The 142500-nt window shown below is 49.0% G+C and overlaps 3 protein-coding genes across 6 annotated transcripts in view; 2 read left to right on the top strand and 1 right to left on the bottom strand.

The window, feature by feature from the left end:
- Positions 1-32967: 32967 nt before the first annotated feature.
- On the top strand, positions 32968-97746 carry LOC141108569 (caveolin-2-like). Of its 3 annotated transcripts, XM_073600288.1 has the most exons (5): positions 33008-33340; positions 37453-37601; positions 38729-38844; positions 96494-96677; positions 97442-97746. In XM_073600288.1, the coding sequence occupies exons 2-5, from the start codon at positions 37465-37467 to the stop codon at positions 97596-97598; spliced, it is 594 nt and encodes a 197-aa protein (XP_073456389.1). In that variant the 5' UTR covers positions 33008-33340; positions 37453-37464; the 3' UTR covers positions 97599-97746. The 3 variants fall into 3 exon arrangements, with proteins under 3 accessions (XP_073456391.1, XP_073456389.1, XP_073456390.1); XM_073600290.1 differs by lacking the exon at positions 37453-37601 and having other exon boundaries at positions 32968-33340; XM_073600289.1 differs by lacking the exons at positions 33008-33340; positions 37453-37601 and adding an exon at positions 87043-87603 and having other exon boundaries at positions 38727-38844; positions 96490-96677.
- Positions 97747-116324: 18578 nt separating this feature from the next.
- LOC141108570 (caveolin-3-like) lies at positions 116325-133196 on the top strand. The gene is made up of 2 exons (XM_073600291.1): positions 116325-116849; positions 132005-133196. Exons 1-2 carry the CDS (start codon positions 116730-116732, stop codon positions 132344-132346), a joined length of 462 nt encoding a protein of 153 aa, XP_073456392.1. The 5' UTR covers positions 116325-116729; the 3' UTR covers positions 132347-133196.
- The window catches only part of LOC141108568 (SLIT-ROBO Rho GTPase-activating protein 3-like), a 152594-nt gene continuing 142646 nt past the window's right edge, over positions 132553-142500 (bottom strand). The window contains exons 21-22 of one of the 2 annotated variants that reach the window (XM_073600287.1): positions 140340-140439; positions 132553-138582 (exon numbers count right to left, since the gene is read on the bottom strand). In XM_073600287.1, the coding sequence (XP_073456388.1) occupies positions 138376-138582; positions 140340-140439 (307 nt within the window). In that variant the 3' untranslated portion in view covers positions 132553-138375. Of the gene's footprint in view, positions 138583-140339; positions 140443-142500 lie in introns of both variants that reach the window. The other variant, XM_073600286.1, reaches the window with a different exon arrangement.

Below are 142500 nucleotides of genomic sequence, written 5' to 3'. Positions count from 1 at the left end.
ACACACTTGTTACAATAAACATGTTTTTTAGCTATTTAAATGGCTTATAATAGCCAAATATGAAATATTTTCTGAAAGCATTATAATTGAATGAAATCCTACATACCTTCTGGGTGTCTCTGTCGGGATTTTAGATGAATACAGGGGCAGATGGTGTTAAGAACTGCCCTGAACCCCCGCCTGATACCCTTACACACCCCCCTACGAGGGGCTTTGGGCTGTGCGGGGGGCTGGTTTTCTGATGGTAAGGTTGCAACCATTTTTGATTGCATATTTGGATCTCCTTTGATGATAAACAGAAGATCTGCTGACTTAATCGCACTTCTGTCACTATGAAAACGAGCCAATTATAAAATAATAAGCAACGTGTCTCAGAGCAACAGATCTCACGTCCTTTCCCTACAAGAGAAATTCTGTGAGTGAGCCCAACTGCCACCAGAGCTGGTTATATCAGGATTCTCTCTCTGTGACATCATCAATGACATCATCAATGACCATATATGGGCATGTCACATGGCCTCTTTTTTTTTCCACCTGACAAGTTAACCCTTCGCTGCCCAGAGACAATTTTGACACTTCTCCCACACATTAAATGGGCATGTGACATGCCCATATATGGGCATGTCACATGGCCTCTTTTTTTTTCCACCTGACAAGTTTACCCTTCGCTGCCCAGAGACATTTTTGACACTTCTCACACACATTAAAATAAACATGTTTTTTAGCTAGAAAAATGTCTTATGATAATAATTATTATTATAATTTTTATAAAATATAAAATATGAGGTTGAGATGAGTAAATAGATACCCAAAAAGACAAGATTTAATAATTTTTTATTTATTTTTTTCTAACTGAAAAACTGACATATGTATACACGGTCATGTCACATGAGATTTTTTTTTTTTCTAACTGACAAAAAATTCAAATTTGTAAACCTGTTAACCCTTCGCTGCCAGAGACAGTTTTGACATTTCTCACACACTTGTTACAATAAAGATGTTTTTTAGCTAGAAAAATGGCTTATAATAGCCAAACATGATATATTTTCTGAAAGGAGCGACCCTGGAGAATTAAATGTTGGTTGTTGCCATATTTTACGTCACACGATATTCATGCAGCTGTTTATTAAATGCAAATTTTCAGGGAAAAAAAATACACAAATGCATTTTTTTTTTAACAGTAAAGACACAAATGCATTTTAGTGCACACAAACACCATATAATACCTACTTTTTTTTTTTTTAAATATAAGACATGAGGTTAAGATGAGTAAATAGATACCCAAAAAAGTCAAGATTTAATAATTGTGCACATCTGAGAAACAATTTATTTTTATTTTATTTCATTTAAATATATTTTTTTTACACTTTTCAATTATTTTTTTTTTTAAATTCAACTTTATCGATACAAAAACAAAAAAAAATAGGGTTTTGACCAAAAATACACTTTATTGATTACAGGTGCATGTCAAAAATCTAGAATATCCTCAAAAAGTTAATTTATTTCAGTAATTCAATTCAAAAAGTGAAACTCATATATTTTATATAAATGTCTTACACACAGACTGTGTTATATTTCAAGCATTTCTTTCTTTTAATTTTCATGATAATGATCAATAAAAAAAAAGAAAGGATTTTTAATACAGAAATGTTGGCTTAGTGCAAATTCTGTCCATGTACAGTATAGTATAGTAACTCCCAGCATGTCCCCATAGACCTCTATGGAGGATTCTTTGTATGAACTACAAGTCCCAACATGTCCCCATAGACCTCTATGGAGGATTCTCTGTATGAACTACAAGTCCCAGCATGTCCCCATAGACCTCTACGGAGGATTGTCTGTATGAACTACAAGTCCCAGCATGTCCCCATAGACCTCTATGGAGGATTCTCTGTATGAACTACATGTCCCAGCATTTCCCCATAGACCTCTATGGAGGATTCTCTGTATGAACTACATGTCCCAGCATGTCCCCCATAAAGCTCTATGGAGGATTCTCTGTGTATGAACTACATGTCCCAGCATGTCCCCATAGACTTCTATGGAGGATTCTCTGTGTATGAACTACATGTCCCAGCATGTCCCCATAGATCTCTATGGAGGATTCTCTGTATGAACTACAAGTCCCAGCATGTCCCCATAGACCTCTACGGAGGATTGTCTGTATGAACTACAAGTCCCAGCATGTCCCCATAGACCTCTATGGAGGATTCTTTGTATGAACTACTAGTCCCAGCATGTCCCCATAGACCTCTATGGAGGATTCTCTGTATGAACTACAAGTCCCAGCATGTCCCCATAGATCTCTATGAAGGATTCTCTGTGCCTTGCAAAAGTATTCACCCCCTTGGCTTTTTACCTATTTTTTTTACATTACAGCTTTTAGCTCAATGTTTTTTTTAATATGAATTATACATGATGGATCAGAACACAATAGTCGAAGTTGGTGAAGTAAAATTAGAAAAATATATACATAAAACTAGTTTTCAGAAATAAAAAACGGATAATTGTCATGTGCGTATGTATTCACCCCCTTTGTTATGGAGCCAATAAAAAGCTCTGGTGCAACCAATTACCTTCAGAAGTCACATAATTAGTGAAATGATGTCCACCTGTGTGCAATCTAAGTGTCACATGACCTGTCATTACATAGACACACTTTTCTGAAAGGCCCCAGAGGCTGCAACACCTAAACAAGAGGCACCACTAACCAAACACTGCCATGAAGACCAAGGAACTCTCCAAACAAGTAAGGGACAATGTTGTTGAGAAGTACAAGTCAGGGTTAGGTTATAAAAAAATATCCAAATCTTAGATGATCCCTAGGAGCACCATCAAATCTATCATAACCAAATGGAAAGAACATGGCACAACAGCAAACCTGCCAAGAGACGGCCGCACACCAAAACTCACAGCCCGGGCAAGGAGGGCATTAATCAGAGAGGAGCACAGAGACCTAAGGTAACCCTGGAGGAGCTGCAGAGTTCCACAGCAGAGACTGGAGTATCTGTACATAGGACCACAATAAGCTGTACGCTCCATAGAGTTGGGCTTTATGGCAGAGTGGCCAGAAGAAAGCCATTACTTTCAGCAAAAAACAAAATGGCACGTTTTGAGTTTGGGAAAAGGCATGTGGGAGACTCCCAAAATGTATGGAGGAAGGTGCTCTGGTCTGATGAGACTAAAACTGAACTTTTTGGCCATCAGAGAAAACGCTATGTCTGGGGCAAACCCAACACATCACATCACTCAAAGAACACCATCCCCACTGTGAAACATGGTGGTGGCAGCATCATGCTGTGGGGATGTTTTTCAGCAGTCGGGACTGGGAAACTGGTCAGAGTTGAGGGAAAGATGGATGGTGCTAAATACAGGGATATTCTTGAACAAAACCTGTAGCACTCTGTGTGTGATTTGAGGCTAGGACGGAGGTTCACCTTCCAGCAGGACAATGACCCCAAACACACTGCTAAAGCAACACTTGAGTGGTTTAAGGGGAAACATGTAAATGTTTTGGAATGGCCTAGTCAAAGCCCAGACCTCAATCCAATAGAAAATCTGTGGTCAGACTTAAAGATTGCTGTTCACAAGCGCAAAACCATCCAACTTGAAGGAGCTGGAGCAGTTTTGTAGGAGGAATGGGTAAAAATCCCAGTGGTAAGATGTGGCAAGTTTATAGAGACTTATCCAAAGCGACTTGGAGCTGTGATAGGTGGCTCTACAAAGTATTGACTTTAGGGGGGGTGAATAGTTTTGCACATTGACTTTTTCTGTTATTTTGTCCTATTTGTTGTTTGCTTCACAATAAAAAAAATAAAAAAAATCTTCCAAGTTGTGGGCATGTTCTGTAAATGAAATGATGCAAATCCTCAAACAATCCATGTTAATTCCAGGTTGTGAGGCAACAAAACAGGAAGAATGCCAAGGGGGGTGAATACTTTTGCAAGGCACGGTATGTACTTCATTGCCAAGAAGACTGTACTTCTGTCTTGGAAAGGAACTACTCGTCCTACTCTGACCACCTGGCCTCAACTGATAAATGATAGTCCGCCTTTGTATAAGCTTATTATTGGACTTAGGAAGAGACCTCATCTCTTGGATGAACTATGACATAAATGGGTGTCCAGCCCCATTACCCTGACATTGCTAGACCCAGAAATTAGTGTGACCCCCCCCTTTTTTTTACCTTTTGTTACTTCTGACATTGTAGTGCTACTTTGATTCGCTATTACCTCTTTCATTCATACATATAATTGTCATTGTGGTTTTTTTCCAGAGGAATGCTTTCATGCCAACCTACATGCACTATATTACCAAAAGTATTGGGACGCCTGCCTTTACACGCACATGAACTTCAATCGCCTCCCAGTCTCAGTCCGTAGGGTTCAATATTGAGTTGGCTCCGCCCTTTGGAGCTATAACAACTTCCAGCGTCCAACCTTCCATCACCGAGTGCAATGCACGCCGCCACCGGACTCAGAGCGGAGGAGGCGTGTCCTCTGGTGTCACGCTTCTCTGTCTGCCAATCCAATGGACGGGTCTGTGTTTGGTGGTTGCCAGGAGAACGGTACTTACCTGACTGCATTGTGCCAAGTGTAAGGATTGGTGGAGGGGGGATTATGGTGTGGGGGGTTGTTTTTTCAGGGGTTGAAGATGTCAGCATACCAAGACACCAATAACAGGACATGGAGGTCCCCCCCAAAATACTTTCCACCCATGTGTGTGTATATATATATATACACAATATATATATATATACACAATATTGTCATGAACTTTAATGGCATCCCAGTCTTGGTCCGTAGGGTTCAATATTGAGTTGGCTCCGCCCTTTGCAGCTATAACAGCTTCAACTCTTCTGGGAAGGCCGTCCACAAGGTTTAGGAGTGTGTCTATGGGAATGTTTGACCATTCTTCCAGAAGAGCATTTGTGAGGTCAGGCACTGATGTTGGATGAGAAGGCCTGGCTCACAGTCTCCGCTCTAATTCATCCCAACGGTGTTCTGTCGGGTTGAAGTCAGGCCTCTGTGCAGGCCAGTCAAGTTCCTCCACCCGAAACTCGCTCATCTATGTCCTAATGGATCTTGCTTTCTACACTGATCCAAATCATTTGGTGGAGGGGGGATTATGGTGTGGGGTTGTTTTTCAGGGATTGGGTTGGCCCCTTAGTTCCAGTGAAGGGAACTCTTAGGATGTCAGCATACCAAGACATTTTGGACAATTTCATGCTCCCAACTTTGTGGGAACAGTTTGGGGACGGCCCCTTCCTGTTCCATCATGACTGCTCACCAGTGCACAAAGCAAGGTCCATAAAGACATGGATTAGCGATTTTGGGGTGGAGGAACTTGACTGGCCTGCACAGAGTCCTGACCTCAACCCGATAGAACACCTTTTTGGATGAATTAGAGCGGAGACTGTGAGCCAGGCCTTCTCATCCACCTGCCCTCTATTTATCCATTAGAATGCATGTGCTTCCACTGTTGGAGACGCTCATAAATTTGCAAGGGTTAGGACTGCAGGTGATACAGGGTGCCGTGAAGGGGCCCTGCAGCTTATGTCTGCATTTGCAAATGTGTGCTAATAACTAAACCCCTATTTTTAACGGAGACTGTTAGACAGGTTCATTCAGTCGGTAAGCAGACTAGTTGGCGAGTTGAGCTGGGAATTTTCTCTGGTTTCGTCGTCCACATCAGTGCCTGACCTCACAAATTCTGGAAGAACGGTCAAACATTCCCATAGACACCCTCCTAAACCTTGTGGACGGCCTTCCCTGAAGAGTTGAAGCTGTTATAGCTGCAAAGGGTGGGCCAACTCAATATTGAACCCTACGGACTAAGACCGGGATGTCATTAAAGTTCATGTGTGTGTAAAGGCAGGCGTCCCAATACTTTTGGTAATATAGTGTATATTCCTAAGGAGAGTCTAGCAGGAGGGGCACCCTTCCTGCTTCATCCCTTCATCATCAACATGCTAATTAAAAATTTTCAATAAAACTTTTTGATTTTCATTACATACCCTTAAATAGACTTGGTGACATGGCTTTCTTCTTGTCACTCTTCCATAAAGGGCAGATTTGTGGAGAACACGACTAATAGTTGTCCTGTGGACAGATTCTCCCACCTGAGCTGTGGATCTCTGCAGCTCCTCCAGAGTTACCATGGACCTCTTGCAGGGCCGATCCTAGGGTCACAGACGCCTGGGTACAGAAATATTTTGAGACTGCAGACATAGTACAAGAGATGGTCAGAGACTGCATATATGACACAAGAGCTGGTCAGAGACTGCCGACATACTACAGAAGATGGTCATAGACTGCAGACATGATACAAGAGATGGTCAGGGACTGCAGTTATGATACAAGAGATGGTCAGAGACTGCAGACATAGTACAGGAGATGGTCAGAGACTGCAGACATAGTACAAGAGATGGTCAGAGACTGCAGACATGATACAAGAAATTGTCAGAGACTGGCTGCGTTTGATGGGCACAGTGGCTGCGTTTGATGGGCACAGTGGCAGCGTTTGATGGGAACAGTGGCTGTGTTTGATGGGCACAGTAGCTGTTTTTAATGGGCACAGTGGCTGCTTTTAGGCGGGGCACAGTGGCTGCATTTGATGGGCACAGTGGCTGCTTTTAGGCAGGGCACAGTGGCTGCGTTTGATGGGCACAGTGGCTACGTTTGATGGGCACAGTAGCTGCTTTTAATGGGCACAGTGGCTGCATTTGATGGGCACAGTGGCTGCGTCTTATGGCACAGTGGCAGCATTTTATGGGCACAGTGGCTGCTTTTAATGGGCACAGTGGCTGCTTTTAATGGGCACAGTGGCTGCTTTTAGGTGGGGCACAGTGGCTATGTTTGATGGACACAGTAGCTGCTTTTAAAGGCACAGTGGCAGTGTTTGATGGCACAGTGGCTGCGTTTGATGGCACAGTGGCTGCGTTTGATTTGCATAGTGGCTGCGTTTGATGGCACAGTGGCAGCGTTTGATGGGCACAGTGGCTGCGTTTGATGGCACAGTGGCAGCGTTTGATGGGCACAGTGGCTGCGTTTGATGGCACAGTGGCTGCGTTTGATGGGCACAGTGGCTGCGTTTGATGGCACAGTGGCTGCGTTTGATGGCACAGTGGCAGCGTTTGATGGGCACAGTGGCTGCGTTAGATGGCACAGTGGCTGCGTTTGATGGCACAGTGGCAGCGTTTGATGGGCACAGTGGCAGTGTTTGATAGGCACAGTGGCAGCGTTTGATAGGCACAGTGGCAGCGTTTGATAGGCACAGTGGCAGCGTTTGATAGGCACAGTGGCAGTGTTTGATGGGCACAGTGGCAGTGTTTGATAGGCACAGTGGCAGCGTTTGCGACAGAAAGGTCTGTTAAAGAAAGTTGAAAAACAACAGACTTACTTGCAGGATCACAGGTGAAAATAAAGTGGGGAAATAAAGAAAAACGAATGCAACCACCACTAAGAACTGGTGCACTGGAGATATTGTACACTAAGTGTAGTATGACTATAGTAGGAGGAGATGAGAGGTGACACCCCTCAGGTGTAGTATACATTGTATAGACACATTGGACATTGATCTGCTCTCTATGATCCCAGGTCCTCTTCATGGTGGAGCCGAGTGTGTGATCTCCACCATGGCACTGCCAATCATCACATCCACCACCTACTCTGCCCTCTCCCGCATTCAGAGTGCCCCCCCCTTACCTCCTTGATGGCGGTGACGGTGCTCCGGGAATTGGCTGAGCCGGGTGGTGAAGTTGGAGGTGGTGGGGGACTTGTAATCCTCATTGGTCTCTGTGATAAATTCCGACACACTGATCTGATCTGGCATGATGATCGGAGGACGGGGAAGAGGAGGGGGACCCCACTCACACCTCTACACACAGGACAGGAGGCAACCACTCTGGGCACTTCTCTCAACAAAGCACAGGGTCCGACTCCGCCTACTACACACGCCGCAACTCCGCACACACAGCCGGGAACTTCAACCAGATGACAGCGGGGATCACACCAACCCGGGATCCATCCCTAGCACCAGCAGCCGCCACTCCATGAGACCTCCCACTTCAGACCAGCCAGGCACTAGTCCTCTCCGGCTCCGCTCCCTCTTAGCCACGCTGTCTGAAGATGGCAGAGGTGGGCGGAGCTTGTTTACTAGCCGCAGAGGCGGCGTGCAAAGAATGCTGGGGCGGCCGCGGCGTCCCTGACTGACGTCACTGTTCGATAGCTAGAGGCCGGCCGCGTGGCCGGCGATTCTAGCTTGGCGCCCCTCTTGTGCAAAGAGATTACAGCGCTGGGGTGTGGTGCACCCCGTGAACCCCGGCCAGGGTCGGCCCTGACCTCTTGACTGCTTCTCTGATGAATGCTCTCCTTGCCCGGCCGGTCAGTTTAGGTGGACGGCCAAGTCTTGGTAGGTTTGCAGTTGTGCCATACTCTTTCCATTTTCCGATGATGGATTGAACAGAGCTCCGTGAGATGTTCAAAGCTTGGAATATTTTTTTTTATAGCCTAACCCTGCTTTATACTTCTCCACAACTTTATCCCTGACCTTTCCGGTGTGTTCCTTGGCCTTCATGATGTTGTTTGTTCACTAAGGTTCTCTAACAAACCTCTGAGGGCTTCACAGAACAGCTGTATTTATACTGAGATTAAATGACACACAGGTGGACTCTATTTACTAATTAGGTGACTTCTGAAGGCAACTTGTTCCACTAGATTTTAGTTAGGGGTATCAGAGTAAAGGGGGCTGAATACAAATGCCCCCCCCCCCCCCCCCCCCACACGTATCACATATTTTTTTGTAAAAAATGTTGAAAACCATTTTAAATTTTCCTTCCACTTCACAATTATGTGCCACTTTGTGTTGGTCTGTCACATAAAATCCCAACAAAATACATTTACGTTTTTGGTTGTAACCTGACAAAATGTGGACAATTTCAAGGGGGTATGAATACTTTTTCAAGGCACTGCACATGTTAGTAATGGCAGATAAAATGCCTTTTTTTTTATCACTTCCTCTTTATCTTGCAGGCATCTTCATGCTCTTTCCCCGTCACGCGCTCTTTATGAAATACATGTTTATTTTTAATATTTGCTTAGGAAAATGCAAATGCTGCAACTGTCTTAAAGTGGTAGTAAACTCTGTTTTTATTTTTCCCTACAGGTAAGCTTATAATAGGGATTACCTGTAGGTGAAATGAATATCTCCCTAAACGTGCACCGTTTAGGAGATATTCTGGCGAGCAGCAAGTCAAGTCACTGGCGCATGCGCTCTGAAGGAACAGTATACCCGTGCCGTTCCTTCAGAACTGTGTGCCGCAGTGAGACTCTCGTGGGCATGCGCGGGGGGAGGGGGGGGGGGGTGACTTCTTTGCAGCTCAGCCAGTCAGATGGCCGGGAGTCCCCGAACCCAAAAGGAAGACCAGGTGAAGATGGAAGCCTCTGCAGTGGTTACAGCAAGCCACTGGAGGGCTTCGTTTTAAGGTGTCTTTCATAATGTGCTAGTATGCTATGCATACTAGCACATTATATCGCACAACCCCTTTAAAATGGGTTGTAAACCCTTGTGTTTTTTTCACCTTAATCCCCCCCCATTTTTACTGACAGTCTACTGACTGGAATGGTACAGCTGATTGGAGAAAAGCCAATGTAGCACCAATATTTAAAAAGGGCCCAAAATACATCCCTGGGAATTACAGACCAGTTAGCCTAACATCAATAGTATGTAAGCTCTTGGAGGGGATGATAAGGGACTATATACAAGATTTTAGTAATGAGAACGGTATCATTAGCAGTAATCAGCATGGATTCATGAAGAATCGTTCTTGCCAAACCAATCTACTAACCTTCTATGAGGAGGTGAGTTGCCATCTATGTAACTTACCTAAGCCCGGTCTTTCTGGCCCCCGGGGACGAGAACACCAGCTATGGCTGTGTGTCGTGTCCTGAATGGATCCTGTTTGTCCTGATTGGATAGATTGATAGCAGCGCAGCCATTGGCTCCCATTGCTGTCAATCAAATACCAATGACGCCGGGCCGAGTCCACTGTGCGGTTGGTTTTTGCACAGAGTGGCCCCCGATCCTCCTCTTCTGGGGTCCCTCAGCGGCGCCGGTGGCTCCTCCTCTTCTCGAGTTCCCCCGTCAGAGAAGCGCTCTCCTCCGTGCGTGTCAATAGACGCAGCAACAGGACGCGGGAGCGCGCCCCTCGCGGGGGTGTCCCGAAGGAGAGCGCTTCTCCGACTGGGGGAACTCGAGAAGAGGAGGAGCCACCAGCGCCGCTGAGGGACCCCAGAAGAGGAGGATCGGGGGCCACTCTGTGCAAAACCAACTGCACAGTGGAGACAAGTATGACCGTATGCTTTAAAAATAAAAGGGTTTAGTAACCCTTTAAATGCACTTTACAAAAAAAAATATAAGTCATGCATTATCACTTGGTCAGTCTTACATACATAGTTACATAGTAGGTGAGGTTGAAAAAAAGACACAAGTCCATCAAGTCCAACCTATGTGTGTGATTATATGTCAGTATTACATTGTATATCCTGTATGTTGCAGTCATTCAGGTGATTATCTAATAGTTTCTTGAAACTATCGATGCTCCCCGCTGAGACCACCACCTGTGGAAGGGAATTCCACATCCTTGCCGCTCTTACAGTAAAGAACCCTCTACGTAGTTTAAGGTTAAACCTCTTTTCTTCTAATTTTAATGAGTGGCCACGTGTCTTGTTAAACTCCCTTCCGCGGAAAAGTTTTCTCCCTATTGTGGGGTCACCAGTACGGTATTTGTATAATGAAATCATATCCACTCTCAAGCGTCTCTTCTCCAGAGAGAATAAGTTCAGAGCTCACAACCTTTCCTCATAACTAAGATCTCCAGACCCCTTATTAGCTTTGTTGCCCTTCTTTGTACTCGCTCCATTTCCAGTACATCCTTCCTGAGGACTGGTGCCCAGAACTGGACAGCATACTCCAGGTGCGGCCTTTTTTTACATGCGTGCCTATACAATTTAATAATAAAATTATTTAATAATAAAAAAAAAAAAAAGATAAAAAAAAAAAAAAAAAAAAAAAACAGATTGTGGTAATGAAGTTAACATTTTTATTTAATAAAATTTAACAAGATTTACATAAAACTTAAAGGCCAAATGAAATGCATTAAAATAATTAAAATACAACATAGGAAAACAAACAATACAAATTAACAGGATTATTTACATAAAGGCCATATCAAATAAATAAAAAACAAAACAAAAAAAACTTTTTTTTTGTATTATACATAGCACAAACAATAAACAAACAAAGCAAATCAACAAGAAAAAAAGCATAACGTACAACTTGAGGTTGCAACCCACAGGCGTACAAAACAGGCATAAATAATTATTTAATAAATGATAAATTCCTTAGATCGTCGTTCATCTAGGATACAAAGCTGTACGATTTTTTTTTTTTTCTGCATCACCTGAAAAATAAAATTTAAATAAATTAGGAAATTACTACATTGAGAAAAAAAAATGAATGAGAAGTACAAGATTTAAAATACTTGGTTATAATATATAGATATTATATATTTTTTAAATAAAAATAAATTAAAAAAAAAAATATATATATATATATATATATATATATATATATATATATATATATATATATATATATATATATATATATATATATATATATATATATATATATAATATATATATATAATTTTTTGCTTTTCTCTTCTTTTTTTCTCGTTTTTTTTCTTAATCATTTTCCGTCTTTTTTTTTATCTTTTGATGTGCATTATTTAATGATTTTAAAGATTTGTGTTCATTATGTACTGCCCCAGTCTGATTACTTTGACAATCAGCTGATTCTGGGAGTTCTCCCTGTTGGATCCTTTTTACATATCAGATTTCTGGGCTTTGTCATTCTTATGAATAAACACGAATCACTCGTATGAAATGCATCAACCTGTCTCCTGCTTTTTTGTCTGGCTTAAGTGACAAATAAACGACTTTCAACAATGTTTTGTGTGTGCCACCCTCAGTGCCGGCCCAAGACATTGTGCTGCCTGGTACCAAGAATAAAATACTGCCCCCCCCCTCCAAAAAAAAAAAAAAAAGAAAAAAATCACGCGCAACAAAATGCCCCCACATACATTATTTTATATCATGATAACTAAAGTGGACCTGTCACGGCTCTATACATGTATATAGGAGTATAAAGAGGACCTGTCAGGGGGGAGGGGCACTGCAGAGTAGTCAGAGGGCAGTGGGATGGATAGGGGGACAGTGGGGTGGACAGGGAGGACCGTGGGGTGGACAGGGAGACAGTGGGGGGGGGACAGGGAGACAGTGGGGGGGACAGTGGGATGGACAGGGGGACAGAGGGATGGACAGTGGGATGGACAGAGGGACAGTGGGATGGACAGAGGGACAGTGGGATGGACAGGGGGACAGTGGGATGGACAGGGGGACAGTGGGATGGACAGGGGGACAGTGGGATGGACAGGGGGACAGTGGGATGGACAGGGGGACAGTGGGGGAGACAGTGGGATGGACAGAGGGATGGACAGGGGGACAGTGGGATGGACAGGGGGACAGTGGGATGGACAGGGGGACAGTGGGATGGACAGGGGGAACAGTGGGATGGACAGTGGGAGGGTTAGCGGGACAGTGGGAGGGTTAGCGGGACAGTGGGGTGGACAAAGGGACAGTGGGATGGATAGGGTGACAGTGGGATGGATAGGGGGACAGTGGGATGGACAGAGGGACAGAGGGATGGATAGGGGGACAGTGGGATGGATAGGGGGACAGTGGGATGGACAGGGGGACAGTGGGATGGACAGGGGGACAGTGGGATGGACAGGGGGACAGTGGGATGGACAGGGGGACAGTGGGATGGATAGGGGGACAGTGGGATGGACAGTGGGATGGACAGGGGGACAGTGGGATGGACAGGGGGACAGTGGGATGGACAGGGCGACAGTGGGATGGACAGGGCGACAGTGGGATGGACAGGGCGACAGTGGGATGGACAGGGCGACAGTGGGATGGACAGGGCGACAGTGGGATGGACAGGGCGACAGTGGGATGGACAGGGCGACAGTGGGATGGACAGGGCGACAGTGGGATGGACAGGGCGACAGTGGGATGGACAGGGCGACAGTGGGATGGATAGGGGGACAGTGGGATGGACAGAGGGACAGAGGGATGGATAGAGGGACAGTGGGATGGATAGAGGGACAGTGGGATGGATAGAGGGACAGTGGGATGGATAGAGGGACAGTGGGATGGATAGAGGGACAGTGGGAGTGATAGAGGGACAGTGGGAGTGATAGAGGGACAGTGGGAGGGATAGAGGGACAGTGGGAGGGATAGGTGGACAGTGGGAGGGATAGGTGGACAGTGGGAGGGATAGGTGGACAGTGGGAGGGATAGGTGGACAGTGGGAGGGATAGGTGGACAGTGGGAGGGATAGGGGGACAGTGGGATGGACAGTGGGATGGACAGGGGGACAGTGGGAGGGTTAGCGGGACAGTGGGGTGGACAAAGGGACAGTGGGATGCATAGGGGGACAGTGGGATGGATAGGGGGACAGAGGGGTGGACAGGGGGGTGGACAGGGGGACAGAGAGGGGGACAGAGGGGTGGACAGGGGGACAGAGCTAGGGATAGGGGGACAGAGCTAGGGATAGGGGGACAGAGGGATGGATAGTGGGACGGTGGGATGGATAGGGGGACGGCGGGATGGACAGGGGGACAGCAGGCTGGACAGGGGGACAGAGGGAGGGACAGGGGGACAGAGGGGGGGACAGAGGGAGGGACAGGGGGGACAGAGGGAGGGACAGGGGGGACAGTGGGATGGACAGAGGGACAGTGGGATGGATAGGGGGACAGTAGGAGGGACAGGGGAATGTATAGAGGGACAGGGGGACAGAGGGATGGATAGGGGGACAGCGGGAGGGACAGGGGGACAGTAGGAGGGACAGGGGGACAGTAGGATGTATAGAGGGATGGATAGGGGGACAGTGGGATGGATAGGGGGACAGTGGGATGGATAGGGGGACAGTGGGAGGGACAGGGGGACAGAGGGATGGACAGGGGGACAGTGGGATGGATAGGGGGACAGTAGGATGTATAGAGGGACAGGGGGACAGTGGGAGGGATAGGGGGACAGTGGGAGGGACAGGGGGACAGAGGGATGGATAGGGGGACAGTAGGAGGGACAGGGGGACAGTAGGAGGGACAGGGGGACAGTAGGATGGACAGGGGGACAGTAGGAGGGATAGGGGGGCAGTGGGAGGGATAGGGGGACAGCGGGAGGGATAGGGGGACAGCGGGATGGATAGGGGGACAGAGGGATGGACAGAGGGATGGACAGGGGGACAGAGGGATGGACGGGGGGACGGACAGGGGGACGGTAGGAGGGACAGGGGACAGTGGAATGTATAGAGGGACGGATAGGGGGACAGTAAGAGGGACAGGGGGACAGTAGGAGGGACAGGGGGACAGTAGGATGTATAGAGGGACAGGGGGACAGAGGGATGGATAGGGGACAGTGGGATGGACAGAGGGATAGAGTGATGGATAGGAGGACAGAGTGATGGATAGGAGGACAGAGTGATGGATAGGAGGACAGAGTGATGGATAGAGGGACAGCGGGAGGGATAGGGAGACAGCGGGATGGATAGGGGGACAGAGGGATGGATAGGGGGACAGGGGGATGGATAGGAGGACAGTGGGATGGATAGGAGGACAGAGTGATGGATAGGAGGACAGAGTGATGGATAGGAGGACAGAGTGATGGATAGGAGGACAGAGTGATGGATAGGAGGACAGAGTGATGGATAGGAGGACAGAGTGATGGATAGAGGGACAGCGGGAGGGATAGGGGGACAGCGGGAGGGATAGGGGGACAGCGGGATGGATAGGGGGACAGAGGGATGGATAGGGGGACAGTGGGATGGATAGGAGGACAGTGGGATGGATAGGAGGACAGTGGGATGGACAGAGGGACAGAGGAATGGACAGAGGGATGGATAGGAGGACAGAGGGATGGCTAGGGGGACAGTGGGATGGATAGAGGGACAGTGGGATGGATAGAGGGACAGTGGGATGGATAGTGGGACAGTGGGATGGATAGTGGAATGTATAGAGGGACAGAGGGACAGAGGAATGGACAGAGGGACAGTGTTATGGACAGGGGGACAGTGGGAGGGATAGGGGGACAGTGGGATGGACAGGGGGACAGTGGGATGGACAGGGGGACAGTGGGATGGACAGGGGGACAGCGGGCTGGACAGGGGGACAGCGGGCTGGACAGGGGGACAGCGGGCTGGACAGGGGGACAGAGGGAGGGACAGGGGGGACAGAGGGAGGGACAGGGGGGACAGAGGGAGGGACAGGGGGGACAGAGGGAGGGACAGGGGGGACAGAGGGAGGGACAGGGGGGACAGAGGGAGGGACAGGGGGGACAGAGGGAGGGACAGGGGGGACAGAGGGAGGGACAGGGGGGACAGTGGGATGGACAGGGGGGACAGTGGGATGGACAGGGGGGACAGTGGGATGGACAGGGGGGACAGTGGGATGGACAGAGGGACAGCAGGATGGATATGGGGACAGTAGGAGGGACAGGGGACAGTGGAATGTATAGAGGGACAGGGGGACAGAGGGATGGATAGGGGGACAGAGGGATGGATAGGGGGACAGAGGGATGGATAGGGGGACAGAGGGATGGACAGGGGGACAGAGGGATGGACAGGGGGACAGAGGGATGGACAGGGGGACAGAGGGATGGATAGGGGGACAGTGTTATAGACAGGGGGACAGTGGGAGGGAAAGGAGGACAGTGGGATGGACAGGGGGACAGTGGGATGGACAGGGAGATAGATAGGGGGACAGTGGGATGGACAGTAGGACAGTGGGAGGGATAGGGGGACAGTGGGAGGGACAGGGGGACAGTGGGATGGACAGGGGACAGTGGAATGTATAGAGGGACAGGGGGACAGAGGGATGGATAGGGGGACAGAGGGATGGATTGGGGGACAGAGGAATGGACAGAGGGATAGATAGGGGGACAGAGGGATGGATAGGGGGACAGTAGGAGGGACAGTGGAATGTATAGAGGGACAGGGGGACAGAGGGATGGACAGGGGGACAGTGGGATGGACAGGGGGACAGTAGGAGGGACAGGGGGACAGTGGGAGGGACAGGGGGACAGTAGGATGTATAGAGGGACAGGGGGACAAAGGGATGGATAGGGGGACAGTGGGATGGACAGGGGTACAGTGGGATGGATAGGGGGACAGTGGGATGGACAGGGGGACAGTAGGAGGGAGGGACAGTAAGAGGGACGGGGGGACAGTAGGAGGGACAGGGGGACAGTAGGATGTATAGAGGGACAGGGGGACAGTGGGATAGATAGGGGGACAGTGGGATGGACAGGGGGACAGTGGGATGGACAGGGGGACAGAGGGATGGATAGGGGGATGGATAGGGGGACAGAGTGATGGATAGGAGGACAGAGTGATGGATAGGGGGACAGCGGGAGGGATAGGGGGACAGCGGGAGGGACAGGGGGACAGTGGGATGGACAGGGGGACAGTAGGAGGGACAGGGGGACAGTAGGAGGGACAGGGGGACAGTAGGATGTACAGAGGGATGGATAGGGGGACAGTGGGATGGATAGGGGGACAGTGGGATGGATAGGGGGACAGTAGGAGGGACAGTAGGATGTATAGAGGGACAGGGGGACAGTGGGATGGATAGGGGGACAGTGGGAGGGACAGGGGGACAGAGGGATGGACAGGGGGACAGTGGGATGGATAGGGGGACAGTGGGATGGATAGAGGGATAGGGGGACAGTGGGAGGGACAGGGGGACAGTGGGAGGGACAGGGGGACAGAGGGATGGATAGGGGGACAGTAGGAGGGACAGGGGGACAGTAGGAGGGACAGGGGGACAGTAGGATGTATAGAGGGACAGTGGGATGGATAGGGGGACAGTGGGATGGACAGGAGGACAGTGGGAGGGATAGGGGGACAGTGGGAGGGATAGGGGGACAGTGGGAGGGATAGGGGGACAGCGGGAGGGATAGGGGGACAGCGGGAGGGATAGGGGGACAGTGGGATGGATAGGGGGACAGCGGGATGGATAGGGGGACAGCGGGAGGGATAGGGGGACAGTGGGATGGATAGGGGGACAGAGGGATGGATAGGGGGACAGTGGGATGGATAGAGGGACAGTGGGATGGATAGAGGGACAGTGGGATGGATAGTGGGACAGTGGGATGGATAGTGGAATGTATAGAGGGACAGGGGGACAGAGGAATGGACAGAGGGACAGTGTTATGGACAAGGGGACAGTGGGAGGGATAGGGGGACAGTGGGATGGACAGGGGGACAGTGGGATGGACAGGGGGACAGTGGGATGGACAGGGGGACAGCGGGCTGGACAGGGGGACAGGGGGACAGCGGGCTGGACAGGGGGGACAGAGGGAGGGACAGGGGGGACAGTGGGATGGACAGGGGGGACAGTGGGATGGACAGGGGGGACAGTGGGATGGACAGGGGGGACAGTGGGATGGACAGAGGGACAGCAGGATGGATATGGGGACAGTAGGAGGGACAGGGGACAGTGGAATGTATAGAGGGACAGGGGGACAGAGGGATGGATAGGGGGACAGAGGGATGGATAGGGGGACAGAGGGATGGATAGGGGGACAGAGGGATGGACAGGGGGACAGAGGGATGGATAGGGGGACAGTGGGAGGGAAAGGAGGACAGTGGGATGGACAGGGGGACAGTGGGATGGACAGGGGGATAGATAGGGGGACAGTGGGATGGACAGTAGGACAGTGGGAGGGATAGGGGGACAGTGGGAGGGACAGGGGGACAGTGGGATGGACAGGGGACAGTGGAATGTATAGAGGGACAGGGGGACAGAGGGATGGATAGGGGGACAGAGGGATGGATTGGGGGACAGAGGAATGGACAGAGGGATAGATAGGGGGACAGAGGGATGGATAGGGGGACAGTAGGAGGGACAGTGGAATGTATAGAGGGACAGGGGGACAGAGGGATGGACAGGGGGACAGTGGGATGGACAGGGGGACAGTGGGAGGGACAGGGGGACAGTAGGATGTATAGAGGGACAGGGGGACAGAGGGATGGATAGGGGGACAGTGGGATGGACAGGGGTACAGTGGGATGGATAGGGGGACAGTGGGATGGACAGGGGGACAGTAGGAGGGAGGGACAGTAAGAGGGACGGGGGGACAGTAGGAGGGACAGGGGGACAGTAGGATGTATAGAGGGACAGGGGGACAGTGTAATAGATAGGGGGACAGTGGGATGGACAGGGGGACAGTGGGATGGACAGGGGGACAGAGGGATGGATAGGGGGATGGATAGGGGGACAGAGTGATGGATAGGAGGACAGAGTGATGGATAGGGGGACAGCGGGAGGGATAGGGGGACAGCGGGAGGGACAGGGGGACAGTGGGATGGACAGGGGGACAGTAGGAGGGACAGGGGGACAGTAGGATGTACAGAGGGATGGATAGGGGGACAGTGGGATGGATAGGGGGACAGTGGGATGGATAGGGGGACAGTAGGAGGGACAGTAGGATGTATAGAGGGACAGGGGGACAGTGGGATGGATAGGGGGACAGTGGGAGGGACAGGGGGACAGAGGGATGGACAGGGGGACAGTGGGATGGATAGGGGGACAGTAGGATGTATAGAGGGACAGGGGGACAGTGGGAGGGATAGGGGGACAGTGGGAGGGACAGGGGGACAGAGGGATGGATAGGGGGACAGTAGGAGGGACAGGGGGACAGTAGGAGGGACAGGGGGACAGAGGGATGGATAGGGGGACAGAGGGATGGACAGGGGGACAGTGGGAGGGACAGGGGGACAGAGGGATGGATAGGGGGACAGAGGGATGGACAGGGGGACAGTGGGATGGATAGGGGGACAGTAGGATGTATAGAGGGACAGTGGGATGGATAGGGGGACAGTGGGATGGACAGGAGGACAGTGGGATGGATAGGGGGACAGTGGGAGGGATAGGGGGACATTGGGAGGGATAGGGGGACAGCGGGAGGGATAGGGGGACAGCGGGAGGGATAGGGGGACAGTGGGATGGATAGGGGGACAGTGGGATGGATAGGGGGACAGCGGGAGGGATAGGGGGACAGTGGGATGGATAGGGGGACAGAGGGATGGATAGGGGGACAGTGGGATGGACAGGGGACAGTGGAATGTATAGAGGGACAGGGGGACAGAGGGATGGATAGGGGGACAGAGGGATGGATTGGGGGACAGAGGAATGGACAGAGGGATAGATAGGGGGACAGAGGGATGGATAGGGGGACAGTAGGAGGGACAGTGGAATGTATAGAGGGACAGGGGGACAGAGGGATGGACAGGGGGACAGTGGGATGGACAGGGGGACAGTAGGAGGGACAGGGGGACAGTGGGAGGGACAGGGGGACAGTAGGATGTATAGAGGGACAGGGGGACAAAGGGATGGATAGGGGGACAGTGGGATGGACAGGGGTACAGTGGGATGGATAGGGGGACAGTGGGATGGACAGAGGGACAGTAAGAGGGACGGGGGGACAGTAGGAGGGACAGGGGGACAGTAGGATGTATAGAGGGACAGGGGGACAGTGGGATAGATAGGGGGACAGTGGGATGGACAGGGGGACAGTGGGATGGACAGGGGGACAGAGGGATGGATAGGGGGATGGATAGGGGGATGGATAGGGGGACAGAGTGATGGATAGGAGGACAGAGTGATGGATAGGGGGACAGCGGGAGGGATAGGGGGACAGCGGGAGGGACAGGGGGACAGTGGGATGGACAGGGGGACAGTAGGAGGGACAGGGGGACAGTAGGAGGGACAGGGGGACAGTAGGATGTACAGAGGGATGGATAGGGGGACAGTGGGATGGATAGGGGGACAGTGGGATGGATAGGGGGACAGTAGGAGGGACAGTAGGATGTATAGAGGGACAGGGGGACAGTGGGATGGATAGGGGGACAGTGGGAGGGACAGGGGGACAGAGGGATGGACAGGGGGACAGTGGGATGGATAGGGGGACAGTAGGATGTATAGAGGGATAGGGGGACAGTGGGAGGGACAGGGGGACAGTGGGAGGGACAGGGGGACAGAGGGATGGATAGGGGGACAGTAGGAGGGACAGGGGGACAGTAGGAGGGACAGGGGGACAGTAGGATGTATAGAGGGACAGTGGGATGGATAGGGGGACAGTGGGATGGACAGGAGGACAGTGGGAGGGATAGGGGGACAGTGGGAGGGATAGGGGGACAGCGGGAGGGATAGGGGGACAGCGGGAGGGATAGGGGGACAGTGGGATGGATAGGGGGACAGCGGGATGGATAGGGGGACAGCGGGAGGGATAGGGGGACAGTGGGATGGATAGGGGGACAGAGGGATGGATAGGGGGACAGTGGGATGGATAGAGGGACAGTGGGATGGATAGAGGGACAGTGGGATGGATAGTGGGACAGTGGGATGGATAGTGGAATGTATAGAGGGACAGGGGGACAGAGGAATGGACAGAGGGACAGTGTTATGGACAAGGGGACAGTGGGAGGGATAGGGGGACAGTGGGATGGACAGGGGGACAGTGGGATGGACAGGGGGACAGTGGGATGGACAGGGGGACAGCGGGCTGGACAGGGGGACAGGGGGACAGCGGGCTGGACAGGGGGGACAGAGGGAGGGACAGGGGGGACAGTGGGATGGACAGGGGGGACAGTGGGATGGACAGGGGGGACAGTGGGATGGACAGGGGGGACAGTGGGATGGACAGAGGGACAGCAGGATGGATATGGGGACAGTAGGAGGGACAGGGGACAGTGGAATGTATAGAGGGACAGGGGGACAGAGGGATGGATAGGGGGACAGAGGGATGGATAGGGGGACAGAGGGATGGATAGGGGGACAGAGGGATGGATAGGGGGACAGAGGGATGGACAGGGGGACAGAGGGATGGATAGGGGGACAGTGGGAGGGAAAGGAGGACAGTGGGATGGACAGGGGGACAGTGGGATGGACAGGGGGATAGATAGGGGGACAGTGGGATGGACAGTAGGACAGTGGGAGGGATAGGGGGACAGTGGGAGGGACAGGGGGACAGTGGGATGGACAGGGGACAGTGGAATGTATAGAGGGACAGGGGGACAGAGGGATGGATAGGGGGACAGAGGGATGGATTGGGGGACAGAGGAATGGACAGAGGGATAGATAGGGGGACAGAGGGATGGATAGGGGGACAGTAGGAGGGACAGTGGAATTTATAGAGGGACAGGGGGACAGAGGGATGGACAGGGGGACAGTGGGATGGACAGGGGGACAGTAGGAGGGACAGGGGGACAGTGGGAGGGACAGGGGGACAGTAGGATGTATAGAGGGACAGGGGGACAGAGGGATGGATAGGGGGACAGTGGGATGGACAGGGGTACAGTGGGATGGATAGGGGGACAGTGGGATGGACAGGGGGACAGTAGGAGGGAGGGACAGTAAGAGGGACGGGGGGACAGTAGGAGGGACAGGGGGACAGTAGGATGTATAGAGGGACAGGGGGACAGTGTAATAGATAGGGGGACAGTGGGATGGACAGGGGGACAGTGGGATGGACAGGGGGACAGAGGGATGGATAGGGGGATGGATAGGGGGACAGAGTGATGGATAGGAGGACAGAGTGATGGATAGGGGGACAGCGGGAGGGATAGGGGGACAGCGGGAGGGACAGGGGGACAGTGGGATGGACAGGGGGACAGTAGGAGGGACAGGGGGACAGTAGGATGTACAGAGGGATGGATAGGGGGACAGTGGGATGGATAGGGGGACAGTGGGATGGATAGGGGGACAGTAGGAGGGACAGTAGGATGTATAGAGGGACAGGGGGACAGTGGGATGGATAGGGGGACAGTGGGAGGGACAGGGGGACAGAGGGATGGACAGGGGGACAGTGGGATGGATAGGGGGACAGTAGGATGTATAGAGGGACAGGGGGACAGTGGGAGGGATAGGGGGACAGTGGGAGGGACAGGGGGACAGAGGGATGGATAGGGGGACAGTAGGAGGGACAGGGGGACAGTAGGAGGGACAGGGGGACAGAGGGATGGATAGGGGGACAGAGGGATGGACAGGGGGACAGTGGGAGGGACAGGGGGACAGAGGGATGGATAGGGGGACAGAGGGATGGACAGGGGGACAGTGGGATGGATAGGGGGACAGTAGGATGTATAGAGGGACAGTGGGATGGATAGGGGGACAGTGGGATGGACAGGAGGACAGTGGGATGGATAGGGGGACAGTGGGAGGGATAGGGGGACAGCGGGAGGGATAGGGGGACAGCGGGAGGGATAGGGGGACAGCGGGAGGGATAGGGGGACAGTGGGATGGATAGGGGGACAGTGGGATGGATAGGGGGACAGCGGGAGGGATAGGGGGACAGTGGGATGGATAGGGGGACAGAGGGATGGATAGGGGGACAGTGGGATGGACAGGGGACAGTGGAATGTATAGAGGGACAGGGGGACAGAGGGATGGATAGGGGGACAGAGGGATGGATTGGGGGACAGAGGAATGGACAGAGGGATAGATAGGGGGACAGAGGGATGGATAGGGGGACAGTAGGAGGGACAGTGGAATGTATAGAGGGACAGGGGGACAGAGGGATGGACAGGGGGACAGTGGGATGGACAGGGGGACAGTAGGAGGGACAGGGGGACAGTGGGAGGGACAGGGGGACAGTAGGATGTATAGAGGGACAGGGGGACAAAGGGATGGATAGGGGGACAGTGGGATGGACAGGGGTACAGTGGGATGGATAGGGGGACAGTGGGATGGACAGGGGGACAGTAGGAGGGAGGGACAGTAAGAGGGACGGGGGGACAGTAGGAGGGACAGGGGGACAGTAGGATGTATAGAGGGACAGGGGGACAGTGGGATAGATAGGGGGACAGTGGGATGGACAGGGGGACAGTGGGATGGACAGGGGGACAGAGGGATGGATAGGGGGATGGATAGGGGGACAGAGTGATGGATAGGAGGACAGAGTGATGGATAGGGGGACAGCGGGAGGGATAGGGGGACAGCGGGAGGGACAGGGGGACAGTGGGATGGACAGGGGGACAGTAGGAGGGACAGGGGGACAGTAGGAGGGACAGGGGGACAGTAGGATGTACAGAGGGATGGATAGGGGGACAGTGGGATGGATAGGGGGACAGTGGGATGGATAGGGGGACAGTAGGAGGGACAGTAGGATGTATAGAGGGACAGGGGGACAGTGGGATGGATAGGGGGACAGTGGGAGGGACAGGGGGACAGAGGGATGGACAGGGGGACAGTGGGATGGATAGGGGGACAGTAGGATGTATAGAGGGATAGGGGGACAGTGGGAGGGACAGGGGGACAGTGGGAGGGACAGGGGGACAGAGGGATGGATAGGGGGACAGTAGGAGGGACAGGGGGACAGTAGGAGGGACAGGGGGACAGTAGGATGTATAGAGGGACAGTGGGATGGATAGGGGGACAGTGGGATGGACAGGAGGACAGTGGGAGGGATAGGGGGACAGTGGGAGGGATAGGGGGACAGCGGGAGGGATAGGGGGACAGCGGGAGGGATAGGGGGACAGTGGGATGGATAGGGGGACAGCGGGATGGATAGGGGGACAGCGGGAGGGATAGGGGGACAGTGGGATGGATAGGGGGACAGAGGGATGGATAGGGGGACAGTGGGATGGATAGAGGGACAGTGGGATGGATAGAGGGACAGTGGGATGGATAGTGGGACAGTGGGATGGATAGTGGAATGTATAGAGGGACAGGGGGACAGAGGAATGGACAGAGGGACAGTGTTATGGACAAGGGGACAGTGGGAGGGATAGGGGGACAGTGGGATGGACAGGGGGACAGTGGGATGGACAGGGGGACAGTGGGATGGACAGGGGGACAGTGGGATGGACAGGGGGACAGCGGGCTGGACAGGGGGACAGGGGGACAGCGGGCTGGACAGGGGGGACAGAGGGAGGGACAGGGGGGACAGAGGGAGGGACAGGGGGGACAGTGGGATGGACAGGGGGGACAGTGGGATGGACAGGGGGGACAGTGGGATGGACAGAGGGACAGCAGGATGGATATGGGGACAGTAGGAGGGACAGGGGACAGTGGAATGTATAGAGGGACAGGGGGACAGAGGGATGGATAGGGGGACAGAGGGATGGATAGGGGGACAGAGGGATGGATAGGGGGACAGAGGGATGGATAGGGGGACAGAGGGATGGACAGGGGGACAGAGGGATGGATAGGGGGACAGTGGGAGGGAAAGGAGGACAGTGGGATGGACAGGGGGACAGTGGGATGGACAGGGGGATAGATAGGGGGACAGTGGGATGGACAGTAGAACAGTGGGAGGGATAGGGGGACAGTGGGAGGGACAGGGGGACAGTGGGATGGACAGGGGACAGTGGAATGTATAGAGGGACAGGGGGACAGAGGGATGGATAGGGGGACAGAGGGATGGATTGGGGGACAGAGGAATGGACAGAGGGATAGATAGGGGGACAGAGGGATGGATAGGGGGACAGTAGGAGGGACAGTGGAATGTATAGAGGGACAGGGGGACAGAGGGATGGACAGGGGGACAGTGGGATGGACAGGGGGACAGTAGGAGGGACAGGGGGACAGTGGGAGGGACAGGGGGACAGTAGGATGTATAGAGGGACAGGGGGACAGAGGGATGGATAGGGGGACAGTGGGATGGACAGGGGTACAGTGGGATGGATAGGGGGACAGTGGGATGGACAGGGGGACAGTAGGAGGGAGGGACAGTAAGAGGGACGGGGGGACAGTAGGAGGGACAGGGGGACAGTAGGATGTATAGAGGGACAGGGGGACAGTGTAATAGATAGGGGGACAGTGGGATGGACAGGGGGACAGTGGGATGGACAGGGGGACAGAGGGATGGATAGGGGGATGGATAGGGGGACAGAGTGATGGATAGGAGGACAGAGTGATGGATAGGGGGACAGCGGGAGGGATAGGGGGACAGCGGGAGGGACAGGGGGACAGTGGGATGGACAGGGGGACAGTAGGAGGGACAGGGGGACAGTAGGATGTACAGAGGGATGGATAGGGGGACAGTGGGATGGATAGGGGGACAGTGGGATGGATAGGGGGACAGTAGGAGGGACAGTAGGATGTATAGAGGGACAGGGGGACAGTGGGATGGATAGGGGGACAGTGGGAGGGACAGGGGGACAGAGGGATGGACAGGGGGACAGTGGGATGGATAGGGGGACAGTAGGATGTATAGAGGGACAGGGGGACAGTGGGAGGGATAGGGGGACAGTGGGAGGGACAGGGGGACAGAGGGATGGATAGGGGGACAGTAGGAGGGACAGGGGGACAGTAGGAGGGACAGGGGGACAGAGGGATGGATAGGGGGACAGAGGGATGGACAGGGGGACAGTGGGAGGGACAGGGGGACAGAGGGATGGATAGGGGGACAGAGGGATGGACAGGGGGACAGTGGGATGGATAGGGGGACAGTAGGATGTATAGAGGGACAGTGGGATGGATAGGGGGACAGTGGGATGGACAGGAGGACAGTGGGATGGATAGGGGGACAGTGGGAGGGATAGGGGGACAGCGGGAGGGATAGGGGGACAGCGGGAGGGATAGGGGGACAGTGGGATGGATAGGGGGACAGTGGGATGGATAGGGGGACAGCGGGAGGGATAGGGGGACAGTGGGATGGATAGGGGGACAGAGGGATGGATAGGGGGACAGTGGGATGGACAGGGGACAGTGGAATGTATAGAGGGACAGGGGGACAGAGGGATGGATAGGGGGACAGAGGGATGGATTGGGGGACAGAGGAATGGACAGAGGGATAGATAGGGGGACAGAGGGATGGATAGGGGGACAGTAGGAGGGACAGTGGAATGTATAGAGGGACAGGGGGACAGAGGGATGGACAGGGGGACAGTGGGATGGACAGGGGGACAGTAGGAGGGACAGGGGGACAGTGGGAGGGACAGGGGGACAGTAGGATGTATAGAGGGACAGGGGGACAAAGGGATGGATAGGGGGACAGTGGGATGGACAGGGGTACAGTGGGATGGATAGGGGGACAGTGGGATGGACAGGGGGACAGTAGGAGGGAGGGACAGTAAGAGGGACGGGGGGACAGTAGGAGGGACAGGGGGACAGTAGGATGTATAGAGGGACAGGGGGACAGTGGGATAGATAGGGGGACAGTGGGATGGACAGGGGGACAGTGGGATGGACAGGGGGACAGAGGGATGGATAGGGGGATGGATAGGGGGACAGAGTGATGGATAGGAGGACAGAGTGATGGATAGGGGGACAGCGGGAGGGATAGGGGGACAGCGGGAGGGACAGGGGGACAGTGGGATGGACAGGGGGACAGTAGGAGGGACAGGGGGACAGTAGGAGGGACAGGGGGACAGTAGGATGTACAGAGGGATGGATAGGGGGACAGTGGGATGGATAGGGGGACAGTGGGATGGATAGGGGGACAGTAGGAGGGACAGTAGGATGTATAGAGGGACAGGGGGACAGTGGGATGGATAGGGGGACAGTGGGAGGGACAGGGGGACAGAGGGATGGACAGGGGGACAGTGGGATGGATAGGGGGACAGTAGGATGTATAGAGGGATAGGGGGACAGTGGGAGGGACAGGGGGACAGTGGGAGGGACAGGGGGACAGAGGGATGGATAGGGGGACAGTAGGAGGGACAGGGGGACAGTAGGAGGGACAGGGGGACAGTAGGATGTATAGAGGGACAGTGGGATGGATAGGGGGACAGTGGGATGGACAGGAGGACAGTGGGAGGGATAGGGGGACAGTGGGAGGGATAGGGGGACAGCGGGAGGGATAGGGGGACAGCGGGAGGGATAGGGGGACAGTGGGATGGATAGGGGGACAGCGGGATGGATAGGGGGACAGCGGGAGGGATAGGGGGACAGTGGGATGGATAGGGGGACAGAGGGATGGATAGGGGGACAGTGGGATGGATAGAGGGACAGTGGGATGGATAGAGGGACAGTGGGATGGATAGTGGGACAGTGGGATGGATAGTGGAATGTATAGAGGGACAGGGGGACAGAGGAATGGACAGAGGGACAGTGTTATGGACAAGGGGACAGTGGGAGGGATAGGGGGACAGTGGGATGGACAGGGGGACAGTGGGATGGACAGGGGGACAGTGGGATGGACAGGGGGACAGTGGGATGGACAGGGGGACAGCGGGCTGGACAGGGGGACAGGGGGACAGCGGGCTGGACAGGGGGGACAGAGGGAGGGACAGGGGGGACAGAGGGAGGGACAGGGGGGACAGTGGGATGGACAGGGGGGACAGTGGGATGGACAGGGGGGACAGTGGGATGGACAGAGGGACAGCAGGATGGATATGGGGACAGTAGGAGGGACAGGGGACAGTGGAATGTATAGAGGGACAGGGGGACAGAGGGATGGATAGGGGGACAGAGGGATGGATAGGGGGACAGAGGGATGGATAGGGGGACAGAGGGATGGATAGGGGGACAGAGGGATGGACAGGGGGACAGAGGGATGGATAGGGGGACAGTGGGAGGGAAAGGAGGACAGTGGGATGGACAGGGGGACAGTGGGATGGACAGGGGGATAGATAGGGGGACAGTGGGATGGACAGTAGGACAGTGGGAGGGATAGGGGGACAGTGGGAGGGACAGGGGGACAGTGGGATGGACAGGGGACAGTGGAATGTATAGAGGGACAGGGGGACAGAGGGATGGATAGGGGGACAGAGGGATGGATTGGGGGACAGAGGAATGGACAGAGGGATAGATAGGGGGACAGAGGGATGGATAGGGGGACAGTAGGAGGGACAGTGGAATGTATAGAGGGACAGGGGGACAGAGGGATGGACAGGGGGACAGTGGGATGGACAGGGGGACAGTAGGAGGGACAGGGGGACAGTGGGAGGGACAGGGGGACAGTAGGATGTATAGAGGGACAGGGGGACAGAGGGATGGATAGGGGGACAGTGGGATGGACAGGGGTACAGTGGGATGGATAGGGGGACAGTGGGATGGACAGGGGGACAGTAGGAGGGAGGGACAGTAAGAGGGACGGGGGGACAGTAGGAGGGACAGGGGGACAGTAGGATGTATAGAGGGACAGGGGGACAGTGTAATAGATAGGGGGACAGTGGGATGGACAGGGGGACAGTGGGATGGACAGGGGGACAGAGGGATGGATAGGGGGATGGATAGGGGGACAGAGTGATGGATAGGAGGACAGAGTGATGGATAGGGGGACAGCGGGAGGGATAGGGGGACAGCGGGAGGGACAGGGGGACAGTGGGATGGACAGGGGGACAGTAGGAGGGACAGGGGGACAGTAGGATGTACAGAGGGATGGATAGGGGGACAGTGGGATGGATAGGGGGACAGTGGGATGGATAGGGGGACAGTAGGAGGGACAGTAGGATGTATAGAGGGACAGGGGGACAGTGGGATGGATAGGGGGACAGTGGGAGGGACAGGGGGACAGAGGGATGGACAGGGGGACAGTGGGATGGATAGGGGGACAGTAGGATGTATAGAAGGACAGGGGGACAGTGGGAGGGATAGGGGGACAGTGGGAGGGACAGGGGGACAGAGGGATGGATAGGGGGACAGTAGGAGGGACAGGGGGACAGTAGGAGGGACAGGGGGACAGAGGGATGGATAGGGGGACAGAGGGATGGACAGGGGGACAGTGGGAGGGACAGGGGGACAGAGGGATGGATAGGGGGACAGAGGGATGGACAGGGGGACAGTGGGATGGATAGGGGGACAGTAGGATGTATAGAGGGACAGTGGGATGGATAGGGGGACAGTGGGATGGACAGGAGGACAGTGGGATGGATAGGGGGACAGTGGGAGGGATAGGGGGACAGCGGGAGGGATAGGGGGACAGCGGGAGGGATAGGGGGACAGCGGGAGGGATAGGGGGACAGTGGGATGGATAGGGGGACAGTGGGATGGATAGGGGGACAGCGGGAGGGATAGGGGGACAGTGGGATGGATAGGGGGACAGAGGGATGGATAGGGGGACAGTGGGATGGACAGGGGACAGTGGAATGTATAGAGGGACAGGGGGACAGAGGGATGGATAGGGGGACAGAGGGATGGATTGGGGGACAGAGGAATGGACAGAGGGATAGATAGGGGGACAGAGGGATGGATAGGGGGACAGTAGGAGGGACAGTGGAATGTATAGAGGGACAGGGGGACAGAGGGATGGACAGGGGGACAGTGGGATGGACAGGGGGACAGTAGGAGGGACAGGGGGACAGTGGGAGGGACAGGGGGACAGTAGGATGTATAGAGGGACAGGGGGACAAAGGGATGGATAGGGGGACAGTGGGATGGACAGGGGTACAGTGGGATGGATAGGGGGACAGTGGGATGGACAGGGGGACAGTAGGAGGGAGGGACAGTAAGAGGGACGGGGGGACAGTAGGAGGGACAGGGGGACAGTAGGATGTATAGAGGGACAGGGGGACAGTGGGATAGATAGGGGGACAGTGGGATGGACAGGGGGACAGTGGGATGGACAGGGGGACAGAGGGATGGATAGGGGGATGGATAGGGGGACAGAGTGATGGATAGGAGGACAGAGTGATGGATAGGGGGACAGCGGGAGGGATAGGGGGACAGCGGGAGGGACAGGGGGACAGTGGGAGGGACAGGGGGACAGTGGGATGGACAGGGGGACAGTAGGAGGGACAGGGGGACAGTAGGAGGGACAGGGGGACAGTAGGATGTACAGAGGGATGGATAGGGGGACAGTGGGATGGATAGGGGGACAGTGGGATGGATAGGGGGACAGTAGGAGGGACAGTAGGATGTATAGAGGGACAGGGGGACAGTGGGATGGATAGGGGGACAGTGGGAGGGACAGGGGGACAGAGGGATGGACAGGGGGACAGTGGGATGGATAGGGGGACAGTAGGATGTATAGAGGGATAGGGGGACAGTGGGAGGGACAGGGGGACAGTGGGAGGGACAGGGGGACAGAGGGATGGATAGGGGGACAGTAGGAGGGACAGGGGGACAGTAGGAGGGACAGGGGGACAGTAGGATGTATAGAGGGACAGTGGGATGGATAGGGGGACAGTGGGATGGACAGGAGGACAGTGGGAGGGATAGGGGGACAGTGGGAGGGATAGGGGGACAGCGGGAGGGATAGGGGGACAGCGGGAGGGATAGGGGGACAGTGGGATGGATAGGGGGACAGCGGGATGGATAGGGGGACAGCGGGAGGGATAGGGGGACAGTGGGATGGATAGGGGGACAGAGGGATGGATAGGGGGACAGTGGGATGGATAGAGGGACAGTGGGATGGATAGAGGGACAGTGGGATGGATAGTGGGACAGTGGGATGGATAGTGGAATGTATAGAGGGACAGGGGGACAGAGGAATGGACAGAGGGACAGTGTTATGGACAAGGGGACAGTGGGAGGGATAGGGGGACAGTGGGATGGACAGGGGGACAGTGGGATGGACAGGGGGACAGTGGGATGGACAGGGGGACAGTGGGATGGACAGGGGGACAGCGGGCTGGACAGGGGGACAGGGGGACAGCGGGCTGGACAGGGGGTACAGAGGGAGGGACAGGGGGGACAGAGGGAGGGACAGGGGGGACAGTGGGATGGACAGGGGGGACAGTGGGATGGACAGGGGGGACAGTGGGATGGACAGAGGGACAGCAGGATGGATATGGGGACAGTAGGAGGGACAGGGGACAGTGGAATGTATAGAGGGACAGGGGGACAGAGGGATGGATAGGGGGACAGAGGGATGGATAGGGGGACAGAGGGATGGATAGGGGGACAGAGGGATGGATAGGGGGACAGAGGGATGGACAGGGGGACAGAGGGATGGATAGGGGGACAGTGGGAGGGAAAGGAGGACAGTGGGATGGACAGGGGGACAGTGGGATGGACAGGGGGATAGATAGGGGGACAGTGGGATGGACAGTAGGACAGTGGGAGGGATAGGGGGACAGTGGGAGGGACAGGGGGACAGTGGGATGGACAGGGGACAGTGGAATGTATAGAGGGACAGGGGGACAGAGGGATGGATAGGGGGACAGAGGGATGGATTGGGGGACAGAGGAATGGACAGAGGGATAGATAGGGGGACAGAGGGATGGATAGGGGGACAGTAGGAGGGACAGTGGAATGTATAGAGGGACAGGGGGACAGAGGGATGGACAGGGGGACAGTGGGATGGACAGGGGGACAGTAGGAGGGACAGGGGGACAGTGGGAGGGACAGGGGGACAGTAGGATGTATAGAGGGACAGGGGGACAGAGGGATGGATAGGGGGACAGTGGGATGGACAGGGGTACAGTGGGATGGATAGGGGGACAGTGGGATGGACAGGGGGACAGTAGGAGGGAGGGACAGTAAGAGGGACGGGGGGACAGTAGGAGGGACAGGGGGACAGTAGGATGTATAGAGGGACAGGGGGACAGTGTAATAGATAGGGGGACAGTGGGATGGACAGGGGGACAGTGGGATGGACAGGGGGACAGAGGGATGGATAGGGGGATGGATAGGGGGACAGAGTGATGGATAGGAGGACAGAGTGATGGATAGGGGGACAGCGGGAGGGATAGGGGGACAGCGGGAGGGACAGGGGGACAGTGGGATGGACAGGGGGACAGTAGGAGGGACAGGGGGACAGTAGGATGTACAGAGGGATGGATAGGGGGACAGTGGGATGGATAGGGGGACAGTGGGATGGATAGGGGGACAGTAGGAGGGACAGTAGGATGTATAGAGGGACAGGGGGACAGTGGGATGGATAGGGGGACAGTGGGAGGGACAGGGGGACAGAGGGATGGACAGGGGGACAGTGGGATGGATAGGGGGACAGTAGGATGTATAGAGGGACAGGGGGACAGTGGGAGGGATAGGGGGACAGTGGGAGGGACAGGGGGACAGAGGGATGGATAGGGGGACAGTAGGAGGGACAGGGGGACAGTAGGAGGGACAGGGGGACAGAGGGATGGATAGGGGGACAGAGGGATGGACAGGGGGACAGTGGGAGGGACAGGGGGACAGAGGGATGGATAGGGGGACAGAGGGATGGACAGGGGGACAGTGGGATGGATAGGGGGACAGTAGGATGTATAGAGGGACAGTGGGATGGATAGGGGGACAGTGGGATGGACAGGAGGACAGTGGGATGGATAGGGGGACAGTGGGAGGGATAGGGGGACATTGGGAGGGATAGGGGGACAGCGGGAGGGATAGGGGGACAGCGGGAGGGATAGGGGGACAGTGGGATGGATAGGGGGACAGAGGGATGGATAGGGGGACAGTGGGATGGATAGGGGGACAGAGGGATGGATAGGGGGACAGTGGGATGGATAGGGGGACAGTGGGATGGATAGGGGGACAGCGGGAGGGATAGGGGGACAGTGGGATGGACAGGGGGACAGTGGGAGGGACAGGGGGACAGTGGGATGGACAGGAGGACAGTTGGATGGATAGGGGGACAGCGGGAGGGATAGGGGGACAGCGGGAGGGATAGGGGGACGGATAGGGGGACAGTAGGATGTATAGGGGGACAGAGGGATGGATAGGGAGACAGTGGAATGTATAGAGGGATGGACAGTGGTGATCGGTGACGGACTGTGGTGCTCAGTGATTGGACTGTGGTGCTTAGTGATTGGACTGTGGTGCTCAGTGATTGGACTCTACACACCTCTCTCCTGCTCTCCCATTCTGTAAGCTGTCGGTCGCACTTGCTGCTCCATCTGCTGGGCTCCTGTAAGAAGTGCTGCATTGACAGGGGGAGGGGATTAGGGCGGCCGCTGCTTTGCTCTGCATAGAGGAACTGAGGGAGCCGGAATTAGGGGGCGGGGCTGAGGTATACCGAGCATCGTTAAGCGTCATTGGTTGCTAGGAGACTGGTCATAGCTGCCAATGACTTGAAATTAGAAGGAGGGGGGCGGCAGAGAAGAAAGTTGGACACAGAGGAGCTGGTAGGCAATTTTCCGCCCCCCTGAAAGTGGCGCCTGGAGCTATGGGTATATCGGGTCCCATGATAGGGCCAACTCTGGCCACCCTCCCCAATCTTCTTTCATTTACATTCATGGTGGGGAGCCGATGTGAGCGCCCTGCCAGGTCTTGGCTCAGCCCCTCCCTCTCTCTGACGTCAGGCGAGGTCCCGGTCGCTTGCTGGTGACGTCATCGCTGTGCTACCACAACACGGAGAGCCGCAGACTGGGCGAATGCAATGAAGTAAGTGGCCCGGATAGATCTCCTGAATGTGTGATATGTGATCTCCGGGCGCCTCTGTAATCCGAGAGAGCCGCTCATGTCTGCTGGATGCACACTGTCCAATAGCAACTGCTCCCCGGACGGCTCCTCCTCCTCTGTGTCTGCCCCCCCCTCCTCTGTGTCTGCCCCCCCTCCTCTGTGTCTGCCCCCCCCTCCTCCTCTGTGTCTGCCCCCCCCCCTCCTCTGTGTCTGCCCCCCCCTCCTCTGTGTCTGCCCCCCCTCCTCTGTGTCTGCCCCCCCCTACTCTGTGTAGGGTGACCACATTTCCAAACTGCCATTCAGGGACACCCCCCCCAAAAAAAAGATGATTTTTGACAAAATTTTTTGCCGATTTTTGGGGCAGGGGCGTACGAAATCAGCGGGCCCGTGTGCAAGATCAAAAGTGGGCCCTAGGCATCAAGAACAACAACAATATGGTACGCAAAGCGTGTCGTAATGAACAGTGGACATGTCTTAAATTGCACTAAATATTGGCTTAAAGGGGGTGTTCTTAAAGAGAGTCTGAGATGACTTGTATAGTGCAGAATGTGGTAATGTTAAATAGGGAATGCAGAGTGTATGGAGGGGGGTAATATGTACAGGAGAGGAGTGCGGAATGTATGGCGGTGGGTAATATGTACAGGAGAGGAGTGCGGAATGTATGGCGGGGGGTAATATGTACAGGAGAGGAGTGCGGAATGTATGGCGGTGGGTAATATGTACAGGAGAGGAGTATGGAGTCTATGGCGGGGGGTAATATGTACAGGAGAGGAGTGAGGAATGTATGGCGGTGGGTAATATGTACAGGAGAGGAGTATGGAGTCTATGGCGGGGGGTAATATGTACAGGAGAGGAGTGAGGAATGTATGGCGGTGGGTAATATGTACAGGAGAGGAGTATGGAGTCTATGGCGGTGGGTAATATGTACAGGAGAGGAGTGCGGAATGTATGGCGGTGGGTAATATGTACAGGAGAGGAGTGCGGAATGTATGGCGGGGGGGTAATATGTACAGGAGAGGAGTATGGAGTCTATGGCGGGGGGTAATATGTACAGGAGAGGAGTGCGGAATGTATGGCGGGGGGGTAATATGTACAGGAGAGGAGTATGGAGTCTATGGCGGGGGGTAATATGTACAGGAGAGGAGTGCGGAATGTATGGCGGGGGGTAATATGTACAGGAGAGGAGTGCGGAAAGTATGGCGGTGGGTAATATGTACAGGAGAGGAGTATGGAGTCTATGGCGGGGGGTAATATGTACAGGAGAGGAGTGCGGAATGTATGGCGGTGGGTAATATGTACAGGAGAGGAGTGCGGAATGTATGGCGGGGGGGTAATATGTACAGGAGAGGAGTATGGAGTCTATGGCGGGGGGTAATATGTACAGGAGAGGAGTGCGGAATGTATGGCGGGGGGGTAATATGTACAGGAGAGGAGTGCGGAATGTATGGCGGTGGGTAATATGTACAGGAGAGGAGTGCGGAATGTATGGCGGGGGGGTAATATGTACAGGAGAGGAGTGCGGAATGTATGGCGGTGGGTAATATGTACAGGAGAGGAGTGCGGAATGTATGGCGGTGGGTAATATGTACAGGAGAGGAGTGCGGAATGTATGGCGGTGGGTAATATGTACAGGAGAGGAGTATGGAGTCTATGGCGGGGGGTAATATGTACAGGAGAGGAGTGCGGAATGTATGGCGGTGGGTAATATGTACAGGAGAGGAGTGCGGAATGTATGGCGGTGGGTAATATGTACAGGAGAGGAGTATGGAGTCTATGGCGGGGGGTAATATGTACAGGAGAGGAGTGCGGAATGTATGGCGGGGGGGTAATATGTACAGGAGAGGAGTGCAGAGTGTATGGCGGTGGATAATATGTACAGGAGAGGAGTGCAGAGTGTATGGCGGTGGATAATATGTACAGGAGAGGAGTGCGGAATGTATGGCGGTGGGTAATATGTACAGGAGAGGAGTGCGGAATGTATGGCGGTGGGTAATATGTACAGGAGAGGAGTATGGAGTCTATGGCGGGGGGTAATATGTACAGGAGAGGAGTGCAGAAAGTATGGCGGTGGGTAATATGTACAGGAGAGGAGTGCGGAATGTATGGCGGTGGGTAATATGTACAGGAGAGGAGTGCGGAATGTATGGCGGGGGGTAATATGTACAGGAGAGGAGTGCAGAATGTATGGCGGTGGGTAATATGTACAGGAGAGGAGTGCGGAATGTATGGCGGTGGGTAATATGTACAGGAGAGGAGTGCGGAATGTATGGCGGTGGGTAATATGTACAGGAGAGGAGTGCGGAATGTATGGCGGTGGGTAATATGTACAGGAGAGGAGTGCGGAATGTATGGCAGGGGGTAATATGTACAGGAGAGGAGTGCGGAATGTATGGCGGAGGGTATTATGTACAGGAGAGGAGTGTGGAGTGTATAATGGTGGGTAATATGTACAGGAGAGGAGTGCGGAGTGTATAATGGTGGGTAATATGTACAGGAGAGGAGTGCGGAGTGTATAATGGTGGGTAATATGTACAGGAGAGGAGTATGGAGTCTATGGCGGGGGGTAGTTAGTGGAGAGAGGAGGAAGAGGAGTGCAATATCACCTCCTGATAGTCTGTCAGCCACTGCTATACCACTTTGGTGGTGGGGCACTCCGAAGGATGTAAGGGGGCACCCTGGAGGTTGTAAGGGGGGATGTAATGGGGCACTCTGGCGGTACTAACTTAGTCAGAGCCCCCTTACGTCCTCCGGGGTGCCCCCTTAGTGCCTCCTTACATCCTCCTCCAGAATTGCCCTGAATCTCTAGCAAAGTTCCCAGGATTCCAGACGATACAATTGTCCCCTCAATAGCAGCCAGTTTGTCTTTGAAGATGGGGAAGGGGGCAAGTTGTCAAAGAATACTTGCAGTGATTTTGGGGGATAAGAGCATGCTGTATGTCCTAGGGGGCACACTTTGGGAGGGGAGATAAATTGTGCTGGAAGGGGGGTTAAATAAAAAATCTGACCCCCCCCCAGCACAATTTCTCTCCCCTCCTAAAGTGTGCCCCCTAGGACATACAGCATGCTCTTATCCCCCAAAATCACTGCAAGTATTCTTTTTTGACAACTTGCCCCCTGTCTCTGTGTCTCCTTCTCCTGCAAGTGCCAAGCATTAATATTGTGTACAAACCTCAGATCAGCATGTCCCGTCCTGTTGAGTCCTGTGTCCATTCTCCTCCCCCTCCTTCTCCTGTCTGTGACATCCGAGCCGAGGAAAAGGGGGAGGGTACTTCTGTCGGTGTGTTAGTGTGAGGTGGGCAGGAGGAGGGGGGAGGAAGGGAGAGATGCCGTACACACTGTAATCACAGGCAGCGTGTGGGAACAGAAACACCCCACACAAGCTGCAAGCCAGTCACTGGAGCCAAGTGCAGAGGGGACAGAACCAGCAGCACTAGCGCGGAGGAGGAAGTGAAATCCTCCTCCGCTTTCAACGCTGAGCAGTGACGTCACTGGTTGCCTGATGCCAGGCGGCTATAGAAACCAGTGATAAGGAGTAGGTGGAAGGGAGCCAGAGCCAGTGCTTTAGCGGCTCGGTCCGCCCCGTTCCCAGATTGTCAGTTTCATTCCGGGACACTGTATTGTCCCGGAATGATAGTGCCCGGGACCAGGGACAAAGATGTGAATTACGGGATAATCCCGGGCAGTCCGGGACACGTGGGCACCCTACCTCTGTGTCTGCCCCCCCCTCCTCTGTGTCTGCCCCCCCCTCCTCTGTGTCTGCCCCCCCATCTCTATGTCTGCCCCCCCTCCTCTGTGTCTGCCCCTCCTCCTCTGTGTCTGCCCCCCCTCCTCTGTGTCAGCCCCCCCTCCTCTGTCTGCCCCTCCTCCTCTGTGTCTGCCCCTCCTCCTCTGTGTCTGCCCCTCCTCCTCTGTGTCTGCCCCTCCTCCTCTGTGTCAGCCCCCCTCCTCTGTGTCTGCCCCCCCTCCGCCCCTGTCTGCCCCCCTCCTCTGCCAGCTACCCCCAAACAGCACGCACTTCCCCCAGCTTCAGCGGGGCTAATGTCCTGCAGCCGGGTCACACTGTACTGTCTGTGCTCTCTCTTTCTCCCACCCAGCTGCCAGCCCCGATGCCGCCAGAGACAGTGAATGGAGGTCCACTGGACTGGTATCCTAGCAACCAGGGACACTTTTGCAGGAGAAAGCATGGTATTACAGACTCCGCCCCTAACAGGTTCACACACATCTTTGCAGCGGCTCCTGGAAGGTAAGGGTTTTTTTTTGTCTCACTGTAATGGAGTTGTCTATTGGGGGGCACAGACACTGTCTGATATTTAATCTGTTACTTTCCACTGCCCTACTGACACCGTCCACTGCTCTACTGACACCGTCCTCTGCTCTACTGACACCGTCCTCTGCTCTACTGACACCGTCCTCTGCCCTACTGACACCGTCCTCTGCTCTACTGACACCGTCCTCTGCTCTACTGACACCGTCCTCTGCCCTACTGACACCGTCCTCTGCCCTACTGACACCGTCCTCTGCTCTACTGACACCGTCCTCTGCCCTACTGACACCGTCCTCTGCCCTACTGACACCGTCCTCTGCCCTACTGACACAGTCCACTGCTCTACTGACACCGTCCACTGCCCTACTGACACCGTCCTCTGCTCTACTGACACCGTCCTCTGCTCTACTGACACCGTCCTCTGCTCTACTGACACCGTCCTCTGCCCTACTGACACCGTCCTCTGCCCTACTGACACCGTCCTCTGCCCTACTGACACCGTCCCCTGCCCTACTGACACCGTCCCCTGCTCTACTGACACCGTCCTCTGCTCTACTGACACCGTCCCCTGCTTTACTGACACCGTCCCCTGCTCTACTGACACCGTCCCCTGCCCCACTGACACCGTCCCCTGCCCCACTGACACCGTCCCCTGCCCCACTGACACCGTCCTCTGCCCCACTGACACCGTCCTCTGCCCCACTGACACGGTCACTGCTCTACTGACACCGTCCCCTGCTCTACTGACACCGTCCACTGCTCTACTGACACCGTCCCCTGCCCTACTGACACCGTCCACTGCTCTACTGACACCGTCCCCTGCCCTACTGACACCGTCCCCTGCCCTACTGACACCGTCCCCTGCCCCACTGACACCGTCCCCTGCCCCACTGACACCGTCCTCTGCCCCACTGACACCGTCCTCTGCCCCACTGACACGGTCACTGCTCTACTGACACCGTCCACTGCCCCACTGACACCGTCCTCTGCCCTACTGTGAGCTCCCCCCCCCCCCCCCCCGGCCCCTGCGAGTCCGCGTCGAGCTCTGTCCCCCTGGCTATGGTGACTGCGCTTGTTAATCCATTATCCTTTTTTTTTTTTTGTAGTCCGTTAACAAAAGTGAAGCTGATCAATGAGCTGAATGATCGGGAGGCTCGGCTCAGTGTGAAGGATTCCGTGTCGTGGCATCAGAACTACAAAGACAGCGCCTGGATATTTCTGGGTGAGTCCAAGAGCAGTGCGAGCCGAGGGGACTATGGATGTGTTAGAGTTTATGTTTAGAACCCCTGTCAGGTTTTTATATATGTGTGTTATTTTTATTGTTATTCCTGTCTGGTGAAACCGCTGTGACTGGGACAGGAAATGAGTGTAAATCTCTCTAGCAGAGCCCAGGGGAGCCGTACAAAACCCAAATATGTACTAAGCAGTAACGGCACCACACCATTGGTCAGAATCCTCGGCTTTTATTAAATACTCAGAGCAGTAAGAGAACCAACCAATTTCAGGGTTTCAAGCACTGAAGTCATCGGGGCTTCTGTATTATATGACCTCAGATGTGTCACAACTGGGATTTTAGCAAAACACGCATTCGCAAAATTCCAGTTCTGTCACTTTTTGAGGTTATATAATATACACTCACTGGCCACTTTATTAGGTACACCTGTTCAATTGCTTGGTAACACAAACTGCTTATCAGCCAATCACATGGCAGCAATGTAGTGCATTTAGGCATCTAGCAAGTCGTCTTCACCGCGTCTAAAGTTTAAACCGAGCATCAGAATGGGGAAGAAAGGGGATTGAAGTGACTTTGAACGTGGCATGGTTGTTGGTGACAGACGGGCTAGTCTGAGTATTTCTGGGATTCTCACACACAACCATCTCTCGAGTTTACAGAGAATGGTGGGAAAAAGAGAAAATATCCAGTGAGCGGCAGTTGTGTGGAGGAAAATACCTTGTTGATGTCAGAGGAGAATGGGCAGACTGGATCCAGATGACAGAAAGGCAACGTAACTTAAATAACCCCTCGTTACACCTAAGGTATGCAGAATACCATCTCTGAATGCTCAGCACATCTAACCTTGAAGCAGATGGGCTACAGCAGCAGAAGACCACACCGGGTGCCGCTCCTGTGAGCTAAGAACAGGAAACTGAGGCTACAATTGGCACAGGATCACCAAAACTAGACAATAGAAGATTGGAAAAACGTTGCCTGATCTGATGAGTCTGGATTTCAGCTCCGACATTCAGATGGTCGGGTCAGAATTTGGCGCATGGATCCATCCTGCCTTGTATTACCGGTTCAGGCTGGTGGTGGGGGTGTAATGGTGTGGGGGATGGGATATCACCGGTTCAGGCTGGTGGTGGGGGTGTAATGGTGTGGGGGATGGGGTATCACCGGTTCAGGCTGGTGGTGGGGGTGTAATGGTGTGGGGGATGGGATATCACCGGTTCAGGCTGGTGGTGGGGGTGTAATGGTGTGGGGGATGGGGTATCACCGGTTCAGGCTGGTGGTGGGGGTGTAATGGTGTGGGGGATGGGATATCACCGGTTCAGGCTGGTGGTGGGGGTGTAATGGTGTGGGGGATGGGATATCACTGGTTCAGGCTGGTGGTGGGGGTGTAATGGTGTGGGGGATGGGGTATCACCGGTTCAGGCTGGTGGTGGGGGTGTAATGGTGTGGGGGATGGGATATCACTGGTTCAGGCTGGTGATGGGGGTGTAATGGTGTGGGGGATGGGATATCACCGGTTCAGGCTGGTGGTGGGGATGTAATGGTGTGGGGGATGGGATATCACCGGTTCAGGCTGGTGGTGGGGGTGTACTGGTGTGGGGGATGGGATATCACCGGTTCAGGCTGGTGATGGGGGTGTAATGGTGTGGGGGATGGGATATCACCGGTTCAGGCTGGTGATGGGGGTGTAATGGTGTGGGGGATGGGATATCACCGGTTCAGGCTGGTGGTGGGGGTGTAATGGTGTGGGGGATGGGATATCACCGGTTCAGGCTGGTGGTGGGGGTGTAATGGTGTGGGGGATGGGATATCACCGGTTCAGGCTGGTGGTGGGGGTTAAATGGTGTGGGGGGGATATTTTCTTGGCACACTTTGGGCTCCTTAGTACCAATTGAGCATCATATAAACACCACGTCCTACCTGAGTATTGTTGGTGACCATGTCCATCCCTTTATGACTACAGTGTCCCCCATCTTCTGATGGCTCCTTCCAGCAGGATAATGCACCATGTCACAAAGCTCCAATCATCTCACCACTGGACAATGAGGTCCCTGTACTCCAATGGCCTCCACACTCACCACATCTCATCCAATAGAGCACCTTTGGGATGTGGTGGAACGGGAGATTGGCACCATGGATGTGCAGCGGACAAATCTGCAGCAACTGTGTGATGTTATCATGTCACTATGGAGCAAAATCTCTGAGGAACGTTTCCAACACCTTGTTGTATCTATTCCACCAAGAATGAAGGCAAAAGGGGGTCCAACCCGCTACTAGCAAGGTGTACCTAATAAAGTGGCCGGTGAGTGTATATACTGTATACTTGGAGACGCAGCCGCTCATTAAAGCCCACCTGCCCAGAGACCACATCTATACGTCTCTATGGAAACGGTATAATGTGCCGAGAGCGACACTCCCAGCACAGCAGCTAAACTGTCGCAGGAAAGCTCCCGATGCGTACTTGTGATTGGAAGCTTTCAATCATGTGACAGCCAATCACAGCAGTAACATGATCGGAGTGCCCGCCTCTCTGCATTTCAATCCACTTAAAGGGCCAGGAGGCAGTGACAGGAAAGGGGGTTAAAGAGGAACTTCAGTGACCTTTCATTTGACTTCAAGGTAGAAAGATAGATAGAGAGATAGGGGGCCCCTTTCACACGAGGCGGACTCAGTTTCTACAGAGCCCGCCTCGGTCCGCCGGCTCAGCGGGAGATCTGTCCGTTGATCTCCGCTGAGTCGTCGGATGACAGGTTCCTCTCTGCTCACTGAGCGGGGAGGGGCTTGTCAGGAGCCGCTGCCGCCTATGGAGGGATCGGATGAAGAGGGACAGCGTGTCTGTTTTCATCAGATCTCACCCGATCCGACAGCGACGGACCTGGACGTAGAGCCATCCGTCTGCTTTTAGCGGATCGGACGGGGTCAGATGTCAGCGGACATGTCTCGGCTGACATCCGACGCTCCATAGACTAACATGGAGCGCCCAATCATGTCCGCCGTCAAAACTGACAGGGAGACCTAAACGGTCCGATCGTGAGAAAGGGGCCAAAGAGAGAGGGAGATAAATAGATATAGATAGAAATAGATGTGTGTGTATATATATATATATATAATATTTGTATGTTTATGTGTGTAAATGTGTGTAAGAGCTCAGAGGAAAGTGTCCTGAATAGATCTCCAGGCCCCCAAGTAGCCAAAGAAAAAGGGACAGTGGAGTTGTGCTATGAAGGGTGACAGGGCCTCTTTAATGTCCTTCTAAGAAGTGATGTTTGTACTTTGTTACAAATCTGCCAGTCTGATATTTCTTTGTATGACTCCTCCTCCCTCCTCCTCCTCCTCCCTCCTCCCTCCTTCTTCTTCTCCTCCCTCCCTCCCTCCTCCCTCCTCCTCCGCACCCCTCTCCTGTACATACTACCCACCATACACTCCGCACCCCTCTCATGTACATACTACCCACCATACACTCCGCACCCCTCTCATGTACATACTACCCACCATACACTCCGCACCCCTCTCATGTACATACTACCCACCATACACTCCGCACCCCTCTCATGTACATACTACCCACCATACACTCCGCACCCCTCTCATGTACATACTACCCACCATACACTCCGCACCCCTCTCATGTACATACTACCCACCATACACTCCGCACCCCTCTCATGTACATACTACCCACCATACACTCCGCACCCCTCTCATGTACATACTACCCACCATACACTCCACACCCCTCTCCTGTACATACTACCCACCATACACTCCGCACCCCTCTCATGTACATACTACCCACCATACACTCCGCACCCCTCTCATGTACATACTACCCACCATACACTCCGCACCCCTCTCATGTACATACTACCCACCATACACTCCGCACCCCTCTCATGTACATACTACCCACCATACACTCCACACCCCTCTCCTGTACATACTACCCACCATACACTCCGCACCCCTCTCATGTATATACTACCCACCATACACTCCACACCCTTCTCATGTACATACTACCCACCATACACTCCGCACCCCTCTCATGTATATACTACCCACCATACACTCCACACCCTTCTCATGTACATACTACCCACCATACACTCCGCACCCCTCTCATGTACATACTACCCACCATACACTCCGCACCCCTCTCATGTACATACTACCCACCCCTCTCATGTACATGCTACACACCATACACTTCCCACCCCTCTCATGTACATACTACCCACCATACACTCCGCACCCCTCTCATGTACATACTACCCACCACCCTACACCCCTCTCATGTACATTCTACCCACCATACACTCTACACCCTTCTCATGTACGTACTACCCACCATACACTCCACACCCCTCTCATGTACATACTACCCACCATACACTCCACACCCCTCTCATGTACATACTACCCACCCCTCTCATGTACATACTACCCACCATACACTCTACACCCCTCTCATGTACATACTACCCACCATACACTACACACCCCTCTCATGTACATACTACCCACCATACACTCTACACCCTTCTCATGTACATACTACCCACCATACACTCCGCACCCCTCTCATGTACATACTACCCACCACCCTACACTCCACACCCCTCTCATGTACATACTACCCACCATACACTCCACACCCCTCTCATGTACATACTACCCACCCCTCTCATGTACATACTACCCACCATACACTCTACACCCCTCTCATGTACATACTACCCACCATACACTACACACCCCTCTCATGTACATACTACCCACCATACACTACACACCCCTCTCATGTACATACTACCCACCATACACTCTACACCCTTCTCATGTACATACTACCCACCATACACTCCGCACCCCTCTCATGTACATACTACCCACCCCTCTCATGTACATGCTACCCACCCCTCTCATGTACATACTACCCACCATACACTCCGCACCCCTCTCATGTACATACTACCCACCATACACTCCGCACCCCTCTCATGTACATACTACCCACCATACACTCAGCACCCCTCTCCTGTACATACTACCCACCATACACTCAGCACCCCCTCTCATGTACATACTACCCACCATACACTCCTCCTCACCCCTCTCATGTACATACTACCCACCACCCTACACTCCACACCCGTCTCATGTACATTCTACCCACCATACACTCTACACCCTTCTCATGTACATACTACCCACCATACACTCCACACCCCTCTCATGTACATACTACCCACCATACACTCAGCACCCCTCTCATGTACATACTACCCACCATACACTCCGCACCCCTCTCATGTACATACTACCCACCATACACTCCGCACCCCTCTCATGTACATACTACCCACCATACACTCCGCACCCCTCTCATGTACATACTACCCACCACCCTACACTCCACACCCCTTTCATGTACATTCTACCCACCATACACTCTGCACCCTTCTCATGTACATACTACCCACCATACACTCCGCACCCCTCTCATGTACATACTACCCACCACCCTACACCCCTCTCATGTACATTCTACCCACCATACACTCTACACCCCTCTCATGTACATACTACCCACCCCTCTCATGTACATACTACCCACCATACACTCTACACCCCTCTCATGTACATACTACCCACCATACACTACACACCCCTCTCATGTACATACTACCCACCATACACTCTACACCCTTCTCATGTACATACTACCCACCATACACTCCGCACCCCTCTCATGTACATACTACCCACCACCCTACACCCCTCTCATGTACATTCTACCCACCATACACTCTACACCCTTCTCATGTACGTACTACCCACCATACACTCCACACCCCTCTCATGTACATACTACCCACCATACACTCCACACCCCTCTCATGTACATACTACCCACCATACACTCCACACCCCTCTCATGTACATACTACCCACCCCTCTCATGTACATACTACCCACCATACACTCTACACCCCTCTCATGTACATACTACCCACCATACACTACACACCCCTCTCATGTACATACTACCCACCATACACTACACACCCCTCTCATGTACATACTACCCACCATACACTCTACACCCTTCTCATGTACATACTACCCACCATACACTCTACACCCTTCTCATGTACATACTACCCACCATACACTCCGCACCCCTCTCATGTACATACTACCCACCCCTCTCATGTACATGCTACCCACCCCTCTCATGTACATACTACCCACCATACACTCCGCACCCCTCTCATGTACATACTACCCACCATACACTCCGCACCCCTCTCATGTACATACTACCCACCATACACTCAGCACCCCTCTCCTGTACATACTACCCACCATACACTCAGCACCCCTCTCATGTACATACTACCCACCATACACTCCTCCTCACCCCTCTCATGTACATACTACCCACCACCCTACACTCCACACCCGTCTCATGTACATTCTACCCACCATACACTCTACACCCTTCTCATGTACATACTACCCACCATACACTCCACACCCCTCTCATGTACATACTACCCACCATACACTCAGCACCCCTCTCATGTACATACTACCCACCATACACTCCGCACCCCTCTCATGTACATACTACCCACCATACACTCCGCACCCCTCTCATGTACATACTACCCACCATACACTCCGCACCCCTCTCATGTACATACTACCCACCATACACTCCGCACCCCTCTCATGTACATACTACCCACCACCCTACACTCCACACCCCTCTCATGTACATTCTACCCACCATACACTCTACACCCTTCTCATGTACATTCTACCCACCATACACTCTACACCCTTCTCATGTACATACTACCCACCATACACTCCACACCCCTCTCATGTACATACTACCCAACATACACTCCACACCCCTCTCATGTACATACTACCCACCCCTCTCGTGTACATACTACCCACCATACACTCTACACCCCTCTCATGTACATACTACCCACCATACACTACACACCCCTCTCATGTACATACTACCCACTATACACTCCTCACCCCTCTCATGTACATACTACCCACCATACACTCCTCCTCACCCCTCTCATGTACATTCTACCCACCATACACTCCGCACCCCTCTCATGTACATACTACCCACCATACACTCCGCACCCCTCTCATGTACATACTACCCACCATACACTCCGCACCCCTCTCATGTACATACTACCCACCATACACTTCGCACCCCTCTCATGTACATACTACCCACCACCCTACACCCCTCTCATGTACATTCTACCCACCATACACTCTACACCCTTCTCATGTACATACTACCCACCATACACTCCGCACCCCTCTCATGTACATACTACCCACCATACACTCCGCACCCCTCTCATGTACATACTACCCACCACCCTACACTCCACACCCCTCTCATGTACATTCTACCCACCATACACTCTGCACCCTTCTCATGTACATACTACCCACCATACACTCCGCACCCCTCTCATGTACATACTACCCACCACCCTACACCCCTCTCATGTACATTCTACCCACCATACACTCTACACCCTTCTCATGTACGTACTACCCACCATACACTCCACACCCCTCTCATGTACATACTACCCACCATACACTCCACACCCCTCTCATGTACATACTACCCACCATACACTACACACCCCTCTCATGTACATACTACCCACCATACACTCTACACACCCCTCTCATGTACATACTACCCACCATACACTCTACACCCTTCTCATGTACATACTACCCACCATACACTCCGCACCCCTCTCATGTACATACTACCCACCACCCTACACCCCTCTCATGTACATTCTACCCACCATACACTCTACACCCTTCTCATGTACGTACTACCCACCATACACTCCACACCCCTCTCATGTACATACTACCCACCATACACTCCACACCCCTCTCATGTACATACTACCCACCATACACTCCACACCCCTCTCATGTACATACTACCCACCCCTCTCATGTACATACTACCCACCATACACTCTACACCCCTCTCATGTACATACTACCCACCATACACTACACACCCCTCTCATGTACATACTACCCACCATACACTACACACCCCTCTCATGTACATACTACCCACCATACACTCTACACCCTTCTCATGTACATACTACCCACCATACACTCTACACCCTTCTCATGTACATACTACCCACCATACACTCCGCACCCCTCTCATGTACATACTACCCACCCCTCTCATGTACATGCTACCCACCCCTCTCATGTACATACTACCCACCATACACTCCGCACCCCTCTCATGTACATGCTACCCACCATACACTCCGCACCCCTCTCATGTACATACTACCCACCATACACTCCGCACCCCTCTCATGTACATACTACCCACCATACACTCCGCACCCCTCTCATGTACATACTACCCACCATACACTCAGCACCCCTCTCCTGTACATACTACCCACCATACACTCAGCACCCCTCTCATGTACATACTACCCACCATACACTCCTCCTCACCCCTCTCATGTACATACTACCCACCACCCTACACTCCACACCCGTCTCATGTACATTCTACCCACCATACACTCTACACCCTTCTCATGTACATACTACCCACCATACACTCCACACCCCTCTCATGTACATACTACCCACCATACACTCAGCACCCCTCTCATGTACATACTACCCACCATACACTCCGCACCCCTCTCATGTACATACTACCCACCATACACTCCGCACCCCTCTCATGTACATACTACCCACCATACACTCCGCACCCCTCTCATGTACATACTACCCACCATACACTCCGCACCCCTCTCATGTACATACTACCCACCACCCTACACTCCACACCCCTCTCATGTACATTCTACCCACCATACACTCTACACCCTTCTCATGTACATACTACCCACCATACACTCCACACCCCTCTCATGTACATACTACCCACCATACACTCAGCACCCCTCTCATGTACATACTACCCACCATACACTCCGCACCCCTCTCATGTACATACTACCCACCATACACTCCGCACCCCTCTCATGTACATACTACCCACCATACACTCCGCACCCCTCTCATGTACATACTACCCACCATAAACTCCGCACCCCTCTCATGTACATACTACCCACCACCCTACACTCCACACCCCTCTCATGTACATTCTACCCACCATACACTCTACACCCTTCTCATGTACATACTACCCACCATACACTCCGCACCCCTCTCATTTACATACTACCCACCATACACTCCACACCCCTCTCATGTACATACTACCCAACATACACTCCACACCCCTCTCATGTACATACTACCCACCCCTCTCGTGTACATACTACCCACCATACACTCTACACCCCTCTCATGTACATACTACCCACCATACACTACACACCCCTCTCATGTACATACTACCCACTATACACTCCTCACCCCTCTCATGTACATACTACCCACCATACACTCCTCCTCACCCCTCTCATGTACATTCTACCCACCATACACTCCGCACCCCTCTCATGTACATACTACCCACCATACACTCCGCACCCCTCTCATGTACATACTACCCACCATACACTCCGCACCCCTCTCATGTACATACTACCCACCATACACTTCGCACCCCTCTCATGTACATACTACCCACCACCCTACACCCCTCTCATGTACATTCTACCCACCATACACTCTACACCCTTCTCATGTACATACTACCCACCATACACTCCGCACCCCTCTCATGTACATACTACCCACCATACACTCCGCACCCCTCTCATGTACATACTACCCACCCCTCTCATGTACATGCTACCCACCCCTCTCATGTACATACTACCCACCATACACTCCGCACCCCTCTCATGTACATGCTACCCACCATACACTCCGCACCCCTCTCATGTACATACTACCCACCATACACTCCGCACCCCTCTCATGTACATACTACCCACCATACACTCCGCACCCCTCTCATGTACATACTACCCACCATACACTCAGCACCCTTCTCATGTACATACTACCCACCATACACTCCGCACCCCTCTCATGTACATACTACCCACCACCCTACACCCCTCTCATGTACATTCTACCCACCATACACTCTACACCCTTCTCATGTACGTACTACCCACCATACACTCCACACCCCTCTCATGTACATACTACCCACCATACACTCCACACCCCTCTCATGTACATACTACCCACCATACACTCCACACCCCTCTCATGTACATACTACCCACCCCTCTCATGTACATACTACCCACCATACACTCTACACCCCTCTCATGTACATACTACCCACCATACACTACACACCCCTCTCATGTACATACTACCCACCATACACTCTACACCCTTCTCATGTACATACTACCCACCATACACTCCGCACCCCTCTCATGTACATACTACCCACCACCCTACACCCCTCTCATGTACATTCTACCCACCATACACTCTACACCCTTCTCATGTACGTACTACCCACCATACACTCCACACCCCTCTCATGTACATACTACCCACCATACACTCCACACCCCTCTCATGTACATACTACCCACCATACACTCCACACCCCTCTCATGTACATACTACCCACCATACACTCCACACCCCTCTCATGTACATACTACCCACCCCTCTCATGTACATACTACCCACCATACACTCTACACCCCTCTCATGTACATACTACCCACCATACACTACACACCCCTCTCATGTACATACTACCCACCATACACTACACACCCCTCTCATGTACATACTACCCACCATACACTCTACACCCTTCTCATGTACATACTACCCACCATACACTCTACACCCTTCTCATGTACATACTACCCACCATACACTCCGCACCCCTCTCATGTACATACTACCCACCCCTCTCATGTACATGCTACCCACCCCTCTCATGTACATACTACCCACCATACACTCCGCACCCCTCTCATGTACATGCTACCCACCATACACTCCGCACCCCTCTCATGTACATACTACCCACCATACACTCCGCACCCCTCTCATGTACATACTACCCACCATACACTCAGCACCCCTCTCCTGTACATACTACCCACCATACACTCAGCACCCCTCTCATGTACATACTACCCACCATACACTCCTCCTCACCCCTCTCATGTACATACTACCCACCACCCTACACTCCACACCCGTCTCATGTACATTCTACCCACCATACACTCTACACCCTTCTCATGTACATACTACCCACCATACACTCCACACCCCTCTCATGTACATACTACCCACCATACACTCAGCACCCCTCTCATGTACATACTACCCACCATACACTCCGCACCCCTCTCATGTACATACTACCCACCATACACTCCGCACCCCTCTCATGTACATACTACCCACCATACACTCCGCACCCCTCTCATGTACATACTACCCACCATACACTCCGCACCCCTCTCATGTACATACTACCCACCACCCTACACTCCACACCCCTCTCATGTACATTCTACCCACCATACACTCTACACCCTTCTCATGTACATACTACCCACCATACACTCCGCACCCCTCTCATGTACATACTACCCACCATACACTCCGCACCCCTCTCATGTACATACTACCCACCACCCTACACTCCACACCCCTCTCATGTACATTCTACCCACCATACACTCTGCACCCTTCTCATGTACATACTACCCACCATACACTCCGCACCCCTCTCATGTACATACTACCCACCACCCTACACCCCTCTCATGTACATTCTACCCACCATACACTCTACACCCTTCTCATGTACGTACTACCCACCATACACTCCACACCCCTCTCATGTACATACTACCCACCATACACTCCACACCCCTCTCATGTACATACTACCCACCATACACTCCACACCCCTCTCATGTACATACTACCCACCCCTCTCATGTACATACTACCCACCATACACTCTACACCCCTCTCATGTACATACTACCCACCATACACTACACACCCCTCTCATGTACATACTACCCACCATACACTCTACACACCCCTCTCATGTACATACTACCCACCATACACTCTACACCCTTCTCATGTACATACTACCCACCATACACTCCGCACCCCTCTCATGTACATACTACCCACCACCCTACACCCCTCTCATGTACATTCTACCCACCATACACTCTACACCCTTCTCATGTACGTACTACCCACCATACACTCCACACCCCTCTCATGTACATACTACCCACCATACACTCCACACCCCTCTCATGTACATACTACCCACCATACACTCCACACCCCTCTCATGTACATACTACCCACCCCTCTCATGTACATACTACCCACCATACACTCTACACCCCTCTCATGTACATACTACCCACCATACACTACACACCCCTCTCATGTACATACTACCCACCATACACTACACACCCCTCTCATGTACATACTACCCACCATACACTCTACACCCTTCTCATGTACATACTACCCACCATACACTCTACACCCTTCTCATGTACATACTACCCACCATACACTCCGCACCCCTCTCATGTACATACTACCCACCCCTCTCATGTACATGCTACCCACCCCTCTCATGTACATACTACCCACCATACACTCCGCACCCCTCTCATGTACATGCTACCCACCATACACTCCGCACCCCTCTCATGTACATACTACCCACCATACACTCCGCACCCCTCTCATGTACATACTACCCACCATACACTCCGCACCCCTCTCATGTACATACTACCCACCATACACTCAGCACCCCTCTCCTGTACATACTACCCACCATACACTCAGCACCCCTCTCATGTACATACTACCCACCATACACTCCTCCTCACCCCTCTCATGTACATACTACCCACCACCCTACACTCCACACCCGTCTCATGTACATTCTACCCACCATACACTCTACACCCTTCTCATGTACATACTACCCACCATACACTCCACACCCCTCTCATGTACATACTACCCACCATACACTCAGCACCCCTCTCATGTACATACTACCCACCATACACTCCGCACCCCTCTCATGTACATACTACCCACCATACACTCCGCACCCCTCTCATGTACATACTACCCACCATACACTCCGCACCCCTCTCATGTACATACTACCCACCATACACTCCGCACCCCTCTCATGTACATACTACCCACCACCCTACACTCCACACCCCTCTCATGTACATTCTACCCACCATACACTCTACACCCTTCTCATGTACATACTACCCACCATACACTCCACACCCCTCTCATGTACATACTACCCACCATACACTCAGCACCCCTCTCATGTACATACTACCCACCATACACTCCGCACCCCTCTCATGTACATACTACCCACCATACACTCCGCACCCCTCTCATGTACATACTACCCACCATACACTCCGCACCCCTCTCATGTACATACTACCCACCATAAACTCCGCACCCCTCTCATGTACATACTACCCACCACCCTACACTCCACACCCCTCTCATGTACATTCTACCCACCATACACTCTACACCCTTCTCATGTACATACTACCCACCATACACTCCGCACCCCTCTCATTTACATACTACCCACCATACACTCCACACCCCTCTCATGTACATACTACCCAACATACACTCCACACCCCTCTCATGTACATACTACCCACCCCTCTCGTGTACATACTACCCACCATACACTCTACACCCCTCTCATGTACATACTACCCACCATACACTACACACCCCTCTCATGTACATACTACCCACTATACACTCCTCACCCCTCTCATGTACATACTACCCACCATACACTCCTCCTCACCCCTCTCATGTACATTCTACCCACCATACACTCCGCACCCCTCTCATGTACATACTACCCACCATACACTCCGCACCCCTCTCATGTACATACTACCCACCATACACTCCGCACCCCTCTCATGTACATACTACCCACCATACACTTCGCACCCCTCTCATGTACATACTACCCACCACCCTACACCCCTCTCATGTACATTCTACCCACCATACACTCTACACCCTTCTCATGTACATACTACCCACCATACACTCCGCACCCCTCTCATGTACATACTACCCACCATACACTCCGCACCCCTCTCATGTACATACTACCCACCACCCTACACTCCACACCCCTCTCATGTACATTCTACCCACCATACACTCTGCACCCTTCTCATGTACATACTACCCACCATACACTCCGCACCCCTCTCATGTACATACTACCCACCACCCTACACCCCTCTCATGTACATTCTACCCACCATACACTCTACACCCTTCTCATGTACGTACTACCCACCATACACTCCACACCCCTCTCATGTACATACTACCCACCATACACTCCACACCCCTCTCATGTACATACTACCCACCATACACTCCACACCCCTCTCATGTACATACTACCCACCCCTCTCATGTACATACTACCCACCATACACTCTACACCCCTCTCATGTACATACTACCCACCATACACTACACACCCCTCTCATGTACATACTACCCACCATACACTCTACACCCTTCTCATGTACATACTACCCACCATACACTCCGCACCCCTCTCATGTACATACTACCCACCACCCTACACCCCTCTCATGTACATTCTACCCACCATACACTCTACACCCTTCTCATGTACGTACTACCCACCATACACTCCACACCCCTCTCATGTACATACTACCCACCATACACTCCACACCCCTCTCATGTACATACTACCCACCATACACTCCACACCCCTCTCATGTACATACTACCCACCCCTCTCATGTACATACTACCCACCATACACTCTACACCCCTCTCATGTACATACTACCCACCATACACTACACACCCCTCTCATGTACATACTACCCACCATACACTACACACCCCTCTCATGTACATACTACCCACCATACACTCTACACCCTTCTCATGTACATACTACCCACCATACACTCTACACCCTTCTCATGTACATACTACCCACCATACACTCCGCACCCCTCTCATGTACATACTACCCACCCCTCTCATGTACATGCTACCCACCCCTCTCATGTACATACTACCCACCATACACTCCGCACCCCTCTCATGTACATGCTACCCACCATACACTCCGCACCCCTCTCATGTACATACTACCCACCATACACTCCGCACCCCTCTCATGTACATACTACCCACCATACACTCAGCACCCCTCTCCTGTACATACTACCCACCATACACTCAGCACCCCTCTCATGTACATACTACCCACCATACACTCCTCCTCACCCCTCTCATGTACATACTACCCACCACCCTACACTCCACACCCGTCTCATGTACATTCTACCCACCATACACTCTACACCCTTCTCATGTACATACTACCCACCATACACTCCACACCCCTCTCATGTACATACTACCCACCATACACTCAGCACCCCTCTCATGTACATACTACCCACCATACACTCCGCACCCCTCTCATGTACATACTACCCACCATACACTCCGCACCCCTCTCATGTACATACTACCCACCATACACTCCGCACCCCTCTCATGTACATACTACCCACCATACACTCCGCACCCCTCTCATGTACATACTACCCACCACCCTACACTCCACACCCCTCTCATGTACATTCTACCCACCATACACTCTACACCCTTCTCATGTACATACTACCCACCATACACTCCGCACCCCTCTCATTTACATACTACCCACCATACACTCCACACCCCTCTCATGTACATACTACCCAACATACACTCCCCACCCCTCTCATGTACATACTACCCACCCCTCTCGTGTACATACTACCCACCATACACTCTACACCCCTCTCATGTACATACTACCCACCATACACTACACACCCCTCTCATGTACATACTACCCACTATACACTCCTCACCCCTCTCATGTACATACTACCCACCATACACTCCTCCTCACCCCTCTCATGTACATTCTACCCACCATACACTCCGCACCCCTCTCATGTACATACTACCCACCATACACTCCGCACCCCTCTCATGTACATACTACCCACCATACACTCCGCACCCCTCTCATGTACATACTACCCACCATACACTTCACACCCCTCTCATGTACATACTACCCACCACCCTACACCCCTCTCATGTACATTCTACCCACCATACACTCTACACCCTTCTCATGTACATACTACCCACCATACACTCCGCACCCCTCTCATGTACATACTACCCACCATACACTCCGCACCCCTCTCATGTACATACTACCCACCACCCTACACTCCACACCCCTCTCATGTACATTCTACCCACCATACACTCTGCACCCTTCTCATGTACATACTACCCACCATACACTCCGCACCCCTCTCATGTACATACTACCCACCACCCTACACCCCTCTCATGTACATTCTACCCACCATACACTCTACACCCTTCTCATGTACGTACTACCCACCATACACTCCACACCCCTCTCATGTACATACTACCCACCATACACTCCACACCCCTCTCATGTACATACTACCCACCATACACTCCACACCCCTCTCATGTACATACTACACACCCCTCTCATGTACATACTACCCACTATACACTCCTCACCCCTCTCATGTACATACTACCCACCATACACTCCTCCTCACCCCTCTCATGTACATTCTACCCACCATACACTCCGCACCCCTCTCATGTACATACTACCCACCATACACTCCGCACCCCTCTCATGTACATACTACCCACCATACACTCCGCACCCCTCTCATGTACATACTACCCACCATACACTTCGCACCCCTCTCATGTACATACTACCCACCACCCTACACCCCTCTCATGTACATTCTACCCACCATACACTCTACACCCTTCTCATGTACATACTACCCACCATACACTCCGCACCCCTCTCATGTACATACTACCCACCATACACTCCGCACCCCTCTCATGTACATACTACCCACCACCCTACACTCCACACCCCTCTCATGTACATTCTACCCACCATACACTCTGCACCCTTCTCATGTACATACTACCCACCATACACTCCGCACCCCTCTCATGTACATACTACCCACCACCCTACACCCCTCTCATGTACATTCTACCCACCATACACTCTACACCCTTCTCATGTACGTACTACCCACCATACACTCCACACCCCTCTCATGTACATACTACCCACCATACACTCCACACCCCTCTCATGTACATACTACCCACCATACACTCCACACCCCTCTCATGTACATACTACCCACCCCTCTCATGTACATACTACCCACCATACACTCTACACCCCTCTCATGTACATACTACCCACCATACACTACACACCCCTCTCATGTACATACTACCCACCATACACTCTACACCCTTCTCATGTACATACTACCCACCATACACTCCGCACCCCTCTCATGTACATACTACCCACCACCCTACACCCCTCTCATGTACATTCTACCCACCATACACTCTACACCCCTCTCATGTACGTACTACCCACCATACACTCCACACCCCTCTCATGTACATACTACCCACCATACACTCCACACCCCTCTCATGTACATACTACCCACCATACACTCCACACCCCTCTCATGTACATACTACCCACCCCTCTCATGTACATACTACCCACCATACACTCTACACCCCTCTCATGTACATACTACCCACCATACACTACACACCCCTCTCATGTACATACTACCCACCATACACTACACACCCCTCTCATGTACATACTACCCACCATACACTCTACACCCTTCTCATGTACATACTACCCACCATACACTCTACACCCTTCTCATGTACATACTACCCACCATACACTCCGCACCCCTCTCATGTACATACTACCCACCCCTCTCATGTACATGCTACCCACCATACACTCCGCACCCCTCTCATGTACATGCTACCCACCATACACTCCGCACCCCTCTCATGTACATACTACCCACCATACACTCCGCACCCCTCTCATGTACATACTACCCACCACCCTACACTCCACACCCCTCTCATGTACATTCTACCCACCATACACTCTACACCCTTCTCATGTACATACTACCCACCATACACTCCGCACCCCTCTCATTTACATACTACCCACCATACACTCCACACCACTCTCATGTACATACTACCCAACATACACTCCACACCCCTCTCATGTACATACTACCCACCCCTCTCGTGTACATACTACCCACCATACACTCTACACCCCTCTCATGTACATACTACCCACCATACACTACACACCCCTCTCATGTACATACTACCCACTATACACTCCTCACCCCTCTCATGTACATACTACCCACCATACACTCCTCCTCACCCCTCTCATGTACATACTACCCACCACCCTACACTCCACACCCGTCTCATGTACATTCTACCCACCATACACTCTACACCCTTCTCATGTACATACTACCCACCATACACTCCACACCCCTCTCATGTACATACTACCCACCATACACTCAGCACCCCTCTCATGTACATACTACCCACCATACACTCCGCACCCCTCTCATGTACATACTACCCACCATACACTCCGCACCCCTCTCATGTACATACTACCCACCATACACTCCGCACCCCTCTCATGTACATACTACCCACCATACACTCCGCACCCCTCTCATGTACATACTACCCACCACCCTACACTCCACACCCCTCTCATGTACATTCTACCCACCATACACTCTACACCCTTCTCATGTACATACTACCCACCATACACTCCGCACCCCTCTCATTTACATACTACCCACCATACACTCCACACCACTCTCATGTACATACTACCCAACATACACTCCACACCCCTCTCATGTACATACTACCCACCCCTCTCGTGTACATACTACCCACCATACACTCTACACCCCTCTCATGTACATACTACCCACCATACACTACACACCCCTCTCATGTACATACTACCCACTATACACTCCTCACCCCTCTCATGTACATACTACCCACCATACACTCCTCCTCACCCCTCTCATGTACATTCTACCCACCATACACTCCGCACCCCTCTCATGTACATACTACCCACCATACACTCCGCACCCCTCTCATGTACATACTACCCACCATACACTCCGCACCCCTCTCATGTACATACTACCCACCATACACTTCGCACCCCTCTCATGTACATACTACCCAGCACCCTACACTCCACACCCCTCTCATGTACATACTACCCACCTACATACACTCCGCACCCCTCTCATGTACATACTACCCACCATACACTACACACCCCTCTCATGTACATACTATCCACCATACACTACACACCCCTCTCATGTACATACTACCCACCACCCTACACTCCACACCCCTCTCATGTACATTCTACCCACCATACACTCTACACCCTTCTCATGTACATACTACCCACCATACACTCCGCACCCCTCTCATTTACATACTACCCACCATACACTCCACACCCCTCTCATGTACATACTACCCACCCCTCTCGTGTACATACTACCCACCATACACTCTACACCCCTCTCATGTACATACTACCCACCATACACTACACACCCCTCTCATGTACATACTACCCACCATACAATCCACACCCCTCTCATGTACATACTACCCACCATACACTCCGCACCCCTCTCATGTACATACCACCCCACCATACACTCCGCACCCCTCTCATGTACATACTACCCCCACCATACACTCCGCACCCCTCTCATGTACATACTACCCACCCCTCTCATGTACATACTACCCACCATACACTCTACACCCCTCTCATGTACATACTACCCACTATACACTCCGCACCCCTCTCATGTACATACTACCCACCATACACTCCGCACCCCTCTCATGTACATACTACCCACCATACACTCCGCACCCCTCTCATGTACATACTACCCACCATACACTCCGCACCCCTCTCATGTACATACTACCCCCACCATACACTCCACACCCCTCTCATGTACATACTACCCACCATACACTCTACACCCCTCTCATGTACATACTACCCACCATACACTACACACCCCTCTCATGTACATACTACCCACCATACAATCCACACCCCTCTCATGTACATACTACCCACCATACACTCCGCACCCCTCTCATGTACATACCCCCCCACCATACACTCCGCACCCCTCTCATGTACATACTACCCCCACCATACACTCCGCACCCCTCTCATGTACATACTACCCCCACCATACACTCCACACCCCTCTCATGTACATACTACCCACCATACACTCTACACCCCTCTCATGTACATACTATCCACCATACACTCAGCACCCCTCTCATGTACATACTACCCACTATACACTCCACACCCCTCTCATGTACATACTACCCACCATACACTCCTCACCCCTCTCATGTACATACTACCCACCATACACTCCTCACCCCTCTCATGTACATACTACCCACTATACACTCCACACCCCTCTCATGTACATACTACCCACCATACACTCCTCACCCCTCTCATGTACATACTACCCACCATACACTCCTCCTCACCCCTCTCATGTACATTCTACCCACCATACACTCCGCACCCCTCTCATGTACATACTACCCACCATACACTCCGCACCCCTCTCATGTACATACTACCCACCATACACTCCGCACCCCTCTCATGTACATACTACCCACCATACACTTCGCACCCCTCTCATGTACATACTACCCAGCACCATACACCCCTCTCATGTACATACTACCCACCTACATACACTCCGCACCCCTCTCATGTACATACTACCCACCCCTCTCATGTACATGCTACCCACCCCTCTCATGTACATACTACCCACCATACACTCCGCACCCCTCTCATGTACATACTACCCCCCACCATACACTCCGCACCCCTCTCATGTACATACTACCCACTATACACTCCACACCCCTCTCATGTACATACTACCCACCATACACTCCGCACCCCTCTCATGTACATACTACCCACCATACACTCCGCACCCCTCTCATGTACATACTACCCACCACCCTACACTCCGCACCCCTCTCATGTACATACTACCCACCACCCTACACTCCACACCCCTCTCATGTATATACTACCCACCACCCTACACTCTGCACCCCTCTCATGTACATACTACCCACCCCTCTCATGTACATGCTACCCACCCCTCTCATGTACATGCTACCCACCATACACTCCGCACCCCTCTCATGTACATGCTACCCACCATACACTCCGCACCCCTCTCATGTACATACTACCCACCATACACTCCGCACCCCTCTCATGTACATACTACCCACCATACACTCCGCACCCCTCTCATGTACATACTACCCACCATACACTCCGCACCCCTCTCATGTACATACTACCCACCATACACTCCGCACCCCTCTCATGTACATACTACCCACCATACACTCCGCACCCCTCTCATGTACATACTACCCACCATACACTCCGCACCCCTCATGTACATACTACCCACCACCCTACACTCCACACCCCTCTCATGTACATTCTACCCACCATACACTCTACACCCCTCTCATGTACATACTACCCACCCCTCTCATGTACATACTACCCACCATACACTCTACACCCCTCTCATGTACATACTACCCACCATACAATCCACACCCCTCTCATGTACATACTACCCACCATACACTCCACACCCCTCTCATGTACATACTACCCCCACCATACACTCCGCACCCCTCTCATGTACATACTACCCACCCCTCTCATGTACATACTACCCACCATACACTCTACACCCCTCTCATTTACATACTACCCACCATACACTCTACACCCCTCTCATTTACATACTACCCACCATACACTCCGCACCCCTCTCATGTACATACTACCCACCATACACTCCACACCCCTCTCATGTACATACTACCCACCATACACTCCGCACCCCTCTCATGTACATACTACCCACCATACACTCCGCACCCCTCTCATGTACATGCTACCCACCATACACTCCGCACCCCTCTCATGTACATACTACCCACCATACACTCCGCACCCCTCTCATGTACATACTACCCACCATACACTCCGCACCCCTCTCATGTACATACTACCCCCACCATACACTCTACACCCTTCTCATGTACATACTACCCACCATACACTACACACCCCTCATGTACATACTACCCACCATACAATCCACACCCCTCTCATGTACATACTACCCACCATACACTCCGCACCCCTCTCATGTACATACCCCCCCACCATACACTCCGCACCCCTCTCATGTACATACTACCCCCACCATACACTCCGCACCCCTCTCATGTACATACTACCCACCCCTCTCATGTACATACTACCCACCATACACTCTACACCCCTCTCATGTACATACTACCCACCATACACTCTACACCCCTCTCATGTACATACTACCCCCACCATACACTCCGCACCCCTCTCATGTACATACTACCCACCCCTCTCATGTACATACTACCCACCATACACTCTACACCCCTCTCATGTACATACTACCCACCATACACTCCGCACCCCTCTCATGTACATACTACCCCCACCATACACTCTACACCCCTCTCATGTACATACTACCCACCATACACTACACACCCCTCTCATGTACATACTACCCACTATACACTCCACACCCCTCTCATGTACATACTACCCACCATACACTCCTCACCCCTCTCATGTACATACTACCCACCATACACTCCTCCTCACCCCTCTCATGTACATTCTACCCACCATACACTCCGCACCCCTCTCATGTACATACTACCCACCATACACTCCGCACCCCTCTCATGTACATACTACCCACCATACACTCCGCACCCCTCTCATGTACATACTACCCACCATACACTCCGCACCCCTCTCATGTACATACTACCCACCATGCACTTCGCACCCCTCTCATGTACATACTACCCACCATACACTCCGCACCCCTCTCATGTACATACTACCCACCATACACTCCTCACCCCTCTCCTGTACATACCACCCACCATACACTCCTCACCCCTCTCATGTACATACCACCCACCCTACACTCCGCACCCCTCTCATGTACATACTACCCACCACCCTACACTCCGCACCCCTCTCATGTACATTCTACCCACCATACACTCTACACCCCTCTCATGTACATACTACCCACCATACACTCCGCACCCCTCTCATGTACATACTACCCCCACCATACACTCTACACCCCTCTCATGTACATACTACCCACCATACACTCCACACCCCTCTCATGTACATACTACCCACCATACACTCCTCACCCCTCTCATGTACATACTACCCACCATACACTCCTCCTCACCCCTCTCATGTACATTCTACCCACCATACACTCCGCACCCCTCTCATGTACATACTACCCACCATACACTCCGCACCCCTCTCATGTACATACTACCCACCATACACTCCGCACCCCTCTCATGTACATACTACCCACCATACACTTCGCACCCCTCTCATGTACATACTACCCAGCACCATACACCCCTCTCATGTACATACTACCCACCTACATACACTCCGCACCCCTCTCATGTACATACTACCCACCCCTCTCATGTACATGCTACCCACCCCTCTCATGTACATACTACCCACCATACACTCCGCACCCCTCTCATGTACATACTACCCCCCACCATACACTCCGCACCCCTCTCATGTACATACTACCCACTATACACTCCACACCCCTCTCATGTACATACTACCCACCATACACTCCGCACCCCTCTCATGTACATACTACCCACCATACACTCCGCACCCCTCTCATGTACATACTACCCACCACCCTACACTCCGCACCCCTCTCATGTACATACTACCCACCACCCTACACTCCACACCCCTCTCATGTATATACTACCCACCACCCTACACTCTGCACCCCTCTCATGTACATACTACCCACCCCTCTCATGTACATGCTACCCACCCCTCTCATGTACATGCTACCCACCATACACTCCGCACCCCTCTCATGTACATGCTACCCACCATACACTCCGCACCCCTCTCATGTACATGCTACCCACCATACACTCCGCACCCCTCTCATGTACATACTACCCACCATACACTCCGCACCCCTCTCATGTACATACTACCCACCATACACTCAGCACCCCTCTCATGTACATACTACCCACCATACACTCCGCACCCCTCTCATGTACATACTACCCACCACCCTACACTCCACACCCCTCTCATGTACATTCTACCCACCATACACTCTACACCCCTCTCATGTACATACTACCCACCCCTCTCATGTACATACTACCCACCATACACTCTACACCCCTCTCATGTACATACTACCCACCATACAATCCACACCCCTCTCATGTACATACTACCCACCATACACTCCACACCCCTCTCATGTACATACTACCCCCACCATACACTCCGCACCCCTCTCATGTACATACTACCCACCCCTCTCATGTACATACTACCCACCATACACTCTACACCCCTCTCATTTACATACTACCCACCATACACTCTACACCCCTCTCATTTACATACTACCCACCATACACTCCGCACCCCTCTCATGTACATACTACCCACCATACACTCCACACCCCTCTCATGTACATACTACCCACCATACACTCCGCACCCCTCTCATGTACATACTACCCACCATACACTCCGCACCCCTCTCATGTACATACTACCCACCATACACTCCGCACCCCTCTCATGTACATACTACCCACCATACACTCCGCACCCCTCTCATGTACATACTACCCACCATACACTCCGCACCCCTCTCATGTACATACTACCCCCACCATACACTCTACACCCCTCTCATGTACATACTACCCACCATACACTACACACCCCTCATGTACATACTACCCACCATACAATCCACACCCCTCTCATGTACATACTACCCACCATACACTCCGCACCCCTCTCATGTACATACCCCCCCACCATACACTCCGCACCCCTCTCATGTACATACTACCCCCACCATACACTCCGCACCCCTCTCATGTACATACTACCCACCCCTCTCATGTACATACTACCCACCATACACTCTACACCCCTCTCATGTACATACTACCCACCATACACTCTACACCCCTCTCATGTACATACTACCCCCACCATACACTCCGCACCCCTCTCATGTACATACTACCCACCCCTCTCATGTACATACTACCCACCATACACTCTACACCCCTCTCATGTACATACTACCCACCATACACTCCGCACCCCTCTCATGTACATACTACCCCCACCATACACTCTACACCCCTCTCATGTACATACTACCCACCATACACTACACACCCCTCTCATGTACATACTACCCACTATACACTCCACACCCCTCTCATGTACATACTACCCACCATACACTCCTCACCCCTCTCATGTACATACTACCCACCATACACTCCTCCTCACCCCTCTCATGTACATTCTACCCACCATACACTCCGCACCCCTCTCATGTACATACTACCCACCATACACTCCGCACCCCTCTCATGTACATACTACCCACCATACACTCCGCACCCCTCTCATGTACATACTACCCACCATACACTCCGCACCCCTCTCATGTACATACTACCCACCATGCACTTCGCACCCCTCTCATGTACATACTACCCACCATACACTCCGCACCCCTCTCATGTACATACTACCCACCATACACTCCTCACCCCTCTCCTGTACATACTACCCACCATACACTCCTCACCCCTCTCATGTACATACCACCCACCCTACACTCCGCACCCCTCTCATGTACATACTACCCACCACCCTACACTCCGCACCCCTCTCATGTACATTCTACCCACCATACACTCTACACCCCTCTCATGTACATACTACCCACCATACACTCCGCACCCCTCTCATGTACATACTACCCCCACCATACACTCTACACCCCTCTCATGTACATACTACCCACCATACACTACACACCTCTCTCATGTACATACTACCCACTATACACTCCACACCCCTCTCATGTACATACTACCCACCATACACTCCTCACCCCTCTCATGTACATACTACCCACCATACACTCCTCCTCACCCCTCTCATGTACATTCTACCCACCATACACTCCGCACCCCTCTCATGTACATACTACCCACCATACACTCCGCACCCCTCTCATGTTTTTACTACCCACCATACACTCCGCACCCCTCTCATGTACATACTACCCACCATACACTCCGCACCCCTCTCATGTACATACTACCCACCATGCACTTCGCACCCCTCTCATGTACATACTACCCACCATACACTCCGCACCCCTCTCATGTACATACTACCCACCATACACTCCTCACCCCTCTCCTGTACATACTACCCACCATACACTCCTCACCCCTCTCATGTACATACCACCCACCCTACACTCCGCACCCCTCTCATGTACATACTACCCACCACCCTACACTCCGCACCCCTCTCATGTACATTCTACCCACCATACACTCCTCACCCCTCTCATGTACATACTACCCACCATACACTCCTCACCCCTCTCATGTACATACTACCCACCACCCTACACTCCACACCCCTCTCATGTACATACTACCCCCCACCATACACTCCGCACCCCTCTCATGTACATACTACCCCCCACCATACACTCCGCACCCCTCTCATGTACATACCACCCACCATACACTCCTCACCCCTCTCATGTACATACTACCCACCATACACTCCACACCCCTCTCATGTACATACTACCCACCATACACTCCGCACCCCTCTCATGTACATATTACCCACCATACACTCCGCACCCCTCTCATGTACATTCTACCCACCATACACTCCTCACCCCTCTCATGTACATACTACCCCCCACCATACACTCCTCACCCCTCTCATGTACATACTACCCCCACCATACACTCCGCACCCCTCTCATGTACATACTACCCACCCCTCTCATGTACATACTACCCCCACCATACACTCCGCACCCCTCTCATGTACATACTACCCACCCCTCTCATGTACATACTACCCACCCTACACTCCGCACCCCTCTCATGTACATACTACCCACCCTACACTCCGCACCCCTCTCATGTACATACTACCCACCATACACTCCGCACCCCTCTCATGTACATACTACCCACCCTACACTCCACACCCCTCTCATGTACATACTACCCCCCACCATACACTCCGCACCCCTCTCATGTACATACTACCCCCCACCATACACTCCGCACCCCTCTCATGTACATACCACCCACCATACACTCCTCACCCCTCTCATGTACATACTACCCACCATACACTCCACACCCCTCTCATGTACATACTACCCACCATACACTCCGCACCCCTCTCATGTACATACTACCCACCATACACTCCGCTCCCCTCTCATGTACATACTACCCACCATACACTCCGCACCCCTCTCATGTACATTCTACCCACCATACACTCCTCACCCCTCTCATATACATACTACCCCCCACCATACACTCCGCACCCCTCTCATGTACATACTACCCACCATACACTCCGCACCCCTCTCATGTACATATTACCCACCATACACTCCGCACCCCTCTCATGTACATTCTACCCACCATACACTCCGCACCCCTCTCATGTACATTCTACCCACCATACACTCCTCACCCCTCTCATGTACATACTACCCCCCACCATACACTCCTCATCCCTCTCATGTATATACTACCCACCGCCATACACTCCGCACCCCTCTCATGTACATATTACCCACCATACACTCCTCATCCCTCTCATGTACATACTACCCACCATACACTACGCACCCCTCTCATGTACATACTACCCACCATACACTCCGCACCCCTCTCATGTACATATTACCCACCATACACTCCTCATCCCTGTCATGTACATACTACCCACCATACACTCCGCACCCCTCTCATGTACATACTACCCCCCACCATACACTCCGCACCCCTCTCATTTACATACTACCCACCATACACTCCGCACCCCTCTCATGTACATACTACCCACCATACACTCCGCACCCCTCTCATGTACATACTACCCCCCACCATACACTCCGCACCCCTCTCATGTACATACTGCCCACCACCCTACACTCCGCACCCCTCTCATGTACATACTACCCACCACCCTACACTCCACACCCCTCTCATGTACACACTACCCCCCACCATACACTCCGCACCCCTCTCATGTACATACTACCCACCACCCTACACTCCGCCCCCTTCTCATGTACATACTACCCACCATACACTCTACACCCCTCTCATGTACATACTACCCACCATACACTCCTCATCCCTGTCATGTACATACTACCCACCATACACTCCGCACCCCTCTCATGTACATACTACCCCCCCCCATACACTCCGCACCCCTCTCATTTACATACTACCCACCATACACTCCGCACCCCTCTCATGTACATACTACCCACCATACACTCCGCACCCCTCTCATGTACATACTACCCACCATACACTCCGCGAGTACAAAGAAGGGCAACAAAGCTAATAAAGGGTCTGGAGGATCTTAGTTATGAGGAAAAGTTGTGAGCTCTGAACTTCTTCTCTCTGGAGAAGAGATGCTTGAGAGGGAATATGATTTCATTATACAAATACCGTACTGGTGACCCCACAATAGGGAGAAATCTTTTCCGCGGAAGGGAGTTTAACAAGACTCGCGGCCACTCATTAAAATTAGAAGAAAAGAGGTTTAACCTTAAACTACGTAGAGGGTTCTTTACTGTAAGAGCGGCAAGGATGTGGAATTCCCTTCCACAGGCGGTGGTCTCAGCGGGGAGCATCAATAGTTTCAAGAAACTATTAGATAATCACCTGAATGACCGCAACATACAGGGATATACAATGTAATACCGACACATAATCACACACATAGGTTGGACTTGATGGACTTGTGTCTTTTTTCAACCTCACCTACTATGTAACTATGTAACTATGTAATTATTTAAAGGTTTTAAATGTGTCACAGAATTCAGACCAGTCTTCTTCCATAAGTGGGATATCTAGGGAGGCCCATTTCTCTTGAGCCCTCCGAAATCTAGGGTTGGTGTCTGTCATGAGGGCAAAGTAATAAGTGGAGATAAGCTTTGTCTGGTCTGGGGTTCTCAGTAGTTTTTCTAGGTCTGGCATCTTGAGAGGGCTATCCAAGGAGCCAAATTTGTACACGTATAGCATGTCTAAGTTGATGATAATAAAGTGAGTAGGGAGGTGGCAGGTCAAAATCTACAGGCATTTGATAAAAGGATTTGAAACCCTGAGGGGTATATACATGGCATAGGTATTTAACTCCCTTAAAAAAACCATCTCAGGGGGTCAGGCAGGGGGGAGTATAACTCCTTAAAATGATTGTAAACCCACTAAAAAAAAAAACTTCAAGACAAAGGCATAATGAGCTAGTATGCATAGGATACTAGCTTATTATAAATTACTTACCTTAGAGCGAAGCCCCCGCAGCGGTCCTCGTACACCACTCCGGCCGGCGACATCGCTCCCATAGGTTACTTCCAGGTACCGTGGGCTCCGGCGATGTGATTGGCCAGAGCCGCGATGACATTACTCCCGCGTGGGAGCCGTCTGTAACGGTATACTAGCTGAAGCAACGGCACGGACGTTCCGTTGCTTCAGTGCGCATGTGCCGATGAAAGATTTGGGAATTTTGCAGGGGGAATTGCCCGTAACATATAGTAGCTTAGGTAAATAAATTATTTTAAGGACATTGGCTCTTCCCATGAGATCCAGGGGTAGATCTTTCCACTGTTTGGTCTGTATTTGTAGTTGTAGCCAGGGCCGGACTGGGAATAAAAACCAGCCCTGGAAATAATTTTTCATACCAGCCCCATAGCATTATTATACCAGCCCAACCGCATAACGTCGTTATTTTTTTGTTCACAAAAGGGAAAACCATGCATTTTAAAGCACATTTGAAGAGTGTATTATATATAGATAAGAGAGACATGGAATTTACAAACAGCAGCATTTTTTTACTGGCAAAAATCATGCCATTTACTGGCACATTTTTTACTGGCACTGCAAAAAAAAAGGTGCCATAAATGGCAGGTTTCAGTGCAAATAGCAATAGTTAAGCTATAAACTGCTATTAGCAATGTGTTAAGTTAAACAAAAGTCAAAAACCATATTTCTCCATTTACATGAAGGTCAGATTAATATAACCCATCACAGAGTTCCCCCCATACATCAGGAGGATTCCCCTTTACAGTGCAAGGGAACTCTGATATAAAGGGAAACATTGCAGATCATGATCTAACTGGGAACTGATATAAAAGGGTCGCACTGGCAGGGGCGGACTGACAACTCATGGGGCCCCCGGGCAGTAGAAGGTCATGGGGCCCCCTGTGTCTCCGCCCACATGCAAGCCACACCTACACAAAGCCCCACTTACATGAATCATGGGTCACACAGTAAGGCACATCACATGGCACACAGCAGAGCACGGGGCACATCATGGGGCACACAGTAGGGCACATCACAGGACACATAATGGGGCACCCAGCAGGGTTTATTATGCTGTACTCATCAGGGCACATTATTGAGCACAGCATGGTGCATCACAGGGGGTACAGGGCACATCAGTGGGCACACAGCGGGGAACATCACAGAGCACATCAGGAGATACACAGCAGAGAGCGGGCTACACATCACAGGGCATGTGGCAAATAGGGCACACAGCAGGGCACACAGCAGGGCACACAGTAGGGCACATCCTTGGGAACAGGACACAGGCGGTACACATCAGGGCACACATCCCAGGGCATGGGGCACACAGTAGAGCACATTACAGGGCACACAGTAGAGCACAACAGGCTGTACACATCACAAGGCACATCACAGGACAAGGGGCACAGAGTAGGGCACATAAGGGGGTACACAGCAGGGCACATCACAGGCCATGGGGCACGCAGTAGGGCAAATAGCAGGGCACAAACCAAAACACAGGGCACACAGTAGAGCACTGGGATCCTCCAGACTTAACACAGTGTCTCTCAGGGTAGCCATCAGGGGCGAAGGCGACACAGTGGGGGTGGAGGACACAGGAAGACACCGTGGGGGGGGGGGTGGCACAGGGGGACACTGTAGATGGGTGGGTGGCACAGGGGGACACTGTAGGTGGGTTGAGGGCACAGGGGGACACCATGGGGGGGGATAGAAGACACAGGGGGACACTGTGGGGGGTGAAGGGCACAGGGGGTCACCGTGGGGGGTGGGTGAAGGGCACAGGGGGACACTGTGGGGAGGTGAAGGGGACAGGGGGACACTGTGGGGAGATGGGGGGCACAGGGGGTCACTGTGGGGAGGTGGAGGGCACAGGGGGTCACTGTGGGGAGGTGGGGGACACTGTGGGGAGGTGGGGGGCACAGGGGGACACTGTGGGGAGGTGGAGGGCTCAGGGGGAAACTGTGGGGGGGCACAGGGGGACACTGTGGGGAGGTGGAGGGCTCAGGGGGACACTGTGGGGAGGTGGAGGGCTCAGGGGGAAACTGTGGGGAGCACAGGGGGACACTGTGGGGAGGTGGAGGGCTCAGGGGGACACTGTGGGGAGGTGGAGGGCTCAGGGGGAAACTGTGGGGAGGTGGGGGGCACAGGGGGACACTGTGGGGAGGTGGAGGGCTCAGGGGGAAACTGTGGGGAGGTGGGAGCACAGGGGGACACTGTGGGGAGGTGGGAGCACAGGGGGACACTGTGGGGAGGTGGGGGGCACAGGGGGACACTGTGGGGAGGTGGGGGGCTCAGGGGGAAACTGTGGGGGGTGGGGGGCACAGGGGGACACTGTGGGGAGGTGGAGGGCTCAGGGGGAAACTGTGGGGAGGTGGGAGCACAGGGGGACACTGTGGGGAGGTGGGAGCACAGGGGGACACTGTGGGGAGGTGGGGGGCACAGGGGGACACTGTGGGGAGGTGGGGGGCTCAGGGGGAAACTGTGGGGGGTGGGGGGCACAGGGGGACACTGTGGGGGGGGTGGAGGGCTCAGGGGGAAACTGTGGGGAGGTGGAGGGCTCAGGGGGACACTGTGGGGAGGTGGAGGGCTCAGGGGGACACTGTGGGGAGGTGGAGGGCTCAGGGGGAAACTGTGGGGAGGTGGAGGGCTCAGGGGGACACTGTGGGGAGGTGGGGGGGCACAGGGGGACACTGTGGGGAGGTGGGGGGCACAGGGGGAAACTGTGGGGAGGTGGAGGGCTCAGGGGGACACTGTGGGGAGGTGGGGGGCACAGGGGGACACTGTGGGGAGGTGGGGGCACAGGGGGACACTGTGGGGAGGTGGAGGGCTCAGGGGGACACTGTGGGGAGGTGGGGGGCACAGGGGGACACTGTGGGGAGGTGGAGGGCTCAGGGGGAAACTGTGGGGAGGTGGGGGGCACAGGGGGACACTGTGGGGAGGTGGAGGGCTCAGGGGGAAACTGTGGGGAGGTGGGGGGCACAGGGGGACACTGTGGGGAGGTGGAGGGCTCAGGGGGAAACTGTGGGGAGCACAGGGGGACACTGTGGGGAGGTGGAGGGCTCAGGGGGACACTGTGGGGAGGTGGAGGGCTCAGGGGGAAACTGTGGGGAGGTGGGGGGCACAGGGGGACACTGTGGGGAGGTGGGGGGGCACAGGGGGACACTGTGGGGAGGTGGAGGGCTCAGGGGGAAACTGTGGGGCACAGGGGGACACTGTGGGGAGGTGGGGGGCACAGGGGGACACTGTGGGGAGGTGGGGGGCACAGGGGGACACTGTGGGGAGGTGGGGGGCACAGGGGGACACTGTGGGGAGGTGGGGGCACAGGGGGACACTGTGGGGAGGTGGGGGGCACAGGGGGACTCTGTGGGGGGGTGGAGGGCTCAGGGGGACACTGTGGGGAGGTGGAGGGCTCAGGGGGACACTGTGGGGAGGTGGGGGGCACAGGGGGACACTGTGGGGAGGTGGAGGGCTCAGGGGGACACTGTGGGGAGGTGGAGGGCTCAGGGGGACACTGTGGGTAGGTGGAGGGCTCAGGGGGACACTGTGGGGAGGTGGAGGGCACAGGGGGACACTGTGGGGAGGTGGGGGCACAGGGGGACACTGTGGGGGGGGGGTGGAGGGCTCAGGGGGACACTGTGGGGAGGTGGGGGGCACAGGGGGACACTGTGAGGAGGTGGGGGGGCACAGGGGGACACTGTGGGGAGGTGGGGGACACTGTGGGGAGGTGGAGGGCTCAGGGGGACACTGTGGGGAGGTGGAGGGCTCAGGGGGACACTGTGGGGGGCTCAGGGGGACACTGTGGGGAGGTGGGGGGCACAGGGAGACACTGTGGGGAGGTGGAGGGCTCAGGGGGAAACTGGGGCACAGGGGGACACTGTGGGGAGGTGGGGGGCACAGGGGGACACTGTGGGGGGGTGGAGGGCTCAGGGGGACACTGTGGGGAGGTGGGGGGGGGCACAGGGGGACACTGTGGGGAGGTGGGGGGCACAGGGGGACACTGTGGGGAGGTGGGGGGCTCAGGGGGACACTGTGGGGAGGTGGAGGGCTCAGGGGGACACTGTGGGGAGGTGGAGGGCTCAGGGGGACACTGTGGGGAGGTGGAGGGCTCAGGGGGACACTGTGGGGAGGTGGAGGGCTCAGGGGGACACTGTGGGGGGCTCAGGGGGACACTGTGGGGAGGTGGGGGGCACAGGGAGACACTGTGGGGAGGTGGAGGGCTCAGGGGGAAACTGTGGGGCACAGGGGGACACTGTGGGGGGGTGGAGGGCTCAGGGGGAAACTGTGGGGAGGTGGAGGGCTCAGGGGGACACTGTGGGGAGGTGGAGGGCTCAGGGGGACACTGTGGGGAGGTGGGGGGGCACAGGGGGACACTGTGGGGAGGTTGGGGGGAACAGGGGGACACTGTGGGGAGGTGGAGGGCTCAGGGGGACACTGTGGGGGGTGGAGGGCTCAGGGGGACACTGTGGGGAGGTGGGGGGCACAGGGGGACACTGTGGGGAGGTGGGGGGCTCAGGGGGACACTGTGGGGAGGTGGAGGGCTCAGGGGGACACTGTGGGGAGGTGGAGGGCTCAGGGGGACACTGTGGGGAGGTGGGGGGCTCAGGGGGACACTGTGGGGAGGTGGGGGGCTCAGGGGGACACTGTGGGGAGGTGGAGGGCTCAGGGGGACACTGTGGGGAGGTGGAGGGCACAGGGGGACACTGTGGGGAGGTGGAGGGCACAGGGGGACACTGTGGGGAGGTGGGGGGCTCAGGGGGACACTGTGGGGAGGTGGAGGGCTCAGGGGGACACTGTGGGGAGGTGGGGGGCTCAGGGGGACACTGTGGGGAGGTGGGGGGCACAGGGGGACACTGTGGGGAGGTGGGGGGCTCAGGGGGACACTGTGGGGAGGTGGAGGGCTCAGGGGGACACTGTGGGGAGGTGGAGGGCTCAGGGGGACACTGTGGGGAGGTGGAGGGCTCAGGGGGACACTGTGGGGAGGTGGAGGGCACAGGGGGACACTGTGGGGAGGTGGGGGCACAGGGGGACACTGTGGGGGGGTGGGGGGCACAGGGGGACACTGTGGGGAGGTGGGGGGCACAGGGAGACACTGTGGGGAGGTGGGGGGCACAGGGGGACACTGTGGGGAGGTGGGGGGCACAGGGAGACACTGTGGGGAGGTGGGGGGCACAGGGGGACACTGTGGGGAGGCACAGGGGGACACTGTGGGGAGGTGGAGGGCTCAGGGGGACACTGTGGGGAGGTGGAGGGCTCAGGGGGACACTGTGGGGAGGTGGGGGGCACAGGGGGACACTGTGGGGAGGTGGAGGGCTCAGGGGGACACTGTGGGGAGGTGGAGGGCTCAGGGGGACACTGTGGGGAGGTGGAGGGCTCAGGGGGACACACTGGGGAGGTGGAGGGCTCAGGGGGACACTGTGGGGAGGTGGAGGGCACAGGGGGACACTGTGGGGAGGTGGGGGCACAGGGGGACACTGTGGGGAGGTGGGGGCTCAGGGGGACACTGTGGGGAGGTGGGGGGCACAGGGGGACACTGTGGGGAGGTGGGGGGCACAGGGGGACACTGTGGGGAGGTGGGGGGGCACAGGGGGACACTGTGGGGAGGTGGGGGGCACAGGGAGACACTGTGGGGAGGTGGGGGGCACAGGGGGACACTGTGGGGAGGTGGGGGGCACAGGGAGACACTGTGGGGAGGTGGGGGGCACAGGGGGACACTGTGGGGAGGCACAGGGGGACACTGTGGGGAGGTGGAGGGCTCAGGGGGACACTGTGGGGAGGTGGGGGGCACAGGGGGACACTGTGGGGAGGCACAGGGGGACACTGTGGGGAGGTGGAGGGCTCAGGGGGACACTGTGGGGAGGTGGGGGGCACAGGGAGACACTGTGGGGAGGTGGAGGGCTCAGGGGGAAACTGTGGGGCACAGGGGGACACTGTGGGTGGGAAGCTGTGCAGCAACTTTTTAATAGCAGCATGTGGTACAAGCTGCTGCACTTTCCTTCTTAGATGCAGAGTAGCGCGGGAAGCGGCTGTATACAGACCTCTCGTGATGCGCTCCTCCTCCTCGCTGGCCCCTCCTCTTTTCTGTCCGTCCGAGGTGATGACAGATACAAGCACCTGGGATGGACGGGAGGGAAGGAGGGGCCGGCGGGGGGGGAGGAGGAGCGCATCACGAGAGGTCTGTATACACTACAGTCTCTTAGCAGTGAGCAGGGACCCGATCTGCCCGTCAATCACAGCTAGCTGACGGGTAGGTCGGGCCCCGAAGTGAACGCTGCCATGGGGCCCCCTACTGGCCACGGGCCCTCGGTCAGCGTCCGAACTGCCCGATGGTCAGTCCGCCCCTGCGCACTGGTGACCAGAGACCCCACTTATATCAGAGTCCACTGCATTCCCCTTTACATCAGAGTTCTCACTTACATCAGGGTCTGCAGTAATGCCCTTTACATCAGAGTTCCCCCTTGCACTGTAAGGTGGAATCCTGCAGACTATGATGTAAAGGGGAACTCTGGGAATGTGCGGAGGACTCTGGTGACCAGAGACCACCTTCCGCAGAAAGAAAACACTAAGGTACGGGGGTTTACTGATATAAGGGGGAAACCTATATATTAGTGCCCCCTTACAATATTGTATTGAACCCCCCCCCCCCTCTCAGGCTGGCCTGGCGGCGCTATCACTGACCTCCTCTCAGGTGCACCATGCAGGGCTCAGTCACTCGGCTCCAGCTTGGTGGCTCTGGTTTTATCCCATAGTTTCCTCTCCACAGTCCATACATGTCTGACTTCTCCCATGACCCCCATCCCTGCGGCACTCCCACTCTTGACTCCTCTCCAGACTGCAGTCGTGATATAAGACAAGAGATGGTCAGAGGCTGCGGATGGTACAGGGGAGGTCAGAGGCTGCGGATGGTACAGGGGAGGTCAGAGGCTGCGGATGGTACAGGGGAGGTCAGAGGCTGCGGATGGTACAGGGGAGGTCAGAGGCTGCGGATGGTACAGGGGAGGTCAGAGGCTGCGGATGGTACAGGGGAGGTCAGAGGCTGCGGATGGTACAGGGGAGGTCAGAGGCTGCGGATGGTACAGGGGAGGTCAGAGGCTGCGGATGGTACATGGGAGGTCAGAGGCTGCGGATGGTACATGGGAGGTCAGAGGCTTGCGGATGGTACATGGGAGGTCAGAGGCTTGCGGATGGTACATGGGAGGTCAGAGGCTGCGGATGGTGCAGGGGAGGTTAGAGACTGCAGAGGGGTCGACAGGGGAGGTCAGAGGCTGCAGAGGGGAGGACAGGAGAGGTCAGAGGCTGCAGAGGGGATGACAGGACAGGTCAGAGGCTGCGGGGGGGGGGAGACGACAGGAGAGATCAGAGGCTGCAGGGGGGACGACAGGAGCTGAGGCTGCAGAGGGGATGACAGGAGGTCAGATGCTGAGGAGGGGACTACAGGAGAGGTCAGAGGCTGCAGGGGGGATGACAGGAGGTCAGAGGCTGCGGGGGGGAGACAGGAGGTCAGAGGCTGAGGAGGGGACGACACGAGGTCAGAGGCTGAGGAGGGGACAACAGGAGGTCAGAGGCTGCGGAGGGGAAGACAGGAGGTCAGAGGCTACAGGGGGTGGACAGGAGGTCAAAGGCTGCAGGGGGTGCGAACAGGAGGTCAGAGGCTGCAGGGGGTGCGAACAGGAGGTCAGAGGCTGCAGAGGGGAAGACAGGAGGTCAGAGGCTGCAGGGGGTGGACAGGAGGTCAGAGGCTGCAGGGGGTGGACAGGAGGTCAGAGGCTGCAGGGGGGGGGACAGGAGGTCAGAGGCTGCAGAGGGGAAGACAGGAGGTCAGAGGATGCAGGGGGTGGACAGGTAGTCAGAGACTGCAGGGGGGGCAGGAGGTCAGAGGCTGCGGAGGGGGACAGGAGGTCAGAGGCTGCGGAGGGGGACAGGAGGTCAGAGGCTGCGGAGGGGGACAGGAGGTCAGAGGCTGCGGAGGGGGACAGGAGGTCAGAGGCTGCAGGGGGGGACAGGAGGTCAGAGGCTGCAGGGGGGGACAGGAGGTCAGAGGCTGCAGGGGGGGGACAGGAGGTCAGAGGCTGCGGGGGGGGACAGGAGGTCAGAGGCTGCAGGGGGGACGTAGGAAGAGGCACATGCACACGCTGTAACCGCGTGTGTACGGGCTTTCCCGAGCATGGCTAGCTTCGGAACAGCGCTGGCGCCTGCGCAGTTGCATGTCGGCCCGGCCCCGCAGCCATATTTCTTTCAGGCGCCGCTGCCCTCACAGCAGCCCCAGGGGCAGCCAGACAGCCGGCCCACCAGGAAATTTCCCGTATCCCGGTAGGCCAGTCCGGCCCTGGTTGTAGCAATAAGGGGAACAAATTATTGGTGATATATAAAGAGAGAGGTAGTTGAATTGTAACACCTAAGTATCTAAAGGAAGTGGCAATCTGTAGTCTAGAGTCCGATTGGATCACCAGTATAACAGTTTGATCAGGAGGTAAAAGCATGGATTTATCCCAGTACACCCGGAATCCAGAAAAGTCACCATATGTGTTGATTTCAGACAAGAGGTTGGTTATAGAGTCTTGGGGATCAGCTAGGTAGACTAGGGCGTCATTTGCATATAGGGAGATACGTTCCTCTATAGTGTTGATGGGGAGGCCTTTAATTAATGGGGAACTACAGATCCGTATAGCAAGGGGTTCCATAGCTTAAGCAAATAGGAGGGGGTGACAGAGGACACCCCTGCCTGGTGCCCCAGGTGATTTGGAAGGTCTCAGTGACATGGGAGTTAATCCGGATTCGGGCCAATGGTGGAGTATAGAGAAGATGTATCCATGCTATGAGTCGCGGACCGAACCCATATACGGTAGTTGCAATACGCAAAATAGATAGGGCCAATCTACACTATTGAAAGCTTTGCAAGTGTCTAGTGACACAATAACACAGGTAGGGGAACACACGGATAGGGGAACAGTCATGGGGGTAGTTTAGGTTGTGAAATAGTCTGCGGATATTCATTCTAGTTAATCGACCTGGTATAAAGCCCCCCTGATCACTCCCAACCAACTTGGCAACCACCTTATTCAGATGATTGGCTAGAACTTTGGCCAAGATCTTAACATCCACATTGATGAGGGATATCAGGTGATAAAAGTCGCATTTAAGAGGATCTTTCCGAAGTTTTAGTATCAAAATAATTAATGCCTCTCTCATAGAGGGACAAATAATGATAAAAAGAAGGAAACCCTGGGATGGTACGGGTGAATGGGAAGGGAATAAGCAATGGGTAAATCAAGGTAAAGGAAAAAGATATTCAACTAGGTGAATAACAGCTTTTCCACAACTGTCCGACCATGACCAGGAGGAATTAGATGAACCCCACTCTATCGAAGAGCTTACCCTTGCAATTTCGCAACTACCGACTCATAAGACACCAGGCTTAGACGGCTTTCCAGCTGAATGGTATACACACTTCCGACACATCTTGGGTCCTCTCCTTCTCAATACATATATTGAGGCCCTGAAAGACGGGGAACTCCTATCCTCTATGAGAGTTTAAATGGAAAATGGTGCACTACCATATATGAGTGTAACAATGAACTTATACCCAGTTCACCACATCCCTATAATACATTGCAACAAATAATGATAAAAAGAAGGAAACCCTGGGATGGTACGGGTGAATGGGAAGGGAATAAGCAATGGGTAAATCAAGGTAAAGGAAAAAGAAACATACTAAATATTGTAATTGGTATGAGGAATGCCCAGAAATAGTAAAAGAAAAAAAATACTTTATTAGAATATACAAAACATGGTTATAAAAGTAATGACCAATGCATACAAAATACCTAAACCACACAAATGTGTATACTGGTAAGGGAAAGCATCCACATGCGTGGTATAAAGGAGCCCAACATGTTTCGGATAGGAATAAAAATTCAGTTCCTTCTTCAGGGGTTTCCTGTAAGGATTTTTTGTATGATTAGTTCAAACAATTAGCTGCATACAGAGCAACAGGCTATGGTCTGACAGTCTGCCAACAGGTACTTCAGGTCAACATCACCATGGTTCATTGCAGATTCAGATATGAGTAACACATGTGTGGATATATATAAAGTGGAGGTCTGAACGCAAAGATGGTATAGAGATTTGCTGATATATATCAGGAGGAGGTCATTGATGCCAATTAGGTACGGCGAGGTAGGTCAAACCACCAGCGTCCATGAGGAACAACCAATGCAAAGAGGGGAATGTACATCCAGATTGTGGGATGTATGGAATCACAACCTCCAGCCTGGCGTCCAAACCTGGATGTGCTGCATATCCATGAATTTTTATTCTTATCCGAAACATGTTGGGCTCCTTTATACCACGCATGTGGATGCTTTCCCTTACCAGTATACACATTTGCGTGGTTTAGGTATTTTGTATGCATTGGTCATTACTTTTATAACCATGTTTTGTATATTCTAATAAAGTATTTTTTTTCTTTTACTATTTCTGGGCATTCCTCATACCAATTACAATATTTAGTATGTTTCTTTTTCCTTTACCTTGATTTACCCATTGCTTATTCCCTTCCCATTCACCCGTACCATCCCAGGGTTTCCTTCTTTTTATCATTATTTGTTGCAATGTATTATAGGGATGTGGTGAACTGGGTATAAGTTCATTGTTACACTCATATATGGTAGTGCACCATTTTCCATTTAAACTCTCATAGAGGGAGGGAGTTCCCCGTCTTTCAGGGCCTCAATATATGTATTGAGAAGGAGAGGACCCAAGATGTGTCGGAAGTGTGTATACCATTCAGCTGGAAAGCCGTCTAAGCCTGGTGTCTTATGAGTCGGTAGTTGCGAAATTGCAAGGGTAAGCTCTTCGATAGAGTGGGGTTCATCTAATTCCTCCTGGTCATGGTCGGACAGTTGTGGAAAAGCTGTTATTCACCTAGTTGAATATCAGAGTAGTGGGCTCTAGTAGTATAAAGGTTGCGATAAAAAGATAGGAAGGCTTCTGTTAAATCGTAAGGGACGTCACTGACCTTATCTTGGGAGGTCAGGATCCTAGGAATAGAGATTGGAGTACGGTCAGGTCTAGTTAGGTAGGCAAGTAGGCGGCCCGCCTTGTTGCCACGTTCAAACGTGTTCTGGGTAATATAAAGCATATGTTTTTTAGTAAGATCCAGCAGGCGGAGCTCATACTCTCTACGGATAAGAAGCCACAAGGTTCACGTAGCTAGATCAGGGTTCTTAGCATAAGCTGCCTCTGTCACTATCATTGCGTTTTCCAGTTCTTCAGTGGACTGCTGGGTGTTCTTGCACAGTGCGCCAATAAGTGACATAAAGTTGCCTCTCAGTACAGCCTTGGAGGCCTCCCAGGCAGTAGAGGACCCAGCAGTGCCCTAGTTTGTGTGCCAATAGTCAATAATACCCTTCTGGCACACACTCATCCTCCAGCCAATGGCAATTTAAATGCCAAATATGAGGGCCCGAGCTAGGTAAGAGGAGGATATCCACAGAGAGAGGGGCATGGTCAGATACCCTCCTAGGTAGATAGGAGACTGCCTGAACAATAGGGAGCACTTCAGCAGAGGTAAATGACGTATCTATGCGAGACATGGTAAGGAAGGAGTCAGAGTGGCAGGAAAAGTGACGCTCATCTGAGTGCTTCCACCGCTATATCTCAGTAAGACCATACACTTTAGTCCAGTCAACAAATGAGGGATAGGGGCTGCCCCCACTCCCCAAGCAGTCCATGGCATGATTAAGTAGAGCATTAAAGCGAGCGGAGTTCCACCCAGAAATGGAACTTCCGCTGACCCGGCTCCCCCCCCCCCCCCCCCCCCCCGCACATTTGGCACCTTTCAGGGGAGGGGGGCAGCAGATTTCTGTCTAATCTATGTATTTGCTCCCACTTCCAGCGAAAGATAACCGCAGTATCCATGGCGATCTACGCCATGTCCGGCCCCTCCTCTGTCCCCCCCCCCCCGCTGTCTTCTTGAAGGCACACAGGTCCCAGAAGACAGCAGGGACCACTCAGAACACGCAGCGCAACTCGCGCATGTGCAGTAGGGAGCCAGGCTGTGAAGCCGCAAGGCTTCACTTCCTGATTCTCTTACTGAAGATGCCGGCTCCTCCACCCGGAGCCGAGGGACGGGTCAGCTTTGGGTGAGGACATCGCAGACACCCCGGACAGTTAAGTGTCCTTAATTTAAAAGTCAGAAGCTGCAGTATTTGTAGCTGCTGACTTTACTTTTTTTTTAAGGCAGAACTCTGCTTTAAAGTCCCCAACCTAACGTAGGGAACCAGGGGATCTTGATAATAATAAAAAGGACAAGTGAGAGAGTAAGTCCGGGAAAAATGGAGAGGGGACATACACGTTTACTAGTGTAAAAACTGTGGAGGCAATGCGAATATTAACTATAACGTATCTCCCGTCCGTGTCCATCTTAACCATCAGATCCTCAGCCGGGAGGGATTTTGCCAGTAAAACAGAACCCCCCCCCCCCGGGAGTAGTTAGTGTGGGTCGCATGGTACTGGGTGGCCAGCCAGGGACACTTAAGGGTCAGCAATTTTGCAGTGGTGAGATGATTTTTTAAGAAAGGAGAATACCAAAGACCGCTTTTGAGGGGAGTTCATACCCCTAACATTCCAAGAGATTAGTTTTAACGTTTTAGACATAAAAAACTATATATAGTTACATATATTATATAACAAACACAAGAAGGGTCTTGAATAAATGCAATACCTCCCCCACCTGGTATGGGGGAGGTAGTAGGTCCAGAAAGGCTCCCGTGAGAGGTGTAAACTTCCATACTGTAGGATACGGGATTCACCTGTAATATAAGGCACAGATAGCAACAGTAATATAAAGCAGAACAGGAGTGAAGATGGGTAACAGAACAGGCCAGGGTGTCCACCTAGTGACTTTGTCTTAAAATTTGAGGATCTTTGCATTCAGGGATCATGGAGGGGCCCCTGAGGGAGGAGGACATGGAGGGGTGCGATGTGCACGTTCAATAACAAAGGCATGGAGACATCACGCAGCCGGGAGTGAAGGAACCGTTTGGGGCGGGATCCCTCGGAGTCCTCTGGGATTACATCTCAGGATCCTGGTGCAGTGTACTTACCTTTTCCCCAGGATCCTGCGATGTCCCCCCCGCTGTGTCTGCGGGCTCTGTCCTCCGCCCCGATGTCCTGTGTGCCAGGCTCCGTTCCCTGCGAGCGTCGCGACACTCGGGGGGCGGAGCCTGGCGGCAAATTCAAAAAAGTGAAAATTCATAACACATACAGTACACTGTAATCTTACAGATTACATTACTGTATAAAATTATTTCACATGCCTTTTGTCCCCAGTGCTTTGTCCAGTGCCCTGCATGCAGTTTTATATTATATATACTGTTCTTTCTGCCTGGAAACTTGATTGTCCATAGCAACCAAAAAGTGTCCCTTTGCAATCTATACACTGGGGGGAGAACCTCTGGGGGAATCTAGGATGGAAAAGGACCTGGGGGTCCTAGTAGATGATAGGCTCAGCAATGGCATGCAATGCCAAGCTGCTGCTAATAGGGCAAACAGAATATTGGCATGTATTAAAAGGGGGATCAACTCCAGAGATAAAACGATAATTCTCCCGCTCTACAAGATTCTGGTCCGGCCGCACCTGGAGTATGCTGTCCAGTTCTGGGCACCAGTCCTCAGGAGGGATGTACTGGAAATGGAGCGAGTACAAAGAAGGGCAACAAAGCTAATAAAGGGTCTGGAGGATCTTAGTTATGAGGAAAGGTTGCGAGCGTTGAACTTATTCTCTCTGGAGAAGAGACGCTTGAGAGGGGATAGGATTTCAATTTACAAATACTGTACTGGTGATCCCACAATAGGGATAAAACTTTTTCGCAGAAGAGAGTTTAATAAGACTCGGGGCCACTCATTACAATTAGAAGAAAAGAGGTTTAACCTTAAACTACGTAGAGGGTTCTTTACTGTATGAGCGGTAAGGATGTGGAATTCCCTGCCACAGGCGGTGGTCTCAGCGGGGAGCATCGATAGTTTCAAGAAACGATTGGATAATCACCTGAATGACCGCAACATACAGGGATATATAATGTAATACTGACACATAATAACACACATAGGTTGGACTTGATGGACGTGTGTCTTTTTTCAACCTCACCTACTATGTAACTATGTAACGTCAAAAGTGGTTTTAGACCAGCTAGAAAAACAGCGATAGTAAATTAGAACACTTGCAGAATTGAGCGATAGTGAATCGTGGGGAATTTTATTTTATTATTATTTTTTATAATCATTTATATTTATTTATTATATTATAATTTATGATTTTGTGTTTCAAACTTCATCATACCCGGGACATCTATTAGACTCTTGGTGGACAGATTTAAGTGTGTTATTGTTAAGAATTACAGGCCTACAATATAAAACGCCAAATTTCTACGCAAAATAATTTTACCGCTTTGAGACGCAAAAATCTGAAATAATCATACCGCCAGTGAGGTTAAAAAAAAGGGAACAGGGGAACAACAATATAAAAAAAAAAAACACACAGCAAATTTAAAATAAATAATTGAATGTGGTACTTGGTGCACTATAAACTGTGTACAATTGGGGGCTGCAGCTGACACAAACTGAAAAACTAAAAAATATATATACAGTATATATGAATGAAAAAAAAAAAGGGAACACCAGTGTCGCAGTAGGACAAACTGGGGCTGACAATTTAAAAAAGGGGGGCAGAGGAACAAAACAAAAAAGAGGACGAAGCGACAAAAAAGTACGTATACAGCATTACACTAACACTACACTATACTCACACTACACTGATGTTACACTATGCTCACAATATAGTAACACTACACTGACACTCTACACTCAGTAAACAATAACACTAACTAGCTATCACTGAGCCTTGCTCTATCTATCTCCAACAACACACTACAAAAGGTTCCTGTTTGAAGGAACCATTTATAGCATGGGGTAGGACTATGAGCACTGAGCCATGCTTGGGCAAAGTTATCAAGTTTTTGTCCAATTGGGGTTCTGACGGTGCTCTGTACCCCAATTGGGTAAAGCCTTGCTCCTGACCGCTGGTCAGTTGCATTGCTTCAGCCAATCAGGACCCTAGAATGCATTGTGCAGCGTGCAGTGCATTGTGGGGCAGTCAGCGGGCGAACACTCGAATGGGTGCTAATCGGGGCCAATGCTCGGCCCGAACAGCTTGCCCATCTCTACTGAGGACAGATTCCCCAGTTTCTTTCTCGGCAGCCTCAGCTGCACTAGACAGTGAATTAATGGGAAGTGCTCTGTGCTGAGCTGCTTCTTGTTCAGTCACAAACTGAAGGGCAGTAATGACTATGCTTCAGTTATGAACACAGGAGCGATTGGTACCGATCGCTCACTGTGTCCATTCAAAAAAGGAAGGGCCTGCTCTCCATCCTAAAACAATCTCCCGCAGCAGCCATTTGGAGAGGAGGTAAGCGCTGCGGGTGGGGTGAGGGGCAGTGGAAGTGGAACCTTTATGGGAGGGATGGCGAAGGGGGCATTTTCCCCACCGCCCTTTCTGTCCAGGTGTGACAGGGAGGTTGCATGGGCACCCTGGAGCATGGGGAGCCACAGACAGGTCTGAATAATGTGTCCGGGTTTCAGGCAGTCTGAAACCTGGACACATTATTCAAGACCTGGACTGTCTGGGTGAATCCTGGACAGGTGACAACTCTAGTGCCCCCGGATTTGATTTTGAAAATCTTCTCACCTTAGTATATGAGGACCTACCGAAACTATCCAATAGATTTGTATCCAACCAAACAGTCTCCTTCACGGTTGTTGGTAGATCTAAATTAGATCATACAATCAGATTGTAATGTGTGTGGTGAGCTTAAAGCTGAACTCCAGCTTTTGTTACACTTGACATAGTTAGTTTGGGCCAAGCTGGCCCAAACTAACTATGTCCCTCACTAACATCTGAGGCCGCTGGATGTGCAGTATAAACTGTATGTAACTGAGGCTACATACAGCATACAACACCAGGTGCAAGCCAAGACCTTCATGTCTCATACCCGGAACACAATCCCAAATAGCATGTAACTGTGTTGCAGGTTTGAAAATGACTTGCTAAACTATTACTAGACTTGCCAGACTTTACAAGTTTGTTGCACAATTGCAGCAAGTCCTCATTGCATTACTGCAGATTAACTTTCTTTGCAAACATTCTGCAAGTCTGCTGCAAGTTCTGGTTAAGTTATGTTGTGCAAAAGTCATCCCACCACAGGGGGTCACTGTGGCTGAATTTTCATGCTGTAGATTTGCAGAGCTCTTGATGTAGATCCACCACTGCTACTTTGCTCTTGCTAGAGACTTGCCACGCAAATTTGCTACAAATTGGAAAAGTGTCAACTAGAGATTGTGCTTCAAGTGCTCTGCAAGTGTACAACTTGCCAGTGAAAATGTGCAGCAAGTTAACAGACTTACAATTCAACACTGCCACAAATTTGTGGCAAGTTATCTTCGCTATCTGGGATAGAGTCTATCTGAGCGGCGCTCAGCCATTCATAGAAAGCGTTGTATTCTAGCAATGAATACAAAGCTTCCTTTGATTGGCTGAGTCAGAGAGGCTACAACCTCTGACTCAGCCAATCAGAGGAAGCTTTGTATTCATTGCAAGAATACATTGCTTTCTATGAATGGCTGAGCGCCTCTGTGATAGATTCTACTGTGTTCTGGGTACTGGAAGTCTCGGATCAAACCCGGAACACAGTGCTGTATATAGCCTCAGCCAGATACAGTTTATACCGTACATCCACATACCTTCCAACTTTTTGAGATGGGAATGAGGGACACTCATTAACAAATGTATGTAGCCATTGGACACACCCCCCGCCACACAACCTTAACCACTTGCCAACCAGCCGCCGTCATTATACTGCGGCAGGTCTGCACGATCCCGCGAACCATTGTAGCTATACGTCGTCCCTTTAAACGGGATAGCAGGCGCGCACGCGCCTGCTGCACAGTGGGGGTGCCGATGCTCGTGGCCGACGGTCACAATGATGGTCAGCCACGAGCGATGGCGGGCACGAGAGGCAGAACAGGGACGTGTGTTTGTAAACACACACATCCCAGTTCTGTGAGGAGAGGAGAGAGAGATTGTGAGTTCCTACGAGCTGGGAACCACAATCTCTCATCTCCTATAGTCAGTCCCATCCCCCCCACAGTTAGAACTCACACTAGGGAACACAGTTAACCCCTTGATCGACCCCTAGTGTTAACCCCTTCCCTGCCAGTGACATTTATACAGTAATCCGTGCATTTTTATAGCACTGATCGCTGTATAATTGTCATTCGACCCAAAAATGTGTCAAAAGTGTCCGCCATAATGTCGCAGTCTCGATAAAAATCGCAGATCGCCGCCATTACTAGTAAAAAAAAATAATAATAATAATAAAAATGCCATAAATCTATCCCCTATTTTGTAGACGCTATAACTTTTGCGCAAACCAATCAATATACGCTTTTTGCGATTTTTATTACCAAAAATATGTAGAAGAATACATATCGGCCTAAACTGAGGAAAAAATTAAAAATTAGAAAAAAAATTGGGGCTATTTATTACAGCAAAAAGTACAAAATATTGTGTTTTTTTTCAAAATTGTCGCTCTTTTTTTTGTTTATAGTGCAAAAAAATAAAAACCTCAGAGATAATCAAATGCCACCAAAAAAAAATAAAAGGACGTCAATTTTGTTTGGGCACAACGTCGATTGACTGTACGATTGTCAGTTAAAGCGACGCAGTGTACTATTGCAAAAAATGGCCTGGTCATTGAGCAGCCAAATCTTCCGGGCTGAAGTGGTTAAAGGAGAATTATACAAAAAGAGATTAGTTAAACCCACAAGTGCTTTTTTTTTTTTTTTTTTGAATACTATTCCTTTATATTGGCTTTTGAAATTTACAAATGCAGCAATTTAGAAATTGGATGAAAGGTTTAGCACTGGGAAACATTTTTTGATAGATAAAAAGTGCATTTTACATACAACTATATGGATCAGATAAAAATGAGGGACAAATGAGGAGGAAAGAGGGACAGAGGGACATTGCTCCAAATCAGGGACAGTCCCTGAAAATCAGGGACTGTTGGGAGCTATGCATCCAGCAGCCTCACGTTAGTGAGGGACATTTCGTGTAGGCCAACTTGGTCCAAACAAACTATGTATAGTGTAACAAGGGCTTTAAATCTCTTGCGGACTCCCTTTACATTTCACCCAACACTTTCTCATGTCTTCCAGAATATCACGTTGCTCCTCCATGCAGACCTCCAACATGATGCAGGCGATGCACACTGCCGTCCTATGAATGGTTGGTGCAGGGGCACATAATCCAGCACAGCTGTGGTGCCGGGCGTTCCAGTCACCATATTTATATCATAGTGACAGTTGGGTCTGGCATGTCACAGAAAAGTGTCAGGCCTCAGAGGGAGGGAGAGGAGCTCTGAAATATTATCCACAGCATCTCCAACAGGGCAGGGAGAGGTGGTGGAAGGAACTGGAGTGACACGGTCACAAAACAGGGGAAGTTTCGGAAAGTTCGTTTGGACAAAGCCTCTTGTATTAGAATAAGATAGGAGCAGGTTCTGCACGTGGGTTCAGATCCACCCCAGACCTTCACAGATCAAGTCGACACAACTCAGCTCCTGAACAATGATTCCTGATCAATATTTAATTGAATGTCCAATGGATAGTGACAAAGATGAGAAGTACCTGCAAAGTCAAGCCAACACCACCATCTACAGTGATGCCCCCCAAAGACTAGATGAGCGGGATCCACGGGGGCTCAACAAGCACCTCAAGGTACCTATATAGACATATATGTATGTATGTATGTATATACCGGAATCCTTTAGGCTGCACTCACATCTGAGCGTCGCATGAATGCATGTACTCTTGCACTTTTTTTAATGCATTTTTGCAATGGGCTGCCTAAGGAACGCACGTTTTCTTGCGCATTTTTACAATGGGCTACTAATGGACTGCCATTTCTAATGGGCACGAATACACAACAGAAGCTAATGTGCCTTTTTGGGTGTTGAGCCTTATGAGTTTTTTAACCATTTTTAACCGTGTTTTGGCACATTTACAAGTGCTGATGCACATGAAATTGTGCGACTGCCGGCTGCATTCAGGGTGCAATAAAGGCGATGTGCGTTTTTTATGTGTTCCGTGAATGTGGCCGAAAACACGCACTTTTGCGTCTGTTCACGGAGTGCTTAGATGTGAATGGAGCCTTAATGCAGAATATACTGACACCTACTGGATTATTTATTAAAGCGATGCAAAGTTACAGGGGGTTACAGTTACAGTTTGAGGTCGGAAAAAGACACAAGTCCATCAAGTCCAACCTATGTGTGTGATTATATGTCAGTATTACATTGTATATCCCGGTATGCTGCGGTCGTTCAGGTGCTTATCTAATAGTTTCTTTTAACTATCGATGCCCCCCCCCCCCGCTGAAACCACCGCCTGTGGAAGAGCATTCCACATCCTTGCCGCTCTTACAGTAAAGAACCCTCTACGCCAGGTATATGCAATTAGCGGACCTCCAGCTGTTGCAGAACTACAAGTCCCATGAGGCATAGCAAGACTCAAGCATGACACCCAGAGGCAGAGCATGATGGGACTTGTAGTTTTGCAACAGCTGGAGGTCCGCTAATTGCATATCCCTGCTCTACGTAGTTTAAGGTTAAAGTGAATTAAAGATGTGCAGAACCTCATTGCAGCCAGTCTGATTTCAGCTTATGGAAAGCAAATCATTAAGGGCTGCTAGAGGACAGTAAAATCAGGAAGTTGAGCTTCGTTTTTTCCGCTCCCAACTGGCCAGCTAAATTCACATTGCAGCCAGACGGGGCTCTACACATACCGTGGCCTCGGCATTTTAAACTCAGCTTGCAGAATTTGACAGGCAGCACCTTCCAACAAATGCACTCATTAACCACTTCAGCCCCGGAAGATTTTCCCCCTTAATGACCAGGCCATTTTTTGCGATACGACACTGCGTCGCTTCAACTGACAATTGCGTGGTCGTGCAACGTTGTACCCAAACAAAATGTATGTCTTTTTTTTCCCCCACAAATAGAGCTTTCTTTTGGTGGTATTTGATCACCTCTGTGGTTTTTATTTTTTGCACTATAAACAAAAAAAGAGGAACAGGTTTGAAATAAACACATTTTGTACTTTTTGATATATTTTCCAAATATTTTTGGTAAAAAATATCGCAATAGGCATATATTGATTGGTTTGCGCAAAAGTTATAGTGTCTACAAAATAGGGGATAGATTTATGGCATTTTTTAAAAAATTTTTACTAGTAATGGCGGCGATCTGCGATTTTTATCGGGACTGAGACATTGCGGCAGACAAATCGAACACTTTTGACACTTTTTTGGGACCATTGACATTTATACAGTGATCAATGCTATAAATAGCCACTGATTACTATATAAATGTCACTGGCAGTAAAGGGGTTAACACTAGGGGGCGATCAAGGGGTTAAATGTGTTCCCTATGTGTGTTCTAACTGTGGGGGGGATGTGGCTGACTAGAGGAGGAGAGAGATCATTGTTCCTACTTGGTAGGAACACACAATCTCTCTCCTCTCCCCTGACAGAATCGGGATTTGTGTGCTTGGTTCTCACACTATCACGAGCGATTGCGGGTGCCCGGCGGTCATTGCGCCCGCCGGGCATGGGCATCTGCTCCAGATACATGCTGTGGGCGCTCGCGCACGCGCCTGCTGCAGCGTCTTAAAGAGCCAACGTACAATTACGACAGCTCGCGCAGGGGAGCATAACTGCGGGGGCTGGTCGGGAGGGGGTTAAGCTCAATGGGAGCACACCACAACTGTGAACCAAACACTTGGCTCATGGTTGTTGTGTGGTAGTTTAATATAAAATCCCACTTAATATTAAGAAGAAAAAAAAAAAAAAAAACAGACATTCTGGAGGTGGTAGGATTCTCCCGAATGCCTGGCAGCCGCTGCTCTACCGCCCTTTGAAAAGCAATCCACTGCATATCACTTTTCAGAGGGTGGTAGACACTGCCACCCATGTGAAATAGCATTAAGGCCTCATTCATATGGCATATCTATCCATACTATACATGCTAATGGCCGTCTTTGGTCGCACGGGATGCACAAGTGTTACGTGCATCCGCGTGCAGGCAGGCCCATTTATGTCTATTCGGATGCATCAGATGCATGGACACAGCCACTGGTCCCAAATTTCACAGCTGTGAGGCTGCGTGTGCATGACCCCGGGTGTAGAGATAGATGTGCCTGTGTGAATGAGGCCTGATAGTTTGATTTCTTTTTAGTCGTTTTGGGTGATCACACTTTCCCATTACCATTGCTCTGTGCACATGGGTGCCGGGGGCCATACAGTGTAAAATTTGGGCATATTTATCTTCCTGGGAGTGTCCAAGGTTGTACATCGTATGCAAGCCTGTGTTTACACAAGTACCACCATTTACTTGCGTACAGCCAAGTAGAGCCATTTATTTATATGGGAAGCTGTACATAGGACCTATGGCTCACGGGCGGGATAATATGCCCAAATTTTACATTACATGGCCCCAATTGTCTGTGTGAATGAGGCCCTAATAAGATTTCCCGAATTATATTTGCACTTGTCAAATTTATAATATTAAATTCTTGTGAGCAGCTGCATATAAAAACTAAAGCTGCTAGCACCCAACAAACTCCCTTTAGATATGTGTAGTATAATTATTCTAATGCACTTAGTGCAGCACTTTCTAAAACAATATCTTGTGCATCAAAAATAAAAACAATGTGCATACAAATCATATAATATCTACGAAAATGTATCCAAAAACGTATGTGATAATATTAAATATACATGTGAATAATGTGCTTATCTCTTCAAGACACCCTAAGAAATATTCCAAATATGTTCACTTATCCAGGAATACCTTGTACAAGTGCAAAAAAAACACCATAAAATCTTTTTTTGCAAAAACCAAATGTGTTCACAAAATTACTAATAATACAGTTGCATAAGTATCTCTGTACTGAGGAAGTCACGAGGTGTGACGAAACGTGTAGGGGCGGGACTGAAAGGCTGACGTTGACATTAAGCTTACACAGATCACACTGATGAGCGAAAAGCTGTCGGGACATAAATATCTCTGTACTTGTCTTTTTAAACCCTTCACAGTATTCCTAATGAGTCCAATCGTTATCACTACTGATAGTCCTTTTCTCTCCTTTTACAATCTTACATCGCTTTTACAATCTTATCGCTGTATTATTAGTAATTTTGTGAACACATTTGGTTTTAGCAAAAAAGATGTTATGGTGTCTTATGCACTTGTACAAGATATTACTGAATGAGTGAACATATTTGGAATATTGCATAGGGTGTCTTGAAGAGATCAGCACATTATTCACATATATATTTAACATTGTCACATAGGTTTTTGGATACATTTTTGTAGATATTATATGATTTGTATGCACATTGTTTTTATTTTATTTTGTTTTTGATGCGCAAGATATTGTTTTAGAAAGCGCTGCACTAAGTGTGTAAAAATTATCAGATCCCTATCGTTTTGTTTTTTTTGACAAAATTTTGGATATAATGAAGGGTTAGGCCCTCTGTTAGGTCCTTGCTGTCTGTGGCCCTGCTCCTCGTTATTAGTAATGGTGGGAATTTTCATATGCATTCTCGTGTGAATGTTCATTTGAAAATCTACTGGTGTATGGCCAGCTTAAAGTGATTGTAAAGCTTTGTTTTTTTTGTTATTTTAAATAACAAACATGTCATACTTACCTGCTCTGTGCAAGGGTTTTGCACAGAGTGGCCCCGATCCTTCTTTTCTGGGGTCCCTCCTCGGTGCTCCTGGCTCCTCCTCTTCTTGAGTGCCCCAACCAAGAGCCGATTTCCATGGGGGCACTCGGGCGGGTGCGCTCGCGAGTGCCGCTGCTGCATCCATTGACACAGATAGCGGGACTCAACTCTGCCCCCCCGGCTCCCGCGTCACTGGTTTTGATTGACAGGAGCTGGAGTCAATGGCTCCTGCTGCTATCAATCTATCCAATGAGGATTCGAGACAGCGGCTGGAGTTGCTGTGCTTGTCCCCGTCGCTAGAACGATTGGGCTCAGGTAAAAAAAAGGGGGGCTCTGGGGGGGTGCTGTAGCACAGAAAGTTTTTAATGCATTCTATGCATTAAGGTGAAGAACCGTGAAGGTTTACAACCCCTTTAAGTGCCCCTTCACATTGCCCTGCTGCAGATTCCCTGCAGTGCGGGTACAGCGCAGTGTACCATCCTACCATCCAGGACCCTTCAACTAATGTCATCAGAGCATGACCAAGCATCATGCAACATGGCTGTTGTCAGGCACAGATGATAACTGTCAGGATCTGCCTCAACATCGTCCTTTGAATATACTTCCAAGATCTCCCATCACCACTTTGCTTGGATGCTCAAAGGGGAATTCCACTTTTGTTTTAAAAAAAATAAATGATATATATATATATATATATATATATATATATATATATATATAAATAACATAAAAAATTGCCACACAAGCCATTTTGTAATTTAATTCTATTAAAAATTACATTTCCATTTCAATCTGTAATTTTCTAAAATGGTCAAAAAATTCAATGCAATATGTCAACCTGGGGGCCTTCTGTACATCGTATCTTGTCTAGCCTGTATAAGAAAGATGTGTGTACTTACCCATTTGTAATCAGCTTCAGTCCTGTCACGTGATCCTGCAGCTCTGTGTAAGAGAGTGCTCAACGGCTCTGAATTCCAGGAGCCATTCCGCCAGCCATAGGCTCCCATGCCAGGATTAGCGTTCATAGGATTCCTGTTGCCGAACGCCTTGAAAAACCTTAAAAAGACCTGTGAGTAAATGGCAACACATTGCCTGAGTAAACTGAGAGCACAGGGGTCCTTTCACACGGACATAAGTCCGTTTACATGCTCTAGTCCACAGGAATGCACAGACTTTCCGATCAGGTCCACCTAAAGACTGAAAGGCGGACCTGATCAGATCGCCTGCGTGAAAGGGCCCTAAGAGAAGCAACCTCCGCCATTTCCTATTGCTCTGTAAGAACTGTAGAACTGAGCTCAGAACCTGTTGGACTCAAACTGTTCATGCTACCCTGCTAGACCTAAAAGACTGCACATCTTGGATTATCAGATAAAGTATTGATCTATTAGAGATTGTCCAAGTGGTTTTTTTGTGGCTTACCCCTTCTCTGCTGATAGTCCCCACCCAGGTGCGAAAAGTCACTTTCTGCAAAGCTCTAGGTCCAGTTGCTATTAGAAATTTTAGGTTGCATCAGATAGCGTGTTCCCCCGTTGTCCACTGTGGTTCTTCATGCTGAACCCCTACGTCACTCTACATCTTTTACCCTGTAGCTGTCACCCGACCTAGCTAGCAGTTCAGGTCTAGTTGTAAGCACACTTCCACCAACCAAAATGCATAGACTGTACAGGGACAGAAATTATGAGAGCCTGCTTAGATTTTTATAAGGGGGTGTAAGTCTAAAACCTTTTACTATACATGAGCATGTGCTACTGGCAGAAACATGATGTGTGGGTGGCGGTGTGCCACCCCTGCCATTCCTACTGTCCTGAGCCATGGCCTGTGTTGATTATACAGAAATCCAGCCCTATACGCACAGCTGCTATGGCTTGCAACTGCATAGACATGGAATGCAATACAGAAATATCCATGGCATAGTTACATTGCACTGGGGTCATCGCTTGTCTGATCTCTTGTTTTGCTTTACCAGAGGGGGGGGGAGATGAGAAAATGCCTGGGTCGAAAAGACATATGTAGATTTGCACCCTGGTTACTATTGGATCTGGAAATGTTTATTTGACAATAAGCACTCCAGAACTCAAGACATCCCTCTGGCTGACCATTGGAAGGGGAAGAATCAAATTGTTAGGTTGGCTTCATCATTTTGTTCTTCCTTCTCTCAAATCCTGACACAATACACTCAGCTGATCCCTGCATATATGTTTATGGAAAGATCTTTAGGCAGTGACTTGGTGCCCCCATATAACTGCTTTCTGATCTCTCTAGGCGCCTCAAGCATTAACTTTTTTGTAGCTTAGAGTAACTACTTCTACATACTAATAATAATAGTGATAATAATATTAATTAGCGGAGCCCCCCATTTAGCGAATCTGTACAAGCCACAGTAAAAATTAATTCTGTTTGAGATGTCACCACTGATGGCCTATTAAGATATATGCAGTTGTAGACATCTATAATATTCAAATATACCCAAGACAGATTATGGCACTTTGAATGGTTTGGAAGGCGTACTTACTCTTGCTCTCCATCTATAATACTTTTGCATTACACCTCAGAATTTCTTATTAACATCATATAATTTGCATGTTGTGTGGGGTGGATATCTGGGGGCCCACTTTTTTTAAAAGGGGCTTCCAGATTCTGATGAGTTCCTTCCACAGACCCTCACATCCTCTGAGCCAGGGATGAGGGGCAAGGTACTCTCCCCGTGTTAAGGGCATGTGGCTTGGTATGGTTCAGGAGGGAGGGCGTGCGCTCGTTGGCCCCAACTCTTTCTGGCCAGCCTGGTTGCATGTTAAGATAATCTGGAATGAATTTTGGGCATGCTTTTATTTTTTTTCGTGCGAGGTCCCCTCTAAAATAAATTTTAGAGCCTCATTAAGGAAAGGGATCTGGTTTGGATTTTGGACAGGACACCATGCCTTTTTTTGTTTTTGTTGTGGGGGGCTCCCCTTACATCTAGAATAAGGGTCTGGTATGGATCCATGATAATTGCTTAAGGGTCCCCAGCTCAGGCTGTCAAGGTCTGGTAAATTGGATACCACTGGCTAGCAGTGGCGACTGGTGAAGTTTTAGGATGCGGGGGCGCCAGACCCCGCCCTTACTTTTTGACCCCTCCCACTTGGTGAAAATGAGCGTGGCTTCAGCGAAATAGTGGGCGTGTCTCTAAGGTGGTGTGGTTCGCATCTCAGATGAACAAGGGATGGAGGGAGAGAGGGATGGAGGGACAGCAGGCCCAGATCTTACACAACAATAGAAATATGTGTATTCTAGAAAGTTTAACAATCAGCAGATAAAGATATTCCAAACACCTAGTGTTAGCACTTCAATCATCCCGGCATCATGGTTGTTATGGTGTCAGGATGATTGAAGTGCATTATTTCTATTACATTGTAATATAAAATTAAATCATTCAACTCACCATAATGCAGAATCAGTGGGAGCCCTGAGCGTGTCACTAGCCACGTCGCCTGCCACCAAGTGTCCCCAGCGGAGTTCATTCTTACATGCAGCCTGTGTCCCATAAAATGCAGCCTGTGTCCCACAAAATGCAGCCTGTGTCCACCAAATACAGCCTGTGTCCCACCACATGCAGCCTGTGTCCCACCAAATGCAGCCTGTGTCCCACCAAATGCAGCCTGTGTCCCACCAAATGCAGCCTGTGTCCCACCAAATGCAGCCTGTGTCCCACCAAATGCAGCCTGTGTCTCACCAAATGCAGCCAGCCTGTGCCTACCAAATGCAGCCCGTGTCCCACCAAATGCAGCCAGCCTGTGTCCACCAAATGCAGCCTGTGTCCCACCAAATGCAGCCTGTGTCCACCAACTGCAGCCTGTGTCCACCAAATACAGCCAGCCTGTGTCCACCAAATGCAGCCAGCCTGTGTCCCACCAAATGCAGCCAGCCTATGTCCCACCAAATGCAGCCTGTGTCCCACCAAATGTGCCCATGTGCCCCCTATGGACGGGCCGCCACTGCTGGCTAGTGACGGTGCAGGCTGAGGAAAGGTCTGTCCATACCCAAAGACATAGTCTGGTCACCGCACACCTCACCCAGCCCAAGTGGTTAGCAGGTAACAGTAGCCTGAGCTCCATTCATCCAGACCACAACTCCAACATGTTTTGCCCCACCCTTGGAGCTTAATTGAGGGCAGGGCGAAACATATTGTAGTTGTGGTCTGGATGAAGCAAGCTGAGGCTACTTTTACCTGCTAACCACTCAGGCCAGGTGTGGTGCGTGACAGCCGGTGTAACGCTTCCTATTTTTTAGTCTGGTATGGATGGTGAGAAAAAAATAAGATAATCTTAATAATCTGAATAATCTTAAACCTTATTACAGGTAGCAGCACATTGGCAAAAAAGGTTCTATTGGCAGGATCAGCGAGATTCCTCATTTGCTTCAGCTGCATGTATAAAAACAGGCAGGGACGCTCGTGACATCATTAGCCCAATACAGTATGTCCATATCTCCATATTGCGTTAATGACATTGACCCAATATGGCCATATTAGGTTAATGGTGTCACAAGCATCCCCGCACCTTTGTGTATGTGCAGCTGCTGGGTAGGGGAATCCCCATTCCACAGCTGATTGGCCTAGAACTGATAGATTTCCTACTCATTCAGTTGAACATTGGTCCAGAATGAACCCTAGCAAACTCAAGCTCATCCATACTGGAGACATGTAAGTAGCCAGACTACTTTCTCCATATATACTTTTTTGGGTAGACTGACCCTTAAAATGCAGCACAATGTCAGATTTGAATTTACCAAAGTGTTACAAAGGTCCATTGACTTTTTGTGTTCCAGCATGAGCGTACTGCAAGTAGAGTCTCCCCTATCTAATTATTTCAAATTGACTGTCATTGTATTTCTTGTTGCAGGTAGATTTTTCAGATGTCCTAGCTGAACCGAACTCATTCCACAGTTTTGACAAAGTCTGGACCTGGAGTGATATCTTGTTTGAATCCTCTAAGCTCTGGTGCTATCGAATCATCTCCTTGCTGTGTGCCGTTCCTGTGTCCCTGATCTCAGGCATCCTCTTTGCTACCCTAGGGTGCATCCACATATGGTAAACAGTTGTTTGATTGTAAGATGCTGATATTGCTTGAAATTCAGGTGCTTACACAGCGCTGAGGCTTCATCCAAGCCATTGCAGTCCATGACAAATAAACATGTCGTCTCTTTCAAAAGCAGAGTCCATGTTTATGTAGTATTTAGTCAGTCAAACCTTTTTCTAATGTCTATAGCCAGCTTTATGCTGCGTACACACGAGCGGTATTTCCGTCAGAAAAATCTTGTATGGTTTTCCTGACGGAATTCCACTCAAGCCTGGCTTGCATACACACGGTCACACAAAAGTTTGCTGAACTTTTGACCGTCAAGAACACTGTGATGTACAACACTACGACAAGCCGAGAAAATGAAGTTCAGTGCTTCAGAGCATGCGTCCAATTGTTTCCGAGCATGTGTAGGAATTTTGTGCTTCGGAATTGGTACAGACGATCGGAATTTCAAATCGGAACTTTTTCCGTCCGAAAAAGTGAGAACATGCTCTCAATCTTTTGCTGGCTGGAATTCCGCCAGCAAAAGTCCGATGGAGCATACACACGGTCGTATTTTCGGACCAAAAGCTCTCATCGGACTTTTGCTGGCGGAATTTGCGCTCGTGTGTACGGGGTATTAGTGATTTGTTCTTAAAGTGATTCTATACGCATTCAACAAATGAGTAAAGTGGTTGGACTCAGAGAATATGCCAATATCTACAGACACCATATTGTTATATCCTTGCATTGTTAGATGCCTTTATATTGGTATCTATTTTCTTATTTGCAGGTGTGCTATGCCATGCATTCAGCTCTGCAATATCTGTATGCCCCCCATCCGGACGCTGTGGGCAAGTCTGTTGGACATCTTCATAGCTCCTCTCTGTTCCAGTCTGGGGCGATGCTTGAGTTTCATATATGTGAATGTGACCAAGCAGCGGGCGTAACAGACCAAGGTGTAAATTTCTTCACAAGAGGGAAACAAATGGAAGATAAAATATAGTAACCCTGCAAAGCATTCTGGGATGTAAATCTGAAAACAGAACGCACTAATTGCATTGCAACAATAGAATGAAATAAAAAGCTATTTTTTAATTTTTTCTCTGTGGTTTCTTTTATAGATCGTGAATATACAAGAGCCTATTCACACTTGTCTGTTTTCATGCAGCAACATTACATGATACAGCATGTCAAGTAGAAATTTTATACTTTCCTACATTTTTGGATGTGTACTTCATGTGTACTAAGTTCATCTCACTTGAAGGACTTTTTAAAACATTTAATGGGTAAGAGCATCTAATACAGCCAACGCATTTCGGCCTCTTCTTCAGGGCTTGAGTAGTCGATGTAAATAAAATCACATCAGAATGCACTAGGGGATCTGTGTTAAAGCTTTATGAAGACTAATGTTTCCTGATGCCACTAAAGGCAGAGTGTGATCAGGAGATGTTAGTCTTCATCAAGCATTAACACAGGTCCTCTAGTGCATTCTGTAGTTAACATCGACCGCTCAATCCCTGAAGTAAGAATGATTTTTCGCCCCAAAATGCTTTGGCTGTATTTGATGCTTTTAACCATTAAACGTTTCAAAAAGTCTTTCAAGTGAGATGAACTTTTGTACCAGGCGCTCTGTACACATCCAAGAGTTTACCTTCTGGTGTGTGCTTCCTAAATATGAGAGGTAGCAGCCTATACTATATTTCAAGCACGGATCTGCTTCTTTGAAGAATGAATCACTATACTAGATCCATTGGAATCAAATTCACTTCCATTGGTCCGGTACTATCACACACACACATTGGGAATTCTTTCCTGTATGGATGGTTCACACTGCAGTTTAATGTGTTTGAAAGTATATATAACTATTTACACCTACACATGCTGAGTTACCACATTTACAGAAGCATACTAAACAGTGCCAACCCACCTAAAAAGTAGGCATCACAACCAGTGAAATCCTTTACATCTTAATGGAGAATTTCATCTTATACCTTGTTTTCAGACAAAGCAAAGTGCAAATATACAGTATATATATGAGGATTATCAAATTAAAGCTTCAACCGCCTTAGACCAATTAAGCTATGGGGATGTTCACTATATCCTAATTACAAAATCAGATTACGTATAAAGCGTTTGTATCAATAAAAAAATTAGCAGAACCTAACTCAGATCAATTACATTACCTTACTGAGTCAATGAAGATCAGGACGTGCTTTATGTTTATGTGAGGTGGCAGACTGGACACTGCTTCAGCTATGATGGCCTTAAAGAGTTTTTTCTCCGCAAATACCTATTAATTGCAGGTCGGGCTGTTTTATTGCTTTTAAAAATATGGTTCTTCTGAGCCAATAAATAAGTATATATATTATATTTACACCAACGTTACTGTTGAGTGGTAGCCTGCTAGGTTTGGGTCCATACCACCCCCCTCCCCCCTCCTTCTTGTCTTTAGGTATGGTTTTGGTTTTCTCCTTATCCACTTTGGAGGAATCCTAGAGTACTAATATATGCTTGAAGTGATGCTCTTGTGTGCTCACCTCTAGTGCATATATTTGAACACTATATATGGTGTTGTTTGATGCTTAGTAGACTCGTCGGTGAACTTTACTGACAAGATAGTGAGACCCATTCTTTCCAACAATCCCTGAATGTGTCCTGACGAAGCAAAACAGCGAAATGCGTTGACGCACAGGGGCTCACTGTTGTTCATGTGATGCAAAAATTCCTTTTGTTGCACCATGTATTCTCATCCATTATATATGTATTTTTAACTTTTCTCTTTTCTTTTTTTGTTTTATTGCCTTATGAATTGTTATCAATAATAAAAAAATATTTTTATACTTCAACTCTCATCCATAAGTGACTCTAAAGTCCGACCTTGGGACAGTTTTCTACCCCTTTTTTCTCTTTTACCAAATATTCAAAATGGATGTGGCCATAGGAGTGCTCTCGCTTTATATTTAGAAGATCAGAAACATTCTCACAGAGACAGAAGGCAACCAAAAAAAAAAAAAAAAGGTTCACAGCTAAAGAATCAGGCCTTGTACAGACCAAGAGTGGGGGAACTGTATGAATAAAGTAGACCAGCTATTCACAAACAGAGTTCCATGGTACCCTAAGATTTCCTCAAAAGTTGCTAGGGGTTCCTTGAGATGTGGTTGATCAACCCATCATTTTGTGGTGCCTGCATAATTCCAGAGGGCAAAGTCCACTTTGCATAGCCAGCTGCAGGACCAATGGTTCAGCTGTTTGTAATGGTGGCATTCTGACCACCACTGTAGTGGGGGCATTCTTCCTAGTGACCACCAATGTAAAGGGCACTTTTCCCACTAACTCCCAATGAACTGGTATTAGCAGGGGTTCCCTGAACCCCAAACATTATTTCAAGAGTTCCTCCTTCTTGATGTAGTACTTTAATCTCCAGATAAGAGTTTAGCAAAAGAAAGATTAGAATGACAACCAAACTGATAAGAGGCATGGAGGAGTTAAGCTATGAGGAAAGATTGGAGGAACTGAATTTATTTTCTCTTGAGAAGAGATTAAGGGGGATATGATCAATATATATATATGTGTGTGTGTGTGTGTGTATATATATATATATATATATATATATATATATGTGTATGTGTGTGTATATATATATATATATATATATATATATATATATATGTGTGTATATATATATATATATATATATATATATATATATATATGTGTGTGTGTGTATATATATATATATATATATATATATATATATATACATTTTTTTTCCTTTTTCCCTTTTATAGGTTGAACTCGTTGGTCTTGTGTCTTTTTTTCAACCTAACTATGTAATAATAAAAGGAAAAAAAAAGTATATAGAAAAGGTTCTACAAAGCACAAAGTTTAAAACCTCATAAAACATGATCAAACTGTCATCCCTAATACCATTGTGCATCCCTTGAATGGGACTTGAAATTACAGTACTTTGGAACATATAAACCAAAAAGAATTTGAAACAAAAATATCAAGCTTATTTATACAGTATTATCGCACATACTGTCACATACTTAGGCAAAACATGCCCTGTACATCAAGTCCACATCTAAAAACATTATTTAATAAGGCATCAGTCATAAAGACCATGGTCGCCGAACAGTATGTTGTTTACTGGGCGCTCGGGTTCGGCACATCACGGATCGGGTTGACAGTTTATTGGGCAGGGCTGGGGAGCACCCAGCTGTCATGGTACACCTTGGAACCAATGACAAAGTGAGAGGAAGGTGGAGAGTCCTAAAAAATGATTTCAGGGACTTAGGGAATAGATTGAAGAAAAGGATCTCCAAGGTGGTTTTCTTAGAAATACCACCTGTGCCTCGAGCCACACTAGAGGCAGCAGGAGCTTAGGGAACTGAACAAGTGGTTGAGGAACTGGTATAGGAAGGAGGGGTTCGGATTCCTGGACTGACTTCTTTAGTAAGGACTGGCTAACCCTTAATGGGGATGGTGCAGCTCTATTGGGAAGAAAGATGGCCACAAAGTTGGAGGGGCTTTAAACTAAGTGATGGGGGGAGGGTTCAGAGGAAGTGACAGCCGGCAGTGAGCAAAGGTCAGAGGGTAATAGTGGAGCCAGTAGTGATGATATAGCCGTAATGTCTAATCCCGGGGTGAATGAGTGGACAAACCAACAACAAAGCCTGAGAAAACATAAGGAGAAACTAATATACACTCATACAACACTGGGAGGCGTACACACAAATGCCAGGAGCCAAGCTAAACAAATGGAGGAATTGGAGCTACTATTACACGAGGAAGACGTAGACTTTGTGGGAATAACAGAAACTTGGTTTGACAGCTCAAAGAACTGGCTGGGTATTCCTTGTATCGGAAGGTTGAAGAGGGGGAGGGGTGTGTCTACATAATCAAAAATGTAAGGGTGGTAGAGAGGAGTGACATTGTGAATGCGACGAGGGGGGAGGTGGAATCCGTGTGGGTAGAACTCCAAAGAGAGAAAGCTAGAAAGATTAGAAATAGCGGCGAGGCAGGGAAATGTCATCATTAGGGATGAGCTTCGAGTTCGAGTCGAACTCATGTTCGACTCGAACATTGGCTGTTCGCAAGTTCGCCGAACAGCGAACAATTTGGGGTGTTCGCTGCAAATTCGAATGCCGCGGAACACCCTTTAAAAGTCTATGGGAGAAATCAAAAGTGCTAATTTTAAAGGCTTATATGCAAGTTATTGTCATAAAAAGTGTTTGGGGACCTGGGTCCTGCCCCAGGGGACATGGATCAATGCAAAAAAAAGTTTTAAAAACGGCCATTTTTTCAGGAGCAGTGATTTTAATAATGCTTAAAGTCAAACAATAAAAGTGTAATATCCCTTTAAATTTCATAGCTGGGGGGTGTCTATAGTATGCCTGTAAAGGGGCGCATGTTTCCCGTGTTTAGAACAGTCTGACAGCAAAATGACATTTCGAAGGAAAAAACCCATTTAAAACTACCTGCGGCTATTGCATTGCCGACAATACACATAGAAGTTCATTGATAAAAACGGCATGGGAATTCCCCACAGGGCAACCCCGAACCAAAATTTAAAAAAAAAATGACGTGGGAGTCCCCCTAAATTCCATACAAGGCCCTTCAGGTCTGGTATGGATATTAAGGGGAACTCCGGCCAAAATTTAAAAAAAAAAAATGACGTGGGGTTCCCCCTAAATTCCATACCAGACCCTTATCCGAGCACGCAACCTGGCAGGCCGCAGGAAAAGAGGGGGGGACGAGAGTGCGGCCCCCCCCCTCCTGAACCGTACCAGGCCACATGCCCTCAACATTGGGAGGGTGCTTTGGGGTAGCCCCCCAAAACACCTTGTCCCCATGTTGATGAGGACAAGGGCCTCATCCCCACAACCCTGGCCGGTGGTTGTGGGGGTCTGCGGGCGGGGGGCTTATCAGAATCTGGAAGCCCCCTTTAACAAGGGGACCCCCAGATCCCGGCCCCCCCATGTGAAATGGTAAGGGGGTACTTACCCCTACCATTTCGCTAAAAAACTGTCAAAAATGTTAAAAATGACAAGAGACAGTTTTTGACAATTCCTTTATTTAAATGCTTCTTCTTTCTTCTATCTTCCTTCATCTTCTGGTTCTTCCTCCGGCGTTCTCATCCAGCATCTCCTCCGCGGCGTCTTCTATCTTCTTCTACTCGGGCCGCTCCGCACCCATGGCATGGGGGGAGGCTCCCGCTCTTCTCTTTATCTTCTTCTTCTTCTCTTCTTCCTTCTTCTCTTCTTCATTTTCTTCTCCGGGCCGCTCCGCACCCATGCTGGCATGGAGGGAGGCTGCCGCTGTGTGACGGCCTCTCCTCGTCTGACGGTTCTTAAATAACGGGGGGCAGGGCCACCCGGTGACCCCGCCCCCCTCTGATGCACGGGACATGACGGGACTTCCCTGTGGCATTCCCCGTGACGTCACAGGGAAGTCCCGTCAAGTCACCGTGCGTCAGAGGGGGGCGGGCTCACCAGGTGGCCCCGCCCCCCGTTATTTAAGAACCGTCAGACGAAGAGACGCCGTCACACAGCAGGAGCCTCCCTCCATGCCAGCATGGGTGCGGAGCGGCCCGGAGAAGAAAATGAAGAAGGAAGAAGAGAAGAAGATGAAGAAGAAGATGAAGAGAAGAGCGGGAGCCTCCCCCCATGCCATGGGTGCGGAGCGGCCCGAGGAGAAGAAGATAGAAGACGCCGCGGAGGAGATTCTGGACGAGAACGCTGGAGGAAGAACCAGAAGAGCCAGAAGAACCAGAAGAAGAAGATGAAGGAAGATAGAAGAAAGAAGAAGCATTTAAATAAAGGAATTGTCGAAAACTGTCTCTTTTTAACATTTTTGACAGTTTTTTAGTGAAATGGTAGGGGTAAGTACCCCCTTACCATTTCACACAGGGGGGGCCGGAATATGGGGGTCCCCTTGTTAAAGGGGGCTTCCAGATTCCGATAAGCCCCCCGCCCGCAGACCCCCACAACCACCGGCCAGGGTTGTGGGGATGAGGCCCTTGTCCTCATCAACATGGGGACAAGGTGTTTTGGGGGGCTACCCCAAAGCACCCTCCCAATGTTGAGGGCATGTGGCTTGGTATGGTTCAGGAGGGGGGGGGCCGCACTCTCGTCCCCCCCTCTTTTCCTGCGGCCTGCCAGGTTGCGTGCTCGGATAAGGGTCTGGTATGGATTTTTGGGGGGACCCCACGCCGTTTTTTTTTTTTTTTTTTTTGGCGCGGGGTTCCCCTTAAAATCCATACCAGACCTAAAGGGCCTGGTATGGAATTTAGGGGGACTCCCACGTCATTTTTTTAAAAATTTTGGTTTGGGGTTTCCCTGTGGGGAATTCCCATGCCGTTTTTATCAATGAACTTCTATGTGTATTGTCGGCAATGCAATAGCCGCGAGTAGTTTTAAATGGGTTTTTTCCTTCGAAATGTCATTTTGCTATCAGACTGTTCTAAACACGGGAAACATGCGCCCCTTTACAGGCATACTATAGACACCCCCCAGCTACGAAATTTAAAGGGATATTACACTTTTATTGTTTGACTTTAAGCATTATTAAAATCACTGCTCCTGAAAAAACGTCCGTTTTTAAAACTTTTTTTTGCATTGATCCATGTCCCCTGGGGCAGGACCCAGGTGCCCAAACACTTTTTATGACAATAACTTGCATATTAGCCTTTAAAATTAGCACTTTTGATTATTCATGTTCGTGTCCCATAGACTTTAACGGTGTTTGCGTGTTCGAACTAACTTTTTTCCTGTTCGCATGTTCTGGTGCGAACCGAACAGGGGGGTGTTCGGCTCATCCCTAGTCATAATGGGGGACTTCAATTATCCCAATATTGATTGGGTAGGGGGGACAGCTTGCTCATTAAAGGCCCGTCATTTCATGAATGTCTTACAGGACAACTTCCTGTCCCAGTTGGTGGATTCTCTGACTAGAAATAATGTATTGCTAGATTTAATAATTACAAACGACCCAAGTTTGATCTCAGGTGTGGCAATCTGGGACAACTTGGGATCTAGCGATCACAGAATGATCACATTTAGCATAAATCATAGGAAAAGGAGGCATGAGGGTAGCACACAAACTCAAAATTTCAAATGGGCAAACTTTTCTGAATTGCATTCAATACTACAAGACATTAATTGGGACCAAATCCTAGAAACATTGTACATGGAAGAAAAATGGGAATGCTTAAGGAACATATTAATAACGCAAAAACAATAGGTGGAATAATGGGATTATTACGGTGCCAGAGATACAACAAAACGAAATAATAAAATAAATTAATTTTATTACAAAAAATTGCTTAAAAATAAATGCATTTCATTTACAATATAGATACATACAGGAGCATATACAAATATATTACAACCAATGGATGAAGGAATCAGACAAATCCCTACTAGTTTCGCCAATACATTGGCTTCTTCAGGGAATGTATTAGGTTGTAATTCTACAAAAAGAAAATTAAATTAATATGATGAAATAAACTGAATACACAAAGAGCAGCGCAATGCTAATCCCTAACAGAAGTGCATGGAAACTAGACAATAGCACCCAATCAATAGGTCCCAGCATGGATGGAAATATCAATTGAGGATCGCACATACCTACCCAAGGAGACCCGGAGGGCCACACAGGAAACCTCCAAAAGTGAGGGCCACCTCCTCACTGCCTTGACAGTTTATTGGCCCTCACTTTTGGAGGTTTCCTGTGTGGCCCTCCGGGTCTCCTTGGGTATTTATGTGCGACCCTCAATTGATGATATTTCCATCCATGCTGGGACTTATTGATTGGGTGCTATTGTCTAGTTTCCATGCACTTCTGTTAGGGATTAGCATTGGGCTGCTCTTTGTGTATTCAGTTTATTTCATCATATTAATTTAATTTTCTTTTTGTAGAATTACAACCTAAAACATCCCCTGAAGAAGCCAATGTATTGGCGAAACTAGTAGGGATTTGTCTGATTCCTTCATCCATTGGTTGTAATATATTTGTATATGCTCCTGTATGTATCTATATTGTAGATGAAAGGCATTTATTTTTAAGCGATTTTTTGTAATAAAATTAATCTATTTTAATATTTTGTTTTGTTGTATCTCTGGCACCGTAATAATCCCATTATTCCACCTATTGTTTCTACTTACCCATTGGGATGAGGTGCCTTATCTAATTAAAAACACACACACCACCAGCTCCACTTTTTTCTCTAATATTAATAACGCAGGTATCGCACAGTGCATTCCATTGGGCAATAAATATAGAAGAGTGAAGGTTAAACCTGGGTGGCTAAATTGTAACGTAAAAAGTCTTATTAAAGGGAAAAAAATGGCCTTTAAAAAATATAAAGCGGAGAGGATATTGTCCACATTCCAACACTACAAGGAATGCAATAAGATAATAATGTAAGCATGCAATCAGGGTGGCAAAAAGAGACTATGAGAGACAAATAGCAGTGGAGAGTAAAAAAAATCCCAAAGAATTTTTGATATATATTAACAGTATAAGAGCGAGATCAGAGCACATTGCCCACATAAAAGACGATGATGGAAGGATGGTTACAGATGACACAGAGAAGGCAACTTTGCTAAATACTTTCTTCTCCTCAACTAGATGGCAAATGATGTGTAATGTGGAGAAATGTAAGGTAATGCACTTGGGGGCTAAAAACACAAACACAAACTACTCACTAGGGGGAGAACCCCTGAGGAAATCAAGGATGGAGAATATTAGCATGTATAGGGTTATACTCCAGAGATAAAACTATAATCTTGCCACTTTATAAAGCTCTGGTTAAGCCACATCTGGAGTATTCTGTCCAGTTCTGGTCACCAGTCCTCAGAAGGGATGGGCTGGAGCTGGAGAGAGTCCAAAGAAGGGCAACAAAATTAATACAGGGACTGGAGGATGTCATTTACGAGGAACACTAAATTTATTCTTGCTGGAGAAGAGACACTTGAGAGGAGATATTATAACGATTTACAAATACCTTAATGGAGATCCCAGCGTAGGAAAAAAAAGCTATTCAGAAAGTGTAAGAGGACATGGGGCCACACAATGAGATTGGAGAAGAGGTTTATCCTAAAGCTGTGCAGGGTTTTTTTCACTGTCAGGGCGATCAGGATGTGGAACTCTCTTCCACAATTGATGGTGTCAATGGGGAGTATTGATATTTTTAAAAGTCTCCTGGATGTGCATCTTAGTGAACATGACATACAGGGCTATGAGAAATGATTATCGACACTGACACACGTACACCTACAGTACACAGGTTGAACTGGATAGACTATTGTCTGTATTCAACCTTACCTACTATGTAATTAAATTCACCAAAACAATTTTTAATACTTTACACAATGCTATTAGCCCTTTCGCAACTCAGTCAACACGTTTCACACATTTTCATGCTTCCTAGGAACCATTGGGGAGAGAGCCAATATACTGTATGGTGGCGGTCTACCAACTGCCGTCACAGTTGTTATGGTGGTCTATTCATTTAATCTACAATAATAATGATAATGGTACATACACAGATCAAACATCACATTTAGACCCCTAGCTTAAGTGAATATCATTGTTTATTTCATTACAATGGTATCCAAAAGTTGGTGTGATGTCTTAGGCAGCAAGATAAAATGCTATCCCTGAAGTTGATGTGTTGTAAGAAGAAAAAAATGTTTGTTGCATATGGACCCATGTCCATAGCCAAAACCAGCTACAATAGGCACGTGTGCATCAGAATTGAACCACGGGGCAATGGAAGAAGGTGACCTGGTCTGATGAATCATGTTTCTGTTACATCATCTGGATGGCCGGATGCGTGTGTGTTACTTACCTGGGGAAGAGATGGCACAAGGATGCATGATGGGAAGAAGGCAAGCTGGTGGAGGCAGGGTGAAGCTTTGGGCAATGTTCTGCTGGAAAACTTTGGGTCCTGCCATTCATGTGGGTGTTACTTGATACGTACCACCTGCATAAACATTGTTGCTGACCAAGTACACCCCTTTATGGGAACGTTATTCCCTTATGGCAGCAGCCTCTTTCAGCAGGATACTGCGCCCTGCCACACTGCAAAAATGGTTCAAGAATGGTTTGAGGAACACAAAAATGAGTTTGAGGTATTGACTTGGCCTCCAAATTCTCCAGATATCAATCGAATCAAGCATCTTTGGGATTTGCTGGAAATACAAGTCTGATCCACGTCACAACCTCACAACTAAAGGATCTGCTACTGACGGCTTGGTACCAGATACCACAGTATACCTTCAGAAGTCTAGTGCTGTCCATGGCTCAATGGGTCAGGGCTGTTTTGGAGGCAAAAGGGGGTTGTCATAGGTAAGTGGTCATAAAGTTATGTCTGATCGGTGTACGATGATGATCTATCATTTGACATCACATATGTTATAGTGAGCTATACATTTAATCTACTCTAATAAAAATCGGTACATATAATTAGACACTATGGGTTGATTTACTAAAACTGGAGAGTATAAAATCTCATGTAGTTGTACATGGTATGCATAAAGGTGAGTGCAGCGCTAAACAAAACAACAAAATAACAACAACACAAACAAAATGTAAAAGAGGAAACTAAGGCAGGGTCCCAGTGCAAAAAATTATTTTCCAAATTTGCAAGTGAAAAATAAAAGTAATAGAAAAAGAAAAAGAAAAAACTAAGGCAAAGTCCCAGTGCAAAAATCAATTCATATATAAAAAGAGCAAACATCCATCCGTGTGTGATATCGGTGACAAGTAATAAGAAATCATGAATAATCTTCAAATAAATGTGCATTCAACTCCACACCCAATTGAGTAAGTAGCCTGCTTACCAGCTATCTGTGACTGCTAAAAAGCAGTCTTACCCAGCACAAGGAAATCGGTCTTCCCAAGACCATTAAAGATGTTTGGAACTGCTGCTAGAACGATGTTACTCAGAAAACAAAATAAAGTTCTTCCATTGTGCAGTAAGTTTAAAAAAGCAGTTTAAGAAATAAGTGGGTTATACATACGAGATATATGAAGTATAAAGGCAGTACAACCAAATGTCTCATCAATGAGGTCTGCGGTGTCTCCTCAAGCTTCCGTAAGTTTTCTCTTTTACATTTTTTCACTTGCAAAATTGGAAAATAATTTTTCTTGTTTGTTTAGCTCTGCATTCACCTTTATGCATATTTACTTGGAGTTTTTGTATTAGACATTTTTAGTGTTGGCAGCTTGTCATAATTTACTATACTTTATATATAGTTTATATTTCACATTTTTGATTCTCTAGCGCAGCGTTAGCCCACCGTGGGTTTCTTGAAAAATAGTTGTGCATGGTAGCCAATCAGCTTCTAACTTCAGCTTGTTCAATTAAAGAGGAAGTAAATCCTAATGGGTTTACTTCCTCTTTGTTTCCCTGCAAAGGTAAAGCATAATGGGCTACTATGCATCGCATAGTAGCCCATTATGTGTCACTTACCTGACACAGGACCCTGCGATGTCACCATTGTCCCCTCTGCTACGGAGCGTCCATCTTCTTTCCGGGTATCGTGGCTCCGGCACTGTGATTGGCCGGAGCTGCGATGATGTCATTCCTGCACATGCGCACAGGAGCCGGCACTAACGGCATATGGCCGTTAGCAGCGGCATGCTCAGTGCGCCTGCGCGCCGCTGTCTACGGCACATGCGCCGTAGACAGCGGTGCCTGTCTTTTTGCAAATACCGTATTTATCGGCGTATAACACGCACCGGCGTATAACACGTACCCCAAGTTTAGGAGGGAATTTTAAGGAAAAAAAAACTTTTAGGAGGGAAGTTTACGGGAAAAAAACTTACATTTAAATGCCCATCATTGCAGCCTTCTCAGTGCAGCCTTGCCCCAGTGCAGCCATGTCAGTGCAGCCTTATCCCAGTGCAGCCTTGCCTCAGTGCAGCCTTGCAGCTCGCAGTTAGAAATGGCGCCGCTCCCCTGCGATCCTGTGATCCCCTGCGATCCTGAGCTTCAAAATCGCCGACCGCGATTTGAAAATGGCGCCGCCGGCGCCGAAATACACAGAGCCGGTCCTTGGCGGCTCTCGTTCCCTTTCAGCTCCACTCGTAGTCCCGCCCGGGATGGGCGTGACTGAGAGCGGAGCTATCCAAACCTAGCCGAGTACACTCGGCTAGGTTCGGGCGGCGCTTGAGTGAAGCCGAAAGTGGCCGAGAAGAGCTGAGGACCTGTGTATTTCGGCGCCGGCGGCGCCATTTTCAAATCGCGGTCGGCGATTTTGAAGCTCAGGATCGCAGGGGATCGGCATATAACATGCACCCACAATTTTCCCCCGATTTTAAGGGGAAAAAAGTGCATGTTATACGCTGATAAATATGGTATCTGCCAAACCGTGTAGGTTTAGGAGATATTTCTTGGACCTACAGGTAAGCCTTAATCTAGGCTTACCTGTAGGTCAAGGTGGTCTGTAAGGGTTTACAACCACTTTAAGCTTTGACAAAAAAACTGGAAGCCGATTGTTTTCTATGCACAGCTCCACCAGATTTTGCAAGTTTCAGTTTTAGTAAATCTCCCCCTATATATTGCTTCCTGCCCAGGTAATTATTGCTTGTTGCTTACCTGGGCAGGAAGCAGTACAAAATATTTAATTATATGCACCAACTATTATTATTGCAGACTAAATGAATAGATCACCATCTCTAATTTCAGATGATAGACCACCACAGTACTCTCCTACAGTCCAGTACAGGACTCTCCTACAGTCCAGACAGACCCAAAGCAAAAAATTATATATATATATATATATATATATATATATATATATATATATATATATATATATACGGTATGTATAAAAAAATAAGCGCAGGTCTGGCATGACTAGGTAAACATGTAGATAGAGGGTTAACAGCTCAGTCAGAAGATAGAAGGCTACATACCAGGATTAGTGGTCTTGAAGGATTAGGAGGGGCTTCTATGTGATATAGGTGGGATTAAGGAGTATTCCATGAACTTTGAACTCAATGGACAAACAAGAAACTTACCACTTTCCTGCCCACATATTTGGATTGGTGTTCTTTGGCTGTCATAGTGACTTGGTGGTTGGGAGTGGGATCTTTGGAGGCCTTCTAAAGTAACAGTGATATTGCATAGCCGGGACCCATCTATGGTATGAGTTCCTCTGTAAAATTCCAGTTGACGAAGGTTTAACTGGGCATTTGGGGCATAGAGGTATCTGCAGAGAATGTGGAGAATTGGGACTGTCTCCGAGCCGGTGTGTTGCGGCTGGGAACCTCTAAGATATAAAAAAAAAAATGTTTGGTTCTTCATGCCTTTAAAGATAGGCAACCTTGATTATTGTTTATCATTGATATTATTAAGTTTCTGTTTAAAGGAATGTTTTGTTTTCTTGTAAAAAAAAAAAGGAATGTTTTGTATTGTTTATAAGTTAATAAATGGCTGCTACGGCCAGTTTTCACTCAAAATGGTGTTGTCTAGTTATTCTAGAACAGTTGGTAAAAGGGGTAGGATTTTGTAGCAGTTGTATGGTATTTTGAGGGGTTAAGATCTGTTTTACTATAATCATGAGGAACATTAAAAAGTGCAAAATGTGTTGGCCAAGTTACATTTGGGGAACTAGCGCTATGTAAAGGATTAACATTTGTTTTGTCAGTTTCAATACCTTTAGCAGTGGACTTCATGTACTGAGCATGTTTTATGTGTTTTTAACTGTTTTATGTGACAATATGTCTGTATAAATAAACTTTATATATCTTTACATAAAATTATTTTTAGTTTATATGTTCTGTTCAATACTGTAATTTAAAGTTCCATTCAATGGATGCAAAATGGTATAAATTAAGGATGACAGCATTTTATTTAACCCTATACCCTAATACATTCAACTACAAACATGATCAAAAATTTGCAAAAAAAAACAAAAAATTTCCCATGCTGGTTAATTATTTTACGATTGGAACACCAAATGGCTGGATGGATCAGACAATTGAATTTTAACATATCTTTTGTCTTGGCTACCTGCCACACACGGGCGCGTAGTTAATGGAATTGATGCTCAAGCTTCATCCTATTACCCGGATAACAGATGTGTTTTCAGCCAGTATAGGGATAAATTAATTTTAATGTCACCGTCCTCTGGAATGGAAAAGCTAATTTGTGTGCCATTTCGACAACTACAGGCTGATCCCAAGGCAGAAATGTTGCATGCAAGTGAAGAATTCAAACCACTTCACAAGAGGCAGAGGAGAGGGACCGGGGTCACATTTCATGTGGGGTGAAGAGGGCTAAATAAAGCAGAGTGAGCAGAACACGGGTGAAGCTCATAGAGCAGAGTGAGGCAGAGCTGGAGGCACTGCTTTTTTTTTAATGATTATTATTAAACAGGATTTATATAGCGCCAACAGTTTACGCAGCGCTTTACAACAGGAGGGTAGACAGTACACTTACAATAGAATTCAATACAGGAGGAATCAGATGGCCATGCTCGTTAGAGCTAATCTCAGACATATATTTATATATATAGCTATATACAGTATACATCATTTATTGCTGAGGTTATATGGTGTGTGAACAGGCCTATTATACATTTAAATTTAAATAATTGTAATAACTTTTTTAAGTAAACTTAAAAATATTCCTAGCAACCAAATACATGGAAGTTTTCCTTTCTTAACCCTCAAAACTGTTAAATAAAATCTGGTAATAGCTGAGGTCCAAGTGTGTACAAATGACAATAATTGCATTAGACACATAAGGCGGGGAAAGCCTTCACTGAACTGGTATAGATTATACAGCAGTATAAATTTACTTGTACAGTGATGGATTTCCAACTTGTGTACCATTTCCAGTGGAACGTGACAGACTGTACTAGTAGCTCTGGAAATTCCACTCAGTTATGGCATTCCCTCTTGCCATTGCATATTCAGCCTTCAACGGTTGGCTGGTATAAAGCAATAATATTGGCGGCAGTAAGTAAAGGAAGAGCCACTGCAGATTGATGATGTCACTGTAATCCAGGTTTAGCCACAGCAGCAGTTGGATTGCTTCCTCTAACGTGCTTCACCCAATAGGGCTTAGTCATGGACAATATTGTTGGCAGTGTTTGAGCGAATGGCATTGGAAATGTATGGGATCGCCTCCTATGGAACTTTAATACACTGCACTAGGTATGGGGATAAGGTTTTATGGAGGGAGCACTGTATGGTAGGAGGGCTTTAAGTGGGGAACTCTATGGTGTGAGCATTGTATATAGGGAAGGACTGTATGAGATGGTATTCCGTGGGGTAAGCATCTTACTGGAGAAAGGGTGTATATGGAGAATTCTATGAGACAGAGAGCCCCAAAATCAGTATTTTGGAAGTTTGTTTCTTCCATATAATATTTTGTATCTGGTCTGCTTTCCTTATCAGGGTTCTTCTATCAGTCGAGATCCCTCTGGTACATCTGTGTCTCATTTGTTCTGTGTTTATGGCTATTTGGGGATTTCATCTTTACCAGCCAGCATTGGTGTTGGCCTGTACCGACTCTCTGACCTCAGCTTCTATTTTGTCCTGTTTGGGTTAGTCCCTTCAATCTTTTTTTATCTTTATCTGACCTGTAGCGGCTTTGACTTCTTGTCCTGTTCATATAGCTTTGGCTGCTGATCTTGTTTGTCAGTTTTTATTGGCTCTGACTTTGGTTTCTCTCTGTTGTTCCTGTCTGTGTATCCTGTGTGCTACTGGTTTTGATGCTTTGCCTGTCTCTCTCTCTCTGTTTTTGGTTGTCTAAATAGGAAATCCCATGGGTTGCACACTGATAAGTGTCCTGGCATGGAGCTGTCCTGGATTTATTTCTACTTTCAATGGTTCTGACAAAGGCCTGGTGCTCCTGATCTTCGCATTTCAGTGACAGCCATTCCTTATTGGCTTGCAATGCAACATATATTGCAATAAAGTTGGCCATAAACAATTTTTTTTTTAATTCAGAGACATTATATTCTGACAGCAGGATCTACAGCTGTCAGAATACACTGTTCAGCAGCTGGCTGATTGGCTGCAGCCGCTGATCGACAAAATATTCCCAGCCAAACGATTGACTTCTGATGAGTAGAGATGGTTACACATTGGTTGAAAATGTTCTAGTTCTTGCTGACCCAGCTGAATTTTGATCAGTGTATGGCAGTTCCCACTAGACTTCTGTTGAAGGGATGCGCTGGAAAACCTTTGTCAATCTGCAGCTGCAGCCAATCTTCAGTGTCTCTACATTGCAGTCGGTTTTCTGTTCCTGCTGGGCCATGAATGTTTCATTGTGAGCAATCGTTAAAGTGAAACTTTATGCTACAGAATAAAAATAGCAGGACTTTCAATGCAGAAGAGACATGCTTTGTCCCTTCTGCAATAAAATTACTTACCTGATTGTTCGCACTTGTACAGCAAGCTGCGCACACACAGCTCATTGTACAGATTCGGCAATGCCAAAGCTGACGGAACTCCTGTGCATGTGCAGGTGTGACGTCATCTTAGACCGTCCAATGACAGCCAATGGCAATGGACATTTTCACTTAGGGGTGTACTCACTTTTGTTGCCAGCAGTTTAGACATTAATGGCTGTGTGTTGAATTATTTTGAGGGGACAGCAAATTTACACTGTTATACAAGCTGTACACTCACTACTTTACATTGTAGCAAAGTGTAATTTCTTCAGTGTTGTCACATGAAAAGATATAATAAAAGATTTACGAAAATGTGAGAGTTGTACTCACTTTTGTGAGATACGGTGTGTGTGTGTGTATATATATATATATATATATATATATATATATATATATATATATATATATATATATATATATATATATATATATATATATATATATATATATTTATAATAATAAGGTGGAATTAATAATTATAATAAAGAGGTGGAATATAAGTGTATTATTTTGGAGTTATCGCGCTGCACTATATTATTATTATTTCAGATACTTATATAGTGCCGTCAATTTACGCAGCACTTTACATTACATTGTAAATTCACATCAGTCCCTACCCTCAAGGAGCTTACAATCTAAGGTCCCGAACACACATTCATACATACCAGGGCCAATTTAGACAGGATCCGATAAACCTACCAGCATGTCTCTGGAGTGTGGGAGGAAACCGGAGTACCCGGAGGAAACCCACGCAGGCAAAGGGAGAACATGCAAACTCCTGGCAGATGGTGTTGTGGTCGGGATTCGAACCAGTACTGAATATGTAATTTATTAAGGGTGTGGCAACAAACACGTATCAGTGTGAGCTGTAATAAGAGGATTATGATTTGTGTTTATGAGGAATTAATCATGCAGACGGTTTTTATTTTTTAACCACTTGCCGCCCGCCATATAGCAAAATGACGTCGGCAAAGTGGTTGTGTTATCCTGACTGGACGTCATATGACAGGACAACAAGCCGTTGCGCGCTCCCGGGAGCACATCACGGCTATCGTTGTTGTGGTGTGTCAGTCTGACACACCGCAACACCGATCTAGATAAAGAGTCTTTGACGGAGACTCTTTACCACGTGATCAGCCGTGTCCAATCATGGCTGATCACAGTGTAAACAGGAAGAGCCGTTGATCGGCTTTTCCTCACTCACGTCTGTCAGACTCGAGTAAAGAAGAGCCGATCGACTGCTCCTCTGACAGGGGGGTCTGTGCTGATTGATTATCAGCGCAGCCCCCCCCCCCCGAGGATGCCCACACTGGACCACCAGGGATGCCACCAGGGATGCCCACCACTAATCACCACCAGGTATGTCACCCATGGCAACCAGGGATAACAATCAGTGCCCACAATGGGTGCCAATTAGTGCCCACAATGGATGCCAATCAGTGCCCACAATGGATGCCTGCCAATCAGTTAAACCCATCAGTACCACGTGATCAGCCGTGTCCAATCACGGCTGATCACAGTGTAAACAGGAAGAGCCATTGATCTGCTTTTCCTCACTCACATCTGTCAGACTCGAGTAGAGGAGAGCCGATCGGCTGCTCCTCTGACAGGGGGGTCTGTGCTGATTATCAGCGCAGCCCCCCCCCCCCCGAGGATGCCCACACTGGACCACCAGGGATGCCACCAGGGATGCCCACCACTAATCACCACCAAGTATGTCACCCATGGCCACCAGGGATAACAATCAGTGCCCACAATGGGTGTCAATTAGTGTCCACAATGGATGCCTGCCAATCAGTTATGCCCATCAGTACCATCCATTAGTGTACATCAGTGGCACCTATCAGTGCCCATCCATGCCACCTATCTGTGCCCTTTCATGCCGCCCATCCATGCCACCTTTCAGTGCCCATCAGTGCCGCCTATGTGTACCCATCAGTGTTGCATATCAGTGCCGCCTATCAGTGCCCCATATTAGTGCCCATCAGTGCCGCCTTATCAGTGCCCGTCAGTGCAGCCCTATCAGTGCCCATCAGTGAAGGAGAAAACTTACTTATTTACAAAGTTTTGTAACAAACAAAAAAAAAGTTTTTTTTCAAAATTTTCGGTCTTTTTTTTATTTGTTTAGCAGAAAATAAAAATCCCAGAGGTGATCAAATGCCACTGAAAGAAAGCTCTATTTGTGGGAACAAAATGTTGTGGGAACAAAATGATAAAACTGTAGTTTGGGTACAGTGTTGTATGACCGCACAATTGTCAAACTGCGACATCGCTGAAAGCTGAAAATTGGTCTGGGTGTATAAGTGCCCGGTATTGAAGTGGTTAAACTACAGTATATGACTTTTTGGGGGGATTTAGTAGCTCTTTAAAGAAAAGGACAAAAAAAAAAGGATAAAAAAAAATGACAATTAAAAATAGTAAAATACAATTTATCAATTAAAATCATAACCACTTTGTAGTCTTTGCATTAAATATATTACTGATAAACAAAGGAGGTTTGTCCAACTCCACTGAGGCACTTAGTCAGGGATGGGTTAAGGTGGGAGAGGGTGGAGGAGATACTTATATTACCAGCTCTCTGGTCAGCCTGACACAGGGATACAAGCTGCAGGACGGTGATAGAGGGAGAAGAGGGTGAGGTTGCCCAAAGCTTACAATATGGCCCAAATCCAGCAACCCGAACCTGCCAAGGAAAACAAGCCCTATGCAGGGCCCCTCACCAGAGAGATCGATCTTGTACAGAGGGACCCCAAGAAAATCAACCAAGACGTGGTACAGGTGAGATATAGGGCATGACTTATTTTTTGTATTTGGAGCTCGGTATTTGTGCCATCACATCTTTTTAAATTAAAATGACAATGTATCTAGCTAGATCTATGGACGAGCAATTTGTTGTGTTACTTTGGTTGCTGCTAAAACAAAAAATTGCTCTTTAAGAGGGTAATAGGAACTCTACTGTACATGAGTTTATTCTCAAACTGTAGCAGTTTAAGAAACATATCAGATTTAAATCACGTTTGCACTTTTGCAGCCATAATGGAATAACACCGACTTTATATTTGTATAAAAAACATTTTTAGTCCCCTGCGCTACTATGTAAAGAAATGCGCTAATAAGTGTGTTTGAGGGTCTGCTGCTATATACCCAATATGTGTTCCAGGGTAATACAAAATAGCTAAAGAGCTCACCTCTACATAGCTGGTAAATTACTATATATATATAAAGAAAATCATACACAATAACTAATAATAAAAAAAATAAATAATAATAATAATAAACAAAAAATAAATGTGCAGTATAAAAACAGCAAAACATTTGAAAGATAATGTGAAAAAAATATATACCAGTATATTTTTTTCTGCATTTTTTTCTGTTTTTATACTGCGCATTATAATATTGCATATGATTTGCTTTACATAGTAAATTACCAGTTATGTAGAGGGGAGCACTTTACCACCTTTAGCTATTTTGTATCACCTACTTTATATTTGTTCCATGTTTCTATTTACATAGAATAACTTAAGAAAACAAACTTAAATTGCTGCTTACCTTTTTACTTGCTTTTTCCTTGCTGAAAAATCCTATTTGGAAAAAATCAAAAAATCCCCCTTTATGTGTAACATAGAAGATAGAAAAAGGCTACATAAATAGTCAAGCTGAAAAAGCACACAAATCTAATTTGACCAATAAAAATAAATAAATAAATACATAAATAAATAAATAGAAACCTCAAAATACAAAAGCCTATGCTCCAAGTTCAAAAAGGCAAAAAGGCATGGTCCCATTTGCTCCAACAGGGAGGGGAAAAAAAAAATCTGTCTTGATCCTCTAACGATATTCCCTGAATCAACAATCTCTGGCGTGATTACTTGTAAATGTTAATAGGCAGTTATAATATGCATTGTTTAGGAAGGGCTGGGAAGTAATGTTTATCATAATTACCCTGTCTGTACTGCGCTGGCAGATCTCATTATCAGTTCTAAACCAGATGTGCACACTGTCTGTCCTAACAAAGGGTTAAAGATCTCAAGGCTTGAGAGGTTCATTGTAGGTTAATGCACTTTAAAGTGGTTGTAAACCCTAATGCCGCGTACACACGATCGGACTTTATGGCATACTTGGTCCGACATTCTTCCCGCCGGACTTTCCGGCGGACTACCGCCGGACTTTCTGAATGGACGGACTTGCCTACACATGACCGGACTTTCCGGCAGGCTAAGTCCGCCCATCTTTCCGACGGACTTTCAACAGAGTTACGGCGGACTTTCAGAATGAACGGACTTGCCCACACACGGACAAGTCCGTTCATTTTGAACGTGACTTGGGTACGACGGGACTAGAAAAGGAAGTCAATCTCACCACTTTTATCGGCGAGATTGACACCTTGCGAGCCCCGTCGCGGGGCATACCAGGCCCTTAGGTCTGGTATGGGTTTTAAGGGAAACCCCCTACGCTGAAAAAAACGGCATGGGGTCCCCCCTAAAATCCATACCAGACCCCGATCCGAGCACGCAGCCTGGCCGGTCAGGAAAGGGGGTGGGGACGAGCGAGCGCCCCCCCCCTGAACCGTACCAGGCCGCATGCCCTCAACATGGGGGAGTGGGTGCTTTGGGGGGGGCGCTCTGCAGGGCCCCCCCACAGCACCTTGTCCCCATGTAGATGAGGACAAGGGCCTCTTCCCGACAACCCTGGCCGTTGGTTGTCGGGGTCTGCGGGCGGGGGGCTTATCGGAATCCGGGAGCCCCTTATAATAAGACGGCCCCCAGATCCCGGCCCCCCACCCTATGTACCCCTACCCATTTACCTAGGGGAAAAGTGTCAATAATAAAACACACTACACAGGTTTTTAAAATAATTTATTAGACAGCTCCGGGGGGGTCTTCCTCCGGCTTCGGGGGTCTTCTTCCGGCTTCGGGGGTCCCTCCGGTTCCTCTTCTCCCGGCGTCCGGTTGGTCCTTCTCCGCTCTCTCTGGCCTCTTCTCCCGGTGTTCCAGTTCTTCTGCGGGCTCCTCCACTGTCTTCATGCCGCTCTTTTGCCAGCGGAGGCCTGGACTTCTGCCTTCTTGTCTTCTTGGCTTCTTCCCTCTTCTCTTCTCCAGATGTTGACACAACGGTCTCTCTGGCTGGACTGCTCTCTGAGCGCTCCGCTGTGACTTATATAGGCGGAGACCCCGCCCCCTTATGCCATCACAGTCCCTGGGCATGCTGGGACTGTGACGTTTTAGGGGGCGTGGTCACCGGGTGATGTTGACCACGCTCGACCAAGCCAGAAGTCCGGGCCTCCGCTGGCAAAAGAGCGTCATGAAGACAGCGGAGGAGCCGGCAGAAGAACTGGAACACCGGGAGAAGAGGCCAAAGAGAGCAGAGAAGAACTAACCGGACGCCGGGAGAAGAGGAACCTGAGGGACCCCCGAAGTCGGAAGAAGACCCCCGAAGCCGGAGGAAGACCCCCCCGGAGCTGTCTAATAAATTATTTAAAAAACCTGTGTAGTGTGTTTTATTATTGACACTTTTTCATTCACATAAGGTGGGGGGCCGGGATCTGGGGGCCCTCTTATTAAAGGGGGCTCCCGGATTCTGATAAGCCCCCCGCCCGCAGACCCCGACAACCAACGGCCAGGGTTGTCAGGAAGAGGCCCTTGTCCTCATCAACATGGGGACAAGGTGCTTTGGGGTGGGGGGCCCCCCAGGGCGTCCCCCCTCCCCCAAAGCACCCCCCCATGTTGAGGGCATGCGGCCTGGTACGGTGCAGAAGGGGGGGCGCTCGCTCGTCCCCACCCCCTTTCCTGACCGACCAGGCTGCGTGCTTGGATCGGGGTCTGGTATGGATTTTAGGGGGGACCCCACGCCATTTTTTTGGCGTAGGGGTTCCCCTTAAAATCCATACCAGACCTAAGGGCCTGGCAAGCCCCGCGCTCGCCGCAATAGGAAAATTTGTTTTTCCTATTGCAGCGAGCGCGAGATGCAATACCCTGTCCGTCAGACCAGCATACAGACGGACGGACTTTCCGTCAGGAACTGAGTCCGGCGGACTAGGATTTGAAACATGCTTCAAATCTAGGTACAGCGGACTTTTGGGAAAAAAAGTCTGCCGGAGCCTACACGCGGTCGGATTGTCCGGCGGACTCTGGTCCGCCGGACCAAGTATGCCGTAAAGTCCGATCGTGTGCACGCGGCATTACAGACCACTTTAACCTACAGGTAAGCCTAGATTAAGGCTTACCTGTAGGTGCAAGAAATATCTCCTTAACCTACACAGTTAAGGAGATATTTTCCTAAAAACGGGCACTGATATCTACGGCGCATGCGCAGGCGCACTGAGCGTGCCATTAATGAAGGCGATCATGCCGTCACTGACGGCTCCCATGCGCATGCGCTGGAGTGACATCATCGCTGCTCCGGCCAGTCACAGCCCCGGAGCAGCGATACCCAGAAGTCACTCCGGGTATCATGGCGGCGACGGAGGAGGTCAACGAGGGTCGCTTCGATCTCAGGTAAGTAATTCATAATGAGCTAGTCATACTAGCTCATTATGCCTTTGTCCTGCAGGGTGTTTTTTTTGTTTTTTAGAGAGGGTTTACTTCCTCTTTAAGAAAAAAGTGTTCACTTTGCCCCCATCTTCGCATTGCCATCCATTCTAAGCTGCTCTAGGTGTTCTATGCACAAAGTTACTCAAAAGAAAGAACCAGAAAGAAGGAAATATATGTTTTAAATTATTTTAGGTGTACTGTGTGAATGGGAACACATAAACAAACGTATAGTGGGGGTATCTCACGTTTAACTGCAAAGGAGGAGCTACTAAAACCTGGTACAAATAGATACTATAAAAATAGAAATTAGAATTGAATAGAAAATTGACCAACTCCTTTTAACAGGTATTGATGATAGAAGAGTATATAGTAAGTAAGCTATTCACTTGGAGAATTAAAATACTTTTAACAGCCTGGTGGAAAACCTTTTTATTTATGTATTTTTAGCTCTATGTCTGCAATTTATTTTCTGTATTTTTACCTGTATTTCTAGTTGTAATGTCACAGACTATTACTTTTTATCGTTTCATGTATTGGCTCCTGCATGCTCCTGATTTTATTTCTTATTGCCTGCTACATACCGCTGCGCCCTAAATTTATAGGAAGGCTTCCAGTTTGATTATGTAGTTCTGAGGATAAAATATTGATTGATATTGATTGATTATAGGTTTGTGTTGCCAATAAAATGCAAATCCCTTGCCTTCTGTGTGGTGTTTACCACCTGTATAGAGATCGTAGTTCAATGGGCAACAAAGATTTTTTCCAACTAGTAAATGTCTGTACATGCATGAATGGGATTATTTTGGGAGCGTGTGTAAGGTGTTGAGGGTTGGAAGACAAGAGCTGGAGATGCCCGAGGGATGTATCAGACATGGGGTTGATTGGCATACCAAAGAAATATATTGGAGATGGGGCAGAGGGTGGTGAGGACACTGGAGGCATGTATAATAAGTGGAGAGGACACTGGAGGCATGCATAATGCCCCGTACACACGGTCGGACTTTGTTCGGACATTCCGACAACAAAATCCATGGATTTTTTCCGACGGATGTTGGCTCAAACTTGTCTTGCATACACACGGTCACACAAAGTTGTCGGAAAATCCGATCGTTCTGAACGCGGTGACGTAAAACACGTACGTCGGGACTATAAATGGGGCAGTGGCCAATAGCTTTCATCTCTTTATTTATTCTGAGCATGCGTGGCACTTTGTCCGTCGGATTTGTGAACACACGATCGGAATTTCCGACAACGGATTTTGTTGTCGGAAAATTTTATATCCTGCTCTCAAACTTTGTGTGTCGGAAAATCCGATGGAAAATGTCCGATGGAGCCCACACGTGGCCGGAATTTCCGACAACAAGCTCCGATCGGACATTTTCCATCGGAAAATCCGACCGTGTGTACGGGGCATAAGAGGTGGAGGAGATACTGTAAACTAGTACTGGATGTGTTGGGGACAGGAAATATCAGAGGTCGGAGTGGGGAGGCAGAGAAAGAACACCTGAGACATGTATCGGGGGTTGGGGAGATTGGGAATACAAGAAACATAATGGAGAAGAAGGGAACCAGAAATGGCGCAGGTATGTTCTAGGGATAGATGAGACCAAGGAAGGATGAGATATATATTGGTGTAGGGGTAAGGTCAAAGGGAGGATGCTGGAGGAATATATCGGAGGTCTAGAGAATTGAGGATACTGAGACAACATTGGCCAAGAAGGTGACAGGGAACAGTGAAAGGGGATCCCTGAAGGGGGTCAGGAAAGTAGGACGCATGTATCAGAGGGTATAAGGGAATACTGGAGGAGTATTCCACAGATGGAGGGGACTGGTGACATTGGAGGCTTGTTGTCTCCTCAGGAAGGATGTGCTGGAACTGGAGAGAGTCCAGAGAAGGGCAACAAAAATAATAAGGGGACTGGAGGATGTCAGTTACAAGGAATGACTACAAGCATTAAACTTATTCTCCCTGGAGAAGAGATGCTTAAGAGGGGATATAATAATATCTACAAATATATCATTGGTGATTCTAGCATAGGGAGAAAACTATTCAGTCTCAGGAGCTTAGGAGAACACGTGGCCACTCAATGAAGTTGGACGAAAGGGTTTTAACCATTAAACTGCATTTGTTCATTCTTTACTGTTAGAGCATTAAGGATGTGGAACTCCTGGTTGGTAGTGACAGTAGGGAGTGTCAGTCATTTCCAAAAACTCTTAGATGGATGGACTGGTGTCTTTATTCAACCTTACAAACTATGTAACTATATTGAGGGGAGAATGGGAGGAGAACAGCAAGGGCTACTCCAAACGAGCCCTACCTTCCCATGTAACTATGTAATTGTGTTCTGGATATAGAGTAGACCTTATATATGTATTGTGGATCGAGAAGGGGGGGATCCATCCGAGAGATGATGTTGGAGGCATGTATCAGTGGTGAAAGGAAATGGGAATGCTGGAGACATGTACTAGAATATAGGTGACCAGGGACAGCAGAGGTATGTTCTAAAGGTGGATGGTTTAGGGAAGTTGGCAGGCATATAACAGAAATGGAGGGGAATAGAGATGACCCATGAGCAACGAGAAAGTGCAGTAAGAGGGACATCACAGACATTTCAGTGACAATTTAATGACTAAAAATATTCAGAGTAAAATTAATATTGCCATTAAGAACTACTGAAATGATTAGCCTAGGTTATAACTCACAGCAGATCTGGACAATTCACATTAACCCAAGATCCAACGGGGAAAATTATTATATGCTGGTTTTGGTATTGGGACATTTCAATGCTGAAAAAAATAGAAGCTTTACTTTAAGACCACCCTAAACCTCCCTCACATTGCCATTAAACATATTGTATAGGGTTCATAGGGCAGGATGCTTTGTGTAGCACGTTTGAATTTTCAACAGTATTAATTTCGTCTACTAAATTAAGACTGAAACTAAAACAATTGAGATGACTAAAATACGACTAAAACGACATTTTAGTCAAAAGACTATAATAAGTCTAAAACTAAAATGGCATTTTAGTCAAGAGAGTATGACTAAAACTAAATTGAAATTTGACATCAAAATTAACACTGGTCTGTAGTGCATGTTCAAACATAAATGCATAAATAATAACATATTTGATTTTTCACTCCAGCAGTATATAATGAGTTTTGAAGTTGTAGAGAAATACTTAAATAATGCATTACAATTTAACTACACCCATTAGATTTTAGACAACTAAAATTAGTTTTAGTCGACTAAAATGTACTGGAGATTTAGTTAACTAATTACGACTAAAACTAAAACAATTGCAGAAGACTAAAATGGGACTAAAACTAAAATGCCATTTTAGTCAAAAGACTAATGCCGTGTACACACGAGCAGACTTTTCGACCAAACTGGTCCGACGGACTTCCAACGGACTTTTGAACGAACTGACTTGCCTACACATCACACCAAAGTCCGACGGATTCGTACGTGATGACGTACAACCGGACTAAAATAAGGAAGTTCATAGCCAGTAGCCAATAGTTGCCCTAGCGTCGTTTTTTGTCTGTCGGACTAGCATACAGACGAGCAGACTTTTCGATAGGAACTGAGTCCGGCGGAGTTCCGACACAAAGATTTGAAACATGTTCCAAATCTAAAATCCGTCAGATTTTCGACCGAAAAAGTCCGCTGCAGGTCCGATGGAGCCCACACACGGTCGAATTGTCCGTCAGACCAGTCCGGTCGAAAAGTCCGCTTGTGTGTATGCGGCATTAGACTAAAACTAAATCAAAATTTGCTGCCAAAATGAACACCGATTTCCAACAATATACATTTTATAAAAACACTTTTTACTGTCTTCTGGATTTTTGGATGTTTTATTAATTGTCCTGCTCCTTGCCAGTTTTTGCATTTCTGTTTCATTTGCAGTGTCTAAAAGTGGTTCTAAAGGCAAAAGGTTTTTTCACTTTAATGCATTCCATGAATTAAGTTAAAAAAAAAGTTCCAATACCAGTCCACAACCCCAACACCCCACCCAGGCCAGCCACCCATAAACACTTACTTCTCTTGGTTCAGCCCTCTCCTGTGTACAGCAGCAATGCTCTTTTCCTGCATTCACAGAAGTCTCTGAGGCCAGAGGGAGCCATAGGTGTGTATCAATGGATGCACACAGCCAAGCTCAGGAACACGGGTGAGGTTCTAGCTTAAACTAGGTGGCCTCCTCACTACAGATATCTTCTCTGGCACAGCCTGGGCAGTTAGTACCTAGAGAGTTAAATGGGGTCATACTCCTTAAAGACACTAGGAGTACAGCCCCATTTGTGTATAGATAGGGGTGTGTAGGGGTGACCTGGAAGACTTCTGGGCAAAGGATGTAAACAAGGAAGGAGACTGTGATTGTCACTAAGAGGTAAGTATGCACTTGGGTGAGGTTCCAACTCGGACTAGATGGCCTTCTTGGTGCAGATATCTTTTCTGGCACTGCCCGAGCAGTTAGTCTTGTGTAGACTTGAATGGGGCCATACTCCTACAAGGAACTAGAAATATATTTCCATTCATGTCTATGTGTAGCAATTGTGTAGTTGTGGCCTTAAAGATTTCTGCAGAAATTATGTAAACAGTGGAGAAGGCTGCCACTGTCGTGGAGTGGTAAGTATGCATTTCAATTGTGTTCTAGCTCAGACTTGGTGGCCTCCTCGTTGCACATATCTTCTCTAGAACCGTAGCCCTATTCAAGTCTACAATTAACTACTGTGCAGGTGTGGCCTGGAAGGTTTCTGCAGAAGGGATGTAAACAATGGAGGAGGTTGCCATTGTCACGGAGAGTTATGTATGCACCTGGTTGAGGATCTATGTTAGACTGAATAGCCATTTCGGTGCAGATATCTGCTCTGGCACCGCCTGAGTAATTAGCTCCTATAGACTTGAATGGAGCATTATTCCTTCAAGACGCTAGGAGTAAAACCCAATTCAAATCTCTTGGTAGCCATTGTGTATGGATGGACCAGAAGATTTCTTCACGAGGAATGTAAACAATGGAGGAGGCTGCTACTTTAAGGGTAGATAGACGTGCTTCTAAATCTCCCTTGCCTCTGAAGCCTGATCCACCTTCAGATTGTGCTTCAGAGGCTATACAGGCGGTGAGGAAATGATTTTAACCCCATTTTGCCATCAAACAGCACTTGGCGCTTCCCAATGATCGTCTGCTGCCTATTGCAGCTTAAGGGGGGGCAGTTAGCAGGCAGCAAAAATGTGGCTCAACCACGCATTTTTGCTGCCCTCCAACCTCAGGTCTAAACGAGGCATTAAGGAGGAGAGGTAAATATGCACCTGGGTGGGGTTCTTGCTCAGTCTCGGTGGCCTCCTTAGTGCAGATATCTTCTCTGGTACTCAACGCCTAAGCAGTTAGTTTCTAGAGATTTAAAGGGGCTCAAACTCCTTCAAGACGCTAGCAGTATGGCCCCATTCAAGTCTATGGGTAGCCACTGTGGCCTGATAGATTTCCGCACAGAGGCTGCTGCTGTTATGAAGAGGTAGGTATGTACTTGGGCGATGTTCTAGCTCAGACTAAGTGGCTTCCTCAGTGCAGATATCTTCTCTGGTACCGCCCCAGCCTATAGTCTTAATGGGGCCATACTTTTTCAAGATGCTAGAAATACAGCCCAATTCAAGTCTATGGGTAACTACTGCGTAGGTGTAGCCTGGATAATTTCTGCATGAAGGATGGAGGGGGCTTCTGCTGTCACAAAAAGGTAAATATCCACCTGGATGGGGTTCTAGCTCAGACTAGGTTTGAGGTCTGGGTAGGGTGGGCTATGGAGGGGGGGGGGGTTTAGTAAAAATCAAGTTGTTCCCTATTTTTAATGATCACATAATTTAATTTTGTTTATGTACTCTAGTTTGAAGTTTAATTTAAAAAAAAAAGGTGCGTGCAAGCTGTTGTTCCCAACCATTTTGGGTCAAAAGATTTCAAGAGTGTGATAATCCCCATGTGGACATTGGCTGTGCTCAGGAAAGTATCTCCTCTAAGGATCAGAAACATATTAAAATATAGTTACCTATCATGTGCTCTTATAAAAATGAGACCTATACATCTTTTGAATGTAATTAGCCATTGTGTTCAACTGTTGACTTGTTTGTCTGCTGGTGTTTTAATTGTGGAAAGGGTTTCTTGTGGATGGTTAAATACAGTGACTTGTACCCATCAAGTAACAGCTACCAATCTTCACTTCGAAATTAGGAGGAGACCTGGGTAAATTTAACACTGCAGAGAATGCTTCAGTTCCAGACAGGCTGGGGGGGGGCTGTCACATGAGCCAGAAAAGACCTGACAGCTGGAGCCTCAACCCACATCCACCTCCGCACAGAGACAAATATACAGAGGGAATTCATGGAATCCTAATAAATGCTAGCAGCAGTGCTCCTTGTAAGTACAGCATTACCTTCGTAACACAGAAGGTGTTTACTTATCATTACTTCCATCCTAGATGTAAAAAACAAGGATATCTATCTATAGCTGGTCAAATCTCACCATACATTTGCAGAAGAATTATTCACGTGATTTATAGAGCTTGGTTACTTTTTTGTTTGCCAGTAGATTCGCCTTTTCCAGACAGATCCCATTTGACCTATAAGAAGAACTCCACCCTATGTACGTAAACTACATTCACACTCTATATAAATCGTCCCTTTAATATGATTTGTCAATGACGTGGCTTTCTTTCTGCACCGCCATCTTGGAGCTCCTCTTGGCAGTAATTCCCTAATATTCTTACTCGTGTACAGACATGGCACTGGTTTCTGCACATGCGTGGGATCTTGTGGTGTGCATGTAGGCACGTGCAAGCATTCTTTTTTCTTGTAGGTATCACTGTACCGATGGAACAGGAAAAGGCAAATTTGTTAAGGGAATTTGATCCCTTAGAAAATTTGTTAGTCATCTCTGGGGATATGATGCCAAATTCGTGTGAGAGTTTAGGTGGTCATCCTAATGAGGCAGCATTTAAATAAGCGATCCCATGTAAATTTGGTATGCTTTGAATAAGGGTAGGTTAGGGTGAGGAACCCGCTAGTTAGGGACAGTGCTTTGAGCAGGGAACGGTTCCTGGTGAGTAGGGACAGAGCAAGGGACACTGTCCGGGGCCAAAGAATCTTCCAAGGATCCCTTTCAGTGGGCTAGTGCAGTGTGGATTATACAAAATACTCCCACCCCTCCAGCAGAGGCCGTCTTCCGCTTACCCAACTGTAAATCATAATACAGTGGGCTGTACTCATAGTGTTTTGTTCACCAGTGTGCCATATTGTTCTTCCCTTGTAATTTCTACAATTCTGAACCATTACTATAAAGCTACTACAGTGCTAGGACCCTGTGTGTGCGGTCCCTCCTGAGCGGGTACCTTGTTCGAGGCCCGTCTTCACACATGTGCCAATCACCGAAATACTTCCTCCTGGGATGTGTAATGTAGACATTCCTGGAGGTAACAGGAAAAAATGATTCCTACATCATCATCCATCATCCAGGTCCTCACCTCTAGTTAACAAAAAAAAGGTATTTACTTTTTGGAAAGTATACCAATTATCTGTGATTATATAAAAGGTACGGGAACGGGAGCAGATGAGGGAGACGTTTATTTATCCACTTAAGGACCGGAAGGATTTGCCCCCTTAATGACCAGGCCATTTTGTGCGATACGGCACTGCGTCGCTTTAACTGACAATTGCACAGTCATACGACGTTGTACCTAAACAAAATTGACGTCCTTTTTTTCCCACAAATAGAACTTTCTTTTGGTGGTACTTTATCACCTCTGTGGTTTTATTTTTTGCGCTATAAACAAAAAAAGACAGACAATTTTGAAAAAAAAAGCAATATTTTTTACTTTTTGCTATAATAAATATCCCCAAAAAAATATATAAAAAAACTAATTTCTTCCTCAGTTTAGGCCAATATGTTTTACATATATTTTTGGTAAAAAAAAAAAAAAAATCGCAATAAGCGTATATTGATAGATTTGCGCAAAAGTTATAGCGTCTACAAAAAAGGGGATAGATTTATAGCATTTTTATTATTATTTTTTTTATTAGTAATGTTGGCAATCTGCGATTTTTATCGTGACTGCGACATTGCTGTGTACAGATCAGACACTTATGACACTATTTTTGGGACCATTGACATTTATACAGCGATCAGTGCTATAAAATGCACTGATTACTGTGCAAATGTCACTGACAGGGAAGGGGGTTAAACACTAGGGGGCGATCAAAAAGTTAACTGTGTTCCCTCAGTGTGTTCTAACTGCAGGGCGGATGGGCTTACTAGAACATGACAGAGAGCACTGCTCCTGATCACTGGGAGCAGTAGTTCCCGGTCATGTTACTAGGCAGAACAGGGAATGTCTTGTTTACATCTCCCTGTTCTGCCTCTCCGTACCACGATCACGGGCCACTGGCGGACAGAGTCCGCGGGACCCACGTGCACGTTCCCGCGGCTTGTACGCTAGCCGCCGATGACGGAGTGACATACGGGTGTGTGGTTTTGCTGACTCGTGCCCCTTTGCCAACGTATATCGGTGTGAGACGGTCGGCAAATGGCTAAATGACATTGCTAATTGCATATTGTACACGTTTGCAGCCTGAATACTGAAATTTGCACTTAAAACTGTAATTGGTAACTTTTGGAAAAGCCAGTAAAAACTTGGCTGTGCCATAAAATTTTGGGTGTCATGTCAGTAAATTTCAATCTGGTAGGTTGGCAATACTGAGGGGGTTGTATATGGCTTCCTGAAAACTGCAGAATGCTCTAGGTCAGCGTTTCTCAACTCCAGCCCTCAAGGCACCCCAACAGGTCATGTTTTCAGGATTTCCCTCAGATAAGTTGTGGTAATTACTAAGGCAGTGAAACTGATCCAATCACCTGTGTAAATAATGGAGAGCCTGAAAACAAGACCTGTTGAGGCGCCTTGAGGACTGGAGTTAAGAACACTGCTCTAGGTAAAAACTTGGCAACCTCCTAAAAATGGATGACTATTATAAACAATTATAGTAAGAGGTAATGTTCCAGGATTTATTTTAAAACACTTGTCTCTAATTTTTGTGGGTTTTTGTCATGTTAGGTTTTTAAAATGAGGGAACGTTAAAAATTTTGAGTTAAAAATTCCCATCACCTAACAGGACTTAAAAGGAGATCTTCTAATGAGGACATTTATTCAGGTGACCACAATGGTGCTCTACAATTAGAGTGGTAGTAAACTCTTTTTTTTTTTTTTATTTTTACCTGTGGGTTAAATGAATATCTCCTAAATGTGCACCGTTTAAGAGATATTCTAGCGAGCATCACCGGCACAAGCTCTCTGAAAGAACGGCATACCCATCCTGTTCGTTGAGAGCGGTTTGCCACGGCCGAAACTCCCACGTGCATGTGCAGCTGTCGTCACAGTTCAGCCAATTAAGCGGCTGCAGCCCACAAACCTGGAAGGAAGACCAGGCGAAGATGGAAGCCTCTGCAGCGGTGACAGCGTGCCACTGGAGGGCTTCGTTTTACTTTCTATTTCAAAAGATTTTTATTTTGGGAAAAAACATATGAAATACAGAAGTAAACTTCATCATGTAAGAAAAAAAAAAAATAAAACGCGGAGAAACGAGAAATACATAAAATATCTGTAGGCGGAGAAGTAACATTTTCAGATACCCCTGATCCATAACAAAACACAGGATTATACTAACTGTCTGACAATATTGAGAGGAGTTCAGCCTGATTGGCGGAAGGTCTCGCACCTCCCAGCACCCCTAACGGGAGCATTCTGTGCTGGAAGGGGAAACCCCCATCCACCATGTACAGCATGAGCCCCTTCGACATGGAAGGGGATATTGTCAGGGCCGGCGGACTTACTTTTATTTTCAAAATATATTTATTTTCTTTTTGAATAACATAAACAGAACGATAACATATAGTCAGCCATGTTACCAAGTGATACATAGTTTCAAGACGAAATAGAGCCATATGGTAAATGTAAAAGTGACATGAGGCTCCTGATCAATAGACAATGGGTATATGACATAAAAACATAAGTATCTGGGTCTCCCAAGGAACCCGCAGTCCTGCTCATCAGGCTGGATCAGGCTGGACTGCAAGTTTCATCAGGAGACCCAGATACTTATCGTTTTTGTCCCCTCCGCATATGGGAGGTATTTCCATGCATATTGCAGAGATGTGAGATATCTTTACCCTTTATTTTGGTCATTGGTGGACGATATATATCTCAATATTGAATAAGGATCCTTTGATTGACTGAGCCATTGGATGATATGCACTTGTTACAGGGATTACCTAACCTCTGACTGAATTTTGAGTGGCTCATCATATGCAGGTTTGAGGGTAAATACCATGTATCCTCTGATATAGCTGGGTTTCCTTTAATGTATGTTGGTGGCTAACTGGACAGTTTTTTCTTTGGTCTCCCCTTAGCTCGGACACGCCAGACAATTTTGAGCATAGGTGTGGAGTTATACTCTATGGAATGAAGCCCTGAGGAAGCTGCCATTGTGCCAAATGTTGGCAATCTCCACACAATACCAATTTGACATTATGCTGTGACAAGTTTTTATATTATACCATTTGATGTTTTGTTACACGTGGTCATTGTATAGATTTAGGGGACTCTTTGTTAGTCCCCTTTATGTATTTGGATATGTATCTTCTATGTATATTTCAATACACGTTCGTTTTTACGAATTTATGTATATGCTATATCATCAGGGAATCACCACTTAAATGCTCACTTCCTTACATTCTCTGTTTCCTTGCATAAATATTCTGCTGCTGATTTGACTCTCCCAGCCCCCTATCTTCCAAAACCCTTCAGACAGACAGGGAGAAGCAGCCAACCCTTGCAGCCAAGGAAACACAGAACAGGCCTAAATAATCACATGCAGCTCAACTGATTACAGTGAGCCATTAACTAAATTTAACTAACCAAGCACCTAAGTGGATGTTACACAAAGCATGCACTGAATATCACCCATGCCAAGCGGCCAACCTCCTTTTCACGATTCAGCAAGACAGCTGCTTAATACGGGGTCCTGCAAGTGGGAGATTACTGGAGTAGTGGTGTCTATTTTAGTGATATTCAGCTTTCACTGGGATCCCAAATAGGTGGTATATGTATAGTGAAATTGATCCAAGCTGAACCACTGTAACTATGTATAAAATATCTATAACCGGAATTCCTCTTTTTAATGACGCACAGCTAACTTGATAAGGTCTGCAGCACTATAGGATTTTTTTAATTTTAGGGTTTCTTAAAATTTTAAGCGTCAGGGGTTGTATTATAATGTTATAATCTCTATAGCAGTAGTTGCCTATAGTAAGAAATGCCAGTCTGTGTAATTCTGTTGCACAATGATCTGAAATGCTTCTTCCTTTTCAGGTGGACTTTGAAGATGTCATTGCTGAACCGGACAGCATTCACAGCTTCGATGGAGTGTGGAAAGCCAGCAGCACTACCTTCACCGTCACCAAATATTGGTGTTACCGGGTGCTCTCGGCCATCCTGGGCCTTCCGCTGGCCCTGATCTGGGGATTCCTCTTTGCTTGCCTGTCCTTCTGCCACATATGGGCCATAGTCCCCTGCGTCAAGAGTTACCTGATGGAAGTCCAGTGCCTGGGCCAGTTCTACGCGGCGTGCGTCCGTACCTTCTGCGATCCAATCTTCGAAGCCATGGGGAAGGCGCTGAGCGGAATCCGCGTCGCGCTCAGAAAGGAAGTTTAATAAAAACTTACGGCTTAAATGAAACTTTATGTCTACTAACAAAGCCAAGTGGATGTCAATTCAAATGCACTAGAGGGATCCGCAAACGGGTGTATTGCACTGCATTGGGGGTCCCTCTGGAGAATGAACTTTTGAACATTTGGGGAGGAGGCGGGGGTCATTTTTCTTTTACTTTTCATGTAACAAATGAAGAATGCAAAGCCAGAGAAGGTATAAATACCGCATTTAATTATTATTTCTCTGTATGCACAAAGGCTGTGTTTTGGTGAGAACTGGAGTAGAGTATAGGATACAAGATCTATGTCACATGATATTGTGGATGAATGGCCGCTGAGGTCCGATCGATACAGTTTTTGTTTTTTTTTGCTCAATATGTACATTGTATCAGGCTCAACATTTCCTCCCCATTGACATTATCACAGTAACCAAATCCTTAGAAGGAATAAACAGATTAATAATAGTTCTTTGTTACACACAGACAAGGGTTACACGAACAGGGTACGGCAAACCAGACCAGGGGATCATGGGTAAATCAGGAGCCTGGGTAACCCTTGGTTCTTTGTTAAAACTAATGGCAGGTAAAAAATTGATGCAACAAGTCTGCGGAAAGAGAGGATGCAAAATACTGATCACACAGCGAAAAAGGCAATTTACAAGCAGGATTCAAGCAAAGTCACAAGAGGCCGGGACTAAATAAAGTGCGGGGTCCGAACTATTCATAGTACCATCCATGTGAGATTAGGCTGCCTGATTGTCCCCAATTGTGTCATTCCTGTAGTTATGGGCTAAAATAAAAATGATCTGTCTCCTTCATGTGTGCTATTGTACTGGAAATATATCAGTGACCCTAGTTGGAGTGTGACATTTGTATATTAATATCTTCAGGGAATGCTAAAGGGAAGTGAGGGAAGTGTATTAAATCTTAGCAAAATCAAGTTTCAACTTTCATCAAGTTAAAGCAGATTTATTTTATTTTTCATGTTAAAGTGAATCTATCAAATATACTTTTTTTAATATATATTCTGAATAGAGAAAGTAATGGTTAGATCGCCTTTTGTTTTTTTTTTTTTTTTTGGCTGTCTGTGAGATTTCCCTTTACTTCCTGCCATGTAAATGCTACAGGAAGTTAATTGAAACCCCCCCCCCCCCCCCCATTGAAGTGGAAACCCTCGTAGATATTTTTAGGGCTGCATCTCAATCTGTGACCAGCCAGTGTAAAAATCTATGACACTCACACAGCGCTGTCCCCCAGCTGGTTCTCAATCTGTGACCAGCCAGTGTAAAAATCTATTACACTCACACAGCGCTGTCCCCCAGCTGGTTCTCAATCTGTGACCAGCCAGTGTAAAAGTCTACGACACTCACACAGCTTTGTCCCTCGGCTTCCTCTCAATCTATGACCAGCCAGTGTAAAAAATCCCCGATACTCACACAGCTCTGTCCTGCTGGCCTTCAATCTGTGACCAATACAAACCAATACCAATACAAACTAAATGAAAAAGTTAATCAGCGCACATAAAAAGTGGGATAGCAATAAATGGAATTAGTAGTAATAGGTCCATAGATAACAGTGCTGGATGGTAGATCAGCTGGGATGTGTACAACTGAAACACACAAAACCTGTGTGTACAACTGAAACACACAAAACCTGATATCTCCTTGCCAATGAAAATGGGGCTATCCTCATAAAACTTCTTTTAATTCAATCTGTGACTGGCCAGTGTAAAAATCTATGACACTTATACAGCTCTGTCCCACAACTGGCTCTCAATCTGTGACTGGCTGGTGTAACAATCTGGAACATTCACATAGCTCTGCCCTCCTGCTGGCTTTTCGATCTCCAACCAGTCAGTGTAAAAATCTATGACACTGATGGAGCTCTGTCCCTCGGCTTCCTCTGGATCTATGACCAATCAGTGTAAAAATCTATGACACTCACACTGCTCTGCCCTCTAGCTGGGTCTCAATCTGTGATTGGCCACTGTTAAAAATCTATGACACACACAGCTCTGCCCCCTAGCTGGCTCTTAATCTGTGATTGGCTGTGTAAAAATCTATGACACACACAGCTCTGCCCTCTAGCTGGCTCTCAATCTGTGATTGGCTGTGTAAAAATCTATGACACGCACAGCTCTGCTCTCTAGCTGGCTCTCAATCTGTGATTGGCTGTGTAAAAATCTATGACACACACAGATCTGCCCCCTAGCTGGGTTTTAATCTGTGATTGGCTGTGTAAAAATCTATGACACACACAGCTCTGTTGGCTCTCAATCTGTGACTGGCTAGTTTTTTCAAAAATTACACTCTTACAGCTCTGTTCCACAACTCGCTCTCAATCTGTGATTGGCCAGTGTAAAAAACCCTGACACACAGCTCTGTTTCTCGGATCCTCTCACTCTATGACCAGCCAGTGTAAAAATCCCTGACACTCACACAGCTCTGTCCTCCTACTGCAATGATGTCAATTTAAAAAGTTGTCAGTTGTCACTTTTGTCATGTTTTAGAATCCCCAAACTATATAGTCCCACTAAAACTCATCATAATTATGGAAGTAGAGGATATTGTTGGGGTCCCAAATATGAAAACAGAAAAACTCAAGAATGAAATTTTTCCAGATGAAGCCCAATCAAACCCCCATGTTTTACCTAGGCAGAAGGGGCATCTTCCAAAAACCAGCACCTATGAGAAGAAATGATGGACTTTCCTAGGCAAGCTGCCAATTCTCTAAGTATTCCAAGCAAAATTTTGTATTTTGACCTCATAGGTGTCTATATATAAAATGTTAGCTGTGCAAATGTCTCAAGCATTTGCACTGCCGCCATGAATAATGCTTCTAATATGTTTATTTCCTATGATCTTCAGCTTACTAAACATATTAGACATATTACGGAAATTATTTGGGAAGACTGTGTGAATACTTGAGGCGTTCACATCTACTTTATGGTCCTCCTGTGGCCAGTGCTCTGATCCTCCTCTCACCATCGACAAAACATAAGCAAGCCCTTGAAATGATCAAGTACAATGCATGGCTAGCGGTGGTTGTTGGTCATGTATTGTACGTGATGGTGCCAGTGAAAGGGATGGCGACATGACCGGCAGGAAAGGAAAATTAAGAGGACTGGTTGTTGCACCAGAACTGGAAAGGATTAAGCTTGCAGGACTCTAGATTAATGTATCTCTCTCTATTAGAGTCTCCCTAGACAAAACAAGCATTATACCCTGGATATGCTGGTGGGGGTGGGGAGGGTGGCAGATTTCACTTTTTTGGCCAGCCCAGAGTTGGGCTTTAACTGAAAAGCCCAGACTGTCCTAGCCAAGTAATTCTGGCAGTAGTGGATTTCTACTGGAGGCTCTGACATTAGTAATGACTTCCTCCCCGTTGCACCAGCCAAGAGAACCCTTGTGGTGGAGTTTATTTCTAACAGAACTCGGTTTGTAGTCCAGCCCCTCAGCTATTACACCCCTGAATAAAGCTGTCCATGCATTTTGGTTGGTTCCTGAAGAGCCTGCCAAAGTTTGAGCTGTAAGTGGACCTCCTTGCTTAGATGGATTATTATAGATTATCGATGGAGCCAGGCAGACATTCGTCAGGTGAAAAGCTGCTGCACCAAATCAGATGTAGTTGCTGTTTGGGTGTTCTGACAGCCGCAGACACCAGCTGTCAAAATACATAATTAACACAAACTTAAGAAAGGGGAAAGATGACGCTGGACCTATGAGTTTATCCTATTGGCATTGCTATCCAACATTATGATGTTGGTCTAGGTGATCTGGTTACGGGTTAGGCAGCTTCTTTGGTTCTTCTGTTTTGTAATGCAATACAGAATAAACAGGAACTAAAGCACCACTCCACTCAATAGTCCAGATACAATCAAAAGGGTAGCTAGTGTTTTGAGAGTCTAAAAACGACCCCTTTCATCAGGGTTTGGAATAGAGGATAATGTCTGTATTGATGTAGAAGATCTGATTATAGGAGTAGGCAGCTTAAAAACCCCAGAGGATCCTTGGCTTGTAATGTACTACTGTATAAATAAAAACTGAAGTGCCACACCACTGATCAATAGTCCATGCCCCCTTCATCAGGTCTTGGAATAGAAGACAATGTTGGTGTACAAAATCTGGTTATAAGGGAAGGCAGCTTCCCCACCCAAGAGGATCCTAGGCTTGTAATGTACTATAGTATAAATGAGAACTGACGTGCCACACAACTGCTCAATAGTCCATGCCCCCTTCACCAGGGCTTGGAATAAAAGACAATGTTGGTGTTGATGATCTGGTTACGGGGCAGGCAGCTTCCACGCCCCAGAGAATTCTTGGTTTGCTACTGTATAAATAAGAATTCAAGTGCCACAACACTGCTCAACAGTCCATGCCCCCTTTATCAGGTCTTGGAATAGAAGAAGATGTTGGTGTTGATTTGGTGTAGAAGAACTGGTTATGGGGCAGCCAGCTTCCACACCCCAGAGGATCCTTGGTTTGTAATGTACTACTGTATAAATGAGAACTGAAGTGCCTCAACACTGCTCAATAGTCCATGCCCCCCTCATCAGAGCTTTTCAAGTGGGAGGGTCTTGCCATTAGCTGGTTCAGCGGGACCATTGAGCTGTGGTGTGGTGCTCCAATTCTTATTTATACAGAATACAGAAGATGGTAGGACAGATTCCGCCATCCACCTTGTTTAGCGTAGATGAGGGAATTTAGTTATATCTCATGTTCAGCTTTGGAGAACTGTAAAATCCCTTACATTGTCAATCGATATTAGGATTTGATTGGAGGGAGTTTATTTGGTATAACTTTGTGAAAGAGGCACCTCTGAATTACCCATGATCCGTGTATGCAGGCTACAAAATAACAACACATCAATATGGCTTCCATTATCCATAGAAAATATTTTGTTAACAATAAGATGATGGGGAATGACACAATTACTTCATTTTTTTTTGGGGGGGGGGGGGGGGGGGAGACCATATTGTAACTATACACAATCCTGGCAACAATATGGTGACATTAGCATCTGAAACAAAGGAGGACCATGTCATAAATTATTCCAGTCACTAAAGCTGGTGCCGTTGACGACTTACAACCAACTAACTTCTCCAAAAAGCATCTGTTAAAGCATTACTGAAAGTGTCAGCAAACACAAATGAAAAAGGGTTAAAGAGATTTAAGTTCTGTGTCTATAGTGCCACCTAGTGGCCTCAAGCTGCATCCTGTCCGCTGGCTTCATTCCTATACACAGTGCAGTCTCAATATTCAAGCAAAAAATCTTATTAAATGCAAAAAAAAAAAATCCCAGTGATTGTAGAATTGACCATCTGCTGTTTTCTGAAAAAAAAAAAAAAAGAAGGCTGTTTCACATGTAAGAAAATGTTTTCTTCGCCCAAAAGATATTTTGATCATGCCGTAAGTACAGTTAGGGATTACTGTCTAGTTTGTTTCTTCCCATATGTCAGATATGGGCTGCGATGCTGGCTAACAGGATGATCTGTATAACAGAACAGGGATCTACAGTGGCGATATTGGTTGTGCTTCTGCAGATGGGCACCATGCTGGTTTTCATTCTGCATCGAAAATGTAGCTGAAGAGGATCTGGCCCAGTTGTCTGTAGACCTAAATACCAGTGGGATAAAAATGAATTATGTGGACTTGGGTAGGTGCCACTGCTGCTTTTAGCAACCAATAATGTCTATATATGTCAGAGCTTTTATTCCCTTCGCTCCTCCATTGGCTGGGCAGAGGCCTGTGCTGGTTCTCTTGAGGAGGGGGTGGGAGAGGAGCTCCACTTGGCTTTATATGTCTGTGCTTTTGTTTATGACGGTAACAAACACGGATACAAAGTAACAAATGCTGTGCGGGAGAGCTTTTAGGGGAAAGGTTAGAGGAACATCCTTCGTTCTTCAATGCTTAGCACACCCCTGGCCTACGCAGCTTTGTGGGCCTTAAGCTTGTGAACGAGATGAGCTTGAACAAAGGTACCAGAAATGATCCGGCTTTGTTGTTGTTGTTCTTCTTCTCTCAAGGTCATGAATTCATCTTCTGGCCCCGAAAACTGCTCTACCCTGAGGCCCCTTTTTCCCTGCTGGGCTCCCGCGGACGGCCTCGCAACTACTTGGTGCATTGGGTTTATTTGACTTCGCTGCTTTGGCCACTTCCATTGCTTCTTCTAGTCCACCCTGCTTCATAGCTGTTTTACCCAGCAGTTCTCGAAAAACATTGTTCATGTTCTTTGTCACATCCTGTAAAGAATACAAAATAGCTGAGCTGTTTAAAGGGGAACTTTTAAATAATTACATCCAGGGCTTTTTTCTCAGAGAATAGGTGCAGAAACTCAACCATGCCCGCCACAAACATACCTGCCAAATGGCATAAAATTGTGCATACAACCCCTCCCTCCACTGCCCTCATCTTTGCTCCCTTCCTTAAAAGCTCCATCATCTGTCATATTTCCTACCTTTGTTGCAATATTAAGCTGAAGCACCTATCCGGCTGTAGTACCTCCCAGCATACTATACTACAGTCACTTGCAAGGGATATCATGCAGTAGGAGCATCAACAACTGGTCACCAGGAAACAAATGGAGACCACAGAGGGTGCAGCCTACCACACACCTTCTCCTGCCCATGACTGCACTGAACCCTGGGCACCTGTTCTGTATCTCCCTTGTGCCTGTCCGGCACTCAGTGGGATCTGCGCAGGGGATCTGACCTGTGGGAACTACTGGGAGATAAGCTATCACTTGTAAACACAGAAGCTGGACTTCAGTGTTACCAAGTGATAGTGGTGAGCAGGGAGAAGAAGACCTGAGCCAGAGGTGGTGGAACTGATTTCCCCCTAGTTCCAGCTGAAAAAAAGCCCTGATTACATCAAGGGGTCTAAGTATAGAAAATTTGGTGCACAGATGTCTTAAGCATTCGTACAGGCGCCATGAATGATTGCCTTATTGTTTGGAATTGATTATCTCCTATGATCGTCAGCTTGATCAAGTGGTCATAATGCGCCATTTTGTTTTGGTTGAGGTGTTTCAGGAAAACACTGACTTATAGCTACTGGATGGAGGTAACAATACTAGGAGACAATCCTCAGGGATGAGCTCAAGCATGTTCGGATCCTAGACCAAACCCACTTGAGTTATCCTGCCAGGAAGCTGTCACAGCACTCTGCCAATCATAAGGGGCATGTATACTTTTTCGCGGAAGGGAGTTTAACAAGACACATGGCCTCTTTTCTTCTAATTTTAATGAGTGGCCATGTGTCTTGTTAAACTCCCTTCCGCAAAAACGTTTTATCCCTATTATGGGGTTTTATCCCCATTGTCTACTTCTATTATTGTAATTAAAAGATAAATGAACACTATGGAAACATGTTTTCTAATGTCCCAATAAAGTGACAATAAAGTAATAAATCAAGTGTATACGTCAGCTGCTATTAAGAAAACCCTTAATAAACAAAAAAAAAGTATTTTTTTATTTATTTGTATTTTTTTATTTCTCAATTTATTTGCTAATTAAAAGATGGATTGCAGACATAATTTTATTCTTGTAAAAAGTTACTGATCCATCTCACAGCAGAACTATGGTTTCTAAAGTGATACCAGTTACTCCCAAGCAACTTATTACAGGTCTGTGAGGTATAGTATAAAAGGTCATTACCTACGAGAAATAATGAAAGATGGGTCATTATCTACGCTGTTTTGAGATCACCAATCGACAAAAGAAATATCAAAGCACAAGGTCAAAACTGGATCCTAAACTCGCTTGCTAAGAATATGTAAATACTTTGATGTCTATAGTCGGGTTATAGGTTCACTTTAACATATTTTATTCGACAGTATTTTTAACATTCAGTAAAAATACCATGAACGGCGCATAAACAGTGATGAATCATGTGAAAATGAAGACATAATCTGGTGTATAAAATGTGTCGTGGCAATGTTTTCACTATAGTTTAGTAAATAAGATCCAGCGACTGGTATCTGGTTGGCACTGTACTTTACCTTGTCTACTTCTATGCTTTGCCGTTCACTTTGCCAAGTTTTAACTGCAGACGCCCCCTTTGGTGTGATGTCGATTGGGTTCCTCCTCTCTACAGGTAACCTGCTAAAAGTGTTAAAGATTAAAAACTGATTCATCCAGTGAGAAATGTATATTCCAATAATAATAATAATAATAATAATAATATATATAGATTAAAAAAATATATATATACGCATACATACATACATATATATATTAATCCACTTCCCGGCAGCTGGCTGTATATGTGCAGCCTCTGGATTTTAATACCGAGCAGCCGCATATCTGTCTATAGGGAATCTTTTTTTTAGTGCTAAGAGTGCGCTCTCACCGCAGTAACTAAAGTGTCATGGAAAGCTCCTGATGCACAGCAATCAGGAGCTTTCGATCGTGTGACCACTGTGACAGCCAATCACCAGGGTCACATGAACAGAATGCCCGCTTCCACCTACCAGCATTTAGGTCCTCTTAAAGGGGCGCGAGGTGGCAGCAGGAAGGGGCTAAAAATAACATCATAATATTATTACATTAGATTAGTAATAAAACATTTACAGATTTACAGTATACACACATTATACACAGTCGGACAATGCCTTATTTATCATAAGGTATTTTTTAATAAAATATTGCAAGGGGAGAAGCACTAAAGGCCCGTACACACGATGCGAAAATCGGAAGTAAACTTTCGTCCGACGAGCGATCTGTCGATTTTTGGGTCGTTAGTATGGTGCTTTAGATTGCCGATTCTGGCTGTCCCTGGTATTGTTCCAGCAGGATTTTTACTTCACTGGTCCAGGTCCCCACACCATCGAGTTTACCACCACCTGCACGGTTGTGCATCCCCATCTGCACACCTGGTATCTGGTTCATCACCACACGCATTTGGCATGGTTTTCTCCCTGTCACCGCAGCACAAGTATATCTTATGGCGAACCACAGGGCAAAGTAAGTCCTGCTGACCCCTGTACCCTGCCCTACTGACCCAGTCTTCCATCCTGCTGACAACCTGTACCCTGCCCTACTGACCCCTGTACCCGCCCTACTGACCTCTGCACCCTGCCCCACTGACCCCTACCCTAATGACCCCTGTACCCTGCACCCTACTGACCCCTGTACCCTGCGCCCTACTGACCCCTGTACCCTGCGCCCTACTGACCCCTGTACCCTGCGCCCTACTGACCCCTTGTCTTCCGTCCTGCTGACCCCTGTACCCTTCCCTACTGACTCCCTGTCTTCCTTTCTTCTTACCTCTGAACCCTGCCCTTCTGACACCCTGTCTTCCTGCTGACTCCTTTACACTGACCCCCTATCCTCTGTCCTGCGGATCCCTTTCCTCTGCCCTTGTGACCTCTCTTTTCTGCCCTGCTGACCCCCGTACACTGCCCTGCAGACCCTTCTCCTCCACCCAGCTGATCCCTGTCTTCTGCCCTGAGAACCCCTGCTCTCAACCCAGCTGACCCCTGTCCGGGTTTGGTTTAGCCACACTTCTTAAGCCCCTCCCACTGTTAAGAGTTTGATCACACCCACATTTTGCCGCAGTGCGGTATGCGTGCCACAAATCACTTCCTCCCTTAAAATAATGGAGTGGGCAGACAAAATCGTAAGAGCAAGACTACACATGCTCAGAAACAAAAGAATACATATAAAACCATTCAACACATTATGTCACTTCTGAAGTTGTATTCTGTCGTACGAGAATTTTTGTATGGCGAGTAACCTCTTCACTTTTGACATGAGACTAGCATGCAACAAAAAACGGTCGTCTGAAAATCTGATCGTGTGTACGAGGCTTTAGGGTAAATTGCAGTAAGGTTTTACCTTTAAAAAAAAAAAAAAATGTTGCTGTATATTCTGTAAAGAGGAGTTCCAGTGTCCTGTGAAAAAAATAAAAGACAGTTTTCTTTCCTCGGCACCTCAACTATGGGCTGTGCCAGCTTGGGGCTTCATAGCCGAGTGCCCACTGCGCATGTGGGAGCAGTTCTGCGCATCGAGAATGGGACCTGTCACGTGTCCCAAAAGACTGTGGGGAGGGAGGAGAACTTCATTTCCGATCGCCTAAGCGGTGGGAGCAGAAGTGGGAGCGGGTACCTGTCAAAATTGGCTGCCTGCTCCCCCCCTCCACGCTCCTCAAAAGTACCAATT

This window comes from Aquarana catesbeiana, linkage group LG09 (assembly GCF_042186555.1).
Source record: "Aquarana catesbeiana isolate 2022-GZ linkage group LG09, ASM4218655v1, whole genome shotgun sequence".
In the NCBI taxonomy this organism is placed as follows: domain Eukaryota; kingdom Metazoa; phylum Chordata; class Amphibia; order Anura; family Ranidae; genus Aquarana; species Aquarana catesbeiana.
The sequence above is the reverse complement of the archived record's forward strand: the minus strand, read 5'-3'. Positions and strand labels throughout refer to the sequence as shown.

What these genes read in the sequence shown, in the direction of transcription:
- LOC141108569 (XM_073600288.1), top strand. Translation starts at nt 37,465, where the DNA reads ATGCCGCCAGAGACAGTGAATGGAGGTCCACTGGACTGGTATCCTAGC. An exon ending in CAGCGCCTGGATATTTCTGG is followed by an intron (nt 38,845 to 96,493) that starts GTGAGTCCAAGA and finishes TGTTGCAGGTAG; the next exon opens with ATTTTTCAGATGTCCTAGCT. An exon ending in CTAGGGTGCATCCACATATG is followed by an intron (nt 96,678 to 97,441) that starts GTAAACAGTTGT and finishes TCTTATTTGCAG; the next exon opens with GTGTGCTATGCCATGCATTC.
- LOC141108570 (XM_073600291.1), top strand. Translation starts at nt 116,730, where the DNA reads ATGGCCCAAATCCAGCAACCCGAACCTGCCAAGGAAAACAAGCCCTAT. An exon ending in TCAACCAAGACGTGGTACAG is followed by an intron (nt 116,850 to 132,004) that starts GTGAGATATAGG and finishes CTTCCTTTTCAG; the next exon opens with GTGGACTTTGAAGATGTCAT.